The following is a 144,179-nucleotide window of genomic DNA, read 5'->3' on the forward strand; positions in this document are numbered from 1 at the left end:
CCTATAAATGACATTTGTTTTTGCTTCTCAGAACTGAAATGTCTCCCTCTTTCTTCTCTTCTACTCATTTCAAATTATCATTAGATATGTCAAAAACCCTTGTAGTTCTTTTGCTATTCTCAAACAAGGTGACCCCTGAATAGCATCCCAGATTTAAGGCATATTTTGAGTGTGGGGCAGCATTTACTCAAAAACATAGTTCAGAAGCCCCCAGACTTTTTAATAAACCACTAGAGGATAAATCTTTTCAAAGTAAAAATATTTAAACAATATATAGATGTTTCAGGTATGATGCTAGAGAATCCTTGAAGTATTTTAAGACTATCTTTTAAACTGCATTTCTCCTTTCATATCATTAAATTACTAGTATGCATCTTTTTTGAATTATCTTGGGACCCCATTTAGCAAAATTACCAAAGAAAACTGGGTAGAATCAAGGGAAGATGATTCCTTTAAACGTCTTCTCCTTCTAATGTCCCTATTTTCATGCAAACCAGTTTGTGACCCACAGTGTTTTATTTAGTTGATATGACACCAGTGTCATTTTTTAAACATCCATTTAACAAAATTTTTTTTAGTACAAATTGTGAAATAAAACAAATAATAATAATGGTCAGAAAATAAATACAATAAAAATCTTTTTATTGAACTTCATAATAAAATCATACCAATGAAATAAAAATAAAAATTACAGTACAAAAAAGGAGAAAAGCAATAGAGTAATACTTTTTGATTACATTAATAATCATGCCAAGAAAAAAATAGAATAAATATTGCAATACATAAAGGGGGGAAAGCAACAACTTAATTCTTTTTAATTACATTAATTTAATGCCCTAGAATATTTTCCCTTTAACAAAGAAACACTTCTTAAACTGCAGGGAGTTACCGGTCACCAGGTCCTGGAGATTCTTGCCAGCTTGATCATCTAATGGTGGTGACTCCGGGGGAGCTGCCCCCCTCTCCTTCCAGTTTATGGGGAGAGGCTGTGGCTGTCCACAAGGCTTGTAGCCCAGGAGGGGGAGAAAGCATCTTGATTCTTAGGTTCTTCCTCACTACCCCAACATCCGGGAGCTTCACCTGCCCCTACTCTGCAATCCATCCTTGCTATTTTCACCAGACTTTCTAGTAAGACATTTCCTTGTCTATGGATTCTCTGCTTTCCTTGCAGTTGCCCTCCTTAATGGCCTTGGGTGGCCAGTCCCCACTGTCCTGGAGCATGGTACCCCGATGGTATACTCAAGGCAGATGGAGATGGTGAGTTTTGCCTCCTTTTCACCAGCAACCCAGCTCCCTGTGCTCACTCCCCATGCATATAATTCACCATCCAGCTGAGTTTCTAAGCTGAATCATTGGTCTTTGAGGCTTTCTTTACTTTGCAGGGCTCCAGTAATTAGGTGATACTCACTTTGCAAACACGAAATTATGTTTGGCTCTTGGCTTATAACTTTCTTCGTTATTTTGCAAAAACAACATCCTGTGGTCCCATCTAGCGTGTGAGGTTCTCTTCGAGGGCAGTCGGTGCCTTCTCTCCTTTTTCTGTCTCCTTGTAATTTTTAATATCTGCCTCTGCACATAGTGTGTGCCCACTCTGAAGGCTTCTTTCCTAGTCATTATTGTTGAATTTTCTTATATGGTGGTCAATAAGGGAGGATGAAAAACTTGCCCAGAAGAAGGGGTCACTCTTTGTGCAGATCCGTGCCGCACTGTCCCATAACACGCCAGGTCCCATGTTATCACACTGGCATATTTTCCTGTCATTGGGAGCCTGGATCTGCATGCATGTAGTCACACACGCTGCCAGAAAACTTTCCCAAGCAATTCTGGGGGTTATAACAATGTTCTACTTTGTTAGTAGATCTGTGATAGACTATTGCCAAGGTTGGGCAATTCAGTGACAGTTTAAAATGCCCTTATCATCAAGGACATGCAAAGACATGGATGTTTCTAATTTCTCAGAAAAACCCAATTCCCAGAGAAATCTGCTTCTTTGCTTAAAAAATATATCTAAAAGCTCCCCTGGGCTACTCCTACTCATTCACAAAGAATACTCCCATTATCTACTTCTCCCTATCTGTGGAAAGCATGGTCTAATTTAAAATATATGTGTATATATGGTTTTGTGTGTATGTATGTATAAATACTCATGTGTGTATACATATATACACTATATGTATACATATACATGTCTATGTATATGTGTATATATATATGTGTGTGTGTATATATAGCTATAGATAGATAGATGATAGATTGATAGATGATAAATAGATAGATAGATGATAGATAGATGATAGATAGATAGATAGATGATAGATAGATGATAGATAGACAGATGGATAGATGATAGATAGATAGATGATAGATAGATAGATGATAGATAGATTGATAGATGATTGATAGATAGATAGATAGATAGATAGATGATAGATAGATAGATAGATGATAGATAGATAGATAGATGATAGATAGACAGATAGATAGATGATAGATAGATAGATGATAGATAGATAGATAGATGATAGATAGATAGATGATAGATAGATAGATACATAGATGATAGATAGATAGATAGATAGATAGATGATAGATAGATAGATAGATGATAGATAGACAGATGGATAGATGATAGATAGATAGATGATAGATAGATAGATGATAGATAGATTGATAGATGATTGATAGATAGATAGATAGATAGATAGATGATAGATAGATCCTTGTTTTTTATTCCCAGGCATCTCTAGAGAAAATATTACGACCCTGCTCTCCAATCTCTGACTTCTTGGGTCTGGGGACATTTCCCCTTTCATTCTCAAGCATGTTTCTAATGGTGAGAGCAGTTTAGCACAGCAAAGTGGTTGGAGGTGTGGGAAGGGGGTCTATCTTGAAATAATTAACCTAGCCTTTGAAAAAAGGAATGTTTCATATTTATTTTACATGAATCTCTCCTCAACAATTCCCACCCGAAGAACATTCCCTTCTAAGAACAAATAATTAGGCAAAACCAACACATTGGCCATGTCAGGCAACATATGCCTCATCTTGTCCCAGGGACACTGGGTTCCGATGGCAGAGCTGTTGCCCGTTCCCAGTTGTCTCCACAACATGTGGCTTCCGCTTCAGTCCCAGGCATCCCTCTTCAGACAGATGAGTCCCCCCTTTTTTCTCTTCCTTTCACTTACAATCGAGCCTCCAGGTCACTTTCAGACCATCTCTCCCCTTTTCTAGCCCCCTGTTTGTTGGCTTCCCCAATTAAGTTCGGGGACCGTCCTGCTCACTTATACTTAGGTGTCCAAGGTTTAAGACATGAACAATGAAAATGTTCTCCCTGTGTCTCTCCCTTTGTTTCTCTGTCTCCATCTCTCTCACTCTGTGGAAAAGAGGAACTTATGTTTTTCATCATAAAATGATGTTTTATTCTCTGGAGTTACAAATGCTTATTGCATTGATTTGAAGGTTTTTTTTTTTTTAATTTTAATGTCATTTTCCTTTGTACTATAGAGTTGATCATGTGATTTTTCTAGACACTGTTAAAGAGTGTTTTTAAAAGACTTAAAAAGTCACACTTGAAATTGCATGCAGGTAACACACAAGAGTTCCATTTTTGCATTTATTTCTATACAAGTTGCTAGGTAATTTTATACTGAGAAGTTGAAGCCCTTGTGTTTCTCTCCAATTAGAGTTTTGAAGACAAAAGGTTACCGGTTTTCAAAGAATCTAAATTATCACCTCCTTTATTATTTAAATACTATTTATTTTGCTTACCTGAAAACTGAGAAATATATGGTTATTAATACATATTCTTTACTACACTTAATGTTCCTTCTAGGAAATACACATAAATCAAAATCATGTTACACACTAAATTACTATATCTCTTCAAACAATCATAACAGAAGATCTATTTACTCAGTTTATGAAGGCTTTCTTTTCTAAGGACCTCATTTATTATAATAGAGCTATTTAGACATTCAGAGAATTCAAAATGAGTTTCTAAGGTGAGTGTGACCTTATAGTTGAGATGGGGAGGAGGACTGGAAGAAGGACAGAAAAGGTAAGGAGATCAAGGCAGACTTTTTGTGACTCAGTTAGAACACTGCTTTCACTGAGTAAAAGGACAAGTTGATATAGTTAATCACTTATTTTCTTAATGAAGTTGATAGTCTTAGATAACGAGAGAACAATTAAGCTATTTTCTTCTATTTTTTTTAGACCTGATTACTGAGATATGATTTTGAAACGATTTTCCAAACTCCTGTTTACAATTGTACACTGCATATATACTGTATAATCTAAAGTAAACAGTCAAAAGACCTTCATTTTGAAACATTGACAATGCCAGAGAGATTAGCTCTAACCTCAGTTCTACTGTCAGAATATTTCTGTTCTCAATAGCATTAAAGAGCTTAACCTGTTTAATGAACTCTAAAAATAACATTTTTTTTTTCTAACAAGGAATATATGCAGCATTTATAAGGAAATGAACCAGAAAAGGGCATTTCCATAGCATCTGACCTAAATAGCCCACATAAAAAGGGATTCAATGAGGGAACCTGGGATTAAATCACTGGGTACTGTTAACTCTTTGCTTACCAGTGATTGCAGATGGAAAATTTGCACAATTCTGAGAAATTAGAAACATCCATGTTTTTGCATGTCCTTGGTGATAAGGGTATTTTAAACTGTCACCGAATTGTTCAGCCTTGGCAGGAGTCTATCACAAATATACTAACAAAGTAGAACATTGTTATGATACCCAGAATTGCTTGGGAAAGTTTTCTGGCAGCGTTTATGTTATTCCATGGCTTCTAATTTTGGTCCCATTAGAGTTATTATATTTTGTCTTCTATTCTCATTATCACTTAGCTAATTTCACATTATGAAGTGGATCTTTAGGCTACTTCAGGCTAGCTATTGGGGGATTAGTCTTTGGAGGGTCAGCGAAAGGGAACTGATCTCAATAGTTCCTTCCTTACTCTCCTGCCCACCTCCCCTCTCCACGCCCCAGGTCTTAAATTCTGGAAAAATAGGTGCTGGGAAGGCCTTCCAAAGTGAATTGGAATTCAGGTTCTCAGAATTGAAAAGGACCCCAGAAGCCTTTTAATTCAACATGACTATGAATCTCTTGGACAATATGGCCAGAGTAAAGCTTCCAGTTCCCTGTTCTTTTCTAACCCAGGGTAACTTTCTATAACTCTTAATTTGTTAGGAAGTTTTCCTTTTATGTTGTAATTTGACTTTCTCTCTCTCACAGAGATAGTATGGAGACTTTGAAAGAACTCCCAAAGATACCAGAGTTTCCCCTGTGCTAGAAGAATCTGCATGAGTTTATAGGAATTCATATATTGTATTTTCCTGGTAACCTTGAAGGGACCTTCCTTCCAGGTCTTCCAAGACCATGTGGCAGAAAGGAGGAGGAGAAAGTGATTAGGGTTCTTTGTTAACTCTGCTGAAAGGGCAATTAGGGTTGCCATTTATGATTAACAGTAGGAAATTCAGATTAGAAATTGAAATTTTGATATGGAGCCTGCTTGAAGGTGAAAGAGGGAAACAAGATGAAGACAGATACTCTTGTAGTCAGAGAACATCTGAATCAAAGAGGAATGTAGCCAAGATGTGAGGAGATAGCCTGGAGACTATGGAGTTGAGAACTGACCTGAGAATGAAGCAAAAAAAAAAAAAAAAAAAAGCATATACTTTCATTCTTGGTTTTATGTTCCCTGCATTTGATAATATACAGGGTTTAAATCTTAATCCCTTTTATTCTATTCCTCTTTGACCAACTGGGAAAAAAGCAGAGAAGGAAAGAAAAATTCAGCCTTGACTATAATCCATTTGGTAGCCTGAATTTTATTGAATTTTTTAAAGGTCTGTTTGCCTTTTTCTTTATTAATGGAGATTACTAAATTAAATGATAGCTATAATAATAAATTGCATTTATATAATACTTTAAGACTTACCAAGTGATTTATGTTATGACATTTGATCCTCACAATGATCCTTGCTGGTAGGTTCTATTATTATCTCTATGATAAAGATGAAGAAACAGAGGTTGAGAAAGGTTTGTCCAAGGTCATATAACAAGGAAGTATCTCAGGTGGGAAAATAGTTCTTTCTAAATGAGGCCCGATAACATATTATTTTTTTTTCCTTTTTTTTATTATAGCTTTTTATTTACAAGATGTATGCATGGGTAATTTTTCAGCATTGACAGTTACAAATCCTTTTGTTCCAACTTTTCCCCTCCTTCCCCCCACCCCTTTCCCGAGATGGCAGGTTGACCAATACATGTAAAATACGTTAAAGTATAAGTTAAATACAATATATGTATACATGTATTATTTTTAAGGCTGTCCTTCTACACTGTTAACATTTTGTATTTGAAATCCTCTATGAAATTTAGGTTTTTTTTTCCAGAAAAACTGGTTTCTAGCCATAAATCTCTATACCATGTGCATCTCTGAGGTGGGATTGGGACCCAATTCCAAGGCAGACATTTTATCTGTTATCCTTCCAAGTTACCTCCGGGCCAGTTACATTATATTTGTTCTTGTTCTTGATTTTCATAGAGGGTCAATGACATCACAAGTTTGAGGGGGTTTCAGTGACGCAGTCCCACCAAGTTGTCAGCTTCCCTCTGTTCCAGAATCATCCAGTCCAGTGGGAAGACAACCTGACAACTGGCCATGGCCCCGGGAGGCAGGGGATGACCTTGACGTCTCTAGTGTTCTCCACAGCACCTGCTTCATGGAACTAATTATCTTCGCCTCCGCTGGGGGAATCTTTACTAATGGGGGAGAGAGGCTTGTGGCTCACCCTCTGCCTGGTTTAACCATTACCTGCTGAGATAATTCTCCTGGCCTGGAGCCTCTGGTCCCTTATAGTTTCTTGGAGTTACAGGTGAGAGGGGAGTGACAGGTAGACACCAGAGGTAGATGAGCAGCCCAAAAAGGGCCCAGCAAGCCTTCACACTGCAGTTGCCAGTCCTCTCTGAACATCCCATGCACCTCTAGCCACTAAAATGCATTTCTCTATTCAAATTTGCCTGTGAGATTGAGCAGGGACACAAACCATCTCATGGGGGGGAAATTGGCCCCTGAATAAATGAGGGGAAAAGTTTTTCTTTTTCTTTTTCTTTTTTCTTTTTGGCAATTTCTTGATGCTTTCCAGAGCCTACCTTTGAGCTTGAGAAAGTTTCTGAGATGGTGAGCCCATAATGTTGTGGAATTGTCAGTGTGGTTGGCTTTGTGTTTATGTTTGGGTTTTTCAGGTAATCTAGAATTGTGTGACTCTCCCTCCCTCTCCTTCATAATCAAGTCTAAATCCGTCATTCCATTCTTGATCCATTTTCCCTAGATGTTGTTTGTTGGTATGGTTCTTGTTCTCTGCATTACCCCCAAAAATGCTGCTAGGAATATTTTACTATATGTGAGGGTTTCCTTTTGGATATTACAAATTGCTTTCAAGAATAATTGGACGAAGTCTCCGGTCCATCCAGCCACTATTCACTAGCATATCTAGATTTTTATATTTTTAACATTGACTGTTCCCAGAGTACACTTCATGTTTGGAAACCAGGGGATGTCTCTGTGAGAACTTTGTTGCTGTATCTCTTTAGTAAATAGGTTTTATAAAGTCTAATTAAATCTAGGCAATAATCTAACCCATTTGGACTCATGAACAACAATAATAAAAAACCCTAAACTTTCAGAGTTCTTTAGTATCCTGAGACATTATTGGTCTGTCTCTCTCTATAAGTGTCTCTGTCTCTGTCTCTCTCCTCTCTCTGTCTCTCCCTTTCTCTCCCTATTTCTCCCTCTCTCTCCTGCACCCTCTCCTCTCTGTCTCTGTCTCTCTTTGTCTCTCCCTCTCTTTCCTTCTCTCTCCCTCACCTTCTCCTCTCTGTGTCTCTGTCTCTCTCTTTCTCCCTCTCTTCAACCCCTTTTTTTCTTTCTGTCTCCTGACAATTAGAGCTCCTTAAAACTGAACGAGCTTGCCCAGGAAGTCAATGAGCTCCCCCCTCACAGGAGTCTTCAAGCAGTCTATATCATCACCTGTTCCAGAGGTTCTAGGTGAGATTCTTGCTCAGGTACAGATGGGTCGAGTCCATCTTTGAGATTCTGTAGCTGCACTTTGTCACCACCTTACATTGTCCTGATCTGTCCCTTATATTTCTGTCTCTTACTTTTTCTTCCCTTTCTTTTTTCTCTCAGATCTTTTTCCTTTCTCTCTACAAGAGGAAGTTGTGCATCCTTTTTTTTTTTTTTTTTTTTTTAACACGGCCTGGTAGTGAGTTAGGCAGCCAAGAAAGCTCAGTAACCGATTCCAAGCACCAGGATATCACAAGATACACTGTGTTGATATATATGACACTTGTGAAATTTGAAATTCCGTTTGTAAAATTGATTTCAGGAAAGAAAAGAGGTTCTGTGATTTTTTTTTTGGCCTTGATTAAAATTCATTAAAATGTATTTCATTTCATGGTTCCATGAAGCTATAAATACAGAACACAGTTTTTTAATTTGTTCAATTATAACAGTGACTCATGATATACAGTATACTGGAAAACAGACAAGAATTGCAAAATCATGATCCAAAGTACCAGGACTGGTTTCAGGCTTTATTGTTACGAGACCAGGGCTCTGGGGATCCAAATAGCTGAGTACCCACATTTTTTGAATGCTGCACAGCCCCTGACACCCAGTGCACATAGCATTGTTTTCTCTTAGCAACTGCTGTGTGTTTAGCAAGCAATCCTTGCCAGCGCAAACTCTCAATGGTACACTTTCACATGTGAGAAGGCATTTCTAAACAATAACTGCTAGAATTCAACAGGAGCAAAGAGCCTAGATTTATTTGAACAGATTGTCGGCAATGTGTCTCCCCTAATCATTTCAATCTGGTGACCCGAATTAAAGCGGCATCTCGGTACTCCTTCTCTTCCCACCCAATTCTATTGACAAACAGTGACAAAAATGTAAACAGTGGTGAAAACCTGTTTTTAAGCTGTCGCCTTATCCTTTGTGTAAGCTGCGATAATGTCTTCCTCTGGATATTTCTAAATTAGGTTGTTTGCTCTTGGAAGGAAATTTCTCAAAGAGAAAGGCCAGTCTTTGGAATTTGTTTAATTTCGTCATCAGCGACAAACATTTATTGAGCGCATCCTTGGGGTAGATGCTGTGGGAGATGTGGGGTAGTCAGCATTAATTAGGCCAGGCCCTTGGGGTCACCCCCGACCATGGATTATGTTCACTTCGGACATGGTTAATGATTCCAGATCGCCAGTCTGGCCCACTTTTATTCCAAGTGCATTTTGGGGCATCTTTCAGTGACTCCTTACCATTTTCTTATGATAATAAATTACTCAGAGAAGGCTGCTTCCAAAGTCAAGGAGGAGGTTTAACTTATGTCCTAGGTAAGGTCAGATTTAAGTTTTTGATCGCCTCTAGACTTCTCAATGACTAGGAGGGTCACTGCATCTTCCCTCTTATGGTCCAGGTTATAACTTAGGTATCATCCTAGATTCGCCCTTTCCTCTAGCTTTACGTGTCTAATCTGTTGCCAGGTCTTGTCATCTGCCCCTCTGTAACATTTCTGGTCCATGTCCACTCACAGTCTCCTCCTCTCACACCTACACAAATGCAGCTTTCTGACCACTGTCCCCATCTCAGTTATCTCCTCATTCCAGTTCTTCCTCTTCTCAGCTGCCAAAATAAACTTTCTTAAGTGACCATCTCAACCCCATCCCCACTCCGCCTCAGGGAACTCTGGTGGTCCCCGGTTACCTGCAAAGTCAATCATTAAATCTTCCATTCCTCTTTAAAAGACCTTTATAACCCGGCAATTTCTCACTTTCCCAGCCTTCTTACATGTATTCTCCTTCACGTAACCTACCATCCAAGGACACTGACCTTACACGCCTCGAATACAACATTCTGTCTCCAAGGCTTTTTCACTGTCTGTCTCCTTTGTCTGGAGGGGTCCTTTTCTTTTTCCCTGCCTCCTGCCTTTCTTCAAAACTCAGATAAAATCTTATGTTCTCCAAGAACCTTTTCTGAGGGGGGAGAAATGCCTCTCAGCGGAGGAGCTACCAAAGACATTTTCATTGAAGAGGTGGTACATGAGCTGGATCTCAAAGAGAGATAAATAGTCATTAGGCAGAAATATGTGAAGAAGATTGTTGGAGCAAATGATCTAAGAAATACTCAGAAAAAATATAAAATTCACATTATGTGACTCTACACATTGTGTAGATTATCGTGTATTACAATATACAATACATTTGATAATTGCTATATATATATAATTATATATAATTGTTATATATATATATAATTGATATATATATTGTATATATTATATATGTATAATATGTTCAAATATTATACATATAGACATGTACAATTATAAAATGAGATAAAAGCAAAGAAAAGCCATTAGTGAAACCAATGAGAGTGTGAGTAATGTGAAAATAGGTTGGATGCAAAGGCAGAGGAAATTAAGTGCTGGGCCAAGGAGTTTTATTTAATTCTAAATATAAGAGGAAAGTATTAAAGATTTTTCAGGCAGGAAATGATGCTGTCAGATCTATATATTGGGGATTATTTCATGGGATGAGCATGAAGATAGGCTAAACCTATTAGGAAACTACAGTAAATAAGTCAGGTAAGAAATGAAAAGGGCCTAAATTATGACAATATCAATATAAAAAGAGAAAAAAGCAGAAATGCAAAAAAAAAAAAAAAAACAATTACATAGGCAAAAGAAACAGGAACTGGCAGATGATTAGATTAGATCACAAGGGAAAGGAGAGAACAAAGATGACTCCCAAGTTTTCAAAGCTGTGTGCCTGGGAGCTTGATTTGCTACCAACACAAATAGGTAGGTAGGTGGAAGGAAGGAAAGGATTTTGGGGAAAGATTATGAGTTCACTTTTGAACATATTAAGTTTGAAGTATAAGCAGGGATATTCAGCAAGCAGCTGAAATTGTAGAAATAAACTTAAAAGGAGAGATGAAACTGGAAAATCATCATAAAGAGACATATAGAGAGATGATCATTGAAATCATATAAGTAAATGACATCAGGAAATCATAGAGATCCCTGTTTTGGAGGTAGAAAGACAATGAATCCATCAAAGAGAATTTTAAATAAAAGTGGTCAGAAAGACTAGAAGAGAATCAGGAGAGAGTATGTCAGTGATATCTAGATAGGAGAAAATATCCAAGAACTTCATGATTAAGAATTTAATAATTCTTAATAAGAATTCAATAATTAAGAACATTCATTAGTAGAGAGATAAGGACTTGAGAAAAGGGCATTGGATTTGGCCTTAAAATTTTATTGGTAATGGTTAAGAGAGTAGTTTTGGTCAATTAGTATTAAACATCCCAAAGATTTTAGTCAATATAAATTCCTCTAATGAAAAGCATAAAAGAGCTTCCAGTGAACCTCAGTTAGCAAAGGACAGGTGTGACAGCCAAAGTCAACACCAGTTTAGATAATAAATACAGAGAACAGAGAGATGTTGGAAAACTGTGAGAAAGTGGGGGCAGCAAGGATGGACAATAGGTAGAGATGACACATTCTAAGTAGTTTGCATTGTCAAAGGAAGGGTTTTATTTTTGTTAGAGCTTGATTGCAGGCAGTGAGAAAGGAATTAGTTAGAGAAGAAGGGAATGAAGGTGGAAGAAGGTCCCAGAGAATTATTCGTGGGAATGGGATCAAAAGCAAGGAAGAAGGTCACTAAGGTAAGGATGTGGAGAAGTTTTGAGATACTGAGGAGATGAGAGAGCTTAACAAAATGGCCTCACTTAAGTGAGAAATGATTTCATCTATTGACTGAAGGATCTAAACAAGGATGGAAGTAGGAGTTTAAAGAGAAGGTTCATTTTACTTTACTTTTTTATTTTTACATTTTATTTTTATATGCTAATGTATACGATGTAATAACTTCATATTGTTCCTTTGGTCTTAGTGGTAGTAAAGATATTTTTGCTGAAAAGTAATTTTATTTTTAAAGAATTCCCTAAGTTTATTAATAACAGTACTAAAATGCCCTATAATGAAGGCTCCAAACAAGTCTTCATTTACTTTTTGTGATTATCTTAGTTCTTGGCTTTAATGACCTGTTCTTCTGGGCTGGTGACTTTAATTAATTTAAAACAAGATTTAAGAGCTAGCAGATGCTAGTTTCAACAAGTAAATGCATCATAATGTGCGATGGGTTTGATTTTGCAACTCATACACTCTCAGGAAGCCAGCCGTATTGCAAGCTTGGGCCTGATGAAAACAAATGTCATGGAGGTTAAGAAAAACTGGTTTTTCTGGAGAAAGGATTACAGACCATGACTAAGAAGGGAAAATGTCTATCAACAAACACATATATAAAAGTGTTTTATATATATATATATATATATATATATATATAATATACATATTATATATATATATATACACATATATAAATATATATATATATGGATTTGTATATATAATCTAGTGAGTTTGAAAATTCCACTATGATTTTTTTTTCTGGATTTTTCAAGAAGATTCAGTCAAAAGAGACTGACTGCTTTAGCAGACCTGTCTGTCTCCTCTGTCTGGATGGTCCTTTTCCTTTTCCCTGCCTCCTGCCTTTCATCAAAACGCAGATAAAATCTTATGATCTTCAAGAAGGCTTTCCTGAGGAGGAAGAAATGCTTTCAGCTGAGGAGGCACCAAAGACATTTATGAGCTGGGTCTGTCCCCGGCCAGGGCCATTTAGGTTCAAGTCTAAGCTGACACCTGCTGATGGGAGATTCTAAGCCTGTCACCTGCCCTCTCAATGCTCTGGATAACTAAGATCAGAAGTTTCAGAAAGTGCTGACTGCTTGGGTAGAGAGAGTTTCTCCACCAAGTGCTTCCTACACCAATAAAATTCCTGCTCTAGGCCCAAATCACTATGTCTATTAAAGGTAATTATATAATTAAAATCTGTCCAGCCTTTACTCTGAAAATTAGAGGTATCTACTCATGTACATCAGTGAAAGGAAGATTTCAGATGCCAGGTAGTCAGTGGGTGATGTCAGCAAAGTGAAAAAAGCAATAATCTCCCCATCCCCAAAAGTGAATTTCTGAAGGCCATCCCTCTTGCCCTTTATCCTCTGCAGTGTGAGCAGCTCTTAGTTCTTCTTCCTCTCAGTCTCCCCCTTCATCCCTTCTGCCCACATACCTTTACACCTACAGAAGCCACTGAAGCAATATTTATGCCTTTGGCTGACTGTGTTTTTCCTGTCTTCCAAGGAGGAATCTTCAAAGTAGCTACAAGAAGCCCGAGGCTCGAGATGAGGTGAGAGAGGGAGTGGGAGGAAGAAGGGATGGGAGAGATTGCCCGGTGTCTTTGGAGAGCTTTAATTGCATTCCATTTTTTTTCTGAAGGAGACAAAGAACTGAAACTTTTTTGGAATGCTTTGATTTGTTTTTATTTCTTCTGGTTGATGGGTTTGGATGGAGAGGAAGGGAGGCCATTCCTGCTTCCTTCTTTCCCCTACCTTTATTTCTAAAGTCCCATTTGGAGTGTGTTGAGGTGGTGATAGCCCTCCCTCCAGTATTGCATAGGGAGCCCTTCTTGCTCCAACCAATGCTACTTTTCAGGTTTTTCTCCTTCAAGAGAGAGCATTTTTTTATTTTTTTCAATTAGAGAAATTTAGAAAAATTGGAGACCTTGATCTCTCTCTGCTCTACTCTGGTTTACTGTACACACACACACACACACACACACACTGCTGTCTCTGTTTTAGCAGCATTTACAGTAAAATAAGGACAACACATTCTATTTCATAAATAAAAGGAAACTAATTTAAAGAATAATAATTGGCAATTATATGGCATTTGATGTTTACCAAACACTTTACAACATTATCTCTTAGGGTTTCAAAATAACCCTTTGAAGTGGGTGCTCATCATTATTCTCATTCTGAACCTGAGATAATTGAAACTCAGAGAAGTAAAGTCATCTGGCTTTCCACATGAGCCTCCCACATGAAACATCTGCTTTTTAAAAATCAGTGATCCCGAGGTTTCCTTGAGGAACTGGGCACAAGACACCATTAAGACCTCTTTCCAGACCGATTATAATTAATCCACCGATTATAATTAATCCCATTCTCACCCTCTAAGGTCCAGCCAAACACAATGGGGACAACTGTACTAGAATTCACGGCTTCCTCTCTTGCACCTCAGAGAATCTCTCTTGACAGATGCAGTGGGACTTGTTGAAGCCCACACAGCTGGTGTCTTAGGTCGTGTCTGGTTTTCCTAACTCCAGGAGCTGCACTCTAGCCTCTGCAACTTACTCTATTTATCCCTTCTTAAATCTCAAGCTTGAGAATCCCAGTGCTATTCATGTGCTGCTGCTGAAGCTGAGCAATGCTGACCGGGTCCATCCCAAACATCAATCATCCTAATGAGGCTCACTGTAGTAAGGCAATACTTTAAGACTCCCATTGATTTCCAAACTTCTCAGCCTCTTCAAACCCCCTGTGTCCCTCTCCTCCTCCTCTCGGCTAAGGATTTCCAGTCCAATTTTCTTGGAATGATGGAGGCCATTCACCAAGAGGTCCTTCTTCTTCCATAACCCATTATCTCTTCCTTCATCTTCTCAGATAAAAATACAGACCTTTTCTTGCCCAAGGTTATTTTGCTGTACTCTTGATTCTAACATCTAACAACAGCAGATTGACTCAATGTTCATCTCTCTCTAATCTTCATTTTCTCCTTTCCTGCCCTTATACATAGTCAACCAGTTCCATTCACTTCCATAGTCAATCCCATTAGCTTCCCATTACCTCCTGCTTACCTGACTCCAACCTACCTTTCTAATTTCAAGGGACATTACTCATCTTCCTTCCCTCATTCTTCTTCCAGTCAAACAAGGCGTTCCTCTTGTATGGCTCTTCCGTAGACAAGATTCATCTCTTGTGCCTTTAGACGGCTCACACCCGAACTGAACTCTTTTCTTACTTTATTTAGGCTTTTCCTTTAAGAGAACGCTCAGCACAATTTTCTGTTTGAAGCCTTTCCTGATCCTGGCTAGCCTCTCCTTATTCCCAATGACTAATGTCATCCCTTTCGTACTGCATTGTATCGAAATACATTGTATATATTTGTGAGATATATTGGTGTTTTATATAATTTAATGTGTATTTGCATTTTATTTGTATTGTAATTTATATGTATTTATACAAATTAATAGTATTTATATGCATTTGTAATACATTTGTATAATATATTCTAGTATGGTAGGTCCCCATCGTGTTTGGCTGGACTTTAGAGTGTGGGAATGGGTTTACTTATAATCGGTATGGAAGGAGGTCTTGGGCACAGTTCCTCAAGGAAGCACAGACATCAGAAAGACCTCTTTCCAGATGGATTAAAAGGTTATTATGGTTAGTCTAGGAGAGAGGGAGATGGTCTGATGGGATGCGCTGGGGTATGAGGAAAAAGGAGATGAATGTGAGAGATGCTGAGACCACATAAACGACAAGAATTGGTAAAAGACTGGCCGGGTGGTGAAGAGACTTTAAAGGAAGTGGCCAGGGACGAGAGAAGGCCATCCCTCCCTAACTAGCTTATACTGGACTTCCTTGTATTTACTTTTGTTTATTTTGTATGAAAACTACATGATATAGTGGGAAATGACAAGCTTTGGAGTCTGTACCTGGGTTTCTATTTGCGTGAGCTTGGACCTCGTTTTTCTCAACTATAAAATGAATGATTTAGACTGGATAACTTCTTTCAATGTGTACTGTTATTTCTTCCAACAGAAGAATATAAGCCCCCTCCCAAACTGTTTCATTCTTTGCATTTGCATACTCTATACACAGTTCCCAGGGCACAGAATAGATGAATATAAAGGCTCTGATTGGTTGGTTGAAGAAAAAGTCCTAGATTTCAGGATTTGATAACTCTTACCACTCTTCTCTGGGAGATGAAAGCATATTCTTGAAAAAGTAACTACATTCAAGAGAGTAAATGGAAATGGTAAATAAGTGAGAGACAATAATTCAACGTTTAAATGAAACTGAAAGGGACCAAGGAGGCCATCTGGTCCGGTGTTTCCTACCCATCCCTCCTCCCCTTTTGCAGATGATACTTGAGATCGGAAGTGATTCACCAAGATCACAAATGTCATCATTTTGAAAAATGCATTTTCTCACTCTTTCTGAAACTTGGGGAAGTTTGCCTGTCTCTCATCTTCTAGTTTTCTGTTTGTTTGTTTTTAATGATCATTGGAAGAAACTTAGCAATCACATCAATCATCTGGACTTGGTGAACTGACCTCTTGAGGGAAGCCAGGTGGCTTCTGGTCCTCCATTTATCTTAGTTTTCAATCTGCTTATTATTTTCACTTCCATAGTTCTCAGTCTGGAGATCATTATCCCTGGCAAAGAAAACAGAGATTTTAAATCTTTACTGTACACAATAGCACATGATGCATGTGCACTACTGCTTACTGATTTCCCAAAGGCCCCTCCTTTGGTCACCTAGTAACTTTACATTGGTTAACAATAATACAAAGCTCAGCAAAGAATTAATTGCTATGCAATTTAGAGAAGACTCTAAATGAACTTCGAATGTCTAGGTTTGAAAAATAATTACCACTAAAACGTTTGAATCCATTTGTTTATTTACTAATTCATTGCTTTTTTACTTGCTAATAGGAAGAAAATGGATCCAACTGAAACAGCCACAGGTAAATTAAGTCAACTGCTAAAGCAGATTGGATGGCAAAACAAATCGGTAACCGAGACACTTTTATGCAGTGACCTTCAAGATCAGGATGGCATAGGGACCTGGGTCTCTGCAATGATCATGCTGTGTCAAGAACTTAGTGTGGTCCTCCGCCAACATTTAGAACACGTTACAGGGACACTTCAAGCCACTTGCCAGCAACTGCATGTTCTTGAGAAACAGAAACCTTGCATCTGGAGACAAGGCAAGTAATTATGTGTTTTGCTGCAATTATAATTTAATTATTTAATACTTCATGTCATACTGCACATCACGTGGTGATCCTAATGATTTTCATTCAATAAATTTTTCTCATGTAAGACCAAAGAGAAAAATTGGTGTGCCCTTAAAAAAGAGAGGGAAAGTCAACTTCAATTTTGTACCTCTATATTCACTTCTACAACCTATTTTATACCATTAAACGACCAAATCTTTACACTCAAATTTTCATTTCATTTTATATAAGATTTTTTAAAATATCAAGCCAAATTTAACTCATAAAGTTTCATAGGAAAACTTATATTGTTCCTTACATTGGACTTTGGTGGAGTATTTTTGGAAATATAAATAGGCTATATTAAGTAAGCTACAATTCACTGTTATCCATTTTCATCTTTTGATAAGGTGAGTAAGGAAATCAGAGGAGCATTGTATATATAGCAAATCTTGATATCAATATTTTCCTGGACAGGTAGACTTGTATCTCTTGGAATAACCATAACCAAAGACTATTGGTTGATTGATGTCAGCTTGAAAGGAAATCTCCAGTGGTATGATATATATAAGTTGCTATTAGTAAACCTGTATTTTTTTTTCCAACAGCTTTATCATTGATTTAAAGAAAGACCAAAAATCATATGTATTAAATTTCTTGATGACACAAAGCCGGAAAGGAAACTAATGTGTTAACAAAATAAGATTCAAAAATACCTCAGAAGAAAAATATGATTCTTTCCTCCTCCCCTAGTCTCTCCCCCAAAATCTATATAACAGCCCTAACTATGTACAATTTTGCAGTTGGATTAAAAATTAATTGTATAAGTGTAAAACTGGGAGACATGGCTTAATAGCATCTCATAAAAAAAAAAAAAATCTAGGCTTGTTGATGGTCTTTAACCTCAGTATGAATTGACAGCATGACAGAGATGTTAAAGAGCTAATTTAAGCAAGGAACTGGGTTAAGTAAAGACTGCTCTTGTGATCTCACTGCATAGAGAAGTCCTAGGTAAAGAAACTCACTCTATCAGGGGAATTGAGAACCTTCCCTCAAATTATAGATTTAAAGTCAGGGAAGTGTTAGAACCAGCTTGAGCCCCTTTTTATATTTTTCATTGTGAGCATTTACACCTGGAAAATCAGAAAATGCTACAAATCAGGACTTGATTCATGTTTTGTTGTTGTTGAATTCTAAACTTAAGAAAGTAATGGAAAAATATTAATAATGAAGATTAAATTTTAAAATGTATTTCACTTTTTTTTGAGAATCAGCTATAAAACATTTATCAATACACCCCTGCCTAGAGATCTGTCTAGAATACCTAGGAGTTAAGTGATTTGCTTAGAGTCATTTGATGACTCTATGCATTTGATGTGTGAACATTCTGTTTCTACTTAAATATAATTACTACTAAACTGTAACCTTCATTAAACAAACATGCGTATTGTATGTGTGCCTTTTTCTTTTTTTCCTTTTAAGTAGTATTTTAATTTTTCTAATTACATGTGAAAATAATTTTTAACATTCATTTGAAAAATAAATTATGAGTTCTAAATTTTCCCTTCTCTTTTTTCTCTCACTCTAAGATGGTGAGTAATTTGATATAGGTTACAGATCAACAAACATTTGTTGAACACCTTTTTTCAAGGTATTAAAAAAAATTATTGAGCACCTTTGTTTAGGGTATATGTTAGACATTGCTGGAAATATAAAAATGTCTTTAATATGCCTAAAATGACCTTTATGTCCAAAATCATATCTTATAACACATTTAGATCACGCTTGGTAGTTTTCCAAATCTCTGCCATTCCCCAAGGCCTCTGCAGATAACAATGCAATGGGATAAAAAAGCAATTATTAAGCTCTCACTATGTGTCAAGGACTTTGCAAGGAGTTTACATCATAATTGTTAATAGAAATATAAAACTTGACTGTACTCTCTGTTGTTTACATCATGCAATTCTGTTCAATTCTGGGTGCTACATTTAACAGGGGGGATTAACAAACTAGAGTATTGGGAGGAAAATGGGCAAGATTTCTGGAAATCATAATAATAATTACCATTTATATAAACTTTAAGACGTAAAAAAAATTTTATATACATTACTTCATTTGAGTCATAATTATATTGTGAAGTAACTACCACAGACATCATCAATCCCATTTTATAGTTAGGAAAGATGAGGTTCAGGAAAGTTAAGTGCCTTGTCCTTAGAAAGGTTGTATTACAGGTAGATTTCAAAGCCAAGTTTCTCCTGGATCAAAAGACTATATAGTTTTTTCCCTTTAAAGAATGGTTGAGAGAACCTAGGACATTCATCTCGGAGAACAGGAGGCTTACAGGAAACCTGATAACTATCTTCAAATATTTGGTGAGTTACCATGTAGAATAGGGAGGAGATGTTTTGTGTTATTGCAAGAGACAGAACAGAGACCGACAGGTGAAAGCTTAGAAGGAGATGGATTTTGACTCATAGGGAAGGTCTTTATTCTAAGTAGAGCTTTTTGCTAATGAACATTCCCAGCACAGCAACAGTAGCAGTTTCTTACATGAGATCTTAAAGGACCCTTCTTAAGTTACGTTTCCCTGAGAATGTTCATGCAGAGAATACATCACCCTCTTAAAGGATATTATAGATAGGATTCCTATTGTGTAAAGTTCTTTCCTTCTCTAAGATATGATGATTCTATTGAATGAATATTACAGTGGAGAAATGATATGATTATTATTTGTATTCATTGTATTTTTAAAATCTAGAAATTAATGCTCTCATTGATTGCCTCAAGAAAATAAGTGGATATTTGAGTCATACTGTAATACACCTTCGGAAAGAGGAAAAAGACATAATTAATTTATATGCCATGAAACATGAATATATACCCTTTGACACACAAAATACCATCCAAAATATCTTCGGCAGAACAATTCTTTCTGAAAAAGGGAAAACAGATTATATAGAAACAGCCCCTGGTTCCAGCCAACAATTTCCTCAAATTTCTCCCCTGAAGGAAAGTGAAAGTCATAGTATGAGCCAAATCCAGATACAAAAAACCAAGGAACTAATGACTTCTGCATTTATGGAGAAAGAAAATGTCTCATCACTGGATGAAAATGTCATGAGGCAAGAAATGGAATCTACTGAAACGTCCTCAGAAAATATGGCAGATAAGGATTGTAAACAAATTGAGGATGTTGTTGTGGAGAAAAATGATGCAAAGAGGGAAGAGATTAATGTGGTGAGATCCAATAAAGAACTTCCAGAAAGAGAATTTCAAAGTAATATGAAGAGTATGAATGAAGAGAAGACTGTGTCTCTGATGAATGATATTGATAAGAGATATGGGGGAAATGTTCCTAAAAATGATTCAGAGAATCTAAACCAAACAAATCATGTTCTGGAAAAGGAGTAAGTAAATCTCTTTTTTTTGGTGATGTATGATTATGGCTGAAAGTAGAATTTGTACACAAGACCAACTTTACTCTTCTATCGATTCCAAAAAAAATTCAAACTGTAACTTATCTCCCTAAACTTTCCTATAGAAGTATGAAAGGAGATTTAGATTTGTTGGGATTACGGGAGTTTATAAGAGAGTAACAGAATGTATCCTTTATGCAAATAAATATGTATTCAACAGACATTTGTTAAATACCTAGTATGATTAACACTTTGTACTAGACTTGGAAAAATAACAAAGATAAAGGGATAGGATCTTTTTGCTCTACAGTAATTAGAATAATGACCTAGGTCTTTGCTTCAGGTCACTGAAATTTAGAGGATACTAAATTTAATACACATACATCTTTAGCAGCATAGAAAGTATAGTTTAGCTCATAATTAGTATAAAGGAGGCAGCCACTAGATAGAAAGCATTGAGCCCCAACACCTATCTAAATTATTCTATTCATATGAAATCCTTATGATGATGAGTTTGCTTTAGTTCTATCCTCTGGCTGGGAATGCTCTAGGGCAGATGTTCTTAATTAATTTTTTGATGTCATGGATCCCTTTGACACTCTAGTGCCATAGGCTTATGGACGCCTTCTTAGATAAAAAGTTTTTAAATTATGAAGTAGAACTCATAGAATTTATAAAACAAAACAAAAAACCAATTATACTGAAATATAACAATCAAAACAACAAAAAAAAAAAAAAACATAGACCCTGCTAGGGTAAATAACCCATGTTGGGAGTAGAGGGCAAACTTCACTTTTTGTTCTTTTAGTGAAAAATAAACAATAGTAGCTTTTGTTCCTAGATAACCTTTCCAGGGGTTGAACAATTTGGGCATATTTCTGGCCTCTTTTATGGGGACCTGTCCACCCTAACTTTTGTCTTCCCCTAGTTCTCAGGCCTCCGGAATAAAAGACCTTATTATCCCCAAAATTGTATTGGAAATGGGGATTCATATCAATAATGAATTAGTCCTGGATTTACTGCTTCCAGAGCCATTCGTTTAATTTTGAAATATTTATGTGTATTCCCCTTTTTATCCTGATAATTTAGCCATGGGATGCCTAGCCTTATTATTGGACTTTTAATTATTCATTCAATGCCTGTTTATTAATACCTTACTAAGCGCAAAGGACTATGTTGGGGACCAAAAGCATAAAGATCTGGTATCTGCTTTCATGGAGTTTCTTGTGTTCTAGACAACATGGTGAGCACAAATGCTGTAGACTTATGTAGTTCAATAAAAAATAAAATATGATAAGAAGAAAAGAGGAAGAGAAAGATATTTCTTGGCTGTGTTGTTTGTCCTTTGTTTTTGTCACTGGGGAAGGTGACTCCAAGACTTGCAAACGAGTTGGATTTAAGTGAGAGAGGGCAGGGCCAGGTCACCTGTCTCACTTTCCCCTCCAGAGTCATCCAGGTCCGGTGGCCAGATAAAGATCAGGAGGACTGGAGATGGCCCCAAAGCAGAGGGAGACTTTGGCCTTTTAAGCTGAGGTCTTTAGCTAGTCTCTGACTGGGGCAACACCCAATCAGTGATTAAGGTTAGGGAAGGATTGAGGCAAAGAATGGCCTCTTTTTTTTTTTGGCAAAAAAAAAAAAAAAAATCCAATCTGGGTGGGGAAGATCCTCAGGGTATCTTGCCAAAATAGAAACAACTGCTATTTACATTTGCTCTGAATCAATCTGTGGCAAAAGCATGACCAATTAGAGTTTGGCCTGGGGGCTAGTGTTAGTCAGTGATAGCAATCCAGACTGATCTGAGTTTTAAGGTATGGTCCTTAAGAAAGAAATCTGGTCAACTCCAGGATATCTTAAAAGGTTTCAGAGATTTAAAAAAAAAAAAATTATATATATATATATATATTTATATATTAATTTAGACAGGGCCCCTGCAGGTAAGGGTATGATATCATATGTAGAAAGGGGGAGAGAGACAGAGACAGAGAAACAGAAACGAGAGGCAAAGAGACAGAGGGAGGAAGAAAGAGAGAGGGAAAGAAGAAAGGAGGGCGAGGGAAAGGAAGAGGAAGAAACAGGAACAGAGACAAGGAGCGATAGAGGGAGAGAGAGAGGAAGGAAGGGAGAAAGAAAAAAAAGAAAAAGAAAGAAAACCTCTGTGTTACATTACTGAGTAGTTCTGGTTGGGTCCTCAGTGAGGAAGCTCTACTTATAGAGGTTATTGTTTGTCATTTGTTCTCGAAGAAAATCATGATATCAGGGTGCTCATGCAAATAAATCAGATTTAAGTGAGGACGGGCTGTGCAAAGTCACCAGTGTCATGTTCTCCCTTAGAGCCATCTGGGTCCAATGGCTAGATATAGATCGGATTGACTGGAGATGACCCTCTTCTGACTGGGAGGAGCCAGGGAAAGTATGAAAAATATTGATGGAGGAGGTGACATTTGAAATGAGTCTGAGGAGATGGGTATGGTTTCAAAAGGAAAGAACTGTGATTGGGGTAGTATTCTAGGTAAGAAAAATTCTATTTGAATACATGTGTAGGTAAAGGAAAATTTGGAATAATGATATTTATGCTCTGTATTAGAGAAAAGGAGGATGCTTAGATGCTGGCTGGTAGTAGCCAAATCTTGTTTTCTCGGTACAATTCTAGAAAAGCTATGACCTGTTAATTTGAGAGAAAAAAATATAAAATTAGAATTATTAGGATAAAAGAATAATGTATTTTGTATTTTTCCTACACCTTTTTTAGTTTAGTATGCCCAAAGAAAGCTGTTTGCCTTGTTTTTGTTAAATCTTTGAATTCTAGAGAATGTTGAGCAATTTCTTTTTTATTTTTTTTTTGAGCAATTTCTTTAAATGAGAAATTCCAGAAATGATATTCTTTCATCCATCTCTAGAGGGTACAGTAGAGAGTAAAGAACTGCCTTCTAAGGGTATCCAGAGAGAAAACTGACATGGGTATGGATATGAAGAAATCAGAATGAAAACTATCAATCAAAATCTTACTTCTTGATGAAGTAAGCTAGAGTAGATACTCCCTTAGCAGTTTCTAAATCTTATCCTACAGTATTTTCCTTCCCTCTCCTCCTCCACATAAAAGCCAAAATTTAAAACACTGGAAAGAATTTTGGCTCCCGGGTCAGGAGACCTGTGTTCAAATATTGCCTTTGAAGCTCACTACCATTTTGACCTTGTTGGGTCACAAGCCTTGTTGGGCCTCAGTTTCCCACTCTTATAAAACGAAAGGGTTAGACCAGATGGCTCCTGAGATTCCCTGTAGCTCTGGGCATCCACAATTTTATGAAGTAGCTTGGATCTGCCTTTCTTCTTCTCTTTGTGTCTGTCCCTTTTCTCTTTACTCATAGCTCAGGGATCAACTTTTCTCACTTGATGGGATCAGGTCAGGTAAGCTTTGCCTGGATTTCTTAATTCAATATTCTAAGACCGATTACTCTTATACTTTATGACTTTGTCATAAATATTTATATTTATAAAATTTATTTATAAGAAAATTTATAAAAAATTTATTAAGCACCTACTATGTGGCAGGCACCTTGTTAAATGCTGAGGATACAATAAAAAGGTAAAAGAGAGTCCCTTCCTTCCTCAAGAAAGTCACACTCTAATGTAGGAGACAATGAGGAAACAAGTACCCACAGCATGAACTGGAAATAATCCACAGAAGGAAGGCCTTAGAATTAAGGGGCACTGGGAAAGGCTTCTTGTGGAAGGTGGGATTTTAGCTGGACTTGAAGGAAGTCACAGAAGTGAAGATGCAGAAATGAGGAGGGATCTAGGGCATGAGGGACACCAATCAGGAAAATGGAGTATGGATTTTGATGAACCCCAAAAAGGTCAGTGATGGAAGAGCAAATGAGAAAGGAAGGGTATAAAAAGACAGAAAAGGTGGTAATATTTGGGGAGGGGGAGTGATGAAGGGTTGAAACAGAGGACTTCATATTTGATCATGGAGGTGATAGGGAGCTAGAAGAGTTTATTAGTTAGGGGAGAGGGTCAGACCTGGGCTTTGGGAAGATCACTTTGACAGCTGAGTGGAGGAAGGTCTGTGGAGGATTGGTCTCCAGTAAAATGGGGGCAGATTTATGACTTGGGATAAAATATGGACAAGGCCTGACATGATAACTCTTAATTTAAGGTACCATTCATTATGTTTAATTACCCTCCCGTAGGGAAAGACCAAAGTCAAAAGTCAATTGGCTGAAAGTATTTCTTAACATCTGGAATTTCCCTGGTGCATTGTTACAGGTTTCCACCCCTCCAAACCTTGGCTGGATATTTCCTGAGTTATTAAGCTGTGGCCAAAAGCGTCCATCACCTGGTGGCCAGCCTTCGGTCCACAAGTCTTTGCAAACATGGCCTCAGGTCATGGTGGAGAGCAGTAATGAGGGCAGAAGTCTTTGGTTTAATAAGAAAGGCGCGAATTTGATTTTGTTGGATGGATCACAGGAACAGAGCAAGGCTTTCAAATCTTCAAAGGTGGATAGGTATCCGGGTGTGTGTTACTGAGATGTAAAAATTAGGTCTAAGAGCTTTCTCAGGACTGCTGAGAACTAAGAGGGAGGGAAGTGCACAAAGTAGGTCTGTTAGACTCTTACTCTGGTTTAATTGAGGCAGGCACGAGATTGTGATTTTTTTGGGAGATGGTGTGATAGATAGGGCACTTAATTTGGTGTCAAGTAGAACTGAATTTGAATCCTGCATGAGATCCCATGTGTGAGACCCTAAGCCAGTCACTTAACTTCTCCGCCTAGATTTCCTCATTTTTTTTTTAAAAGGATAATACTAGTTTCTACCCCTTAAGATTGCTGTGAAGATCAAATCAGCTAAATGAAAAACGCTTTCTAGACCTTAAAGTGTTATGTATAAATGGCTAGGAGGCTCGGTGGAAAGAGCACTTGCCTGAAACCAGGAAAACCTGATTTCAAATTTGGCCTCAGAAATGTACTGGCTGTACAATCTTGGGGAATCTTGCCTTGGTTTCTTCATCTATAAAATGGGCTAATAGCACTTACCCCCCCCTCCCCGCCCCTGCCCCCAGGGATGTTAAGAGAATCAAATGAAATTATATTTATAAGGCACTTGGTACAGTGCCTGGTTCATAGTTAGTTTTATGGAAATGCTAGCTAGTATTAGTATTATTAAATATTAACTATCATTGTTATTCCAAGTTTTCTACTGTGTCTCCTGCTATCATTAGATATTCTGGTCACCACCTTGGAAAAGGGGAATTAGAGAATGAAGTTTAGGGAGTTGTGACCTCATCTATTGCTATTCCAGTTCTGAAAGAAAGTGGCAGGGGTGGGGGGGGGGGTGGCGGGGGAGAATCAGAATTAGGGAGAGACCTTTTAGGTGGGAAGGTAGGAAAAGATAAGGGTAAAGGCTGAATAAAAGGGCAAGGAATATAAGAGACATTTATAAATAAGGAGGAACCACACTTAAAAGAAAAACTGGATACTCTCATGATTGACTCTGGGACTATCAGTCCCCCAGGACTCAGCCCACTACTGTTACATCCCAGGTTTTATGGCCAGAATCATGTCAGTTCTTATGTTCCAACTGTAACTCTGGCTCCAGCAATCAATGGCTTCTATCCCAGCCAGACTCAGGTTTAGTTTCAATCACTCACCTCAAGGTCCTGCTTAAATAACAGTTTAATTGGAGTAGTAATTTAGTTGGCTTAGTAAATAGGAAGGTTAAAAAAATTAGCTACTTGTATCATCAAAATGGGCATTTCATCCTTAGTTCTCAGAAGAAAACTCCTGCTCTTGCTGGTTTTACAGCTTCTCCAGTTTACAGTGAAGCTCATGGTTGCACAAGTTGCCATCAAGCTCAGATAATTGCCCTCGGGATTCCTGTCAGATGCTGCTGCTAAGGGCAGAGTGTACTCATCAGTACAGGTTCTTTTCCTCTGGACCACATATTCCGCTCATAAGCTGCTCTAGGCTACCTGTCTCTTCAAGGCTGGTTCATACTGTCCCTCACAAGTGAGACCCTCTGGAAGCCTTTGAGTGGGGAGCTCCCTAGGAGTCCTAAAGGCTAAAGAAGTGGGAGTCACTTTTCTCTGTACTGCCATGTCTCTGATCGCTTTAACTTTCAAGTTCCACGCTCCCTGTGCTATATCTGACACATGTCTCTATTCCAACTGCTCCGACCTACACTGCCAACAAATTATCTGGAAATGGTGCCTGTCTCGGTATCTCTGCCGAAACAGGATAAAATAATTAATTTGGAGTTGAAAGAGACCTTGAAGATCATGAATTCATTTGAGCCGTTTTACAAGTAAAGAAACTGTGGTCTAGAGAAGTAAAGTAAATAGTAAATAGGTGAGATGAGATTTAAATCCAGGTCCTCCAACTCAGTGGATGGTATAGTCTTAGAAACACATAAATACAAAGTAATTAATTTAAAAGTATTTTGAGGTGGGGCAACTAATAATTGAGAAATTCTGACATAACTGACATAATATTTTACATTGAACATATAAAATATTCCTTTTCATAAGGGATAGTTTTTTTAGTAGCAAGTTTGTTTTTAATCCTCCATCATTGATCTACCAATTAGGTGAAGCCTTCTAGGCAATTCCTGATATTTTCAAAAAGCTATTTAACAGAAAATTACTGATTTGCATAAAGATCCAATTTCTTACCATTTGATGTTGTTTGGGCATTTGAATTGTGTCCGACTCTTTGTGACCTCGTTTGGGGTTTTCTTGGCAGAGATCCTGGAGGAGTTCATCATTTTCTTCTGCAGTTTATTTTTCAGATGAGGAAACTAAGGCACAAAGGATTAAGTGATTCAAGCAGGGTCACATAGCTAGTAAGTGTTTGGGGTTGGATTTGACACCATGAAGATGAGTCTTTCTGTTTCCAACCCAGCACTTTATTTATTACTCCACCTAGCTGTCCTTTACCCATAGATGAGCCCTGCCTAATAAAATATATTTTGTTGCTGAATTATCATTCCAGTTAGTCATACTGGAAAGAGATTTGGAGTCAAGTCAGTAAGTCATCAAGTGAGTCATTAAAACATATGCTCTGCCAGGTGTATTCCTTCTAATGATCTTAGATATCATCCTGTCTGGAATATGGACCACATCACCTCCACAGATCCCTATAATGGGACTAACTTCAGTTGTACACCTCAGCCTTTAGCTACCTAGCCTCAGATAACTTTGTACATATAAATCTCCCACTGGATGATCTGGAGGGAAGAGAAAAGGGAAATTAATTTCAAGTTTGCCAATCGTCCCATCCTGTCACCTCACAGTGCAGTTGTGGTCCAGTCTCTTCCATGAAGATGTGGAATGGGTACCACATCTCTGACTTTCCTCTAAGCAGTTCATCCAAAAGACAAGTAACTTGGAGGGTTTTTAGGGGATGCTGCATATAAATGAATAGACCAGGAGTCTCACAAGACTTTACTTGTTCTAAAGTATGAAGCCTGGTGGTATGATTAGCAGGAAACTTAAGGAGGTGAGGACCTTGCGTAACACAAAATGCCCTTTTATTCTTGCCAGTGCTTTCATACACTTGCATAACCAAGACCTGATGCCAGAGATGGAGAGATAGAAAAATAACAAGGGAAATGATAGGTGATGCTGCTTGAAGTACCACAGACAATGGCTCCAATAATTGGCTCTTGGTATGCTGGCTATGAGGGCTTCTCTCATCTCCGTCTGGGGCCTCTGTGAGAAGTTAAAGTTAATTTTTCATCCAGACATTTGAAGTGAAGTGCAGGTAACAGAAAGATGGATTAGATCAGCACTTCGTTAGCTCTTACTATTCATGACTCTTCTTCGCTTGAGAAATTTTTGCATGACCTCAGGTATATAAGTTTACAAAGTAGGAAAAGAGCCAAAATTTACTGAAAATAAATCATAATTTTTCACATTCAGTTATAAGACTCCATATGGGACTATAATTCAGTTTAAGAAGCTAGGGGTTAAATGAACCCCAAAGTTACCTATTCAACAGGTATTTATCAAAAGACCTACTATGTACAAGACACTGATTATCTGTTATGAATGCTGCAACACTGAAGACTGGCTAAATGAAATCTAAGGGGCATTTAACGGCTGCTGCGAGAAGAGCCATAGGCCATAGATGTAACTCAAACTTAATTCACAATGGTGAAGACTAAGGAAGTTGCAAGAAGCTTTTGGATAAAAAGCAGCCATACATGAAGCTCCATCCTCTGCTACTCTATTTAAAGCAAAGGTTTTTAATGTAGGGTATATGAACCCTAAGGGATCTGTGGGTAGATTTTAAATGGGTCCATGAACTTGAATGGGAAAAAAAAATGAACTCTTATTTTCCTTAACCCCTAACTGAAAATTACCTCTTCTTAAAAATGTTTTACAAAAAAGTTTTATGGATCCACAGGTTTCACCAGATTGCTAAATGGTCTATGACACCAAAAAGTATTTTGAGGAATTTCTGGTTTAAGGTCACACTTAGATCCTATCTTAGGAAACTATGGGGGTAGTGACAACACTGAGGATGTGTGGATCAAGTTTTTCCTTAAATAATCTAATTCTAAACACGTTAGCCACAAGGGTTCTTTCTGAGATGACCCCTGTAAAGAATGGAGATAACAGTGGTTGGGAGCATTTAGGAAGCTTTAACAGAAGAAAAGTTTGGTTTTAAGCCAAGGAAAAAGGGGAAATTCAGTTAAGATCAAATGATTTACTCTTTTATACAACATAGCAGATGGTAGTGGGATACTGAGAGATGGGAAGGGGGAAGTACAGATAATTTATAAGTTATAAAAGCAGTTGAGTTTTCTGATTGGGCAAGGAAGGATGAAACCTTAATATTCTGGGTTAAAGGTGCTCTTCTCTCTCCTTCCAGACACACAGAATTGGGTTGAAATGGGACTGAGGGAAAGGTATTTAAGGGGTTACCACCTATTCCTTGGCCAACCAGCCATCTTATCATTCAGAGACACAAGGAGAGGCTGATGGAGTCATCCAAGGTGACTGTATTTCTGTGGGTGGCAGGGGCAAATTTAGAATTTAAAAAAGAGAGTAGGGTATGGAAGGAAAGAAAGTAAAATAGATTTTTATTCAGGCAAAAGGGAAACTTAAAATGATTTCATAAAGATAAATTGCTCTGCCAGGAAACCACCAAGAAGCCCAACTTGGCAGAAAAAATGATCACTTCATCTCTTAAAGCTTCAAGTTGCATGACTTCTAGCTAGCATGCAGCCTTCTGCCTAATCTAGAGCCTAATAGGAGCACAATTCAGACTCTAGTCTCCTTCTCTCAATAACATCAAAAATTGGGAGTTATAGAAGTCTTCAAATAGAACACATCTCTTGTCTTTTGTAGAGAGGTAAATAAATTGAAGAAGGACCATTTCCTCTAGTTCCGTATTTTGGACTCATCTTTTGCCCTCAATCATTAAGACATCTGCCTGTCTTTTATTGTTTCTTCTAGTGATTGGAGCAATTTTGGTTCCTGCAATTACCCATCTGTCTTCAGGAAAACTCAAGAAATGGATACCAGGAATTCTTGAACTTAAACTGAGTAGGAAAAAAAAAAACACACTCATTCAGAAATATAGCAGCTCATACAACTCATCTCACATGGAGAAAGCTTTTCATATCAGGCCAGAAACCTGATCCATCTTGGTCTAGTTTTGCTAGTGTCCACATTATATATTTGGGTCATGAGATTTTTTTAAAAAGAGTAAGGAAATGGAAAAAGAAGAAGCTTAATTAGGCCTAGACTTGTGACCGTTGACATTTATCCTCATTTTCAAATTAACATTGGAAAGATTTCTTTCAAAGAGAAAGGGAATAATTTTAAATTAATATTAAATAAATAAATAAATTAAATTAAATTAAGTGAAATAATGGTTATTAGCACATAAAGTTGAAGTTCTAGTATATTTTTTTAAAAAATCATGTTATTTATAATTAATTTTCATTACTTTAAGTAGAGCATATTGATTTTAATCAGTATAACTCATAGAAGCTCAGAATTTAAGAGTTGGAAGGGATCACAATAATTGCTGAATCCAAGAGGCCAATGGCCAAATTCACCTTGTTGCCTTATTTTTTAAAGGCCAACATGCTCTGATTGATCTTTACATTTTTTTTAATTGAAGCCTTTTCTTTTCAAAACATATGCAACGATAATTTTTCAACAGTGACCTTGTGTTCCAAAACCTTGTGTTCCAATTTTCATCCCCTTCCCCTCACCCCCTCCTTTAGATGGCAAGTAACTCAATATGTGGTAAACATGGTAAAAATATATATTAAATCCAATATATTCAAACATATTTATACAATTCTCTTGCTGCACAAGAAAAATCTTGATTTTTACATTTTGAAAATATATAACAAAACTTTATTTAAAATATACATATAAAAATAAATTCTTAGCTCAGGGCTGTACAGAAATAGGCAGATGGCCAAATCTGGCCCTCTGCCATGGTTTGCTGATCCCTGATTTAACCTGTCAAATCTTTGTGTATCCTGTTACCTGCTACTTGTAGCTAGTAGCTGTCCTTCCCCACTTCTTGTCATTGGCAGATGTAAGAAGCACAACAACGTCTTTCCCCAAGTCATCGACAAAAATATTAAAGAATACTAATAAACACATATCTGAAGTTCTCCCCTGCAGATATCCTGCCACAGTGACATTGAATCATTTATAACTACTCTTTGATTTTGATCAATCAGTTCTAAACCCATCTGACTATATATATATATATATATATGTGTGTGTGTGTGTGTGTGTGTGTGTGTGTGTGTATAAACCATTCAATCAGTTCTAAGCCCATTTGGTTTTAAATATATATCTATCTATATCTATATCTATATATATCTCACCATTCAATCAGTTCTAAGCCCATTTGACTATATATATAGATATACACACACACACATATATATATATTCATCTTCTCCACAAGAACAGTATAATATAATTGATTACTGCTAAAATCTAGATAAATTCTATCACCTCCTAACTCAGCGATCCCATCAGAAATGGAAATGACCTTGACCCAACAAGAGATTCCTGATGAAGGCGTTCTGATGATTTATAGTGGCTGCTTCCCTTTGAGTGTTTGACAAGGACCAGCACCTTGGTGTGAGGGCTCACTGAGCCCTCCTCGGGCCTGCTCCTCTTTGGAGTCTACCTGACACACCCCTTCACCTGTGGCCCCAAGAAGCCGTAGCATGCCCCACAGCCACATCCCACTAACCCATCTTGGCTAAACCAGGGAGAGGGTATGAGACAGGACTCCACATTATCAGTCTGTTGGGGATGGGGACACGTGAAGCAGGTGAGGACCTTCCCAGACAGAATGGGAGAAGAGAACAGTTTGTCCCAGTGGCCGTGAAAGCAGCTGAAGCATGTGCTGTGAAGATGTCAAGGTCATTTATCACATCACGGAGCATCATCCGTCATCCTGATTTTTGTTTTCATCTGGACTTTGATGTCCCTTGAAGAGACTGAGGCTGATGACTTCATGCAACTCTTCCCTCATTTACAGTCAATTTACACACGAGTCAAGGCATCTCATTGGTCTTCTGTGAAAACAAGGGCCAGCAACATTTGGCAACCACCTTCTTCAATGATTTTTCCTTAAAGTTTCCCAAAAGTCAAAGTCGAGCTCAGTGGCTCAAGCTTTAACAGAGACTCTGTTCTCTCCTCTTTTTTGAAGATTGGGGCATTTGTCTTTCAGGCCTGTGTTACTTCTGCTTTTCATGATCTTTTAAACATCATAGATAATCGATTAGGAAACTCGTCTGAATGGTTACCTAAGTCCTACCCTTATAGTTCCTCTTGGCCAGGCAAGTTAAATTCATTAAGGGAAGCTAGTTATGCTCTCACGGTTTCTTTACTGATCTTAAGCATAAATCCCTTATTAGTTATTTTCCTTTTGTCATTTGAAGTGTAAAGTTCATCCCCTTTGGCAGAGAGAACAGAAAAAAAATCAGAGGCAAAGAAGTTCTCTCTTCTCTATATTGTCAGTTATCATGGTAACAAGTAAGGTTCTATCTCTTTGATCTTCTTTTTCCTCTCAATATAGCTTAAAAAACAAAACAAAACAAAATAAACCAGACCACTTTTGTGGTCTTTAGCTTTCTCTTATCAGTTTCAGTTAATTTTGAAGTAGGGTATTTTTTATATTTTTACAGCATTGTGATACTCATATGTACTTTTTCGTTGCCTGACCTTTCCATGTTCTATACATGGAAAAATTCCTGTTCGTTATTTTCCCATGTATCCACATCAGTCTTTTTTAGACAAATCCCATTGTTCCTCTTCAATGGGTTTTTTCCCTTTGTGCCTTCAGAATTTCATTTGAGTATCTTTCATCGTTCCTGATATCCCCTGAAATTTCATTATCCATGGAATCCTACTTCTTTCCTTTGATCCTTTGAAAGTCATCTTTCCTAAAATCTAGGATGCATGATAGGTTCTGACCATAATTCTTTTCCTGTATCAGAAATCTTTAAGATGCTGTAATGATTTCCCTCCAAGATTCCCATCATTTGTTTCTCAGCAACTACTTCTTCCCTGTTACTGGATAGAATTGTGTCCTTTGGCCTGTAAGTCATGAATAAAGCTGGAATAACTCCACGAAATGAAAAATTCCTTGAATTTACTGTGGAGTAGAGACCCTAGCTAATTCTAGCGGCATTTAGTGGAAGGAGAGTTTGTTTTTTTCTCCTCTAAGCTGTGAAAGAAACTTAAATGTTTTTGTGTTGATTATCTACTGGAACAAAAAAGATCTGATTGTAAAATAGTTAAAAAATTTTTTTTCCATAGAAGATCATATGAGTCAAAAATCATTTAGTATCTTTGTAGATGACAGGAAAACATATAAGAATTCTTAGCTTGTTTTTCAAGGCTCATCTCAGGCACAGGCAGGGAAATGCTTTTTCTAGAACCTTTAATTTTTTGTGTTCTCTCCTCAAATTGTCTTTTACTTTATGTATGTAGAGTTTTACATCTAATACCTTTGATAAAGTTTTGTGGAGATTATTTGCTTAGGATTTTAATTATATCACTTTGATGTGATGAGTTATACCTCATTTTTCCTTAAAATCCCCCTAAAAAACCCTAAAAAGCATGATTAGGATTCTTTTTAGTATGATAAATGTATCTATCTAAAACCAAATTCAATATTATCTACCATGGACAAATATTAAAGCCTTTTAAAAATAAATACAGGGGTAAAGAAAGAATGTCCTCTCTCCCAACTATTATTTGAAAATAGCGTCTTCTGTCACTGTGGTTAATCCAAGGAAAACAATGAAAAAACATTGAGAATCCTTGTTTGTATGGTGCTGTTTTATAGTCTAGCCTCAAGATAATATTTACCTATAAATATAGGTACATATTAATTAGATGAAGCAGGGAGGAGAAGCATTCATAGCTAGAGGGTTCAGAAAAAGCTTAATATTGAAACTGGAACTTGAAGGAACTAAGGATTCTAAGAGATGGAGAAGAGGAAGTATATTCCAGGAATAGGGGAACAGAGATAGACATGGGAGATAGAATATTCTGTAGGAAGAAAAATAAGATAGTGTGGCTAGATCCTAGCATGTGAGAAAAAAAGAAATAAACTAAGAAAGTTGGTTGGGACTCAGGTTATGAAGAGTCTTAAAACATTTAGCCAGGAAAGTTTATATTTGATTCTAGAGGCAATGGGGACCACTAGTAAACAATGGATTTTACTGAATAGGGAAGTGACCCAGTAAGACCTGTAATATAGGGTGATTACTTTAGTATCTGAATGAAGATTCTACTGTATTGGGGAGACACTAAAAAGGGAGACCAGTTCTGAGGCTATTGTAATCATCTAAGAGAGAGATGATGAATACAGATGTCTGGACGAGCTGCGAGGATGAGAGATGGGGCTTCTATGAGAGCTTTTGTGGAGAGGAAGGAAGCTCTGTTACGTCGTTCTGAGACAAGACTGACTGACTGGGCGCAGATGTTGTGGTTATTAGGGTCAGCTACTCATTTTGTGGTTTGGGGGTGCTGGCAAGCTTCCTGAAGTACATATTCAAACTAAGAGCAAGAGCAGGAGGTTGTGTAACGAGGCTAGCCAGTGAGCACATGGAGTAATTCCACATTTACTTCCTTCACACGTTTGTGTCACTTCCTTCACTCACAGATGTGTTTTGCACTGAAAGGTGTCAGTTCCACGGCAAAGAGAGATGTCTACCAGTGTACCTTAGCCAGTAGATTTAAGGATTCTGGCGGTCAGTCCAGTTTTGGAGTCCAGAATGATGTCACCTCTGTAAATAAACCCGCCTCTGAGGTAGCTTCAGAAGAAGCTGTGCCAGGATTTTATGAGCAATCAGAAGGGAGGTAGTTTTTTGTTTGTTTGTTTGTTTGTTTTTATTTACCTGAGAGGACACTTGAAATGAAGATTTGAGAATTTTAAGAGATGGCATTGATTTTTTTGAGCTGGAAAAGATTTTGACCTCTGGAAGGGAGAAATTTGAGTACTATTAAGTCAAGATGAGAATTTATAGTTTTGAGAGTAGAAGAAATATGAAGTTTATGTGAAAGCAAGAAATTTAGGATCTGTACAGTGGAAGAAAATATAGGAGTATGGGAAGTAGGAAGAATTTTAACTCATATGGGAAAGTAGTCCTTGCTTCTTTTCTTCCTTCTTCCTTTTTCTTCCTTCCTTCATTTCTTTCTTCTTTCTTCCCTCCATTCTTTCTTCCCTCTCTCTTCCTTCCTTCCTTCCTTCCTTCCTTCCTGCCTTCCTTCCTTCCTTCCTTCCTTCCTTCCTTCCTTCCTTCCTCTTTCTTTCTTGAGGAATTTTGGTAGAGTTATTGGGGAAGACTGAGGAATTAACAATATTCCCTCCTTTCTCAATTTAGGCAAATAACATTTTACTATATTAGAAGGCTGTTGTTCATATGTGTTAAGATCATATATTTTAAGATCAGCACGAGACAGGAATTCAGGTTAGGGGAAAATCGTCAGTCTTTATTCTCAGTGAAGAAGGATCGGAGGTGGAAGAGAATGGGCGATAGCAATGTGTGCAGCTGAGTCAAGAAGCTAGCTCGACCAGCAGCCACACAACCAGCAGCTCGGAGTCTCGAACTCAGCCCAATCTCTCCCAGCTTGTCTTCTTCCCTCTCTCTCTGCCTCCACCCACCAAAATCGTCATTTCCTATACAACACATCAGGACTTGCAAGGAGAGTGGGCAGGGACCATTCTTAATCCAATCATGTATATTAATAGAGTATAGCCCAATTACTATCTAGCCTCATGTACTTGGGACCTCAGTGCATCAGCTCAAACCTCAGCCCATTACACATATGCATCCAATTTGTTGGACATAATGTGAGCAAAAATCATATAGAATAAGAAGACATAGATGGGCAGTGATCAGTACTGAAGGACAGACTATATAGATCTACTGAAGCCTACAAATGTCAAAACAGCAATGTTATGCCATGAAGGGCCATTTATTAATTGCTTATCAAGTGCCAAGCATTGCGTTAAGTGCTTTGGATAGGCAATACTTCCAGTGAGGAAATTATCTCTATCAATGTAGATGAGCACCTTCTCTGCTTACAACCTTCCATATTTGCTTTGAGAACACTGAGATTAAATGGCCAGCCTAGAGTCACACAGACACTACGTGTCAGAGATAGGACTTCCTGTCTCTGAGGCAGGCTCTCCATCCACCGAATACACATACCAAAGTGAAGCAGTCTCTGACATCAGGGGACTTGCATTCTGAAAAAGGGAGGCAACACATAGAGAGGAGTGAGTGTTGGCTGGGAGGATGGGAAGACTGGAAATATAGGCATCATGGTTTCAAGATATTCTGGGAAGTTCCTGGTGGCCCGGTTCCAGGCTCCTCTTTTAGCTAAAATATAGTGATACCTTATACATTACAATAACGTTGTTTGGAAGACTTCATACAAATTCCCCCAACTGTGAAGAAAATGCTAAAAGATGCCATATTTAGAAAGGAGGAAGGGATGGAGCAACCAGACAGCACCACAAAGGGGAGAAAAGAAATGACTTCCTTGGGGCCAAAAATTGGGGATTCAAACATGGTCTGTTCTTAGAAGTGAATCAATCAATAAAAGGAATTATTACCCAGTAATTAATATTAAATTGGTATTTAAAAAAGTATTACCCATCATACTGATGAGGGTTAACAAGCATTTGCCAATCAAATCAACAAGCATTTGTGAATCACTTATTGTGTTCTAGGTTCTGGGGATTAAAAGAAAAGAGAAAACGCACAAAGTCCTAAATGAACTCTTACTCTAATGGGAGAGACAAATATGAAAGAATTATGTACTTGATATATAAACTAGCACTGAACATAATGCCAGACAGAAGGCATTAAAATTAAGGGAGGGAGTAGTTGATTAAATAAGAAGGAAAACAATAACTGATAAAATTGAAACTTGGACAGATATTCTGGATCAATAACTTTTATTATGAAAAAATATTTTAAAACATTTTTATTATATTTTAATATAATAATGTAATATAAGGTGGTCCATCCTAGCTGAGGAGTGAGATACCCTGAGAGATGCCAGGAGGCAGCATGTACCAGCATCCCCAGCCCTACCACTCGTTCCCTTCAATGTTCCCCAGGCCATTGGACCTGCTTCTGGCTCACCCAAAGCCATCAGTAAGAGGCCAAATCATTTGAGAGAAGGGATCCTTCTTCGCCACTTCAGGCAACAACCGATGGCTAGTTTCCTCCTATAGATATAAGCACGGGAGCCCTAAGAGTGACAGCACGCCCAAGACCAGAGCCATCATCTAGACTCAGCTCCTGTGGAAAAGGGCTCTGAGTCCCTGGCAAATGCCAGCCAACTGCCACCTGTCTGGCAGACAAACCAGCATGGCTAAAGCAGCAAGGTACCCGAGGGAGACTGGAGGCAGCCATCTTCCCCAGTCCCGTGACCACCATCTTTCTTTGGACTCTGATGGAGACCAGGACCCTGACTACAGCCTCCCTAGGAACAGTGACATTAAATCATTGCATTTTGTACCCCCAAAACCATGAAACTTTCCCATCCAACTTGTAGGTGAAACCTTTCATAGGTGGTGTTTTCTCCATTGGAATGTGACTCTTTGAGAGGAGAAATTGTCTTTTCTGTTGCATAGTAAGTGAGCTTTCATCACTCACAGTGTAGTGGACATGATAGTATCCTTGGAGTCAGGTTCCCCCACTGACATCTACACACCGTGTGAATTCGGCCCCCCAAGGATTTCCCTAAAATCACAAACTAAAAAACAGCAGTCAGGGTACGCTGAGAGAGTTTTCTCACTGACTATCTCCCTTGCACCAATAACAAATATCTGAATAAACAAAACATGTTAGAGGTAATATTCATTACCAAACTGGTATTTTTAATATAACTACAGTATTTTAGTATCTCTGTTCAAAATGGGTAATCTTTTATCAGTTTAAATAAAATCTCCATAAACCAGTTTAAGCCAGGTGAATATAATAGTTTTCTCCCAGAAAAGCATACATTTACGATATTCTTTTAAATGATGCCTTAGTGATTTGAAAGAATCACCAGATACTCCAATTATTTTTAATACATTGAGTATTTTTTAAACTAATTCTATTTGGTATTCTGAGTTTGATAAACACCAAAAAATATGAGCATTTCCATGAAGAAAAACAGAAAATTGCTTGTGAAACCATACAATTTTATTACGTACAGCTTAGTTTTTTGAAAGTAAATAAAGTCACCATATTAGTTTTTAATTTATCTTGCTTGTCTACATTTCCTTTAGAACTTTTTTCTGTTCTCTTTTATACACTAAAAGCATGCATCAATGAAGGACTTTCCTTCCCCCCTCTCTTCTTTCTTTCCACCTTCCTTTCCTCCATGTTTCTTTTCTCCCTCCCTTTCTTTCTTCTTTCTTCCCTTCCTTCTTTCTTTCCTTCCTTCTTTCTTTTCCCTTCTTCCTTGGTTACTTTCTTTTTTTCTTCCTTTTCCTTCCTTCCTTTCTCATCTCACCTTTCTTTTTTCTTTCTTTCTTTCTCTTTTCTTTCTTCCCTTTCTTTTTCTTTCTTTTCTTTCTTTCTCTCTTCCTTCCTTCTTTTCTCCTTTCTCCCTTCTTTACTTTTCTTTTTCTTCCTTTCTTTCTCATCTCATCCTCCTTTTTTCTTTCTTTCTTTTTCTTTTCTTTCTTCCCTTTCTTTCTCTTCCTTCCTTCCCTTTCTTTCTCTCTCTCTCTTCCTTCCTTCTGTCCTTCCTTCCTTCCTTCCTTCCTTCTTCTCTGTCTCTCTCTTTCTTTCATTTATCTCTCTTATCTCCCCCTTCCTAATTATAAACTTAGGAATTATAAACAAAAACAAAACCTGTAATAAATAGTCAAGCAATTAAATCTATCTAAAAAGACATACCTCATTCTGCGCTTCAAGACTATCAGAATATTGTCAGAATATTGTAGCATTATAGGATAATAGATGTAGAAGGTCAATGGATCTTATTGGCCATCGAATCCAACTCTTATTTAACAGACAGGGAAATCAGATCCATCAAAATAAAGTGAACTGCCCATAATCATAAAAGTAATAAGTGTGACAGATGAGATTTGAAGCCAGAAGTATTTTTTTTAAATCATATGATTGTTTTATTTCAACTGAAACAAAGTACTTGAGCTATAGTAGCATATCTCAAAGTAGCTCAGAGAGGCCAAAACAGCACCACACCCTCTAACACCCACTGAAGGTGTTCCTCCTTTAGTGGTTTCCTGGTCACCTAGTCATCCAGTCAAACCCATTCAGATTTGTAAATTTAGGTCATGGCTCATCATGCTACCCCAGGCTAAGAAGCCATCACTCTTCATAATCTAAAATGTTTAGCAAACAAAGACTCTTTAGGGTGCAAGGGCTTCTCACTTTAAAAAACCTATTTTCTTACATAATTTCTAGGAAATTCCCATGCTCATAGATCAGAAGGTCTATTATAGACCAGTTCAGTTACTGGGAATGATATTTTAGAGAGTGGAGTTGGAACAATTGGGCTTTATGCCATGATCAACGCCTCCCTTTTCTGCTAAATTTGTCAACCTTGGGAGGCTTCCTGGAAGAAGCTAATCTTCATATGGTTTCCCAGAGCACATTTCAGAAATATGAAAATCATTCCCAAAGTGCCACAAAGCTAGCTCATGACAGACTTTCTAATTAAACTGTTTTTCAGTCTTGTGGGACATCCCCAGGACCATCAGAATGACAAAGCATGGAAATCCAGCAATTGTGATTGTGAGCCACACATTTCTGTTAAATTATGAGCTATCTTTGTGCCTATACACCACTCACAAAAAATGTACTCAATGTATTTGTGTCATTTTGTAGGTGCTAGTACAGTACTTGGATTATCCATCCACTTTCCATTGTTCTTATCATATGACCACCTTCTTTTTTGATTTATTGAATGACCTTGAATCTCTCTGGGTACCAGTTTTATCATCACGAAAATAAGTCCCAATTCTAAAATTGAATTGTTATTCTTTTATCTTGATAATGAGAATCAAAATTTATGGTTATTTGGAGGAATTGGAGATATTTAGCTTTAAGAAGAAAATAATTATAGAAAAAATGATAGCTATCTTCAAATATTAAAAGGATTCAATTCAGAAAGCATTGAATCATCATCATTTCAAAGCTTCCTCTGGGTTTTAGAGATTTAAAAAAATGAAATGAGATTCAGAATGCAGTGTGACATAGTGTGACCTGTCCTGCCTCACTTTCTTGATCTGTAAGATGAGGTCTCTACAATTTATTTCATCTCTAATTTAATGATCCTGTCTTCAAGTACATAATGGTTGGGGAAGGGAAGAATAAAAATATAGGAGTAAATATAATACAATTATAAAGTAAGATATGTATTGGAGAGATGCAAAGAGTGGTATGAAAGATTTGGAAAACAGGGGGTGAGGAGGATTATTTATAATTAGAGGATGAGGGAGACTTCATGGAAAATGAAGGCCTTAAATGAAACGAAAGACTGTGGTGATGACAAAAGTAAACATCTTTTTAGGAATTTGGATCCTTCTCCTTTTTTTTTTTTTTTTTTTAAAGCCAGGCAATTGGGGTTATGTGACTGTCCAAATAGCTATTAAGTGAGTGTTGTGACTGAGGCTAGATTTGAAATCAGGTCCTCTTAACTTCATGGCCGGTGCTCTATCTACTGTGCCATCTAGCTGCCCCTAGACCCTTCTTTAAAATGGAGTAATGGTGGAAATAAATACAAGATTGCAACAATTCAGTTTGTCTGTAATATAAAATACATGACGATGTATGATGACTGAGTCATATTTTAGAGGGTCTTAAATGCCAGGTTGAGGAATTTGTGTTTTATTCAGTAAGCAAAGGAAATCCAAGGAAAGTTTTGTGTAGAAAGCTCATGCCATCAGACTCACGTTAGAATGATTATTTGGGTAGTTGGTTGAAAGCTACATTGGCAAAGAAAAGTGGGTAGAGGTAGGAAGACTAGATAAAAAAAAAAAATCAGTATGAGCAAGAAGTAGAGATAGACTCTCCAGGACTTGATAGTTGATTGGATATGAGAAAGAGAGGATGAAGTCCAAGTTGTCCTTGAGGTGACAAGCCTGTAAGGCAAGAACCATGGTGGTTTTATCCATAAAACTAAGAGTGAGGGACAAGTTTGGTGGGAATGTTGTAATAGGGATTAATTTTCTGCTTAGCCAAAGGGATGAAAATCAAAGATTAGGCTTTTTCAAACAATTAGAGCTTTCCAAAAGCTCCATGAGACAATGAGTTCTCCATTGTTGAAAATGTCTAAACAGACACTGAATAACCAAAACCATTGTAGGCACTAGACTGGATGATCTCTAAGCCCTTCTAAATCTGAGATTCTGTAGCAGTCTTCAAGTTTCAGTTGTACTTTGTTAAAAGTTGTATCATTGTTTATCAAAGAAATTATATAAATATATATGTAAGTCATGTTATGTGAAGGAAAACATTTTTCCCTGTAGATATCTTGTTACTCCAGCTGATGAGACCAGCCCCAAAGTAGCTTGTTCTGTTACTGCACCATCATCTATTCTACAAAACCTGACCTGCCAGATAACAAATAGTCTTAGTTCTCTGGTGGTTGATGATTCTGAAGAACTGGTCAGCAATGTCATCACTGTTGAGTATTCAGATCAGGAGAAGAGAATACCATTTCCAATCAGCATCGCAATCCCATTTAGTGCACGCTACCGGGGGAATTATAGAGACATCATGGTGAAAGTGTCTGATCGAGACCTTCAATCAAGTTACATCACCCCCAGTTCATTAGAAGGAAGCCGAGGAAGTCATAAGGTTGGTAAATGCTCAGCTAAGGATTCTTCTATTTTTGTCAAGTTTTTTAATATTATTCAGACTGCCAGAAAGTGCTCTTCTTGAAATATGAACACGATGCTCCAGATTATCTGTGTCGGGGAGGAGATCCATCCATACCTTGTGATTTCCCTTACTGTCCAAGGATACACATTTCTAAGATCCTTCCCCAGAGCTGAGGGTGCAGTTTGGGGTCATTGAAAAGAACACAGCTGACTATTTAACATAGAGAGAAAAACAAAGATAAAATTACCCAGGCTTAATTAGTACTGTATTCTCACCAACTAAACCTAAGAGCCACAGTACCTTTTATAGTGGTAATAAGAATTAGATTTTAATGGAATGGAACTCCTGGGCCATTTATCTAACCATCTCATTTCTTAGGTGTGTCCTAGGTATAAGTGGAAATCACAAAGTGTGCCTGGAGCAATATAGATCTCCCATCTAATACAAATGGCCAGTAAGTTAATTTGGAGTCTATTGACCTTTATGCTTCTTTAAACTTCAACATCCTGGGAGACTTCTACAGACAGGATTTTCATTTATTTGTGCAGCTAATTATCTTTCTAAGAGGTTTTCTTTCCACCATTTTTGTGTTCCCTGAAAAGCAAGGAAGAGCACAGATATATGTGGCGCTCCAGATGTGTTACAGAATTGCTGAGATGTAGGGCTTTCTTTCCCATGCTCCAATGCTTCCTCTTTGTTTTCTGTGCTATAATTCATTCAGGGAACCTGGGCTGAAGTAAAGGTTTATAAGCTTGGCATCTTTTCTGTGGTATCATGCCTGAAGAAAGAATCTTTCATGGTTCCAAAGAAAGGACTTTCCCTAAAGCTGAGCATGGACCCCAGAATCTCCTTCAATTACCCTTTAGGAGTTTTCAGCTCTTCAGTCCTTGTACAATTAAAGGTAAGGATACATCACAGCGGTTGTGAACCAATCCAATGCACTAAACTCAGCATTATTAAGTGCCTGCTCTTTGTTCAGCTCTCGGTGATATTAAGACATGATGAAATAATTGTTTATTTTAAGATTTTACTTGGGGAGTGACAGGAGATGTGTGCACAGACACAGAAGTACAGAGCATATGTAAATGAAATACAAAGTAATTTTGGGAGCAGGGAGAGCAATAATAATTAATAAGATATGGCTTCTGTAGGAGGGAGTCCTTAAAGGGAATTAGGGTTCTGAAAAGCAGAGGAGGGAAAGCATCATAGAGCATGGAAGACGGTCTTTGCATAAAGATGAGAGATAGAATGTCATCTATGGGTAACAGCAAAAATAAAAGTTTAACTGAAACATTGGGCATGTGAGGGGATTAAACATAAAATCATACCAAAAAGATAGTCTGGAGTCATACTGGGAAAATCTATACAATCATAAATTTGGAGCTTTAAGGAATCTTTGAGTTACCCAGTTTAACTTCCTTATTTTAAAGAAAAAGAAACTCAGGTGTGCTGAGGTTAAATGTTTTGCATGAGGTCACACAGGTGGAAATCACAGCTCTGGGATCTGAACCTAGCTCCTTTGGCTCACAACTTCTGCTTTCTTTCTGTTCCATGTGACTATCTGTAAATGGCAAACAGAGGAGTTTGTATTTTATCTTGTAGAAATAGGTAGACATTGAAGCTTCTTGAGCAGGAAAGGTGACACTCAGGTTTTAGGGATTCTCCTTTTGGAAGCCATGTCATAGAGAGATCAGAGAAGGAAAGTATTGAAGGCAGAAATATCAGTTAGAAGCCTGTTACCCAGAGTTCAGGCCTGAAATGATAGAGGCTTGAACCAGAGGAGTTGCCAAAGGACTTGTTTAGTTAGAAGAAAAGACATTTAATTAAATGACATGATAAGAAATATAGCAACCATGAAAATGAAGATTTGCTCTTCCAGGAGGATGCCTGTCAATAGGAAGAATGGATAGAAGGAACATGCAGGAAGGAACAGACCCATACCCCCAAGAACATGACAGACAATTTGAGTAGCAGTTCACACATCTGGAATTGCAGAACTGCTTCTAGTTAGATCACTGTTATACCAGCCAGTACCATTCTGTGGGGTTTCCACTCTTGGCTCAACAATAATGGGTCACTCTAGTCTGTCTCTGCTGGGATTTCCTGGTTGGTGCTGAGATATACAAGCACTCTCCTCTAGACACTGCTCTGCTGGACCTTCACTGCCTTTAGATCCTGATAACCTGAAATCTTTGGATTTATATTTTCTTCAAGGAAAAAATGTGAGCTTCCACCAAGCTCTTTCAATTAAAAGTATACAAATCTTTCTGTTTTAGCTCTTTTGCAAGAAAGAGAAACCTTTTTTTATTCTTTATGCTTGGAAAGCAAAGTGGGGGCAATTATTTAGTAAAATGGGAGTATCTGAAAACTTGGGATGATGTACATATCATAACAATATAGCAATATTCATAACTAAAGTGTTAGATGAATATGAAATGCCTTCCTAACCCTCAACCTTCTGTATTTAGGTGGTACTAAATCATGCAATATTTGTCTTTAAAAATAGATATTATTTACAGAAAATGTAGCATTTCACTGTTAGCATGCCCCTGCAGATTTCTGTGCATGGTTTTTACTTTTTGATAATGGGATTGGAGGAGGTGGCTCCCCAGTGCCTGAGGATGCTCTTGGAAGAAGTTGCCATTATCTTTTAGTTGAGATTGGGGCTGGAATTAGGGAGCTCACACAGTAAGGCTTCTTGGAAAAGGTACATAGAAAATATTAACTTTTAACTTGCTAACAGAAAATACACAAACACAAGTGTTTACTTAAGAAGGAAATCTCCCAAAGTAGAGATTCCATTGGCAGTTTCCATATATAATGATTGTAACCAAGAATCAATCAAATACAGTTGTGTTTGGGGAGGGATTTTGAAGGTGATGAAGAAACTATCCTCCCCCTCTTAATTGCTCCTGCCTTTGGAATATAGCATAGCTGTCCCTATGCAGTCATGCACAGAGAAATATGGAAATCTGTTCTCTAACTCAGTTTTCTGTAGATTAATGGATGGAAAGACAACGAAAATTTGACAGCACCCACGAATACCTCCTCACTGGACCACAAAAGTAATTTTTAAGTTTTTCTATCAGAGAAACTCGATTTTAAATTTGCCTTGTGTTATAAAAAATAGAATAGCAATGTAGGAGTGTCATGGCCAGAGAATGGTAACTGGGAAACTACAGAGATCGTAAGAGGAACGATAAGGTGGTCAGTCCTGACATTTTTTCAAGAGAAAATAGTAGCATTGATTTAGTTACAGTTCTCAGAGGAAGAAGTGGAAAGAGGGAGAGTACCTATATGAAACATGTGGCTTCATGGTGGAAATGACTGGACTGAAGATAATTTAGAGGAAGGAAATGTTATGGGAGCTGTTAGTGCCATAAAAGCTTTTATTTATTAGACAAAACAAGATACATACAAGTATATTCAGTAATACACTAAAATAAATAGCTCAGGAAAAAAATGTATTTTGCTTCTAACAAAAATTAATCAATGAGAATTAATGACTTTTTCCCCCTAATTTGTTTAGGTCCAACCAATTGATCCTTCGCTAGTGTCAACATTAAAAATGAAACAAGATCTTTATAATTCAATCGTTTCAACTAGTCCTTTAATTCATCTCCAACACCCAGCAACACATCCTTTCCATAAATCTGTCACCGTCGTATTACCCTGTTCTCCAAATACAGAAAGAAAAACTCACGGTGCCGAGACAGACCACAAAAGGACAGCCAGTGCTACTTCTAGAAAATTTCCAACTTCCTACCCCGTTCGGTGAGTAAGAACTTGACTGGTTAATTTGACATTTCAAAAAATTTTGAGAGAGACAGCCTGGTATAGTGAAGAAGATCAACACTGAATCTGAGAATTCCAAGCTCAAATGTTGCTTCTGACACACGCTAATTGTAAGTTCCTGGGAATGCCACATGGCTATGAAGTTGGTCCCATCAATTTTCTAAGCTAGAAATTAGAAGTCTCTAGTATAGAGACTCTCCAAATCAGAAGTTCCCCACACTTATAATGCAATAATAGGTCTGCATTAAAAAAAAAAAAAAAAAAAAGATGATGAATTCACAACAAAGGAACTTAAATAATTGACATAAGTACTTTTTTTTCCCCTGAGGCAATTGGGATTAAGTAACTCGTCCAGGGTCACAGACCTAGAAAGTATTAAGTGTCTGAGGTCAGATTTGAATTCAGGTCCTCCTGACTTCAGGGCTGGTGCTGTATCCACTGTGCCTAGCTGCCCTGACATAAGTACTCCTTCAGGAAATTTTCCATTGGATTATTCTGATAAACTTCTATTAATAAAATGCAAAATAAAATACTATGTATTTCTAAGTATATTGATATGGGCACATGGAATCAGAATTTCCTCCTATGTTCTGATCACTGGATTAGATACTATGGGAAATGTAAGAAAATTCAGAAAGATAGCCCTTGTGTTTAAAATGATTGCAGCCTAGTTTATCACAAAGAACTAAATTGGATTTAATGACAATATATAATGAACAAGATTGATCTGATATTTAAACTTTTTGCTATAAAATTTAGAATTCAAACTATCTATCTACATTTAAACTCTCCTATTCTGCTCCATTTCTTTTTATTTTCTTTTTAATCCCAAACCAACTTCATATTAGCATAGGTAAAGAAACTGAAAATAAGGAAGATACAGCTGCCACCCAGATATGAAGGAAATACAGTATAATCTGTAAAATGAAAGGGTGGGATTAGTCTGCTTGTAAAGTCCCTTGTAGCTCAAAATTTATTAACTAATCATCAACATTAAACTAATGTGTTCAAAACACATTATTTGGGGTAGGAATAGACTTGCTAGGGCCCCAATTTTCTGACTCCAATTCCTACATTGCATCACTTAATTTCTATTATATTATATATTTTCTGTATCAGATATAAGAAAAATTGAGTTAAATACCAGAATAGTTAGTATTTCACTTTTAGCTAACCAGTATAAAATAGTGTGCTTGAATATTTAATATTATGCAATGATGTGACTTAGAAGAAAAAGGACAGTTTGTAAAAATAAATTCATTCAAGGCTATGGAGGAGGATGTATTTTTTCCTTCAAAGTACACAGACTCCCTGAAATCTATCCAAGGACCCCAGGTATGTATGGATGCCAAGTTAACAATCTCTGTTCTAACATGATTCTTGTTATTTTTTGTTCTTTACTTTCAAAAAGGACCCATGACACTACAGGATGATGTCTTGTCTCACCCACTATACGTTTAAGGGAAGGTACTAACTTATATTGCTTATATGTAGAATTTCCTTAACTAGAAATTACCCAAACCAGTGAATTCCAAGTCTAGCCCCCACCTCTTATTTCTATGAAATTGCTACTGAGGGAAATGAAAACTGGGCTAAAGGAACTAGGGATTTTATTTTTGGTTATTCTTAACTATTCATGGAAGATTATTTAAGTTCCTGTGACACCTTTAAAGAAAATAAGTGTGACAATCTATAGCCACATCACTAATTTCTCATGTGTTCCCTTTATGTAGGGCCAAGAGTGCTTCTATAAGAAAACCCGGGTCCAATGTCAGTGAGTCCTTGAAACTGCTGGGTTTCAGAAGCAGAGAGGGAAGCTGGTTTGTCCTTGATGATGTTGTGGTGAGAAATGTGCAGAGTGGAATTGTATCATTCGAACTGCACGAACATTTAGACAGGTAAAACCTCGGTAAATGAGCGCAAGGTTTCAATGTCTTAGCTCTTGATGGCCCATAATTTATGTTTACAGATGCAGAAATTCTGAGATGAGTATCATAATTCAAGAAGTAGAACTACAGAGGAGTCATTTAGGCTGCACTGAAAATGTAAACCAGGGTTAGCAAATTTATGTGTAGGTAGCATAAGGTATTACTTCCCTTCACAGTAGTTTTACAAAAGATGTGCCCCCAAACTAATCTGATCATGTCTTGACAGTTCTAAAACTCTGGATAACTTCAGAATGATTCTATGATGATATCTTTGTTCCTCAAAGTTCCATAAAGATTATGAGAAGGCTGTTTATTTTATGTTCATCAAATGACTATGTTTATGGAGATTAGATTTGGTTTCTTCAGGAGTGATTTCATTTTCTTTTCTCATTTCAATACACAGCAGCTGATCTGATGATAAAAATGTTTTTTAGATGTCTTAAGGGTCGATGAAGATGTTAGAAGAGTATAAAGAGATGTAAGCCATATGATAAAGAATATATTTGAATGGAGATAGACCTATCTGCATAGATGAGTATGTGTAATTGTTAGATGCAATCGATGGGCAAATAGTGGAACTTTAAAAATATTTGTTGGTTGAAGCAGTGTGTTTCCAAAAAGTAGGTAGAAAGTTGTCCAAAATGTATGATTAACATAAGTGAACATTGTTGGTAGTTATAATTACATGTAGTAGATAGTTAAGGCAAAGAGACACTGGCTAGGATTGCACTGGTACAAAAAGTTCTCTAGAGAGGAAACTTTCTTTCACCAATGTAGGACAGCACCTTTTCTTCAACTTTTAACTTGAGAGAGCTTCCCAAAGAACATATAAGTTAGATAATTTGTCAAGGATACACAATGAGCATGTTTCAGAGGTGGGCCATTAGTTTTTCTGCATTAGGCCATGAAGCTTCTCATTATTACATAGCATTTGGCTCAAGTTCTTGCTGTTTTTTTTTTTTTTTTTTCTGAGACTATTGGGGTTAAGTGATTTGCTCAGGGTCACACAGCTAGGAAATGTTAAGTGTCTGAGACCACATTTGAACTCAGGTCCTCCTGACTTCAGGGCTAGTGCTCTATCCACTGCACCACCTAACTGTCCCTGATGTTTTTTTTTTTTTTTCCTATAACCAAAAGGAATTATGTGGACTGACGTAGAGTTTAGTAACTAGTAAAGATTCAAATGTTCATATATTTTATATATATAAACTTTAAATTCACTGTATATTATAGAGCAGAGAATATGCTACTTTGGATCTATGTATGTAAAATTTGCTTTTTCATTAGGCAACTTTAAAATATTAAAATTATATTTTTTCTTTGTGTGATTTTATTTTTGGGTATATATATATTTAAATACACACACACATATATATGTAGATGTACATATTATTTTCCCCAATTACATGTTAAAACAATTTTTAGACTTTTTAAAAAAAAGTTGTGAATTGGAAACATTATACCTCCTTTCCTCCTCCTTAGATGATAAGCAATCAGATATAGATGTTAGCTATTTCAATTAAATATGTGTTATCTCTTATTTGTGATGATTTCCATATTACCACTAGGCCAGTGTTTATGCACAAAGTAAAATGATTCCATCCATTGTCCATCCATGCCCTCTGTTCTCCTTCACTGCAAACTCCCCAATCAAGCTTCTTTATCTGGACTCCATAAAATTGTTTTAAATATTTTGATAATGATATTTCGATGTAATTTTTTAAAAATTCTGCATATTTAATTTTTTGCTTTTAAAATCATTATTCTGAGAAGGCATTCATAGCCTTAAGCTGAGTGTTTCAAAAGGGGTCCATGGTACACAAAAGTGGTTAAGAACTTCTGTCCCAGAAAGTGTGGTCTGCTACACTACTTCCATTTCTTCACCATCTCTTCACTCTTCAAGCTCGTGCTTCCAATCCATACTTTAGCATTTAAGCAATAATTTGACTCAACAAACGTTTGTCACGTACACACTATGTACAAAGTGCTGTGCTAGAAACTGGAGGAATAAAGACAAAAAAAATAAAATGTCCTTGGTCTAAAGGAAGCTCACATCCTGATGACTGCTACAATGTGTAAACAAATAAAGAAAAGTAATTTGAGGCAGAGAAGAGAACTAACAAGGGGGATAAGGAAGGCCTTCCATAGGAAGCAGCCCTAGAGATTAAGCTTTGAAAGAAATTACTCTAAGAGAAATAAGTAATAAAAGAAGACATTCCAGGCTAAAACACAAAGATGAGAGAGGGGATGCCAATTGTAGGAAGAGCAAATAGGACAGCTTAGAACAAGTGTAGGGAAGGGAGAAACTCTAAAGGTTTCTGAATTTTGTTATAAAGGGCTTTATAAGTCAGAATGAGGGTTTTGCATTATATCCTAAATGTAGTCAGGAGACAATGAAGATTTTTTGAGCACAGAAATGATTAAAACAGAATTTTCCTTTTAGAAGCATGAGGGGTGAATTGGAAAGGGGAGGGGGAATATAAACATTTAAAGCAGAGAGACTAATTGCAACAATTTAAATAAAAAATGATAAGGGCCTGAAATAGAGTGGTAGTTCAGAGATGAGAATTGATGCATGAGATACTGTGGAGATAAAATCAATGAGATCTGATAAATGATTAGCTGAGAGAGTAGAATAAGGGTTCCTCTGAGGTTGTGAAATCAGAGGATGCTAGTTTCATCAACTATAGCTATATTTGGAGGAAGGGAGGGCAAGATTGGGATGTGGTTGAAAAGTGTGATTGAAAACAGTTCTGTCTTGTACATTTTGAATTTGAGACAGATTTTACCAAAACTGGCCTCTCAAAAGTCAAAAGTGATCTCTTAATCATTCAATCCAATGGACAAGTTCTAAATATCTCATTCAGTACTATTAATCACTTGTTGCTCCTGAACATTTTTCTCCCTTGGTTTCCAAGATATTTTTTCTGTTTTTCTCCTTTTACTTGTCTTATATGTGACTAGATGATCTCCACATCTCTCATGCTCCATTTCTGAAGTGCTCTCTAGAACGCCCCCATTCTATATTTCCAAATGACTCCTAAATATCTTCACGTGAGTGTTTTATGATAACTCCAATTCAGCATATCTCAAGTTGAATTCATCATCTTCATTGTCTCTTCCAAATTTACCTCTACCTCACCTTCCCTAAAGCCTCATCAATTTCTTGGCTTTAGTATTGACGTGTTTCTACTTCCAATATCCCACACTCACACCTAGAATCACATGCAACCACTGACTCTCTTTTACTTATCTTTTTCCTCCTCTTCATTCTCTCACTTGGACTGTTTTATTAATATCCTCTCACGCTCACTTCCTCTTTGCTTTTCATTCTTATATTTTTCTTGCAGATGATATTCTTTTAAACAATGATTATTTTCTTTTTTCCAATGACATATAAAAACAATTTTTAATATTCATTTTTAAAAATTTTGACTTCCATATCCTCTCCCTTCTTTTTTCCTCTTGCCCCCTCATGGAAAAGGCAGTAGTCTGATACAGATTATGGTAATGCTCTGTTAACTGGTCTTTCTGCTTTTAATTTATCTCTTCTTCAGTGTATTTTTTACACTCTACCCAAATGATTCTACTAATGCTCTACTATAGATATACTATATCTATAGAGATAGATAGATAGATAATCTTCAGTAACTACCACTTTGAATATATTTCTATCTGTCATTCAAGGTACACCATAACCTGGTCTTATCCTACTTCTTTAGCCTTGTATCATATTACATTACTTTACATACATACATACATACATATATACATATATATATATATATATTTTTTTTTACAAGGACCCGAATGGTTGAATGCCGTCGTCAGAGCATATATAAAGAGCTTTTCCTGTTTTCTGCCCACATGAAAAGATGGCTATGACCTTGTGAGCACTGAGATCAGAAAAGCCATTTACAACACTCCACCTAAAAGCAGAAATAAGTAGACCCAGGCACTAGTAGGGTCATTTGCTTCTGGGTCACATGGTGGTGAGTTGCTGTTTCTCCTCCACTCTCAGGGGACCCAGGGAGGTGATGCTGTAGTGTGCAAGTCACCAGTTTCACTTTTTCCCCAGAGCATCTGGGTCCAGGCCAGATTTGGATCAGAGAGGGGGAGATGGCCCTCACCTGGATAGTAGTGCAGGTGGCTCCTCACTCTAGCACATCCAGCAGGAAATAGAAACTACTTTGATAAGGTAGGGCTTTCTGTAAACCTTCTTCATGCTGGCTCAGCAACCAGTCAGAAAAGCTTCTCTGCTTTGCATGCTGAGGGGACTAGAAAGAGAAGAGCTGGGTATTCTCTGAATTCCCATTCCTTAGAATTAGAGATGAATTCCCATTTTGTTTCTAGTCATCTTGCCAGCTTCCTCTACATACACTGGCAGCAGGCAGAGCACATTGTACTTTTTCTAAGGATCGAGCTCCATTGACCATAATTCATTGCCAAATTGGGCTTCTAATTCTCTCTTCTTTTTCTGGTCCCTTTGTCTCTGTGCTTTTGCTTGTATTTTCCTCCAAAATGAAGCCAATTCTCCACCATACTTTTTTTATCTCTGCCTTACTTATCAATATTGAGATTATTAATCTCAAAATTTTCTCTTTGTTCACCTTCAAACCAGGTCAAAGTGACTTTTCCTTTCTCAAGTTTTTATTTTTAATTTTCCTTTGCCTTTACCTTTTATCTTTGCTTCACTTGCTTATTTTATAGCCTATTGTACATTTGTTTCCTCCTCCCCAATCAACTGGAAGATCCTTGAGAGCAGGAACTATAACAATAACTACCACCACCATAATAATAATCATAACTATTGATTTCATTCCTATCTTTGTATCCTCAGTCTCTGGCATAATACCTTGAGTTTAATGGTTGTTTAGTAAATATTTTTTAATAAACTTGGGATGGAAAATGCCATCTGCATCTAGAAAGAAAACTATGAAGACCGAATACAGATCAAAACATCATATTTTCACTTTTTTTTTTTTGTTTACTTGTTTTTTTCTTTCTCCTGGTTTTTCCCGTTTGGTCTGATTTTACTTGTACAATATGACAAATGTGGAAATATGTTTAAAAGAATTGCACATATTTAATCTATATCAGATTGCTTGCTGTTTTGGGATAGGAGGAGATAAGGCAGGAAGAGAGAAAAATTTAAAACATGAATTCTCCCAAAAATGAGTGTTGAAAACTATCTTTACATGTATGTGGAAAATTTAAATACTATGGAAAATTTCAAAAATAAATATTTTTGGCTTGATCTGAAGCAACTATTTTCACATATACAGCTCTCCTCTATTTTGAAAAGGCAACAAGAAAGGGCTGCTGCTAACATCCATCTCCTACTAGTTCCTTTCTCTTTCATTTTACTCTAAAGATTCTCAGGCACATTTTCTCCACCAGCTGCTTTCATTTCCTATCCCCTATTTATTTATACTTTATTTTTTAATAATAGCTTTTAATTTTGGAAAATACATGCAAAGATAATTTTCAAGAGTCACTCTTTAACCGTCTGTTCCAAGTTTTTCTTTCTCCCTTCCTCCTCTCCCCTCTCCTAGACAACAAGTAATCCAATATATGTTAAACATGTGCAATTCTTATACTCATATTTCCACAATGATCATGCTGCACAAGAAAAATCAGATCAAAAGGAAAAAAGTGAGAAAGAAAACAAAAGGCAAGCAAATAACAAAAAAGGTGAAAATACTTTGTTGTGACCCAGATTCAATCCCCATAGTCCTCTCTCTGGATGCAGATGGCTCTCTCCATCACAAAACCATTGGAATGGACTGGATCATCACACTGTTGGAAAGAGCAACGTCCATCAGAATTAATCATCTCCTAAGCTTGTTGTTGCTCTGTATAATGATCTCCTGGTTTTGCTCACTTCACTCAACATCAGTTCATGTAAGTCTCTCCAGCCCTTTCTAAAATCATCCTCCTGATTGTTTCTTACAGAACAATAATATTCTATAACATTCATATACCATAACTTATTCAGCTACTCTCCAACTTATGGGCATCCATCCCCCTCAGTTTCCAGTTCCTGAAAGGGCTGCCACAAACATTTTTTAGCTTGTTCCTTAATGGACGGCTAGCTCTGCAATAATCTTCTATTCTCATTTACTAACACATCTTTCTCAGATTGTCAGTGACCTGCAACCTATCAAAGGAGGTGATCTTTTCTTAGTTCTGTTCTTCCTTGATTCCTATTCAATAACTGATGGTATTGGTAAACTTTCCTTCTTGAAAGTCTATCCTAACTTGCTTGTGGCACTATTTGTGATTCTCTACCTCTTTTTCCATCTTTATCTCGATTTTTACCAAGTCCTCTTGCATCTTCTACCTTTTAAATTCAGGCATCTTCCAAAGCTTTGTCCTTAGCTGACTTTTCTCTCTTTACATTTCACCTTTCAAAGATCTCATCTGCTTTTATAATTTAAGCTACTTCTTCTATGTGGAAGAGGCCCCCATTTAAAAAAAATATCTAGGCTTCTTCTCTTCTGAGCTTCAATTCCACTTTTTCAGCTGCCTACTGAACATTTTCACTTCGATATCCTGCAATCACCTCATTATCAACATGTCTAAAAATGAACTCATCATCTTCCCCCCCATACTGGCACCCTTTCCTGACTTCCCTATTTCTGAAAATGATACCATCGTTCTGTCACCAAGGAGACTAGAAGAGTCTTTGTTGTCACAGTCTATATACAGACTAGCAAAAGGAATATTTCAGTCATCCACATGATTCATTTTGTAGGGGCAGTTCTGATATTTTACTGTCTCAAATGGAAATGTAACCCTTTTGTATGGTTCAAAACCTGGGAGTCTTTTTTTTTTTTAATAAAACTTCTACCACATTCACCCACACCATATTAAATTATACATTCTTCTGTAATATCTCAAGTTTATCTATTTTCATTAGTTAGTTTATTGCTAAATTAATTTTCTGATTGTACTTACACATATCATAACCCTCTCCCAAAACTTTCAATGGTTCCCCATTGCCTATTCATATAACTTTACATCTTTTATATCCATAAAAAAACTTAACATTGGATTATATTAGGCTTTCAATGAAATAAATTTAATAAATATAAATGCATGAATATGTTCTATGCTTCCCCAAACACAATCTCCTATTTCCTATTTTTCAGTTGTCCTATTTGTCATTGCCCTTTTCTTATATAATGGACCCTCTCACCTGAGTTCTAACCCCCCACTTCATGAAGCCTTTTCTGACCAGCCTAAGACTCACTCTTTTATCTTTTTTCTGAATTTTCATGCTTTATACTGTCTGAAACAATGAAATTTTCCTCTTTTTTTTTTTTGATGGGTAGATTAGAACTGTGATTTCATTGATGTAGAAGTTCTCAGTGAGGAACTTTCTCTATAATTTAAAGTCTTAGAGAGTTGCTGGAGTCACTAAGATGCTAAGTATCTTTTCCAGGATCAGATAGCATATGTTTTGAGATGAGACTTGAACTCAGTGCTTCCTAACTGTGCTCAGCTTTTTTCTCCCAGCCCTATTTTGGACTTCCTTTGTACTTCCAAACCATTCCCACTCTACTGGGGCTCATCCAAGACTTCCCTTCTGTACCTGGAGCCGCCTTACCCGGGAACATCCTACAACTTTCCTGGTCTACACATCATGGTCTTTCTCTCTACAAATTCCTTCCTCTTCCTTTTCTCATTAACGATTTCCACCTGGAGTTCCCATTTTGTGGAAAGGCTAAGGGTGGTCTGCCTCTATTCTCTTGGTCTTGTTCCTGAATTCTTCAGGACCTGGTAACTATGTTCCCAAGCCAGATTTCTTCTTCCTCTCCAGTCCCTTTCCTGTTGTCTTCCCTCTTAAAATGTAAGCTCCCTGAGAGTAGAGTCATTTTTTGTTTTGTTTTGTTTTTGCTTGTATTTATATTTACAATGCTTAGCAAATTGCATGACATACAGTAGGCCCACTTCCTTCTCTCACTGCACCACACAACCTCCAGTCCTTTGTCTTTTATATGCAAATATAATGTCTCCCTACTGAAACCATAAATTTCTTGAAATCTTTCAGTAATAATGCTATATTTAGCATTTTAATAAAATTTAATATAAAATATTTTATAAATTTTTATAAAATATAAAAATATATTTATTAAGCACCAACTAATTACTGGCAATAAAAAGATGGAGAGAAACCAGGCACAATCTAGTGAGGGAGAGAACATGCAGACATTCATCTACAGTCATATGCTTTTGTTCCCAAGCCTAAACTGGAGCTAATCAATAGAGTGAAGGCATCAGGATAATGGGTGCTGCCTTAGTATCTTGTAGAGAGTCTTAAGTATAGGAAACTTTCTACAGGATGTGCTGACTGAATGACGTCACAGTCACTGCACTTTGTGCTATATGAGCAACAGCTGTACCTACATTTGTGCTCATGTCAGAAAAGTGAAGAAGTTGGTCCTTCCACTGTTGTCCCAGAGTCTGGTAAACAGCAAGATGGCTGCATTGACCACCCCTTGGATGTTTTTGGCAGTGTGTGTGTGTGCAGGATGGAACAGTCCTATAGTTCTGACATCTTAGCATTAGTGGAAGGTAATTTAAGGGTAAAATACTCACTTTTGAGCCATCTTTTCTTGTTCTAATACAAATGGTTTACCTGTAAAGACCACGTTAGCATCCTGAATACCTTAGAATCAGCCAAGTCAGGATAAGCAAAAGTCCTTGGTCTTTAGTCTTGGTCTTTAGAGGTAGAAGTGAATTGGATGGACGCAGGATCTCCACGATCTCTCCTCTTTGTCTCCTGCCCAAAAGTAACTCTGGCTTGTCTTACTCCACCCCCTAATCCCTCCCACAATTCTCTGTATTCACCAAAAGATAAACCAACACAGAATACTGGGAAGGACCATTTTCCAGGGATATGCTAATGAAGTATTGTCCAATCGGTAACTAGCCATAAGTACTCAGCTATCCGACCTCAGTGCATCAATTCAAGAGTTTCAGCCCTCTACATCTCCCACTTTCTTTTGTTTTAGAACACAGGTGGTCACACCATCCCTGACTTCTCAGGAAGGTGAGAACCCCAAAAAGGAGGTGATCATGCCCTCCCTGACATCTCAGGAAGGGAGATGAAAAGCACCAAAGGGAAGTGAGGTTGTTAGTGGGTTTCTGGGCTGAAGAATCTTATTAGAAACAGGTATGCACAAACCCATCAGCATGGGAGGTATTACACAAGCACATAGCAATAAGGCACAGGCTATTAGTGATGACTCTCCCCACAGTCAGTGAAGGCTCGATGTGGTGTAACAAACATGAATTGTACACGCAAGTAGCGGAATAACAAACAGTATGAATCAACATGGTGTTGTAAAAGATTTCCAGAAGTCCTAGAAGGAGGGTATGTAAACAACAGTCACACATATGCCTTCTTCAGCAGCCAAGAGATAGTCCAAAACTAATCTATTGTCCATTGCTTCACATGCCAGGGAATCCAATGATTCCTGTAGATTTTGGAGTCCTGCAACAGTTTTATCATTTCTCAAAAAATCCAATGATTCCCGAGGGTTTTGAAGTCCTACAACAATCTTATCGTTTCTCAGAGAATCCAATGATTCCTGAAGGTTTTGAAGTCCTATAACAATCTTATCATGTCTCAGAGAATCCAGTGATTCCTGAGGGTTTTGAAGTCCTATAACAATCTTATCATGTCTCAGAGAATCCAATGATTCCTGAGGGTTTTGAAGTCCTACAAGGATCTTACCATGTCTCTGAGAATCCAATGATTCCTGAGGGTTTTGAAGTCCTATAACAATCTTATCATGTCTCAGAGAATCCAGTGATTCCTGAGGGTTTTGAAGTCCTATAACAATCTTATCATGTCTCAGAGAATCCAGTGATTCCTGAGGGTTTTGAAGTCCTATAACAATCTTATCATGTCTCAGAGAATCCAATGATTCTTGGGGGTTCTCAAATCCTACAACAGTCTTATCATGTCTCAGAGAATCCAATGATTTCTTGAGAAGTCCAACAATTTTTGATGTCCATGAGTCAAACACCATAACTGCCATGCTCTTTCAGTGGTGGGCACAGTCAGCAATGGAACCACCTGATGTTTCTTGGGTCTTCTCCTTTGTTTCAAGGGTCTGCTCCATCTCTCTTCAATGGAAAAGGTGAATATGGCTTGTTGGCACCCAATTCCTTCTTCACCTGTAGAGATACAAGTAAACCCTCTCCCCCAAGCAGTTAGCCTATCTGGTCCCTTCCATTCACCACTTTCTGGGTCTCTCCATTATCTACAGATAGTGGAGCCGCTTGCCCTGGACACTTCCCTTCCGGTGGGTTATAAAACCTGTCTGCCGGAGCCAGTGCATCTTTGTCAAAAATCAAGAAGTTAATAGTATAAAGAGCTAAAATTTAGAAGTTCTCTAGGGTTACCTGTGGCTCCCCCTTTCTTTTGTTTTTGGAGGAGCATCTTAATGTCTCTATTTCTTTTCTCTACTATTCCCCGTCTTTGAAGATTAAAAGGTATGCCAGTGGTGTGTAAAATCTTATACTGTGCACAAAAGTGTGTAAAATGTTTAGAAGTATATGCAGGTCCATTGTCTGTTTTTATTACTTGTGGCACACCCATAATTGCAAATACTTGGATAAGGAATTCAGTGACCACTCGGGCTGTCTCTTTTGTTGCTGGTATTGCAAAAATGAATCCTGAAAAGGTATCTACCACAACATGGATAAAAGACAGATGACCAAAAGATTTAAAATGGGTCACATCCATTTGCCAGATTTCATTGGGTCTCAAACCACAAGGGTTCTTCCCTAGAAGGAGTGTAGGAGCGTGGAAAGGAAGGCAAGCCGTACAGCCTTTTACTATGCTCCTAGCTTCCTCTCTTGTTATTCCAAATTGTAAATGTAAAGCTCGAACAGCCTGATCATATTTAGAATGAGATTTCTGGGCTTCTTGGAATAAAGAAGTATTGACCACCATAGTTAGAAGGCTATCTGCCTTTGAATTACCATCAAAAAGAGGACCTGGAAGTCCACTATGAGAGTGGACATGCAAGATATAAATCTTACCTGGATGGTTTCTCACTTGCTCTTGAAGTTCCTTAAAGAGCTGATATATATTGGAAGCTACAAATTTTATTTGGGCTGTGGCAATTCTTTGTACCACACCTACTGAATAGGCCGAATCAGATATTATGTTTATATCTCCTGGATAATAAGTAAGAGCTAGAATGATTGCATACAATTCATTCTGCTGAGTGGACTGAAAAGGAGTTCTGATGACTCCCTTTATAGTTAAGTCACAAGAGTATACAGCGCAAATATTATGTTTGGATGCATCTTTAGAAGCCTTTTCTTCAAGAATCCATCACCAATTATGTAATAATCTGGTTATCTTTAATGGAGACCCGTGTGTAAAATTTGGAGCTGTGGCCAATAAAACTTGCCACTCTGGGGTGGTCTCACAGCATACATTAATTTGTGCATTAGTATAAAAGGTATATATCTTGTCAGCTCTTATCCCAGATAATTGTACTGTTCGCTTAATGGCCTTTAATAAAATTCTAGCCACAAGCACTGGGTAAGGAGTAAGGCTTTATTCTGGTTGTACCAGGAGGTTCACCCACTCTATCACACTGTCTCCTTGATGGACTGCTGTGGGTGCCTCTTGTGTAGCAAAAACTGATATTTCCAAGGGTTTTTGAATGACTCTTTCAACCACATTGGATAAAGCCAGTTCAACTTCTCTCAACACTTCTTGAGCTTCTTTTGTAAGCTGATATGATGAGTTTAAAGCACTGTCTCCCCTTAAAATGTCATATAATGGTTATAATTACTAGGTAGTCAAGCCTAACACTGGATGCATCCATTGGATATCTCCTATCAATTTCTGAAAGTCATTTAAGGTGTTTAACTTTTCTGTTCTTAAGGAAAGTTTTTGTACTGTGAGCAGCTTAGGGTATACTTCATATCCTAAATACTGAAAAGGATCATGTCTTTGAATTTTTTCTGGAGCTATGTGCAATTTGTAGTTTCTTAGTCTTTCTATGGTCCTTTGTAGACATGTCAAAGTGACCCTGACTTGTCTTACTCCACCCCTTATTCCCTCCTACAATTCTCTGTATACACCAGCACAGAATAGTGAGGTGGGCCATTTTCCAAGCATATGCCTATAGAGTATTGTCCATTAGGTAATTAGCCTTAAGTGCTCAGTTGTCCAACCTCAGTGCATCAACTCAAGAGTTTCAACCTTTACATTTATCCCTTTGAATATAATTTCTATAAGTTTTGGTGGTACTGGTGGTTACAGTAAATTACTGTTGATTAATAACTCACATTTATATAGCACTTTAGGTTTATAATTGTGATAATTGATAGAGATGTGCTTTGAAGAATATAACACAAGTGTGAAGTGTTTAGTATTTTTAACAAATGTAGACAATTTAGTAAGCATCAGTATTCTTCTTTCTCAGAAGTATACACTTCAAATAAGAAAAGCAGCATTTGAAAGTCTGAAAACAAAGTTTCAGGTCCAAAATTTACCATTTATTACCTGTATGAGCATGGAAATCATTTGACTTCTTAATCTCAGCTTCTTCATCTTTAAATGAGATCAATAGTAATATTTTTTTCTACTTCTCAGAGTTATTATGAGAATCAAATGAATTAATATGTGTGAAAGAACTTTAGAAACTATATAATTTTATGTAGCTGTAAAAAAAAGGAATGAACGAGATAGAGTGAAATCTTTCAAGACAGTTGTGAAAATCAAGTAAGGCTTCATCTACCCCAGAGATGGAGTAGGCCTGAAGGTCCTTGGGCATTGACTCAAGGGCACACCAAAGTCCCTTCCTGCTATCCTCCCATGACATCATTTTCTTCCTACCTCCATCAAATATGAGCAGTCATGTACTTACTGGCCAAGTTCAGTTTCCTGGGAAGCTCTCCCATTTAGAATGTAAATCCCTCAGCCAATGAGGATGATGGTCAGTGGTGGCAGGGGTATTTTCATTTGGGACTATTTAATGTGTAAAGCCTGGCCCAAAGGTACTTCCTCCTTTGGACTGCTTGTCCCTCCCCCCAAGGGGAGGGACGTCCCTTCTCATGAGAAAGTATAATAAACTTTTGTTTGCTTCTAGAGATATCTCCAGCTTTTTTTTTAAAAAATGGTGATCACTCACCATTTGAGCCACACAGGGAGAAAAAATATCCCTTAGTCCACAGGAATTGTCTTTGAAAGACATTTTAAGGGTAAATATCACAGTTACTTATGTTCTACTTAGATAATTACCAGGGATAAGTATTTCAAAGTGTATTTTTAGTATACTCTTTTTCACAGAGAAAAAGATAAGAGAGAAAAATTATTTTTGAGTCATGTTGATAATCCCTTTCTCATATTTGCTTAAGTTATAATCTTTACAATGCTTGCTTCTCGAAACAATTGCACATTGAAAAATGGTGCTTCCTTTGTCCAGATTTAAATATGCTACACTGAAAATGTGTGCTGAGTTGAAAAGGAAACAATGGAGGAATATATATTTGCCTGAGGATCATCTGATTTCTGCTTATCTATCTCATTATAGAAGAAAGTTAAATGCTTAGCATCTCATCATCAGGACATTTCCATTCAACCTCTTTTCCTACCTGGAACAAAGTCTATTTCCTCTAATAATGCACTGAATTGTCTTGCCACCCATATGCTTCACTTTAAATGAAGAGCAACTGATACTAGATTTTATTTTTATGTCTACAACAATTACATTCTTTCCCATGATTTCTTCTTATTTTCCCTATGCAGATTTCTTGTGCTTCGTCTTTCATCCACCATGGACAATTCCCATCTCGTCCTTTTCACAGAGTGTCTAGAGGAAGCTACCTTCAGTACCTTGGCTTCTATAGTGTTATATCGGAATAAAGAAAACCCTCATAAAGCAATTATTTCACTAGTACCTTCTAAGGATTTGAGCCAGGAGCTTCAGAGCCTGCATAAGAGAGGATTTAGTGGGCCTCCAGAACCATCCCCGTTTTTCCAAATGAGAGAAGGAGAACAGATTATTTTAAGGTTTAATGGCAATATTTTTGCTTCAAGTAAGTATAAACTTTTTTATCTTTTTATCTGTCTATGTTCCATCCTATAGTTAGAGACTGAATTGTTGTTATTCTGGAAAAAAAAAAAAAAACCTGAGAAGTATGGTGTGCTAGAGAGTGCTAGAAACTTGGAATCATGGGTTCAAGTTCAAAATTCCAATTCTGTCATTTACCAGATGACTTTGGATATCACTGTAACTCTCTGGATTTCCATTTAATTACCTGTAAAAATTATGAGGTTAAAGTCAATCACATCAAAAGTTGCTTTTAGCTCTATATTCCACACTTCCCTTCATTTTCTCCATGTTATAAAAGGAAGGAAAAGATATATGTCCTCTCCCATCCTTTCAGAAATGAAAGTACAACTTCTCTGTGCTTAATTTTCATATTCCCAATTACTTTTAAAATAAAGAATCACGAGCACCCAAAATCATTTCCCATGATGTAATGCTAGTTTGGCTATATCATTTGTGAAATGTACAGAGTATGAATAGTGGAGAATACACGAGTATTCTCCTGAGAGGAGAATAAATGCAATTATTACATGCATTTATATGTAAGATTTATAAAACACAGATATAAAACAAAATTAATAAAACTCAGAATAAACCTCTAAAGTAGACAGTTCAAATGTGATGATAGCTCTATTTTACAAATTTGAGATGAAGAGAATTCTAGTCACTTTTTCACAGTTCAAAAGTATCAAAGCTAGGTCTTTTGATTCTGAATATATAGCTTTTTCATTAGTTTAAGCTGTTTCTCTAATATGGCTTCTCCAGAACCTCAAGAGCATTAAAAAAAATATTTGCCTCCCTTCACATTTAAAGAATATGTTCCTTGATACCCAAGGAAGAAAGGAACTTTGTAATGTAAAATGATCATAAATTGTCCAAGCAATTTAGTATTGACTTTAGGAACAGGAAAAGGGTTGAAAACCAAGTATATGTATGTGTGTGGGGAGAGGCAGAGATACTGGGGCAGAGACACATTTAGGGAGATGAAGATGAGAGAAAATAAAAGACTGAAAAAGGCATACGAGAGATCAAAGAACTGAGATGAAATAAAAGATAATAAAGCAAAGACAAGAGTAAGTTATAAAAGATATGAATAGGGAGAAGAAAGGAAGAAAAGAACAGACTATTTGCTTTACCCTTGTTGAGATTGAATCCTTTGCCTTCAGATTCTTGTAAATCCACCCACTCAGTAAATGGAACAGAATTTTTTTGGCAACAGTAGGGAGAGGTTCAGGGGGGCCATGTTGCTTTCTAGGATTCCTTTGGCTCCATATGATATTCTTTTTTCAAAGGGATATAGAAGCTTACATGACAAAACCTGCCATTCTCTCAGTCTGTGATCCTTATTCCCGGATACCCTTCCCTTTATCCTTTCTTCAACTCCATTTATAATCCTTGCTACTTCTATGTCTATTAAAACTTAGGAATGCCCTTTTTCTGGTACCTACAATGTATCCCAGAAACACCTTCACATCATCAGCCATTTATCTTAAACTAGGGACCTTCAGTGAAATGAACATAGTCTACTCTCAGACTTCTTAAACTTTTTCTATTTGTGATCCCCTTTCATCCAAGAAATTTTTACATGATCTTGGGTATCTAAGTACACAAATCAAACATTTATTGATACTAAATCATAAAGAAATTTATTTTAAATTCCTTAGTATACATATAATTTTATCATTTATTAAAGATGAAAGTCAATTTGCATTCAAATGAGATGGATGTACTTATTTTTAAATAGAGAATTAAATGTTGGTAGAATATTTGATACCTTTTGCTAATTTTTTTTGCAACTAACACCTTATTACATGATTCCATATGGAGTCACAACTCAGTTTTAAGAGGCTTTAGTCTAAACTAACCAAGCAGAGCTGTTCAAGGAACAAAGGATATTCTAGAAAAAAGAGGGGAGGGGAGGAAAAGGAAAAGGGAAAGGAAGGGCAGAAGTTCCTTCCTGTTTAACTTCCAAAGCAGAAGCCACAGTATCCACCCTGGGACATTCCCATGGAGGACACAGATAGATACAAAACGGAACTATCCAACCCAAACAAGTCTTATGTGGATGACTGAAAGATTTCCTCTGCTAAGCTTTGTATACTAGCTCTAGTAAATAGAATTATTGTTGATACTATCAATGAGTGCTTTAGTCTCAAATAGTCTCGGGACCTGTGCGTGGGGAACAGCAAGTAAAAAAAAGGTGAATAAAGGAGAAATAAGCAACAATCTCTTGGAAGCGTGACTAACTGGGGTTGGCTGACTTCCGCCAATAATCATTTTTCTCTCTCAGCAGTTCTCCCTTCAGACTTCTAAAAGGAACTAGACTAATTGAATATTCCTGTACCTCCCAGAAGTCATACAAGTCAACCAGTCCCTTACACTGTGCCAAGGTGGACCTGCAGAGAAAAGACAAAGCACTCTCCTGCTCAAAGTTCATATTCTAATGGGAGAGACAACAGTAGAAATAGTCATGTTATGTGATATATATACATGAGTAGAAATGAAGGTAACTTCATAGGGGAAGATGCTAGCAGCTTTTGAGTACCATGGAAGGCTTTCCACAGAATGACATAGAATCTAAGAGGCAGAAACGAAGAAGGAGGATAATCTAGATGATAACCAGAAAGGAATGGGGGTAGGGATTGAAGGTTCTTTGTGATCTTTCCAACCAGAATCTAAAGAGAAAATTTCCTGAAGAGAGGAATGTTCTTTAATTCAACACTCCCTTTACATCTCCAAAGCACAAAACTACCACCCTTATAGGATTATAGCTCTATAGCAAAGTATCACTAGATATCACATAAACAAATTCCCATATTTTACAGATTGAGAATCTGAGAAATTCAGTAACTTTTTCCCAGGGTTCCATGAGTATTTAGTACTAGAACCAGGATTCAGATAGACATCTCCTATATGACAACTCAACATTCTTTTTACCATAATGCCTCTGCCTTCATATGAAAAAAATGGCCTTTAGAATTTATCAAGTACATGGAATTCTAAAATAAATATAAAATTTAAATGAATCCAGGTTATGACTCTTTGAGAACATCTATATTTATTATTATAAGCAAGGAAGCTAAAACACTCAAAGTACAGATAAATATTTTTCTCTTTAGTTTGTGGTGTCATTCTACTTTCCTAGATAAGAGAGATGGATAGGCCAGCTGCTTTTTCCCTGCTGTATCTAGATCCTTTGGAATGTGCATGGGAAAGGACATCCCTCTCACTCTGGAGAACAGAACCTCGCCACTCTTGCAGTGGAGTTCAAGGAAAACTCCTCCCCATTTGGCACAGCTTGTGCTTAGAAGAGTCACTCATTGGAACTGGACAGTTCATGGGAAAATTGTCCTAGTGTTGTTCAACTTAGTTTCCTCTTCCAGCTCTTGCAGAGTCTGTTCTTGTCAGTAAAATAAAATCACCTGAGCATCAGAGAGAATTCTGCTCCTACTTTTTATACATAAAAAAATAAATCCAGAGAAGCTAGAGTTTGCCTAAATTCACTCAGCTAGCTGGAGATAGAGACAGGATTAGAGGCCAGGTCTTTGATTGAGTCCAATGCTCTTTGTACAGCAATATACTTGCCTTGCTTTTGTATGGTGACGATCAATTTCTGTGCAAATTCATATTTTATGTGAAAGTGGGTCATTGAATATCAGTGAGGGATTAGAAACTGAATCAAATGCAAAATATATTTCACTTCAAGAGCTTAATGATTATACGACTTCCAAAGTTTTAACTCAAATCATCTATTATATTGTGGTAGTAATCAACAAATTTTACTGAAATTTAGGTAATGGAAAAGATTATAGAAGAGACTTCATGCTGATTTTTCACTTACAAAGAAAGCCCAGCCTGGAACTCCAGCTCAAGGAGGTGGATGAATTTGGCAACTACAGTTCCCCTTATTACAAGGGTACAGTTGCAGTTTACAAAGTGCCCAAAGAAAAAATAGCCAAGAATTTGAAGCAATCACATGTACTTAATGACTTTGGACATCAACTGCCTACTTGCAAATTACCGTTGAATTTACCAAAGGTGAGTGATGGAAGACATTTTTTGGTCACTTTGCTAATTGGTTTTATGAGTTCAAAATATTTGCCCAGTTAATCTATTTTAATTTGATGTTTCAAAAGAATTTTAATTAGTTTTGTGAATTCAAAATATATACTGTCAGTCTACTTTAATTTGATATTTCAAGTTTTATGAAAGCTCTGTCCTTGGGATCCTTTTAGTCTCCTATAATTGAATATCTATATTTATCTTTTTTTTTGGTTCCATAATGAGTGTAAGGAAGAATTAATTGATGTATGGGTTATATGCTAACATGGTGAGGAAAATGTGTTGGAAAGGTTAGGAGTGTTATTTATAAATAAGAATTTTCATTTTTCTATTTTTTTATTATTACTATTTTCTATTAAACAAGTAAGTTTTCTATTGCATTCATATATACTATATATTCCTATATATACACCTCTGTGTGTATACATATATGTATAAATTTATGTGTGCACACATGTCTGTATCTATGTATCTGTCTTCTCCAATAAGTCCCATGGTGAATATATCTTGAGCCTTTAATAGGATCTAAGATTGTCTTAGGGCTTATAGTTGGCTCTTAATAACGTTGAATGAATTATTTAGAACCGAGTATTAACTTATATTCTGGCATCTAGCATCTTCTTGGGAAATGAATCATTTATGATGTAGGCAGCTTAATTTTCATAATAACTTTTTCATGTTTCAAAGGTCTGCACTTTGCCAAGGTATTTAATCATTTGCCAATATCACTTGTAGTTTTTACACGTTCGAGGGCTATGAATACTTGCCTTTAAACATCTTACAGGGATTTTTCCAGCAACTTATTATATTGCGATTAACTTTCATGATCAATTCTGCTTTTTTTTATCACTAGTCAGTCTCAACGTAGAAAGAAACTCAAGTTGGCATGATTACAGATAAAGAAACTGAGGTTTAGAGAAATTAAATTACTTGCATATGGTCACATGGCTAAAGATCATCAAAATTAGGATCTGAACACAGATCTTTGTGATTCAGTGCTCCACATGGTTACCACAAGGCATACAGGTGGGGTTTTCACTACTATTCTTTATTAAAATCAATGACATTAGAAGAGAAAGGCCGATTTGGGAAGGTAACGACTAGTGATAAAGATAATATCTGAGAATTGGACTTTGAATTCTGGACCATGAATTCTGGACCATGAATTCTGGACCAATCTAGCGAAGTAAAAAAGTGCCTTCTCAAAATACTGTTTTTACATGCACAAGGTAAAATGCATAAGATTACAAAGGTAATATGGAATTACAAATACAGATGCAATTTTCCCCTCCAGTTTAATGGTGTCCCTTAAACATATTCATGCATCTTGGGGGTCCACAGACCCAGGGTAATGGCTCCTACTCTGGAGAGAAATTATAATATAGGAAGAAGAATAGTAGAGACACCAGAACTTTGCAAGAGAATTAATGCAAGAAAGGACCAAGTATTTGTCTATATACAAATACACAAAGTATTGATAAAAAAAAGAAAAATGAACAAGAGATCTTAATGCAAAGAAGCAAATCTGATCTTGTAGGTACCACTGAGACAAGACATGAGATGCATTAATTAATGAATATGATTATGGAATGCTAAATACCAATTTTTTCTGGGTTGAGTTTTTTTGTGTGTGTGTTCTTTTATTTATTATAGCTTTTTATTGAGAGATCATATGCATAGATATTTTTCAACATCGATCCTTGCAAAACTTTCTGTTCCAACTTTTCCCCTTCTTCCCTCCACCCCGTCCCCTAGATGGCAGGTAGTCCAATACATGTTAAATATGTTAAAGTATATGTTAAACACAATATATGTGTGTATACACACACACGTGTATATATATACATATATGTATCTATCTATCTATCTATCTATAGACACAGTTATCTTGCTGCTCAAGAAAAACAGATTTAGAAAGTAGGTAAAAATAACCTGAGAAGGAAAACGAAAATGCAAGCAAACATAAATGCTATGTTGTGGTCCACATTCAGTTCCCATGGTTCTCTCACTGGGTGTAGCTGACTTTCTTCATTACTGAACAGTTGGAACTGTTTTGAATCCTCTCATTGTTGAAGAGAACCACGTCTGTCAGAATTAATCATCATATAGTATTGTTGTTGAAGTATATAATGATCTCCTGGCCCTGCTTGTTTCACTCAGCATCAGTTCGTGTAAGTCTCTCTGAGCTTTTCTGAAATCATCCTGTTGGTCATTTCTTACAGAACAATAATAGTCTATAACACTCATATACCACAATTTATTCAGCTATTCTCCAATTGATGGGGATCCGCTTAGTTTCCAGTTTTTGGCTACTACAAAGAGGATTGTCACAAACATTTGTGCACATACAGGTCCCTTTCCCTTCTTTAGTATCTCTTTGGGATATAAGCCCAGTAGTAGCACTGCTGGATCAAAGGGTATGCACAGTTTTATAGCCCTTTGGGCATAGTTCCAAATTGCTCTCCAGAATTGTTGGATCTGTTCACAATTCTACCAACAATGCATCAGTGTTCCAGTTTTCCCACATCCCCTCCAACATTCATCATTATCTTTTCCTGTCATCTTAGCCAATCTGAGAGGTGTGTAGTGGTATCTCAGAGTTGTCTTAATTTGCATTTCTCTGATCAATAATTATTTAGAGCATCTTTTCATATGGCTAGAAATAGTTTCTTTTTCTTCATCTGAAAATTGTTCATATCCTTTGACCATTTATCAATTGGAGAATGGCTTGATTTCTTATAGAGTAAATTCTCTACATATTTTGGAAATGAGGACTTTATCAGAACCTTTGACTGTAAAAATGTTTTCCCAGTTTATTGCTTCCCTTCTAATCTTGTTTGCATTAGTTTTGTTTGTACAAAAACTTTTTAACTTGATATAATCAAAATTTTCTATTTTGTGATCAATGATGTCTAGTTCTTCTTTGGTCATAAATTCCTTCCTCCTCCACAGATCTGAGAGGTAAACTATCCTATGTTCTTTTAATTTATTTATAATCTCATTCTGCTAAATATCATTTGAAAAAAAAAGTAGATAAGTTAATATTGCTAACTAGGAAGATACATTAACATGGGGGGAAAACTCACCAGGAATTAGAGCAGGGAAATATATTGGCAAGCATCTGGGTGAAACCAGGGGAATTGTATTCTTTGGAGCTGGTTGCTAAGGGGAAAATGAACCCTTAAACCTTAGGAACCTTGAAGTGAAATGGACATTCCATCTTAGAATTTGCAAAAGAGAAATGGTAAACTGGCCTAAATCTTATGTGACTTAAAGGGTTTTGAAAGTGAAGATTTCAAGATTCAAAAAAAGGATGGATAGGATTCTATAACCTAAAATTTGATCGGCTACTTAGACCAGAAGTCATGGGAAGAAATAAAAATGTACTTCTGAAGATGTAAGAGAAAAGCTTTTAATGAGAAGGATAAGGTATGAACTATATAATGAGATGAATGTTCTGGGAGTTCATTACCATCTTCATCATCATCATCATCACTAATATTTGTATAGTATCTACTATATGTCAGGCACTATGGTGAGTACTTTACAAATATAATCTCATTTGATCCTCACAAAACCCCTAGAATGTATGTATTATTAATATAGTTGAGGAAACTGAGGCAAACAGGTTGAGTGACTTGCCCAGGGTGGTGCAGCTAGAATTTGAATTTGTTCCCCATAGTGTTTTTTGAATAGAATTTGACTTCTTGCCTCCAGGTTCAGTGTTCTATTTTGGCACTTACTACCTTGGTGTGTGTATGTGCGTGTGTACACAGGGTGTGTGTGTGTGTATATATATATATATATATATATATATACACGTGTAGGTATACACACATACACATATACACAGAGAAGATAGAATCAACATATAGAGGATGAATAGATCTCTTTAGAATAGTGTTAAATAATTGTGCTTAAATTCAAGATAAATTGAGGCAGGTGAAAGGATTTAAAAAAAAAGCCTTTTTATCTTTTATTTAATTTCTAAATCCATATTAGGGAAAAGAAGATGATTTTTTTTTAAAAAGGTACAAAACCACTGCAAATGATAGATGGGACAAAAATAACTCATAGAAAGAAGAGTCTTCTGTAAAAGTTTTATTTTGTTTCTGATTTTTCTGCCAAGGTGAAGAGTTTTGGGGCTAGAAAGATAAAACACAAATGGCTGATAGGAATTTGATAATCCAAATAAATAGATAGGGAACACCTAATCACACTTGATGAGTTCAAGTTATCAGGGTCACATGACCTACATCTCAGAATGGGAACACTGAGTTCCTACCAATAAATTTCAAAAGACTATGGAGAACACTAGAGGTCATTCAAGATTGATATTTTTATTATTGCATAAATAGTGTAGTAACTAGTAAATTGTAATATTTATTAATATTTAATTAATTAATATTGACTAATTAATAGTAATATTGTTATTATGTAAATTGTATAAATGTCTCCTTACAGTATTAAAAATTGAAGAGAATAACATCTGCAAAGTAAGGGTCAGTGAGTTCAGCTGCAGTTTTGGGAGAATTTTTAGAATATTGATCATAAAGATAGTGAACATTTAGTGTTCGCAATAATCCAAGATGACGGCCAGAAGATGTCCTGCCAGATTAATTCTGTTGCCTTTTTGATAAAAGTTATTAAGCTACCAGATCAAAGGGATGCTTTGCTGTAGTTTATCAAGATTGCAGGAAAGCATTTGATCAGATTTCTCAGGCTATTATTACAGAAAAAAATGGAGGTGTATATCTTATGATAGAACAATTCAATTTATTTGGAATGGGTTTAATTGATAGATGCAAAGGAAATTAGTTATTAGATCTATATCAGTTTGGAAGGAGGTCTTTAGCAGACTGCCATGGGATCTATGCTCTTCTCTCAAGTTGCTAACAATAGTGATAAGACTTTGGGGAAAAGGTGATTCTTAATGCTTCTCACTCATCTCAGGGTACTCAAGTTTCCACAACTTCCCTCTTATTAAAATCTGTAATATGTATCAATTTTGTAAATTAAGCTCACAATTACATGTAAATGAATGATGATTAAATGATTTCTTCTAGATCTATGTGACTGGGGACAAAGAAATATCTTGTTAATTAGATCTTGAAAAAGAGTGGTGATGTGAGGAAAAAGCTTAAACAATAACTTTATTGCTCAGGAAAGCTCAGAGAAATTTTAAGACAAATTTATTTGGTGGCATGGTGTGAGAAGGGAAAAATTCAGCAAAACTAGAACATTAGGAGGTGATTAGACTTAGACTGCCATTTTGTTAAAAGGGAAGAAGACAATATAAGGCCAGTGAGGAACTCACTAAGGTATTTGGGGAGGAGGTAAACCATCTGGCCATTTTCTTTTTAAACTTGCTTTTTTGCTAACTAGATGCTAAACTTGGTCACATCTATACTGCTAAAGGAGAATAAGTGTCCCCTACACCTCATAATTTTGTGCCCTTGGGGAAAGCCCCAGATGTCCTGCCCTAGTTATACCTCCGTATGTGGGAGGTTATTCAGAGACATTTTATGTGCTTCTAAGATTTACAGGTATCGTATCTACTTCTCGTGGCTGCCTATATTCAGCTGCAAACCTCTGCCCTGCAATCTCAACTGGCTTTATGTCAAGAGTGATCTATCTGCTTCCATTTTAAAATAGTTCATAGCTTGGAGATTTATGTAAGCAATCAGTTGACCCTAGTTCTGCTTTCAAGTAATGCTAGCTAAACAATGAACTTCCCTATTTTTCAACTGAACTCCTAACATGTGATTTCTAAGTAAATGATGAAGCTGCCCAAATGCAAATCAAATAACTTTGCTGGTACAATCTGTCTAATGGAGCAGAAAGAAAGGCAGAAACATGGCTTGCATGCATTTCCTTAGAATGCCTACTTATCATTGAGCTTGATTTTTATTTTTTCCCCCAAAATAAATTGCATGTTGGAGTTTCCTTACAGTATAATCCTGGATAATTTTTAAGGGCTTACATAATTGTGTGAATCTTTTTTTTTTCTTTTTTAAAGCCTGACTAAATAGTTGAGGATATTTAGAATTGCTTAATGTTCCCCTCTTAGCATCCTCAAAGTTAATTTATATATTACCTACTTAATGTTTTTTCTTTTTTTTTTTTTTTTTTTTTACATTGTAAGATTTACAGGATATAAACCCCAAGTATTCCAAGTGGAATTCCAAGTACAAAAAAAAATCACTAAAACATAAACAGTCATCAAGAAAACAGGGGGGAAATAGTTTGCAGGTTCTCCCTGAGAGGCAAAATGAAAGAGTTAGAAGGTTTGGTTTCATTTTGTGCCCAAAGGCAACAAAACCATTTCATGGGAGCCCCAGTCATTTTGCCTTACAATCCTCACAGTAAACATAAAAAGAACTTTGAAGATAATTGTAGCTTATTGTTGTAGAATATAACTACAGGGAATTTTTGAGAGAAACTTGATAAAGTGTTCTACCCCAAGTCATTGATGCTAATTGACTTCAATATGAAGGGAAAACAAGAGAATGGAAAAACATGTTTTGGAAAAAGTGATTCAGTATTAAGAAACAAAAGACTTGTACAACTACTCAGAGATCTTATGCCAAAGATCTTGAATAATCTTTTAAAGAAAAAAAATCAAAGGAATGTGGACCTCATAAGCAGTAAACATGATTACAAAAACTAAAACTGATTATATCTTGAGAGTCAGGAAGTGACTATATACTAATGTGAGACTTATTTCTAAATCAACTCTATGAAGTCAACACAATGGCAAGTATTTGTCAGAGCAAATGTTAAAATTCATTCCAAAATAGAAAAAAAAAAAAAAGAAAGAAAATGAGAAAAAAGTAATGAGTAAATTTTCTACGTGATGTATTCAAAGAAGCTTTTAATGCTTAAAAAAAAAAAGGCAAAGTTGAAAAGAGACTATCAACATTTCCTATTTAGAAACATTTAAAAATGGCAAGCAATCATCACAACAAGGAGGCTAAAAGAATCCAGAAACTGTCTTAATCAACAAATAGTTGATCTCTACTACAGGAAAGATATCTTAAAATCAATAGTGACCCTAGTTATAAAGGAAACTGTTAAAAAACAGTGTGGTACAGGACAAATGCAAAAGATTAAGAGCAACATCACATCATAAAAAATAAGAGTAGTTGAGAGGGGAGAGCATGAATCTTGATAGAATATGGGGCTTAGTCAGAACATCCCAAGATTATTTACACTTGAAAAGTGGAAGACCAGACAAAAATGGAATGTCTTTTAGCATATCATTAACAAACTATTTTCATTACTAATGAGTATGTAACTACCATATTTGGATTCTAGTACTCAAGTTTCAGATATTCTATATGTATAATTGGAAATAATATAAAAAATGAAGACTAGAGAAAGGATAAAATAGACAAAGTACAAACTATGCTAGGGATCAGACAATTTTGAAAGCATTGGGATATTGATTTTTAAGATGTCTAAAAGAGGGAAAGGTATTGAAAAATCAGAAAAAAAAATCGAGGAAGGGGTTTAAATTTCCCTCTCTTTACTTCAGTTAATGTAATGACAGAAACTCTGGAAATGGATCATACAGTATTAAGGATAAGGGAGGGGAATGTGATCCTTCCCCCAGGCTCCTATCTCAGAATAATCAGTTAATCACTCAATCAACCAATGTGCCCTAGAAAGTAATCACAATATATATCACAATATAATCACAAAATTGATGTTATGTTATTCTAACACAAACCTGCCAGGGTATGTGAATCAACCTTTAATAAATTTGAGAGGATTACAGAGCTTTGGCAATTGGATAAGGGCAAAATTATAGTACTCAGGAAAAATCTTGTGGTTGGTTGAATTGGTTATTCTCTTGGATTTATGTATAAAAAGAGTAAATCAGCTCAAGGGTAAAGTTTTCAAGTTCGGGAGAAAATTATTTTTCCCCACCAATAGTGATTCCCTTTGGCCTCCACTGACCATGAGATTGAGGAGACTGGAACATTGACATCATCGTGCTGCTCCCTCTGGATGTGACATCCTTGTTGTTTTGCAGGTTTTGCAGTGATTTCCAGTATTTGCTGCTCTGCAGGCTCTGTGGTGCAGCTGGGGGGGGGGTCTATTTTCTGCTGGCTATTGGTCACTGGCTCCATTGTCTGACCAGTATCTCCTTGGAGTATCTTCAGGCCTCATGCAAGCCTCAGGTGGCTAGGGGATAATGGCTAGAACACCATTTTTAAAGAATTAATCACCCACATATCTAACTCGCAAAACTTGAAAAAAAATTTCCTCAGACTAAGGCCTTTTTTGGAGGTCATGGTGCAGTGGATAGAATGCCAGGCTTGAAGTCAGGAAGTTCTGAATTCAAATCTTACCCCAGACACTTAGTAGCTATGGACCCTGGGTACTGTTTGCCTCAGTTTTTTATCTTTAAAATGAGCTGGAGGAGGTAATGGTAAAACTTCAGTATCCTTGCCAAGAAAATCCCAAATGGCGACATGACCGTGCAACAGCAGCAACAATAAATGTCTTTTCTAAACCTTTATGTTGGGTCAGAGATTGCAGTCCAAAGAGCTAGCTGATTTAGGCTAGAAATTTCAAGATCCTCTCCAAATCAGCTGGCAAATATATTTGAGCAAAGGTAAGGTCAATGTGTTCCACTCACCTGGCCCATATTTTTATGTTTGTTATTTATATTTGTCAGAAACAAAGATCATAGTTTTCTGCGCAATATTCAGCCAGAGAAGATCCTCATTGTTCCTTTGTACTAATAATCCATAGGTCTCATTTCTATAAAATCATCACAATAATGATTTATAAATATATTAATTTTTTATTCATTAATTTTCAGTCACTTCTGACTCTTGGTGACCATATCTGAAGTTCTCTTGATTGAGTTACTAGAGTGGTTTTCCTTCTCCAGTTCATTTTACAGATGAGAAAACTGAGGCAAATAGGATTGAGTAACTTGCCTAGGGTCACACAGATAGTAAGTATTGGAGGCCAGATTTGATCTCAGGTACATGAGTGTTTCTGACTTCAGATAGAACTTTATCCATGGCTCCATCTATCTACCCCTAAATAAATCAATAACTTCCTTTATAAAAAATATGAAAAAGAACAGGATTACAGAAATTATTTTCTACAATGGACCAATCATGCTTATATAACTGATTAAAATAAGCAGAGAATATTGAGTTTATATTTTCTCATCTGCTGATTATTTTAAAAAGCATATTACAGGCTAGAATGGTATACTGCTCTAAAATCTTATTTCCGAAGGCAAATTCCATGGAGACATTAGGCTCAGATAAAATTCCTACTCGCACCCAGCAGAATGTCTCCATTACATAGTTTGTTGAAAGACCTTAAAGGCCATCTGTTCCAATCCTCTCACTTAACAGATGGAAAAGATGAAGCCCAGAGAGGGTCACTTGTCCAAGATTGCAGGGTTAGTGAGCTTCAGTGTAAGGCAAGAGTTTGGACTTGAGTCCCGTGATTCCGAGCTCAGCCTGCTTTCCGGTACACCATGATACTTCTTTGTTAGATACCCAGTGGTAATTTTGTTCAGTAATTCTCTGATTATCAATATCTTTAGGTACCAGGAATGGTTTATTGCTATCAATGGGCAATATCTTGTAAGCACTCCCAATTAAAGCCATTTCATGTGCCTATGGATGATGCTGGTCTTATAGAAGTGAGCTTAAAATACTCCAGAGCCTCCTTAATGAAATTCATGGCCACGCAAAATAAATTAGTCTAAATTATTATTGAAGAAAACAAATGGATGAAGAATGGCTATTTTCCAAACTATGACATGAAGTTCAATAGGCAGCCCATTTACCCAGTGCACTAACAGAGATGAGTTGGACAAGTCTTGAAGATGAACATTGAGCTGATCTCAGCTGTGACTATGAAGCAGAGCTGGATTTCATATGTGCCTTTTAAGGTGTAAATGATTACAGTGAAAATGAGCCAGATTGCTTCTGGCTACACATGTGCATTGTCTTCCCTAGTTAATGGCTATAAACTCCTTAAAAGCATAAACTATTTATATTCCCAATCCACAGCACAGTGCTTGACACATAGGAAAATATTTACTAATCAATTAAGTTGGCTAACCAAGGTCACATAGTAAATCAGTGATAATAGCAAGGTCTAAAGAGTAAATCTGAGTCTGGTTCTCTTTCTTCCACACCACTAGTGTTAAAAAAAAAAAAAAAAGTTTACCACAATCAACATTTTTAAATACTTTTGAAAAGGGATAATTATATACATTATGGAGCTTTGAAGCTGCTGATATTTGTCCCAGAATTAGTATGCTATTAATCTTAAATAAGCTTGCTATTATGGAAGAGTATTGTTTTTAATTTGTATTTAAATATTTCTTAATTATATGTTATTTCAATTATTTATTATAAAACATTAATTTTTAATTTAGTGTGTTCCACTTTAAAAAAATTTTGAGTTCCAAATTCCCTCCCTCCTACCTCACTCCCTCCTTGAAAATGCAAGCAATTTGATATTATACATGTGAAGTCATGCAAAACATATTTCCACATTAATCATGTTACAACAGAAAAGACAAAAACAATAAAAATACAGAGTTAAAAAATATATTGCAATCTGAATTCAGAGTTCATTAATTCTCTCTCCATAGGTAGATAGCATTTTTCATCATGGGTCCTTTGAAATTGCCCAGGGTCATTGTCTTGATCAGAATAGTTAAATCTTTTCACAGTTAATCATCCTTATATTACCAAATGACCAAAAGTGCTCCTTCCTGCTCTTGAGCTATGACCCAGAAGTGGGTTTGGGCAATAGACTTGCCAAACAGCATCTCCACTGCCCAAGGCTAGCACGAGGTTTCCCTGTAATCTCTGAACCTTTTTTCATCTCTAGCTTGAGAGCTCCCAACTCTGTGGTTGCTTCTGTTGTTTCCACCTCATCCCACTACTTGTGTTTCACTCACATGAGCTCCAGATCATCCGCTTCCTCTGTGTCACAGAGCTCTCCTTCTCTTTCCAATTTCTTACATTGTCTTAGGTTGGAAGAGTATCTTGTTCTGCTTTTGTTGGCTCTGCCAGTTCAGAATTCGATGTGAGGCACTTTTTAGTTGTTTTGAGGGGAATCTTAGGAGAACTCAGTGCTTTCTCTGCTCTATCCTGGCTCCATTCCCAAAATGCCAAGGATATTTTTCTTGAATTCCCTATTACAGATCCATCATTTACTAAATAGTTGTATGACTTTGGGCTAGACACAATCTCTTTTTTTTCCTTATCTGCAAAACGGGGTTAATAAACATTTACAGTGCCCACTTTACGGGCTTGACAAGTAACTCGGATGAGATAATGTATGTGAAAGTATTTTGTAACTGCAAAGCACTAACCGTTATATAAGCTATTATTTTAGACGTAAGAGATTCATCTTAAAAGATATCAATCGTACTTGGAAAGCATTTGTTCAGTCACTGTGAGCGCCGCACAATGATTTTTATGGATTATAAAAATGATATTAATGTATATTCTTTGAACTGAATTTACTGAAAGATTTGGATCAGCATCCAGTGACATTAATTTTATCCCAAGTATTGGGAAGAAAGAATTGCTGAGTGTATCCAGACTCCATTGCCCAACTGATTTTGCACACCATGCACAGTACCTTTATTTCCAAATAGGGGTTAGGTTTGTTTGAACAGATTTTGCCCACCAATTAATGATTTATTTCTCCTATATCTCTGCCTCCTTTTCATCCAATAGCATGAAAAACTAATCAACCATCCACAGAGCACTAAACGAATGTCTACAGATCCTTCAGGTAGGTAATTATTTTTCCAGGTTGTATCTCATCCTCCCAACATTTTCATATGAAAAAAATTAATAGAAAAGTAGTTTTGCAATTACAAATGTAAAGGAGTCAATTATAAAAATTGCTTTCCCCTCAAGGGTGCCGTAAGAGTAATGTTGATTCATCAGCATAATAAATGCTTTGTCCTTTAGGAAACACATGTGCAGATGGAATATGGAATAACATTTTAAAAATATTCCCTTAGTGATAGTTCTATGTAGATGAAATTAAAGTGGTATTAAAAACTATCAGAAATGTTGAGGGTTGCATACACTGGCTAACTAAATTGTAGGAATAATAATGATTGCTGATTCTAGTAAACAAATTGCAGTTTATTCTTGAGTGCTGACTGGTAGCTTTTAAATATTAGAGCACAATAACTATCCAAGATATATGAGGCCAATAACTTTAAAATGCATATGTTTCAGTGGGAAATAACACTATGCATTTATTTACTATTCAGTCATAGCTATGCCTGAAGCAATATAATCATTGTGGACCTAAGAGTAGAACGAGGAATATTTTTCTACTCCATCTCTGAAAAGCTGGTTTGTCAGTAAAAAGAAATAACTCATTCTTCAGTAATTCCCATATCCCATCCTCAAATGACCTCAGACAAAATCGATATTTTTATTTTCATGGGATTGTTATATTATAGCACACTCCTGGTCCCAAGAACAATAAACCTTGTATGGCAGGTTATGTAAGTACTACTCCTGCCTCTCCCAGTAATAATGGGTAATATTTATTCATGTGGCTTCATTGACCAGGGTGAGTCCTTGTATAGAAATTTAGCAGCTTGGTGATTGATTCATTCTTAAAAACTTTCCCCAGGGCACTGAGAGATTAAGTAACTTGGCCATTGTCAAAAAGTTAGTGCACATCAAAGGCAAGATGAATCCAGGTCTTGCTATGCTAGCCCATGGCTAGCTCTCCACCACTGTACAATGTTGCCTCTTTATTGCCATTTATATATTTCTAATTTTCTTAGAAGATGACCTTCTCAGCAGTTGTTTTAAAAAAGGGAGGTACCTGGAACAGTGGTACAGAGGCCATAGAGTCTATCCATAGTATTGAAGGCTTTGTCAATGTGGAAAATTATTGGTCTGAAGCCTCCCTCATTAAAACAAATTGTGAGATACATATAATCATGTGACTTGTCACACAGTATCACACAGCAAGTTGAAGAGGGAGTTTGGAACCCAGATTTTTACAGGTTTCCAATCCCAGTAATATGTCTTCTTGACCCCATGTCCAGAAGTGGATACATTTCAACAATTTGCCCCTCCAAACATCATATATAATTAGATATAAATGATTTCAAGTCAAGTCATAAACAGATAGATAAGCATTTTTCTATATAAAAACTCAGGTTTTAATGTATCCTCAATGTATAAATTGTTTCTCATACATATGACTATATATATATATATATATATATTGCCATATGTATATATATATATGTATATGGTACTAAGAGGTAGCAGAATTTCTCTGTGGGTTAATCCTGAATCAATATCAAAAGATAAAATCTGATCATTCAGCTCAGTCCCTGGCCCTCAGTTTTGCTGTTAAACCTGCAATCTCTGTCACCTTTAACATCAGGTTGGGAGAAAATTTGCTCCCTGGGAGCTATGGTATGGCTAGTGCATAAGTAAAATCCATCTTGGGCAGAGGATTTTTTTTTAAAGAATCAAAGCTCCCTTAATATTTGCTACCAGTAACAGATGAAACGTGGCAGTTCCAGTGAATCAGGCATTCTGGAGCAGCTGCTGAAATATTACAGGCCGCTGTCTTCTGGGTTGCATTAAATCCTCGCCAGGCTCTGAAGCCCAAGCCTGCATTTTCATTGAAGAGACATGGAAAATCAGATATACATGTCACTTAGGAACAAGTTATCAGTCTGAGCTCTGATAACTATAATGAGTGTTAAATGTCGGTCTCTCAGAAGCCCTTTGGGAGAACTTGCTGTACTGGTTGGCTGAGGAACTGTCTGAAGAAAACGCAGCATCCCTTGCTGCATCCCTCCCTCTGCGGCGGAGCACCATCCAGCTTGTCAAACTGAAGAATCCTGATAATGTAACTGAACAGATCTATGAGTTTCTTTCCTTCTGGAAGAAAACTCTCCCAACATCCGTGGATAAACAACGACTTCTATCTCGTCATCTTCGAAAGACTGGCAGGAGCGATCTTTCAGAGGAGCTTAAATATAAGTGGGAGAATAAGATATTCTCAGAGTTTCAGTTGGGGTCAGATACAGAGCAGTAAAAGCTTGCTTTTCTATTTCTTTTCCCTTAGGGAAAATGTTCATGTAAATCTTGGAGAGACTTTCTGTCAAAATTATATTACCAGCTTCCATGGGATACAGTCCGGAGTTAATTTATTTGATAGATGGGCTATTAAAATCAATTATGACAAACAGACAGAAGGGCTAATTAACAATAAAAGGAAATCCATAGATTTGAGCATGTCTTCATGGTTCAGCAGTTCATTTTCTGTCAACTTAATTCCCTCTGGTATGCCCAACTTCACACTTTAGCCAGTGCTCCCCATTTATATTTTGATGATCTTTGTTGTTTCCCTAGTACTGAAACGTAAATGTCACATTGACATATGACTCACTGTTTAGTCCCATCATGTGAATGAAATTGGTCAGCCCTGAGATCCAAATCCACTCCAACTTCCATAAGACACATAGACGCAGCTAAGAATTATATATATTATACCCTCTAGATTCTATGTTCTTGATACCAATATTTAAAGAACAAGAAGTGACCCCAAACCCAATTTTTGATAGTTATAAACACAGGAAAAAACCAATTTTTGATATTTGTAAATACGTGTATAAATCTAGACATTTAGAATTGATATTCAATTAGAGTTAGGCTGATCTCAAGCTCACTTTTTCATTATCTATGTAAAATAGGCTTGCAACAAAATGAATGACACCTGAAGGATTCTAAGAGCCTTTAAAGCCATTTAAGCAAATCAGCCTCTAAAGTATTTTGACACTAAATGATTTATTATTCCTTATGTAGTATTCATGAGATAAGCATGGAATAGTGGATAGAACTGCTCTCAGAACCAGGAAGACCTGGTACATACTGGTTGTGTGACCCCAGGCAAGTCACACTAAACTTTTTAGAGATTTAGGAAGTTCTCAAGATTATAAATTGTAGAGATGTCGATTTACATGGGTAGAGACAATTTTCTTATTTGGGAGTTCCTTGTATCAGTATCATAGGATACTATATTATTCCTAAATATATGTCATTAAGGACAATAAATCTCATCTCTTCATTAAAGGAGGTTCATTACTTTCTACATAGAAAAGCTACTTTGAAATATTTTGTTCGAGGGATGGGAATAAGCATTTACATAATTACAAAGTACCAAACACTATGTTTTTTATGAATATTTTGTTGGATTTTTTAATGAATATTTTCTCATTTGATCCATTTAACAACACTGGGAAGAAGGTGCTATTGCTATTTTCATTTTATCCCTGAAGAAACTGAGACAAATAGAAGTGACATAACTTGTCAGACCCACAAAGTTACTATCTTCTTTGAATTCAAGTTTTCCTGATTAGGCTCAGTGTTCTATACAATGCACCATCTAACTTTCAAGTACTAAATACTTCGAAAAGTACATTTTTGAGGACAGCTAGGTGGTTGAGTGGATAGCCCCAGCCCCCAAATCAGGAAGACCTGAGTTCAAATCTGACCTCAGACACTTAACACTTTCTAGCTATGTGACCCTAGGCAAGTCATTTAACCCCAACTGCCTCAGGGGGAAAAAAAGTACATATTTGCAGTTTCTTTAAAATAATCGCTAATTTAGACAATCCCTGAGTCCCATCAGTCTACATTAGTGACATTTTTTGAAGGCAAAGCGATCTTATCTTTTATAAACTTTGTAATTAACTCTATACCCATGGATATTCTACATAAATGTTTGTTGAGTAAATAAATGATAAGAAATAAATGTTTAATTTCTAAACACATGTGTTCCTTTTGTTGTATATGTGACTATATTCAAGGACCATTTTGTGAACTGAGCTTTTTCTTTTTAGATTTAAAGAACTAATGTGTTCTAATGATTTTTTATGTTTTTCTGGAAAAAAAAGAGGAAATACTCATTTTTAGGTGTGTTGCTAGTCAAAATTGTTGCTTCTCAACAATTTTCTATGATAGCAAGTTGCTCAGAGACCAGATACCAGTTTTGGATTGGTGAAGGAATTTTATGATACTAATGAAATCATAATTCAAAAAAAAAAAAAAAGACAAATGAGTTAAATTCAGCTCCAAAAAGAAGATCAATAGTTCTAGGAAACCATAAATATCCTAAGAGTGATGTATCCTATGGAAACAAATGATACCAGATAAAATGTTTTTCAATAGTACTTATGTTAATGAAAGGAACAAATTGAAGAGACACATTGTTACATACAAAATGTAGTCACAGAAATGATGTAGAAGAACACGGAGTTCTGTTTTGTATGACTACACAGATAAAATTTATCTCAAAGACAGATGAAGATGAGAGGGTAGAATAATGAGATCCAGCTAAGGAAGAGAAGAACCCGGGCCATTTAACATTTGTAGTTAATTTGTAAGTATGATATCTTCCAGTGGAAAGTAAATTTGTGGCTAATCTCTTTGAGAAGCACCTTTTGGTAGTCCAGAGAAGGAAGATAAGGATTTGTAAGTGTTACTGTGTAAGGGTAAGTTGGTGAAAGGGCATCTAGCCATTCTCAGAGGTAAGTAGTGGTATTGGGATCCCATTGTAGGTTATTGATATGGCTTCAAGTCTAGTTGACATCAACAACAACAACAAAATTTGTTGTTTTCCTGGATATTATGGAGAGTCTCTCAAGTCTTGTTTAGTCTTGACAACTACCTATTTCTGGTGATCCATGTGGAAACATATAATGTTGTTTGTCCTTCCTTCTGGAAGAGGTATCAGGGAGGTGATTCTGGTGGTTTGTAAGTCAACAAACATTTGGGAAGCATTTATGATGATTCCGGCACTGTACTAAGTGGTGAGAATGCAAATACAAGCAGAGAGAACAATAGTCCCTAATCTGGAGGATTAGATTCGAGAAGGAAACATCAAAAAGGAAGTAGAAAAGGAGGGGGGAGGAGAATAAAGATATCTGGTATAGGGATATGATAGAGAACCCAGGGAAGAACAAAGGGATTCTGGGAGTAGCCAGCCAATCACAGGGAGGAGTCAAAGGGGCAGGAGATACTTTTAATGTATGAGTTCTAGGGGTAGAGAGAACTAAATTAAGAAAGCTTTAAATTGGAAAGGGAAGGGGAAGAAAAAGATTGCTCACATAAATCTTCCAAGCCAGGTATTATGGAGAAGAGTAGATAGGATGAGTTGAGAGGACTGGTAATTTAAGGGAGACCATAATTCAAGAAGAGAATGAACACGAAAACCAATGAGGTAGAAGTCTATCTATAAAGAGACAAATACAAGTAAATGGTGTGAACTGCAGATCAAAGATATCATTGGGACTTAAGGGATCAGGGCTGAGTGATTAATGACCAGAATAATGACCTGAAATGGCGCATCTTCTTCTAATAAAACACAATAATTAAGAAATGGTGAAATACAGTTTTAGAACAGGATTTCACAAAAGAGGCAATAGAGGAACTCAAGGGAAAAACGTGATAGAAAGCATATAAATAAAATGAATGGAAAGAAAAACAGAAATGATTCTATAGTCAAGAGTTTACTATAGACCATTAGAACAAAAGGAAGGATTAAATGAGTAACAGATTACAATTCTGGAATGTATAGATTAAAGTTTAGTAATAAGCAGCTATCTAGCCATCATAAACATCTTCATGGCTTATTCAAGAATGGTATATTCTAGGATGACCTTATTCCCAAGAGATCAGATTAGTATCTTGGGGAAATCATCTGTATGGAATTTATGTGTGTATATGTAAGTATGAATATGTATGTGAAAATGTATGTAGATGTGTGTATATGTACATACATATATGTATCGTACTTAGATTCAGCAAAGAATTTGATAAAATATTCTATGAAGATAAGAGAGAGAGAGATACATTTCAGGAGATTTACAAATATAAATGAACAGATGTAAACCTAGAAGGAGGTCTCCAGTGGAGCTACCTGGGAATATGTTTGGGACTCTACACAGTTCAACATTTTTAGCGATAGCTTGAATAAAGCCTTGAAAGGTTAAAAGATATTCTTGTTAAATTTAAGATGTCACAAAGCTAGGAGAGATGGCTAAAACATTGAAGGAAAGTTCACAGCCAATAAAATTGTCAGGTACAAAACAATAAGATTTAATGGACATAAATATCGAGTTTTAACTTGAGTTTAAAAAAAAAAAATTCCACAAATCTAAAATGGAGAGGTATGGCCAGATAACAGATTGTAAAACAGATTATAAAAAAGACCTGGGGTTTTTAATGGTCTTCAAGTTCCATATAAAACACCAATCAAACAAAGGGGAGGGCAAAAAACAAAACAAAACAAAAAACAAAACCAATACAATAATAGGCTGTAATAAGAGAGGCAGAGTGTCTAACGATAATGAGAGTTAACATTATTATTGTATCATAAGATTTACGCAGTGTTTTAAATACTTTATTCAACTTTATAATAATAATTATTATTCAACTTTACCGAAACCTTATTCATTGAATACTACAGGCATTATCTCTATTTTAAAGATGGAAAAACTGAGTCAGAGAAATGTTAAGTGACTTTTCCATGCTATACAACTAGTAAGAGTCAGTAAAAAACTAACTCAGATCCTTCATGTTTTCAAGTCCAACATTCTTTCCACCATATGAGTTTTCTTCTAATATGGAAAGTAATAGTCCTGTTATATTATGCTCTTGCCAGGCAACAACTAGAGTCCTATGTTAAACTCAGAAAAGATATAGAGAAAGGCATGAGTAGGGTATTTCATCGGGGTATGGACTTTGGTAATCACTATTATTCTAAAAAAAAAAAACCCACTTATGGAATATTCAGTCCTAGGGGATGTTATTTTATTTATGCTTCTAAATGAATTAAAATCAAACTTCACTGAAAAAAGACAAATTTAAATTTAAGAAAAGTTTGTGAGATACAAAATACTCCTGACACTACAGTGGTAACTACAGAACACTGTCATGAATTTTTATTTAACTTAAATATGAAATTTAACTTTCATATGACAATATGGCAATCCAAGTTAACAAAAAAAGAATTAAGGATTACTTTTTTTTCTATTCCAGATGAAATATTGTTTTGATTTAAATCAATCAGCCACATAATTATAATTAAATGAGAAAGCCAAGTCTTGTGCAAGGTACAAAATAATGAGTGAGTCAAGGAATTGTTGAGACATTTTACTTTGCTTTTCATACAAGTTCCTTTTGGGGGAAAAAAAAAAAAACTTTTTCACATGAACAACTTGTAGGAGGTAAGATTAGAAAGTAATGAACATATTTCATAAAAGTTTTGGAAAATGAATATCTGATCCAATTCCCTTAATAAATTGAGCAACTCTTTTGTGATGCTCATAGTGCTACCTTCAAGAATAAATAGATAGATAAATTAGATCTATCAATCATAATTTCAATGCAACTGAACTTCAGTCTCCATTTCATTCAAGGGCACTTTAAATTAGTTGTTAAATATGATTCCCACAGCATCCTTGAAATGTTTAAGCCCAGCAATTTTCCCATTGTGATCATAACCTTACAAATCTCTTTTTTTTTTAACTGCATGGTCAAGGGTGATCACTATTGAATCTAGGGGAGGTAAAATGAAATTATATTTTCCTGTTTCTTTTTTTGCATCATAGTAATAATTATATTCAAATATATAATAAGTGGGTATGTTTTCTTTATTAACTGGGGGCATTGATATATTATTTCTACATATTTTCACACTGTCATTCCAAGTATCCACTTCCTGTCATAGCCAAATTATACAAACTACTTCTTCTGTGCCATTGAAGCAAGTTGAGATTTGTAGCTTGAAGGGTCTTTCTTTTACTACCATCTGGGGAATGGGAGGTATCACTTGAAGTGGGGAGAGGAATATGAATGAATTTGGTTCAAATCTCTGACGTTTTTAGTGTCAGCAAGAAGTTGTGGTAATCTCTTATGTACTTATAGAATGATAAAGTCCTCTTGTGGGCTAGCAGCCACCACTTTATAACTGCACATTTATACTGTTCTTGTATCAAAGTCTTCCAATGGCATCTTACCTCAGGTGAACTTTTCTACCTTACTTCCTGCAGGTTCTATGAAGCTCTCTTTTGGGAAGATATAAAAAGTTTGAATAAAGCAAACAAAAAAAAATCAAAGCTTTGCTTTGTCTACCTGAAGTGTAAATATCCACCTGGTTCAAGTTCAATCAGAGAGTATTTTATTGTTTCCTTACATTTTACTTGAACTCCTCCATTAATTCAGACAAAGCAGACATGCCCTCAAAACACACAGTTATAAGTGATCTACAGGGGATTTTAGGAATGACAATAGCCTTATTTAGCTGGTGAAAAACCACTGAGCACAGTCTTGGACACACACAAAATATTCAGCTGGTCATTGTCAAAGTATCACACCTCAATGGACATTATGGTCTCCATGCTCATCATTGTTGTAGACAATTATTGAAACTTTTCCCTTCCCATTTAATAAAGACATAATCTTAGGTTGCACAAGAAAGGCCATAATGATATCATTTTGATGTGGAGAAGTGGAATTTTAAGGAGATTGCTGCATATCCTTTGCCATTATGGGAGCATGTTGACATGATTGAGAAATAAATCTTTCTCAAAACTTCTCACAAAACCTTTTTTTTTAATTGTGATCCTTGAATAGGTTTCTGACAAATGAGCTTCTGCCTTTTTGTTAAGCATAAAAAAGCACCAGTTAATTATATATATATATATATATATAAATAATACTATATATATAAAATGATATATAATATAATATATTAAATATATATATAAATATATTATACCAATTAATTATATATTATAATATATATAATAAATATATAATGAAGGGAATAAGTTTCCCTTTATTAAAACTTGACTATTAATTATAGTCAATATATATATAGTCAATATATATAACATATTATAATTATATATATATAAAACTTGATCTTTTAATTATAGATCAAGGCAAGAAATCTTGACAATGATGGTTTTTAAAGCACTTGTTAGCTCTATGAAAGATTTGGAATCTTTTTTCAATACATTCCCTATCTCTATGAGCTTTTTTCTGCTGCATCATAGAATAAAAAAAAATACAGAAAAAAATTTACTAAAGCAAAATGTTGCATCTTTTGATGGGCTATATAATGACTACCTGTACTTTTCATGCCAATCAGATTGGAGACATTTTTTAGTCCCTTCTTGTTCTTCTCTTGAATCATGTTCAATCTAGGCTGATGAGAGCCTTTAAGAAAATACTGGTGATTTAATCTTGGAATAAAGCAGATCAGATCATCAGATACAATAAAAATCAAACTAAATTGAACTACTTAGAAGACAAAGGCTGTTTTTCCTGCTTCTTCCTCAGTTTGCCTTATTTGGTGAAACTGGCAGCAACATTTATCTTCATATAAATTTTCATAAATTCTTAACTGAATAAGAGATATTACATTCATTATAATTCAGTTTGTCCTTTTCTTTAAACTGAACTGATCAAATTTTAAGATTAAAAAGATGTATCAGATGATTCAATTAAAACCTAAAACTGTGGTCCTGTTATTCTATCCTAGTAAGGTACAATATTCAATAAGGATTATAAATAGAGTAAAATATTTCAGATTTGGCTATTTTCTTAACAGAATCAGTGTTGATGTAGTAGTGTTATAATGTATATACATTTTGTAAGTGAATTCTTGTTTTCTGTACATTTCTGTTAAGACACTAAGTTGTTATTACTTGATTTGGCATTTATTGCATAATACTGTCTAATAAGCCACACTTTAAAATGAAAATTGCATGCTATGTAATTAAATTACATGCAAAGCCATTTTATCCCCCTATGAGGATACACCCAGAAGACCATGTTCTTATGCTATAAACCTCAAAAGCTAGAGTGTGTTTAGAAAAATATCACTAGGAGAGTGTAAAGATGGGAGACTGAGCTATATGAAAATCATTTAGAGGAACTGGGGATGTTTAATCTAAAAACCAGAAACGTTGGCAGGGGATTTTTTGTGGGGGGAGGAGGCAAGACAGAACTTTCCAAATATCTGATGAGCTATCATGTGGAAAGAGGAGTTGACTTTGCCTTTAAAGGGCAGACATAAAAAGCATTTTTTTTTTTTTTTTTAAGAGAGGCTGATTTAGGTTTGCTGTCAAGAGGAGAAAAAAAAAACTTTTGAACAATAAGATTTGTCCAAAAAATTGAAAGGGATGATTTTGAAGTTTAGGGTTGTATCTCACAGAGGAGTTTTAATAAAGGGTGGATGTCCCCTTGTCAGTAATGTCATAAGAAGAAATTCTTGATCCCATGGTGTTTATTTGTAGTCTTCAATTTTATGATTTTTCTCCCTTAATAATATGATTTCCCAAGATTGGTCTCTACTCCAACTGGAAAGCAGATATATGGCAGCCCCAACTTTTCTTGCTCTTATAATGACATGGCCTTTTAGATTTGTCCTAGCTTATATGTAGTCTTTTAGACCACATTTAACCTGATATCCAACCATCAAACAAGAGCAATACTTATATGTCCCTTACAGCCATCTGATCACTTTATTGCTCTTTGATAATTTGTCTAGAATTCAATTAAGCAAAAGTCTTTAAAAGGCAGAGACTCAAATATAACATATGGCAGGAAAAGGAACAGATTATAGCCTAAATTATCAACCTTATTACCAAGATTTTATCTAAATTTAGGATATTTACAGATCACTAGGAACATTTACACCCTGATCACCTTAATTATCGTGTAGTGAACATAGCAGTCACTTAATAAATGTTTGTTAAATTAACGACTAAAGAATGTAACTTGGAAAAAATCTTTTAGAAGTTCTTGCACATGCTCATCTACCACCACAAGATGGCCTCTTTGCCTCAAAAAAACTAGACTTCAGCTCCACTGAAGGACGCTGAGGTGGAATTATTTTTTGGTGCTGGATATGGGAAAACTAATGCTTGTCATAGAGGCTGTGTCTTATGCAGTTTTATCATATTCAGTTATTAGATTTGAGAAGGGAGGATAATAGCTGATACGACCTGTGGCAAAGCTGAATTAGGGAGAAGCTGAATTAGTGATTCTTATTTTCATGGAGTTCTAATATGCTCATTTTTTTCAGATAGCTTAACTCCTGAATAAAGAGATGAAAGCTGCCCGTGATGACTGTTGCATTATGCAGAAACATTGAACTTTCAGTGGCCTTTTAAAAATTGTCCCAGCTGCTTTTAATGATGGCAGTTTTAATAAACTAGGATGCAACCAGTAGTGGATTGTCAGAAGTTGATCATGGAGTGTTTTTCGAATAAACTATTTAGAAATAGAAATGCTGAGTATAAATGATGAATGAAACTTTGTGCTTTTGTCACATATATTTGTGAAATATGATCCTGGGAACCCTGAAGAATGGTTCTGAAGTAGAGCTGTAACACTCTGGAAAATGGAAGCAATCATTCATATCAATAATTATTCTCTAAAAGATGACACAGAAAGAGAGAGAGACATGTGTATGTGTGCATATCATATGTGTGTGTATGAAAGAGAAAAAACAGTGAGAGACAGAAAAAGAGAGAGAAAAGAGACAGACAAAGAGAGATAGAGACAAAGACAGACATACAGAGATTCAGAGAGACAGAGAGGCAGAGAAAGACAGAGACAGAGACAGAATGAGAGAGACAGAGACAGAATGAGAAAGCCAGAGACAAGGGAAAACTGCCAATCAATTAAATATATAGAGATATAGAAAGACAGAGACAGTGGAACAGTTGTAATAGAGAAGAACAGACAAACAGAGACATAAGAAACAGAATGAGAGAGGTGCGCAGATAAATGAATTGCTTTAAATTAAATATGGTGGTCATAATTTTAAAAAAATTCTGAGTCTAAAAATTTAAAACAAGATATCCATTTGTCTATATGGTTTTAGTCAGGAAAAAAAGTCTCTTATCACTGATACACTAAAAATCTTCATATAGAGAGTGATTCTAACATTCCTTCCCTTATTATTATTATTATATTTGCCTCACAATTAAACTTTTTTCAGTAACAATGTAATTTAATTCGATAAATATTCATTAAGTGCAAGTTAGGCACTAAAATAAAAAAAGGTGAAAACAGCTTCTGACTATAAGGAATTTCACTCTTTGGGGAGTTTATCACATAGAGACAAGAAAATAAAGGCAAAGAAGAACATTCAACATAATTACCAGAGTAATCCAGACCAGGATCCAGATAATAGAGGGATTCCTTCCAATCTACCTCTGTGATTTTATGATCCTATCTATGCACTAATTTGCATCCTCTCAACAAGTAATGTGCCATAATTTGAAAACTCAAGAAATTCCCCATCGACAAAATTTGTCATTCCCGAGAAAGAGCAATCTACCCATATATTTTTTTTTCATAAATCCTAAGGGAAAATTTGTTTCACTGGCATATCAGATTAGCAATAAGAAAGTGTCACCAAAACAAAATCCTTTTCTCAACATTCCCAAACTTTTCAGGAGTCAGATAGTGCCAGATTCAATTCAACAAAAGTTTGGTGCTCAACGATGAATATAGTCCAAAAATAGAGGGAGGACAAGAAAGGTCTATTGTAGAGGGTTCAGACACGAAATATATTTCAAAGACAATCTAGGTGACTCTTCTTTTTGTGATTTCTTCCTGGAATAGATCTGAAGCTCTCTTGAAAATCCAGGTATTCTGAGATGAAAACAATAGTTGCTATATTCAGTTGGCTTGCCCTGTGGATTATCCCTCCATTGTGATCAGTAACCCCTTGGCTCCTCAGCAAACTACCATCAGGTTCACGTTTGATGGGGGCAGCATGGGTTACAGCCATATGTAGGGATAGAATCAGATAATAATTCAAAATAACTTAGGCAGGTTGATGAAATGATATAGAGACAAAAACTTTTGGCATCCAGCCTTTTGGAAAGCAGGCTCTTGAAACAATTCTACACCTCAAGTCTCCCCAAACATTTGTGACAGCAGAGAAGTGACCCCTGAACCCCCAGAAACCATGAACTCAGTTAAGAGCTCAAGACAAAGATTACAAGCAACATGATTTTATTGGATGATTTGACACTTTTTGATCGCTGGTGGCCTGTGCAACCATCAGATTTTCTTTTTGCCCTAATGCCAAAAAGCCATGAAGTTATCAATAGGAGTAAGAAGAAATAAAGAGGGAGAAGGATGGGAAAGAGGTTAATGAAGAAAAACATGGAAGGGAAATAAATGGTGGAAGTATTAACAACACTAGGATATTTAGGATAGGTATGGTGAGCAGTAGATATTCTGAGAATGAAAAAGAGAGAGTTAGCTTGGAAGGGACAAATAGAAAAAAAATGTAATATCTTGGGTAACAAGCAACTCAAAGTCCCCTTGAAGCTACAGAAAATCTTTGTGTGTTGGGGAATGAAATATAGGGCACATAGAAATTAGTGTGGGAGGAAACAGCAACCAGTGCTGCATTTTAATAGTCACTGAGGTCATTAAGGGGAGTCCGGCACATAATTAGGCAGAACAAGAAAAGCATATAATGTTCTCTAATATAGAACACCATAGCTTGTTGTAACTCAGTGATCGAATAGGTTCTAGAGGATAGATTTCAGACTTCCTAAAGTACAGGGTTAGAAATATAGGACAAGTTTGCTAACGATAAAAGAGAAATGGATGAGTAAAGGGAAATGTTTAGGAGCCAATCTAGCTTTTGTTGTTGTTATTATTGTTATCATTCTATATGATTTCTGGGCTCATGAGATAATAGCTTCTGAACCATTTGTATTCCCTTAGAACAGGACTGGACAATGCACCTGTTTACATTGGAGTGCCTGAAATGCTCTGCAGGATGTATTCTTAGGAAAAAACTAATTTGCAGGAGCCCCTCACTCTACTTTCTTGCTCATTGAAGGGTCTATATGTATAGTGGAGATGGATGGGAGGGTGGGACAGAGAGGAGTGAGGGAATGAGCCAGTGGAGTGAACTGGTAGGTTAGTGAATGCTATTTTAAACACACTGAACTTTCTGGCACCTCCAGAGAGAGAAGTGGTGAATTTTCACTGGAGGGGAAAGCAAATTTTCTCTCACTTCCTCTATTATTCTTCTCTAACATGACTGATGTGAATATATAACTTCATAGATAATGGACATTATATTGCTTATTTCTCAATGGGCAGAAGGAAAGAATTCAGAACTGAATTTTTTTTTTAAAGCATGGGAAGGGCAGCTAGATAGCAAAATGGGCAAGTCACTCAACCCCAATTGCCTCAGTAAAAAAAAAAAAAAAAAAAGCATGGGACTAGAAGACAGCACACACAGGAAGGAAAAAAAAAAGGAAATCATGACAATAAAAGAAATCTTGTGCTTTTTTCAGACTTTTTTCATTGCGGAGCACTAAATGTTTGTGGAATTGAATCAGGAACTATCTGGATCCTGAAAAGTATTGGAATGTTGAGAAAAGTATTCTATTTTGATGACACTTTCTTATTGTTAATCTGATGTGCCAGTGAAGCAAGTTTTCTGTCAGGATTTATGAAAAAAATATGGGCAATCTAGGGGATGGGGCAGGGGAAAGGAGAGGAATTTGGAACACAAGGACTTGCAAGAGTCAATGTTGAAAAAAATTATCCATGCATATGTTTTGGAAATGAAAAACTTTAATAAAAATTTTTTAAAAAAGAAAAAAAATATGGAGAGATTCGTCTCCAATGATCTTATATCACTGGTTCTTAGGAATGACAAATTTTGTTGATGGGGAATTTTGGGGGTTTTCAAAGAGTGGTACATTACTTATTGAGAAGGTGCAAATTAGTACATAGATGAAGTCATAAAATCACAGAGGTAGACTTGGAAGAAATGTTAGAGGCCTTTTATTTAAGATTAAATGACTTATCTATAGTTATACAGCAGGAAATGACAGAATTTGAACTGATCCTCTATTCTCAAACTTTCCATGGTACTGGGCTGTCTCTGATGGAGAAAAGTCTTTCTCCCCAAGTAGATCTCTCACTCTTTTATTAATTCTTTTCAGTGAAAAATCATTTTAGAATAAGATATTTCCTTAAGGACAGAAAAATTACTTTTTGATTAGACAGTTTGGGACTCTATGCTGTAAGAAACCAGTGAGTTTCCAAGACTTGTTTTATGATCTTCCTGTCATATTGTAAAATTAGAAATGAAGTGAATGTTGATCTATCATTCAGCCACCGTGCAGAATTTTTAATCTTGTTATCAAATTACAGATTAATATATTAAAATGGCCAATATATATAATTCTGCTAAGAATCAAAAAACTGTAGTTAAATATCATATCAACTTAAGTTGTTCTTCTTCTTTCATTGATGAAGTATTTAGACCTTGGAGAGGATCTTACCTTGAAGAACACTAGGATACTCCTCCTCAAACTCTAGAACAAAAAGTTCACACTGGATAGGGAAGGGTAAGGTGGAGAAAGAGGTTCCACAATCTGTGTTAGGGATGCAGAAATCACAGGTCAGCCATCCTTTGAATGCTGCTAAGTCAAAAGACACTGGTAATAGTGAAGGTGATTTTCTGGAGGGTGAGCACTATGGAGGATACCAATTCAGCCCTTTTTTGTTGTTGTTTCACTAAAGCACTTTGCAAAATGGCATCCACGCCACACTGCCCTGGAGTCGTGTGTCTGCATAGCAAGTGACCTCCAGACTAGCTAAGACCAGGGCCTTTTTCATGAAAACAAGTTTCAGGGCATTCTGCCGGGTCAGTTCCTAGTCATCCTTATGTCCCATGCCATCTGCCAGAGCCAGAGATGGAGCACGGTATGATTGCTGAGGTACCATAAATGGTGATTCTGAGCTACCAAGAAAAAGAGAAATCCTTTCAATGGACTCTATTTAGGAATGAAACATAATATCTAATATATTTTAGAGAAATTTTAAGGAAAGTTTTAAAATTCTGATCCTCAATGTGTAAAATTATCTTCCCTCCAGAACCATGTATCCCTTGGTCATACATAAAATTTTATTTTGCCAAGAATGCAATGAAGTTCCCTAACTAAAACTGCAAGATAGGACTCTGAAGGATGTAAACATTCCCAATAACGGCTACCTGGTTGGTTAGTCAAGTTCTGTGCTAGCCCAGGAACCCAGAGGCAGCTGGGAAATGCAATGGATAGAGCCCTGGATCTGGAGTAAGAAAGACTAAGTCCCAATCCAGTTTTAGACACTAGTTGTGTGACCCTGAACAAGTCATATAACTTATGTTCGCATCAGGTTCTTCGATGGTAAAATGGGGCTAATAAAAGTGTTGACCTCTCAGAGTTGTGAAGACTAAATAAGCACTTAATACGATGACTGGCACATCGAAGGTGCTTAATAAATGCTCGCCCAAATTTGCCTGCCTTCTTTTTGCCCTTTTGTACCTTCGTTGCCTCTCTGTTGATTATTGCCTCCATGACCTTGGACAAGTTTATCTTTATCTACAAGAGGGAGTTGGACTAGATGAGCTTGGAAGCCCCTTGATAGTTCTAGATGCATGATTCTATAATGTGTTCCTATTGAAACGTTGACTTGTTACTCTCTCCTGTCAAGAAGAAAGGTTTAGGATAAACACATTTATTAGGTTTCTTTACCCTTTGAACAAATTTCTGCATTTTTAAATAGAAGCTGACAAGCAATGCATTACACCGAAGAATTTCTATTACGTTAATCTTTTACTCAACTTAGAAGAATGAATCCCTAATAGTGGAGCTTCAGGCATCACCGAGGCTCTATTTTGTAGGCTGTGAGTCTGTCACCTTATATCATGTAAGCAATCACTTAGCAATTACTGGTATCTCAGCTGTCAATGTTCCGTCTCTTCCTGCCATTAGGACAAGTTGTTGCAGCTGATTGAAAACTTTCTTTGTTTTATACCTCACATCCAGAATCTTACACTTTCATTAAGAATCTCCTTAGTGAATAGATAGCAAGGAGTCTGGGAATTTGGATGTGAAAAAGTTGCACCTTTATTTTCACTCATCTCTACTGGAGCGATTCCTTCAGTTATTTTTATTTATTTATTTTTATTAAAGTTTTTACTTACAAAATATATGCAGGGGTAATTTTTCAATATTGATCCTGACAAAACTTTCTGTTCCAATTTTTTTTTCCTCTTTCCCCCCACCCCTGCTCCAGATGGCAGGTAGTCCAATTCGTGTTAAATATGTTAAAATATATATGTGTTAAATCCAATATATGTATACATATTTTTAAAGTGATATTTTTTAAAAATTTTAATAGCTTTTTATTTACAAGTTACATGCATGGGTAATTTTACAGCATTGACAGTTGCCAACCTTTTGTTCCAATTTTTCCCCTCCTTCCCCCAACCCCCTCCCCTAGATGGCAGAATAACCAATACATGTTAAATATATTAAAGTATAAATTAAATACAAAATAAGTATTATGTATACATATTTATTCAGTTATTTTCCTGTACAAGAAAAATGAGATCAAGAAGGAAAAAAAAACCTGAGAAGAAAAACCAAATACAAGCAGACCATCAGAAAGAATGAAAATGCTATGTTGTGGTCCACACTCAGTTCCCACAGGCTTCTCTTTGGATATAGATGGCTTTCTTCATCACCTTCAGTTATTTTTTTTTTAAATTATGCTGAGAATTCTATAGATTTTACAAAGTGCCAAAGGACACTTATAAATGTTTAGTACTATATTGAAAAAATAAGAAATACATGGAAAGTATCTTTAACAAATCCTTGTTGTCTTTGTAGAAGGGAAAGAAAGATCAACTGTGAAACACTATTTATGACATCAAAGTAGGTTCCAAAGAATTGGATGTGATTGAGTGACTGAACAGAGACAACTTCCTTTCTGGGATTGGTCTTGAGACACTCTCTAATATCATGTCCTGGTCTAACAAGCTATGATTCTTGTTCATCCCCTTATTTGCAAGGGAGTTGATGTGATGTATAATTTTTTTCCCTCCCATTTAAAAGGAGAAGTGAAAGGATCATGGAAGGCTTGAACCTTGTCCGTCTTGTTGTTTGCCATAGGAGTTTTCTGCTTTCTTTAAACTTTATTTAGTTTCTTTCTATAACTTTAGAATTACTCTTTGTGTCTAGACAAAAATAAACTAATTATTATTGAATTTTTATTATTTATTACAAAGGAATGGATGTCAAAGTGGGTAAGGATGAAAAGGAATCAGTTAAACCATTTGCTCTAGAATGAACCTTAAGCTGATATTGCTCTCTCTCTCTGGGGTCACAAAGAAGAGCTTCTTGAAATATCTAAGAATTATATAGTGTAGACATCCTAGAAGCATGAAAACTAGAGAAAAATGCTTAGGTTGCCATTCAATGTGTACTTCTGTAAAGACAGAATTGCTGTCATGAGGGGTTTTAATGTAAGACTCTTGAGCATTAGATCTTGTACCACGGTTTCCCTTGAAAGCTTTTTTTGCTTTGTTTTTTATTTAGTATTTATGACCAAAAAATGTTCTCACTATTTTCAAGCTGAAATCCCTTTTTTTTTTTTCTTCTTCTCATTTCTTTGAATTAGAATTTTTCATCTGTCCAAAGAATCCTCTCCCTCATCCTTTTCTCACTGTTCTTTTCAAGCACTGAGGATGCAATTTCCCTTGGATTCAATCACTTTTCATTCAATTAATATCTCAGGTTTTTGTTTGGAAAATGAACTACACAGAAAGTTTGATTAGATCTTGGACTGTTGTGAATCACATGTAGAATAGAGCATATAATCTAATCAGCTGTGAAGTATTCACTAAACTCGATTGTAGGCTCCTTGAAGGAAGCAACTATATTCTTCTCGAGGTGATATGCAGACATTTATACTGACGTTACACTGAAAAATGTATGTTTATAGAATGAATGCTGAGGAGAACTTTTCTAAACACTACAAACTGTCTTTGAAGAGGAATTTCCTTTAGGGTTAGACATCTTTCTCCCTGTCCTATTTCTATTGCTGACAAAGCAATCAATCATCATCAGATTTGTGAGGAACAAATTTCATTAGGTCCAGTACCGTTGGCTGGCTGGATGATGACTGAGAGTTTTCATAGGAAATATCTTTTCTCACCTTTCAGTTGCTCTAATACAAGGATAGGGTCCTGAGTAGGAATCCTAGGGAGAAGCATATTTCCTTTTGTTCTTGAGATGTACAAATGCCAGTTAATAAAAAGAAAAACACAAATGACTTTTTAGTGTTTCCTTCAATCATATACATGAGAAATAATGCTAAGAGGTGGGGATTGGTTAAGAGAAAGGAGCTTCCATTTGTGTCCCAGTCACTTACTAAGGGGGTAGTGACCCCAAAGACCCTAATCCCTATGACCTCCAGTCAAGTATGTGCATTTTAAATGGGAAGAAAGGAACATTAAATAACAGGACATTATTATCATTTATTTGATTACCTCATTAGCAAAGTAAGGTCTTCTTCTTTCCCTCCAAGTGCCATTTTTCAAATTTTATAAAATTATATTATCTGAAGAAATTAAGACAGATAACATGATTGGGATAGGACATTAAAAAAAAAAAAAGTCACGTAGCATGAGACCCTTCCTCAACTTCAAGGAATATCCCCATCAAAAGTTTTGACATGGGGAAGGAACAGACCATTATGAGGCTCTTGGTATATGAGACAGGAGGGAAACTGAAAGAGAAATGTAAGAGGAGCAAAGGCAGACCTCATCTGCTTTAAAATTATCTCTAGAACCAATACTATCTGGTTAATTTTAATCAGCAAAAACTGAGATTGGATCAGTGCCTAACAGTTTGCTCCATCTTTTTCTATTCATAATAATGAATATAACATGCTAAGTCAGGTAGATAGCCGTTTAAAACTACACTATACAAATAAAATGATTCTAGTTTGTAGCATTTGGTTTATGTGGGTTTTCCAAAATTGGATGTCAACATCTATCTAAGAAGTCAGAGGAACAAGAAAAACTAAATGCCAGTTAGAAAATCAATATCAATTCTGGAACCAACCAGCCAAATGACAAGCCAAGGATAGATACGAAATATATATCTTTCATTATTGTAAATTGTATTAAACTGTGTGTATTTTTACTGTGGTCAAATATATTTACCAAGCAATTTCCATTTATATCTTAAATGTGGATTTAAATGGAAATCTTTAGAAGTGAATTATTCAAGTGGATTTGCCTAGCACTTAACTAAAAAATGTAGTGCTTATTTGAACAGATTTTCTGGAGAAAAGAAGTTATACAAGCAAAATCAAATACCTATATTTTATGAAAATAATAAAAAAAAAAACATCTAGACTATGGACAGTTTGATTTCTCAAAGGAATCATCTACCCTCTTGTAATAAATTTTGAAAGAGTTCCAGGGTAAGTTATTGCATGTGAGACATTTCTACATTCTCACAGGACACTATCAACGTCTCTATTTTATCTATTTATCAGTAGTTGAAATTAATCAATTCTCCAATACATGAACTTTTTTTTGAATAACATAAATAATTTACTTTCATAAGGAACAACTTAAGGACTATTGAATAGTTACCTTTTTTTCCCCTAAAACTAAGGAACTTCAGAAGCTCTAAATTTTTACCTGGACCTAAGGAGTGTTCCTTTCTATAATATTTCTGAAAAATATTCATCTAGCCTTCACTTGAAAACCTCTAAGAATGGAGAACTTGCTGTCTCCAGAGGCAAACAATTACTTTGGACAGCTCTAAGTACTGGAAGGTTTCCCCTTGTAACTAATGGAGTTCAGTCTCTCAAACATTCATCTAGTCTTGCCTTTAGGGAAGAAGCAAAATACTGGATTTCTAAGGATTTAGAACACAGAACAATTGTAGAGATCATTCTAATGCCCTCCTACTGTTTTACAGGTGAGGAAACAAACTCTCAGAAAGGCGAATTCAATTGCATGAGATTAAACAGATAGTAAATAGCAGAATTGGATTTCAAAATCAGGTTATTTTATACTAATTCCAATGCCTTTTCCAGTTGACAACGTGATCTCTGACTGGTCTTTGGGGTTAAAGAAAATAGGTCTAAGCCACCTGATAGCTTTCCAAATATTTGAAGGTAGTTTGTTGTTTGTTGTTTTTTTATACCTATTCTTAGTCTGAGAGTATTCTGTCCTCCAGGCCCAATACTCTCAGCACCTTTAATTCAAGGGTTCTTAACCACTTTTATTCTATGTCTCAGACCATTTTGGAAGTCTGGTAAAACCTACAGATTCTTTCTCAGAATAATATTTTAAATGTGTAAAATAAAATACATAGAATAACTACAAAAGAAATAATCTATTTTGAAATTCTGAGTCATCAAAATATAAAAAAGAAATTTACTATATAATAGTATATATGTTATATCCCAGTCATCAAAATATAAAAAAGAAATTTATCATATTCTAGTATATATGCTATATCCGTTATCAAAATATAAAAAAGCAATTTATTACATACTATATATATGCTATATCCTAGTTATCAAAATATAAAAAAGAAATTTATTATATAGTAATATATATGCTTCTTTATTAATGCATTAAATGACAAGAAAATACATTTAATTATGGGCAAGTTAAAATTGAATTTTATATTTTTAAAGGCTTTTGTTGCTTTGCTTGAATGAGAATATAAACATGTAGGATGTTCTTTGACAAAGCAGCATATATGTTACATGAGAAGTGTAATTAATTTGATGTTTTTATGTTTGAATGATTACTAATCTTACAAGAGATTTGTGACATTTAAAAAGTTTAAAACATAGTTTCTGGATTATTAGCAATTTTATTAATAATGTTAACAAAAAGAGGTCAGTAGCCCTTTCTAATTCCAAAGACCCTCATAATAATGGGCTAAAGGCTGATCTGCCTTTGGAAAAGTGGGTGTCCCACAGGATAGAATCAACTCTTGATTCATGATCATGAACAATCACTTAACATCCGTGAGCATCTGATTTCTCTGTTGTACAACTGAAATTAGTAACTACAGGAGCTACCTCAGAGGTGGTAGCCAAAAACCGACACTAGGACTTTGGGGTCTCTGTATTTTTCTCCATATACACACATACATACATACACACAGACACACACATATATATATATACATATACACATATATACATATACATGTGTGCACATGTAGGCATGTACTTATACACAAACACACAGAGAAAAGGTTTGTAAACCAGAGGCTACACACATATCAGTTGTTGAATTCAGGAGCTGTTTAAGACATTTTTTCTTAGAAATCAACATCTGAGAATGATTATCATGAAAGTGGGCTTATTGCAATGAGAGGCTGAGGGAGTGACATTAGGTCACACACCACCCCCAGCTTTGGACAATCTAATCAAAGAAATTATCACACCCAAACCTGAAAAGAGCACATTAGACTTTCCCACTTTAGATTAAATTTTATATAAAGTTAGGTGGGTTCTGACCAAGACTGAGGAGAATTAATTCAATCTCATTATGCTCTTCAGGAGACTGAATTTTGAAACGAGGACTGTGAAAAAAGGGGTAAATCTGGATCTCCCTAAATCATTGGTTATTAATAACTATTTCTCTCCCAAAGACATGTTAAACTCACTTTTGAAGGTGCAGGAAGGTTTCTTTTCAGGAGCACCAGAATTCTCCAAGGTTTTTTGAAGTAAACTCCAAATGTAGCAAGTTGCTTTTGTCTTAAATCACGGAATTCATCTTTGTCTAAGTCAGCATCTTTAAAACAAAGAAAAGGACTATGAATGGAATATATGGTTTAACTGATCCTTATAGTGTTATGTTTTTAGAGCCTCCTCCCCATTTTGATCACATTTTTTTTTTGTTCTCCACTTTATTTCCTTCATAAAATGTAGCTTTCAGAAGTAAACACAGGACCCCAGATGTGGTCTAAACCAGTGTACAGTAAAAAGGAACCATCAACTCCTTTGTCAAATATTGGTCTTATAAATGCAATCTAAGATAATTATTATTTAAAGGGAGACTACCATCATAGACCATTTATTCATATAGAGCACGTGTATTCTATTAAAGCTTGCAGAGCTTTTGCTCATGAAATGGTATTTACTCCCCATTCTGTAATTATATGAAGGATTTTAAAATTCAAGTGTAGGATTTTACATTTCCCTCTCTTAATTAAGTAATAAATCTCTTAATCTTAACCTATTCCTACCAATTTCAGTTTGATCATAAATTTGATGACCACACCATTTAAGCCTTGATCTGTCATAGCGAAAAAAAAAATCATCAAATATATCACAGACATATGGCATTTCACTAGAGTATGGGCCAGCAAACTATGGCCTGAGGGTCAAACCCAGTGGAAAACAAAACAAAACAAAACAAAACAAAAAAATAGTTTGTGGCTCATACAAAAAGAAGCAGCTGGTCAAATCTGGTTGACATGTTATGGTTTATCTAGTCCTGACAAGTTGACATTATTAATGACCACTATTGAATGAGATTCCTGAAGTAATTCTTACTCTCTTCTATTGCACCATAAGAGAACCTGTAACTTTTGATCTTGTCTATAAGATCAGTACAAAAGACTTTGTGGAAAACTGCAGTGAAATATGTATATATTATGTGCATTGCTTTTCCTGATGAAATCTAGAAAGCTGATCAAAAGAGGAAATGAGATTAGCCTTGAATTGTTGTAAATGAGATTTAAGAATTACCACTTCCCTTTTCAATTGCTCACAAGTTATTCTTTTAATAATACATTCTAGAATTTTGCAAGGAGTCAGGATGAAATTGATTTTTCAAACTCTACTTTGTTCCATCATTAAAAAGACCATTTATTACCAGTGAGGAACACGCTATATTAATATCAGTGTAAGGGAATTTGATCTGGGAGCCCTAATCGATTTGATTAATTCTTCAATCAATTTGATGAATTGATAGGATGCAGACCTTTGTCTGAAGGGCATCCCCTAAATAAGGGAGGTGTGCACATTAGCACCTTGATGAGAAGACATAGGAAACTCCTCTGACTGGGGCCCATCTTCATTATGATTAATGACAGAGTCAGGGGACAGATGCTTTCATTTGTGGTGATTTTTCCATGTTGTTTATAAAATCTAGTTGGTCTATAGTCACTCCTTGGTCTCTTTCCCTTCTTATCAGATCAGATCTTTATTCTGAGAGGTGAAGGAGGAATTGGTCACTCCCAAAAAATCAGAGATAGTACTTGTGACAGGAGCACATTTCAGGGGCACTCCTACATGCAATATGTTGCTTGAGAGAAGAGTTTATAAAACTGAGTCTATTGAGACGTAGAAGTAACAGATTTCATTTAGACAAACATCTCATTTTAAGAAGAAATTTGAGTTATAGAAAAGTTGTGTACAAGAACAATGTCTTTAAATCATAACATCTCGTGGCAAGGAAGTGGTATAGGGAAAATGTTTGAATTTCCAAGGTATTATGATCTTCAAATTTAGCTGTCTAGCCAGAGAAAGGAGATTTCCTGTGAAGCATCAACTTTGGGAGTTGCACTTGTATAACCCCCAGGTTAAAAAAAATCTCTGAATTTCAGTGTTCAGACACTGGCAGCCTTGAGGCAGAGGATTATCAAAACAGTGGTATATGGTATTGCCAATAGAACATCACCCCAAAGGTGAAGGAGTAAAATAACATGATGAGAATAGAGGGGACAGGATTCAGGGTAAGAGTTCTGGACCTTGCCAACCAAAGCACCGATAAAAAGTTGTTGTTGTTGTTGTTGTTGTTGTTGTTGTTGTTGTTGTTGTTGTTGTTTTAGAAAATTCTTGTCCATGGGCCCCCAGACTCTTGGGCTCATAAAGATTCTTCATTAAGGATCTACTAGGTGCTAGACATTTTACTAAGTGATACTTAATTGATGAAAAGAACTTCCTTCTCTTTCTTTGGCTTGTTGCTCACTGCCAAGTTTATTCTGAAGGAGTCTCCAAAATAAAGCTCAGGTACAACTCATGTTTAGGATTCTTAAATATGAAGGACACTGACCATTTACTCAATATAAAAGAAGTGTCTTAGATATGGAATAGTCTTTATATCACTTCCACAAAGGAAAATGTAAGACTTAAAAGATTCAAAAACAGATTCAGAAATGTCGAGAGAACTTAATGGGCTCTCAGATTCCATCTGGAAACAAATATTTTTGTGGGGCTCCTGGACAAGCATTTCCATGGATCTGGAAATTCCAAGAAATAAGTAACAGGGGTCACTCAGTCTTGAACTCCTACTCTTCTATGCAATGATTTCAGTCCTTTGGTTTCAGGGAAATCTTCAGCTGGAAAACTTCTTCGTGGAGGGTGGTCTTTGAAGGTTTGTAGGAATGACTGCACTCAGGAAAAATATTTTGAACTAGAGGTTGATTCATGAGGCAACTCTCAAAGCTGGTGCTATCCAGGAAACTGCCTTTTTCTTGGGAGATTTCATATCTACTGATTAGACTTGAAAATTTATCAGCTACTGTGATTTAGGAATTTCTGCATGTACTGACCTTCCCTATCAGCAACCCCAGTTAAATCCTTTGTCTTCTCAATACTCATGCCTAGATCCATGGGAGGTGCTTCTCAGAGGATGTATTATATAACAGGAACGTAAATTCCACGAAATTAATTAAATGAACTTCTTATAATGAATTTGAAAACATACCTTATTATTAATCCTGATCTATGGCTTTATACACTCATTTTATTTTTCCCATTTGAAATTTGTTACAAAAATTTCAAGATCATGCAGATAAAATCTCAACTAAAGTTCATTATGTGGAAGTTCTTTTTCTGACACTGAGGGGGGAAAGAATGAAGGCAGATCCATTAAAGTTCCTTCCTAAATCATGTCTGGTTACTCTTGATTAAGTTTCTGAGGATATATTAGATCGTTGATTGAGGTCAAGATACAATTAGAATATCTTATTGTTTTGCCAGTAAGAAAATTGGATAAATCAATAAGAACTCTCAGTTTGTTCTTTTATATTTTCAGGAGTACTCCCTTCACTTCTTACAGGTTACAATCCCTCTACTTCTTCAGCTGCTACGACCAAAAAGATTATTATTATTTTGGCCAAATTTCTAGTGATGCCCATTTCTGAATGTGTCTTGGCTGATTCTTGGGTAAATAGAGATAAAGTTCATTATTAGGTTCATTGTCAAAGTTTTTAAGTTTAATTGCCAGCATTCTGCTGGCATGCCCTCCAAATATTCACTATTTACATTGATAATAATAGCAGTACATGTTGTTTTGATTTTTAAACACACACACAATACAAACACACACAAATACACACACATACACCACTGTCATTATTCAATACCACTCGAAATAAAAACCTCCCTTAATCACAAAGTACAGGTAGACAAACAAAATGATGCACTGATAATGTCGGATAACATATGCCCTATTCTGCAGCTGAAGTCCACCACTTCCCTGCTGTCAGAAAAGAAGAATATTGCATTACTACTTCTGAGTTTCCCTCCCCACCACAGCATTTACCCCACCTTGGGTTAGCAGGACCCAACTTTAACATAAAGTTCAAGCTCAAGAAATCAGCTTAAATATGAGTAAACAACAACAAAAGGATCTGATCATAAATGGCTACTGTGGTGACAGGGAGGCTGAACACACAAACTAAGAAGAGGATGTGAGACATTTATGAGTAAAGCCTCAAAAAATGCAGATTGCACACAAGCCTAACAAGAAGTCCTAGAAGAGCTAACTAAAGAGATTTAAAAAAAGAACAAGAATGATTTTCAGCATCATGTAAGAGTAGCAGAGGGAAAATGATAAAGAAATGTGAGCAATGCAAGAAAAAGATGAAGAAAGTGATAGGGGAACCCTGAAACTGTCCTTCTTGACCTTTGGGGTAAGCCCTGAAACCCTCCTGACAGGGAAGTTCCTGAAGGATTTCAGGTAGTTGAGTGGTTTCATTAAGATTGGCCCAGGGCATCTCCTACTTAGCTCAAAAGGGGTCTCATTTAGCTGGAGATCTAGATCTTTATGGACTTCTATTGAACTGAAAATTGGCTCAGGACCACTCCCAGTAAGTGGTCTCATTCAACTGGAAATCTAGGCCTGGGGGCAATGATAGCACTGAAGGAATCTCACTGTAGAGGAATCTCACAGGCCTAAGGGCCTCTCCCTTTGGCACAGCTGCCTACCAGGACCCTGCCCACCTGCTGAGAAGCCATTCTCTTCTCAGCCTTAACCCCTCTTTAACTCTCTGTCAGGATTTCTCTAGACCTTTACTTCTCTGTCAGGACCTTGCCATTGAGGAAGTCAGCCTTCTAGCAAAAGCTGACTTCTCAGTGCCAATAAACTCCTTTTTGTCGGTCTTACTTTTCGCATTCATAAATTCCTTGGACCTGCACCCACCTGAAGGTATTCCCACAGCTCTCTGCCCTGTGCTAAACATCAACAAGAGAATTAAAGAATTTAATAAAAAGACTTACAAAAATACTAAAAACAAAACAAAACAAAACAAAAAACTTTAATAATTAGAATTGGGCAAAGGGGAAAAAAAGGTAAAAAACCTAACTAAAGAAATTAAGAGAAACCATGTGGCCCAGAGAGCCTGCCACTGGTTAAGTATGCCAAATGGAACAAAGACTGAGAGTTCCCAAAATAATCATAATTGGACTTCTGTCAAAAAACTGAAAACAAAATAGATCTCCAATGATTAAGGAATAGGGAAGTGACTTGCAGTATAGTAATGCAAATGGAATGCAATTGTGCATGAATAATATATATATATATACACATATATGTTTATGTATCATTGGTATAGCTAAATGGAAGTGGGTTTTTTTTTTAAATTTGAGAAAGTATCAGTCAGTCTCATTTTTTTACTATTTAAAAAAAATCTCTTTTCAAAAAAAAAAAACAGATGCTTTTCATTCTGGCTCTTTAAGCGATCTAATGAACATTTTAGGTATTGAAGACTGAAATGAATTGATGCAGAGGAAACTAAGAACACCAGGAGCATAATGTTTATAATATAAACAATTACAAATTTAAAATCAAAGTATAACAATAAAAGGAAACTGGACCACTTATAAAATTACTATGACTAAACTTTGTCAACTCAGAGATGAGTTGAGAAAATGCTTCTCTCTTCAGTATAGTTATGATTATTAATGGGGATAATCATGCAGTATTAGATATAACTAATGTATTGAGTTATTTTCCATACTGCTTTTTTCCCTTTTTATTTGCAAATCTTCATTACATGAGATGGCTTGATGAGTAGAAGATGCAAGAAAGACATAGACTAAAAGTAATATAAAAACAAGAGATATCAATACAAAGAAATTTCATTTTTTTGTCTACCCTAGCCTGCTAAACAAATATGAGGAGTTTGATTACCACAACCTAATTCATATTAGGAGCTAATGAAAAGAAATTGCTTCACTAAATATCCCAGCCCAAACCAAGTTTTAAAACTAAGACATTTGTGGTCTAGTTGCCAACAGAATCATAATAGGGTAACAGGATGTAAATGTGAAAAGTATAGGAAATATATTTACAAAGCATAATATGTTTGTATATTATTTATGTGTTTGTATCTTATCTTCCTATTAGCCTATACTGTCATGGAGGTAGGAACCAAAATATCTAAAATTTTTATCATTCCCAGGACCTAGTACACTACTCTGTACGTAATAGAAATTTAACGAGTGTTCTTACTCTTAAGGTATAATAACAATTTAAGATGTTGCTCTTTCCATGTATATTTAGATTTTCACAAGTAGTCTTAGAAAACATGTTTCTCTCTCTTTTTTCCTAAATGTGGATCATTTCGCGACTTCACATGTCACCCTTGGGCAGGGCTCATGTTAATTTGTTTTGTTCCATTTTCAGTATACATGCTGCCGAAGCAACACAGAAGTCTTTAAGGATAAAAGGAATGGATTTCTATTGATAGAAATAGGGTTGATAAGTGAAGATTCTGGGGCATGACACCTTTCTAGGATATGTAAAATTATATTAGGTTGATGATCTTGTAAGATTGACTCTGTTGGCAATGCTTTATATTTATTTAGCCAGATCTTTTATGAAGTATCTATTAAATTCAACCTTTGTGTACTTTAGATGAAATGCTTTATATAAGTAAAGGCATTTCTACTACTATTGTCAATTTTTAAAATGTTCATTAGATCACTTAAAGAGCCAGAATGAAAAGCTTCTGTTTTTTTTTTGAAAAGAGATTTTTTTAAATAGTAAAAAAAATGAGACTGATACTTTCTCAAATAAAAAAGCCCACTTCTATTTAGCTATAGCAATGATCTCAGTCTCAATTTCTGGGAAAGCTTTTGATCACCTTGGATGTATCATATATCACGATGCTGAGTTCATTTGTCATATAAAGTAAAACCATTTGTCTTTTTCTTTTGACTTGATCCAAGAAGGCAATAGTTGTGCTCCAGGATAGACAATTGGAAGAAACAATCTATTATTCTCAGTGTAACCACCATTCCCCTCCCTACTCCCTGTATCCCAATTTATTACTAATTTGAGGAGAAAAAAGTGAAGTTCCTGAGCATGCCTTTCCTGAGTTTATATAATTGTGAAAAGACTAGTTACAGTAACTATAAAAGGACTATCAACTGTTGTTCCCTGTAGGAATTGTGAACATGTCACCATTAAACAAGTTTCCAAAGCTTTTCCTTCCCATGATCTCATCCTTATGCTAGATTCCTTGTCATATTAATATATGTATTTTTATATAACAATAATAGTCCTGTATCTCCTTCCACTCCCCAGACTTTCTTGTAATAAAGAGAAAGTCAAACAATAACCAATAAAGTCACAGTGTCTTTAATTTTCCTCACCCAAAGTAATCTGACCTTTGGATTCAATATTGTTCTTGAGAGTTATTCTGAATTCAGCTGCATCGTATGGTTATTTTAATTTGTTATTAAATTATTTTATCTATTATTATAGAGCACATTGAGAAGCTATATGTTGTGATGTATATGAATAGAGCTAGGAAGAACTGGTTCAAGTGGCCATGTTATCTTGGGCAAATTCCTTGATCTAAATTTTCCATCATTCTAACTTAAAAGTAAGGAACAAAAGATTCTAGAGACACAACTTCTTTGGCTATTCTTGCTAGAGACACATTGGGAACAAAGCATAAAGGAGCGCAGGTGCAGATGTCAAAACAGTTAATGATGTCTTGTAAGGTTAGGGAAACTCCTTCCAAATCTTTTTGGAGCCAGCTGCTCCAACACCATCTGATCGGATTGTTAGGAAAGATCAACTTTAGAATTTCTCATGCCGGTTTTTTGTATGTCACCTCCTATTCCCCATTGGCATGTGATTTAGTATATTTCCTTCAGAATTTGACTATTTGGATCTGAATCCAGTGTCTTTTCTGTGTTTCTCAGAGAATGGGGATGAATGGAAAAGGGCCTTGATTCTATTTTTATACGTGAGGAACAAGAAGTGTCAAAGATCTGTCAAAAGCCATTATCATATGAGGAGGTGTTTTTATTTACATTTTTTATTAGTCATAATTTCATCAGTTTCTAAGGGAAGCGAACTCTCTATAGCAAAACAGATCAGCACTTTCTGGCAGTCTAACGTGAGGTACTTGCCTGGGGCATTGAAAAACTACACGATTTATAGGGTGGATGATATAGGCAGTGCATAGTAGAGGCTGGACACTGTGCTATTTCTTGCCTATAAGAGGCAAAAATTCTGATCCAAGACAGTTCAATCACATCCTGACTAAAGCTCCTTCCATTTGTCCAACCAACTTGCATTTGTAGGTACACATGCTGTTTTCTCCCAGAAGAATATGTGCTCCTTAAGGGCAAGGATGTTTGGCTTTGATTTTTACATCCTTGGTACTTAACATTATTCTCTGCACACAGAATGGGATTAATAAGTATTGTAGAATTGGAAAGCAAAACTCAGAGAAGGAACACTTGCTATCATAATTTCATTCCTAATGGTGAGAACTAGGGAGAGTGGAATGAGCTCCCTCAGAAGGTAATATGTTCCTTCTATCTGGAGGCTTTAGTTGGAGGCAACACATTTAGGTGTGTTACAGAAAAAAATATTTTTTTTGTCCAGGTTGATCCAGATGGCCTCTTATGCCTCAGACATTTTGTGACATCCTTAATGAAGCTTTAAGACCCCATGTAACCATCAATCCCCCACAAATGAGATTCTTCATCTTGTTTAACTCTGTAAATGCTATAGATGACTTGCTATCAAATGCCCCATCATTGACAGAGTTTAGATAACAGAACCCTAGGACTGATCATTATAATTGTTTTTCTCTGACTTAGCAATGTTTCCCCAAAGTCTATGTCTTTGATAACAATCTACATACCCTCATCTCCTTCTTGGGAATATCGTTCCAGGATTCAAATTAGGAAAATACTCTAAATACATAAAATATAAAAATCAGACCCTTCTTATTCTCTTGAACCAATAAAGACCAGGTGCTTTGCAGCTATTCTAGCTTGCTTACAGTAAGACATATCCTAATCATCCCAACCCCTTCTCTTCCACCCAGTGCCTCTTATATAATAACTCTTTTTTTATCATGTTATAGATATAAAAAGATAATTGGACTTAACTAGATGGCTTCTGAAGTTTCCCTCCAACTGAGGTTCTGTGATTTATTTATTTTTTTCAATTAAAATGTATTTGTTTATTTTAACTTAAGTGCAAACTAGAAAAAAGAAAAAAGAAAAAGAAAAAATTGTCATGTGCACAGCAGAACATAGGAGAGGATTCAAAATATGAAATGACAAATTTCCATTTCAACAAAGTATACATATTAAATACTAAGCATTGTATTCAGTTATCCATCTTTTTTTTTTTTGCTTCCTTGTAGGATTTATTTCAATTTCTGATATGCAATTTTTGCTTTACTTTTTTCCCCTCTCCTTCCCTTCCCCCTCCTGCTTAAGCAGTGTATTTATTACACATATATACATATGTATTCATATGTACATATATCTATATATATATCTATCTATATATATACATACATCTATCTAAGGCTATACCGAGTTTGTTATCCTATGTTTCTCTGAAGATGGATAACAGCATTTTCTGTGATCTATTTAAATAATAGTTCAGCTTCTTCACTATCCTTAGCTCTCAGACTAAAGGGCAGGAGCAGTGCTGTTTCTCCCTTTGATATCATTTGTTCATGCATACATACAGATATCAAAAAATCTTGAGTTCCTACTATATTCAAAACATGAGTACTAAAAGGAAAACAAAGAAAACTAATGATTAAGCTCAGCCCTCCAGAAGTTTATAGTATAGTAGAAAGGGGTCAGAGGGAAAACACGACCATGTACAATTATGAAAAATTACACAACAAAATATACTATACTATATAACACACTATTGTAATTTCTACAGTTAATATACTATATAATATATGTCTGTAATTTATATAGCTAATATGCTATCCAGGACAATAATACATATAATCAGAGGGCAAAAACAGAACAGTTAGTAAAGATCACGTGAGATCTAGGGAGGGAAGACCATTTTTCATCTCTTAAGATTTTGTGGTCACATTTCAATGAGGTCTGAGATATAAAAGCAGGATATACATAAAGCAGGGTAAGCAGGTCAGTGTGACAGGAGTGCTCAGCACAGGGAATTGAGTTGTGTGAGATAGGGAGACATCAGTTTGTGGAGGAGTTTAAATGTCAGGCTAAGGACTAGTGTTCAGAGCTAAAATTGCTTGAAAATCCATATGTTTTTTTTTTTTTTTTTGTATCATTGTCAATTTTTGGAAGGTGTTAGCTCACTCAGGCACGTTTCCTTTAGGTATCCGGGTGGAGCCTCAATAGATCTGTAAAGGGCACCTCCATTTTAAAATGATCTGAACACATGAGGAAGCCCTTGAATCAGAAAAGAAAATACCTAATGACCAAGTTAGCTGAGAGGCTGTCGCTGAGCTCTGTCGGAAGACCCAAATTGAAGGATTGTGTTTACACATTTGTAGCCTAGGAGCTGCTCTGTAATTTCTCTCTTGGTTCAAATGATAAAGCTGTTTTGTTCCCTAGCCTGACAATCGAACGCAAGAGAAACGTTTGAGAAGATATCTTTCTTCCATGCAAACTCTGTAAAAATATTTTCTTTGCAGTTGAAAATTTAGCAATTCGGTACCACGTCTGGGGCAGAGAATTGTAATTTGATCTGTAGTAAAAGAGGCAGATCCAAACCTGTCATGCAGGCTTGAAGATGCTCATTGAAAATCGTTTACATATTAGTTGGCTCACAGATGGGCCGGCTCATTTGCCAGCTTGTTTGGCAAACACTTTCAGGTGGCAAGGGGATTTCTCCCTTGGAGGGACTGGAAGAATGCAGAATCAGGGAAGAGAAACAGCTTGACAATGTCTCTTCTGTTAGCTAATTCAATTCAATTTAACAAACATTTATTAAATGTCTATGATACGCAACACACTGTGGCAGGCTCTGAGGATACAAAAATGAAAAACTCCAGAGCATCTGGTATTATCGAACTTCTCTTCTATTGAGGGGGTTTAAAAAGTGTACACACACACACACACATACACACACACACACACACACACACATGTCAAGTAACTGGAGAAGGGAGAGGGTATCACATCCTGGGAGGCAGGGCAGGATTGGGAAAGCTGTGTGGAGGATGTGCCAGCTTGGTTAAGATTTGAAGGAAGACAAGAAGGATTCTGAAACGTGGAGGTAAAGAAGAAGAGCTTTATAGACCCACAGAAAAGTTGGTCAAAAGAAATGGAGAGAGTAAATGTATGATTAAGGAGAGGTTAGGTTAGCTTAGCTGAAGTGTTGGGAAATAATGTGAAATAAGGCTTCCAACCAGATAGGGGAGATCGTATTTTATCTCAGAGATAAGAGGAAGTCAGGGGAGTGGTAAGATCTCACTTTATACCCAAGGAAGATAAATTAGAGAGAAGAGATCCTGGGTAAAATCTGCTTGTACTACATATCTTATAAGGTTTTTGCCGAAATTAAATGGCATGGAGTCTATTTTTCATTGTTTGAATAAAGCAGTGGTGTTTTCCTGTGACATTTGGTAGTCAAGAAGACAATCTCTATCCTTGACATTGACTAGCAGAGGATAATGGCAAAAAGAATAGCTTTTCTAGTAAGGGACACATCAAATTCTTGGTATAATCAAAATTGGATATCACCCATGATATGTTAATTGCTTAAAATTGTAGACAATTTTAAATGGCTTTTTGCCATGCTGGTACCTCAAAATCTTAAACCTGAATGTGAGGTATTTGTGTTCAGGGGAAAAATAAGGGTATGAGTTGAAAGAAAAGAGCAAGAGAGAATTATAAGCAAAATCTTATTAGGCTTAAAATCCACCCCCACCCCCCAAATCTAGTGTTATTTATAACACTTTTGCTTTATCTCTGTAATTAAAGAAACCTTTCATACACACATATTTACTTATTTACTCATTCGTCTATCAAATTATTTGATTATTTGTGAAAGTGTTAAGATGGGATATTTCCCTCTAAGAAATTCTTTGATTATGACCTCAATTTTTTACTCTCTTATCTCATTATTTTCTTTATTGCTTATTGGATCATAATTTTATGAGTTGAAAGGACCTTAGAAGTAATCTAGTTTAGTCTAATCTATGTAAGAAACTATATACAAAAATGAAATACCTTATCCATATTCAGTATTAAAACTAAGGCATGAATCCATGTCTTCCAGTACTAAATCTAGTGTTTTTTGACATTCACATTATATTTTCTCTGTTTGAAATTTTTCTTCAAGTCCCAATTGTGAGATCATATTTTAGTACACAGTAGTGTACAAAGAATATATTTCCTATTTCTATTCTTCATCGTTCAATGTTTATTTTTCATTCAATGAGTATTTTTAAAATACTCTAATATAAGATCAACATGTATAAGCCTAACAATTAGAATTCAGGATTTGTCAGATGTCTATCATAAAAAATTTTTAGATTGACATTATATTCAGGTGTTTAATTTGTTTTTGTTTGTCTTTTAGATTTGTCTAGGTCTAAAAGGATACGATGGAGTCTCCACAAATTGTTTTATTACCATTTTCTCTCTTGAGTCTCTACCAAAGAGACTCAGTCTCTTTGACTGTTTACAAAGTCTGTATGCTGTATTCTATCTGCTATATATGTATTTAATGATCTTGATAGTTTCATTCTCAGTAGTGATGTATAATGTAATTTCTATACTTTTCTAGGTTGTAAACTGGGGAAAAGTGTTGGATTTAAAGTGAAGAACTGAGTTCCAATTCCATCTCAGACTCTTATTAGCTACTTACTTATATAGCTTATTATGTGACAAATAACTTTTTCTCAACTGTAAAATAGGAATAATAATAGTACTTACCTCATAGGGTAATTGTGAATATTAAAGGGACATTCTAATCCTAGTTATTATCTTTCTTTAATTCTACCTATTTTTGCTTTTGCCTTATTTAAGATGATGATTGCTACTACTTTGAATTTACCTAAACCATAATAAAATCTGCTCTAACCTCTCACTTTAACTCTGTATGAATCTTTATGCTTAAAGTGTGTTTCTTGTAAACAATATAATATTGGCCCTTATTTTAAAATCCTCCATCATTTTATAAGTGTTTATTTCCTTCAAATTAATGGTTATAATTGTTACATTTATTTTCCTCTCCACCATGTCCTATTATATTTTCTTGATTTGATCTCCAGTTTTCTCTTCCCCTTTACAAGTAAAAAAAATGGAGAAACAATGGAAATAAAATCAACACTAGTTTTAAGCTCTTTGATCCTAATGCTTTCCTTCTCCCCTTTCACATATTCCCAAGCCCACTTCTTAGATCATGTAATATTCCTTCTTTTATTATTGACTTCATAATCAAATATCTGTAACTGAAGTTTGTTTTGCTAATTTTGTTTGTGGCTATTTTTATTTCATTTCTATTTTCATTCTTAACACTCTCCCCTACCCCTTTCCTCCTCTGAATTCTTCCTATCAAGTTTTTAATTTTCCTTATTGTATATCTATATTATACTGTCCCTTTATTCCCAATCATCTTGGGCTAAGACAAAGGTTCAAGAGATACTCATCCTATTCTGGTGCTTGTATAATTTTCTCCTGTAGTACCTTAATTACATGAAAGAATAAATTATCACCTCCTTCTTACACAGTTTACATCTTATTTTCTCCTTTTTCTCTCTTAAACTAACAAAAAATATCTCCAGACGCTGAGTTTTTCTTTGTCCCTTCTTTAATACTTGAGTATAGTAGGATTCTAAAGGAATAGTAATCTCTTCCCTTTTAGCAGAGTAATCTCCCCTTCCCTTTTAGCAGAAAAACACTTGATTACTATTTAGTCCTTCTAAGTGGTTCACATCTATTAACTTTTCAAAGATTTTCACCAACTATAATTTGCTGTTGTTTTTAACAAGTTATGCTTAGAAATTACTGTTAAAGGTTCATCTTCCCCCATCAGTTTATGCTTAGGTTTGCAGCAACTGTTACTATAAGCTCTAGGTTCTTTTGATTTCCTTTTCATCTTCCTTTCTTGTATGTGTGTGTGTGTGTGTGTGTGTATCCATACATACCTATATATGCATACACACTCACAGTTTTGTGCACACATAAAAGAAAGGGTAGGTGGGACAGTGAACCAGTGAAACCAGATCCCTTTCTTTCAAGATATTGAATTTTTTTTTGACCTGGAAATTCTGGAACTTGGCGATCCTATTTCTGAGTATGTTGTATTTGGAGTTTTATTCAAATTTAATTGACTCTCGGGTTCTTCTAGTCCTAGACAGCTTTCTGTTATGTCTTTTTCAAGTACCGTATGAAGTGTTTTTTTTGTTTTACCTTCACTTTTAAGGGAGCTCAATGATGTTTAACTTTCTCTCATTCTGTTTTCCATATCATTTTGTAGATACCTCACAACTTCCACTTATTTTTTCCCTTTTGAATTTATTCTACTACTTTTTTTTTTCAGGCTACTTACCAGTGGTGGCCTTTCCAACTTCTTATCCAAGCTCTTTGTTCTCCTGCCAAGTTTTTTTTTTTTTTTTCAACAGCTCTAATTTTATCTCTTTATCTCTTACTTCTATTCTTCTTTCATTTCCTTTAGCAAACTTTCTCTTTATCAGGCTATTCTATTAATTTCTTGAGCTGTTACTTGCTGAAATTTTTTTCTTTGGGTCTTTCTTAATTCATAATATTTCCTCAAATACATTAGGGATTATCTTCTATTTGTCTTTAATCTTTCCACAAAGAATAACTGGCAAAATTCCTGGTGCTTTTCCCCAAAATTTCCCTAAGATCTTAATTCCCCAAATTATTCTTACTTTGTTTCCTAACCGAGGGACATTGGTTTTACTGGAGTGCTACAAGCACCCACAGGGAACTCACAGTCCCTTGCCTACAACAGGGCAACCTAATGAGCCTGGCTGATGATACAGCTTCTTCCTAGCAGTACCTGTGTGGAATATGGGGCACTGCTAATGTTCTTGGATGGGGATGTTGGTCTGCTGTTGCTATTGCTGTGCCCTATCCCTCCCACGGCACTATGTTGGGCGCCAAACTGGGATTTTGGTAGTTTTGACCTTCTGCTTCTGCTGCTATTAGTCCTGGGCTAAGATGCTGAGCCAGGGTTGTTCCCTTAGCAGGATGAGGCTATTCACCCAACTCTTGCCTCTCCAACACAATCCTGGGGGAAATACAGCAGCAGAATTATATTGTTTGGATTGCTCCCTCTTCCTAAGTCCAGACCCTGCCATCCTCCTCAGCCATAGTTTTTTGGAATATTGCTGCCCTTAACAATCATAACCAAAGAATGTCAGAGCTAAGAGATTCCTTAGAAGCCATCTAGTATACAGAAGAGGAAACTGATAAACACAAAAAAAATCACTTGTTCAAGGTCATACAGGAAGTTAGAGCCAGGACTAAAAATGTTGCTTCTGGATACTGTACTTCCGTGTGGTTTCCTCCCTTACCCATATTGCCAGGATGTCCCATCTGTTATAGGCCCTCATCAGAGTCCACAAATATTGTTCATATCCTGCCATTTTACACGTGAGAAAACCATAGTTTTAGAATTTTGTTATGAAGATTAAGTACTGAATTGTCTTCATTGATTCTGAACTTCTTTTTTTTTTTCTTGTAATTAAGAATTGGCTTATGGGACTGTTTAGGGAAAATGGAAGAATTGCAGCTAATTTGTGATGCTTGGACAATCTTGCTTAGGTTGCTAGGTTTTAGCTTGTTAATGACAACTGAGTTGTCATTATTATATTATTTATTATATTATATATTATTCAGGGAAAGACAAAAGAAAAAAAGTTTAAATATGTCTATGGGCTCATCAGCAGATGTCATGAAAAAATCTCTCTCTAACATTTCTCCTCTTTTTTGTTTTCAAAAAGGAAAGTAGCATTTGGGATTTAAAAGAAAAGCCTAATGCATTTGTAATGACATTCCTTCATTGACTTCCACTGGGAAGACACTGTACAAATATTATTTATTCATATCACTTGGGTTCATTTGGGGAAAATGGGAGGCAATTATAATTTCTCAGAGATTTTTGCCAGGTTTTTATAACTTAAATTTAAATATAAACATGATTAATTATTTACCACTGGGATTTCAATGGTAATATCTTCTTATACTACAATCACCCTTTGCACTGTAAGTTATAGGTTTGAAAGATGGACATGTCTCAAAAAATTATGTGACCTGTGCCTTCATCAGCATGGATTTATTTTCTTCAATTAAAATCTTTGGTTTTTGTTTTGCTGAATAGTTCCTGTTGTTCTATAGGCTAAATAAATTGAATTAAATGCATAGAACTTCTGTCTGATTTTAAAATTTCATCTGAAATTCTCTGAAATTTCATCAGTCTCTGGACATTAAAGAAGCACGCAAATGCAGAGTTGGAATATTTTAGTTGGGTGAGTTTTCTAAAAGAGATTTAGGAAATCTCTTATTCATTTTCAGCCCTTTGTGACCCCATTTAGGGCTTTCTTGGAAAATGTTTTGCCATTTCCTTCCCCAACTCATTTTACAGAAAAGGAACCTGAGATAAACAGGGTTAAGTGACTTACCCAGGATCACACAGGTACTAAGTATCTGAGATTTGAATCCAGGAAGATGAGTGTTCCTGACTCCTCCCACTGTACCAACTAGCTGCCCAAAGTTGGAAAAAAAAGGAAAAGAAATGGTGATGTCATATTGCAGCAGTTTTCTTCTGCTGTTCTACATGAAGCTTGAGACACCAAAGATTTCTCTTGCTCTGCAATCTTTTGGTAACAGAGGTAGCATCCACCATATAAACACATCCTTGAATTGAAAATCAATAAAGTGCACATCCTTCTAGTTTCTTACCTCTCCCAGACTAAATCAGTGAGGGCATTTCCTGACCTAACAGGGATTTGAAAGGTGGAGGTGCAGGTGAGGAGATTCAACACCTTTTATGTGCATTTGGTTGTCAAATCTTATCTCCTGGTTTTCCAGAGTTGGAAGAGATGTGCATTAAGACAGTGGTCCTGGGCTGGGGAAAGGGGCTTGTGAGTTAGGAACTGGAGTAAGGGACATGACTTGGAGCAGAGATTATATCTGTTCTATTTTTAATGTCTGTATTGTTTGATGCTTTCTTGACATCACAACTGTGGTTTTTCTAAGCAAGTGGCTTCTGTGTTACTCATTATGTTGACTTATTAAATACTTACAGGGATCAACCACTTGATGCTGATGCTCTTGACAGTGACATTTTGTATGTTGCCTTTTTTTAATGTGGCCCTTCTTCCTGCCAGAGACCATTGAAATTATGCTTCTGATGACCATTCCCCTCAGTTCTCCCGAATATAACTTGTATTGTTTTTTAGTTGCTCGGTTATATCTGACTCTCCAGGTCCCTGTAGATAGTAGAGCAATTGGCCCTTTCCTTTTCCAGTGGATTGAAACAGCAGCTAAGTGGCTTGCCCAAGTTCACATAGCTGTATTTGAATTTAGATCTTCCTGATTCCAGACCCAGCATTCTATCCACTGAGTTCCTTAGCTTCCCTGGGTATAATTTTACTAGCCCATAATTCTCATAATATCTTCATGTTGAATTTCACACAGGTATGAAGTCCAGTCACATCTAATGAATTTGCTAGTCATCTGGAACAGACTCTATTTCACATGGATAAAATATCAATAAGATACTTTCTTTGCATACAAATTAGAAAACCCAATATATTCATTACTTCTTTATGGCCCTCTATTTATCCACTAACTGCATCATCCATATATATTATCAACATAATATAAAAGTATAATATAAAATATTTTTGAAGTATAGTATAAAAATATAGCAAAATCAGTTACAGATTACTACCAAAATTGCTAGATTTAATTTAGCTTAATATTGAGTTTTGTGCTGCCACATTGGGCAACTCATTGCACCAGTAATAATAACAATACATTTATATAGTGCTTACTATGTGCCAGGAAGTATGCTAACTACTTTAGAATTATTATCCCTTTCGACCAATACTAGGACTTAGGTGCTATTATTACTCCTACTTGATAGACTCAAGCAAGTATTAAAAAAGTGAAGTGATTTGTCCAGGATTATGTCGCTAATAAATGTCTGAAGTCTGATTTTGTTATGGGCCAGAACTCTGAACGTGAAGCAAAGGATTCTTACAAGGTGCTAACTCGGTGGAATTGATAAGACAATGGTTGTTTAGCATGGTGCTTAAAAATTCTCTAGTTCAGGACATGTACTTAGTACTTAATATAATTCCACAAGATTCACACCTATGATAAGAGAGCACATAAGCTCAGACAAACTCAGTCAGAGACAGAGGCCAGAGAAGACAGAGGACTGGAGGCAGACAGATTCATTCCATCTTCCACCTTTGTGTGGCTGGAGGCTGAAGCACAAACCTTTGGATGCAGAGAGATTTAGAGGGCAGAGAAGCCAGGCGCGAGCTCAAGCTCTCTGAACCAAGGACAGAGGAAGACCTCCAGAAAACTACCTGAGCCCCAAGTGAAGGAGACAGGACTTTGAAGAACACAATAAAGGATTTGACTTCAACCCCTGGCTGCACTTGTGGTGATTACTGAACTGAAACGAAGGCGGCTCCCAGAGATCCCAAGAAAACCGAACCAGAGAACGTTATGTGATTTGAACTCATTTTTTCCTTACTTCAGGCTTAGTGCTCTATCCACTATACTACCCAGATATCCCTAATTACTTCTTATCAAGATAAATTCCTGTTTATCATTGTCATTATCATTATATGTTTATCACACATTGTCAATATGTGCAACTGTTTTTCAAACTCATCTGAAATATCCAGTCAAGCATATTATCGCCTTTTATAGTCAAAGTAATTATTCAAAAACAAATGAACCATAATGTTCCTGAGCAGGGGGAGGGAAGGATGAAAGGAGGAAGGAAAGAAGAGATAAATGATACACAACGCTTAAATGTCAGCTCTTTGTAATTTGTCAGAGCCCAGGATGTACTAATGAAAAGTCAGGCAGTACCTGTATTTAAAATTCATTTACATGATTTATGAAGGCAGAATTTACCTAGTCAATTATTAACTCAGAGTTAAAAGCTTAGGGATCCTGTTCCTCTTTTTGCTCTTAGTTATTTTAATGGATTCATCAGTGAGAACTCTTTTGTCATTGCTGATCAATGCTGATCTATCCTATCTTCTATGTAATTCTTTTTCCATGTAGTTCTATAAATCCACCATTGTATATTCAGTCGATATTTTAGAAGCCTCTCTTTCGTACTTTTGATATATTGAAACGACACTTGAGTTGTCAATCCATATTACTTTCGGCTAGAACTCAATATTACAATCTCTCCTTTATTTCTCTTTCTTTATCTCTGTCTCTGGATTTCTCTTTGTCTCAGTCTCTCTAACCCCTTCTCCCCTAATTCCCTAAAACAAAAGCAGACAATACATTTTTGAACTGCCTTAAATGCCATTTTAATTATTCACAAAGTGGAGGAAGAGATGAATGGAACCGATATTTTGGACTTGGTTCTAACAAGCTCTAACAAGTATTAGTTGTTGAAGTAAAAAAAGGTGGGATTCGTGGAAGGAAATGATCACCTCTACCTAATTTGAATTCAGCCATGTGGAAAAATTGGGGAGCGAGTTTCTAGTCCTGATAATTTAAAGGTTAGTTCATTGTGATGATGAAAAATTTTCTAACTGGCTACAGAGCCCCAAGATCTAAAAACTAAGAAGCTGTTAAACCGTGATATACATGACCTGCCAATTTCCAGTCTCCTTTCTTGGCCCTGGCAAGTAGGGATGGCTACTCTAGGCTAAACGAGTAGAACAGAAGCAGCTGGCTGAATTCTCCCATCACATCACCATGGTTCTTGATTGTGTGACATTTCTCTATTGCTCTTATTCTTTCCTTGATCTTATCCTAGCAATTCCAAGATTGGAGTGTCCAGGTAACCTGGTATGTTCTGGAGAACTAGAGGAGCCTTTAAAGGTCCTGTTGAATCTGATAGCAGAAAAACCTGCTGGTAGCTAGTAGCTGTAAACTCCTGGAATCCAGGAGTTGGCCAAGAAGCTGGAATGGGACATACTGTAAAATCTGGAGAGAATTGAGAAGCATCAGGGAAGTAGTCTAGCCTAACAGAAGAGAGCCTCAAAAGAGGTAGCCTGGCTCAGTAGTTAATGTTCTTGTGAAACAGAATTGCCATGATCTACACAGAGCCAGGGTAGGTGGGCCAGACTAGTCTGTACCACTGATTCCATGCCTCACAACAAATTTCATGAGGACTCCACAAAGAGAGAAAAAAGACTTTCCAGAATCTAGAACTTGCCAAGTGTGTCTCACTAGGATTGTACTTCATGCTTGAATTCAATTAAATCCAAGTTAAATGGGTACAGGGTGATAGTGGTAGGGTATCCCTAATAGGCAGGGAAATTTTGTTTCAACTGTTCTTGTTATACTTTTTTTTGTAAATAATTTTCTTAAAAGATAACTAATGATTGATAATCGATAAATGATTTAATATAATACAACATAACATATCATAATATGATATAATGATGGCTGTTACAGAACTAGTACTAGAAATCCCAGACCTTTCAAGGTTACCTCTGCCCCCTAAATAAAGGATACTAATAAGTCACTCTCTGTGGGCCCTAAATTGAGAGTTTGAGCGCCTGATTGGGGTAATAGCCTCAGAGGTGGTGCTAAACTGGCTTTCATTAGCCAACCTCCCTATTACAATTACTATGCTATGCTTCTGAATAATACTCTCAGATCTCTTCTATTGGAATTATTTTCTAGTCATTACTTGTCTATTCCTTATTTGTGAAGTGTATCTCTTTGAATATAGAAACTTATACTTTTAAAACAATTTTATTAAATTTATTCTTACTTGGCCCAAACTATTCTCTATGAATAAAATTTGCAGAACAGTAGTTAATCTACATTGTTTGGAGTTTTCTCGTACAGTTTACTACAATGAAGTTATATGTAAGCATAGTGAATTTTTTTTTGTATAAAGGCTTAAATAAAGGCATGGATGATATGTTCATATGATTTGCAGGTGATATAAAGCTTGGAGGAATAGTTAACATACTAGATGAGAGAGTAAGGATCCAAAAGAATCTTGACAGACGAGGTCGTCAGGAAAAATATAACAAGATGTAATTCATTGGGGATAAAAGTAAAGTTTTCTACTGGGGGTAAAAAAAAAAATTAGCTTCACATATAAAATGGAAGAATGATTAGATTGCATTTTACCTGAAATAATCTGGGGATTTTATTGGCTCAGAAGTTCAGTATGAATCAGTAGTGTGATATAATGCAGGACTTCTTAAACTTTTTCCACTCACAATTCCTTTTTGCCTGAAAAATTTTTATGTGACCCCAGGCATATAAGTATATAAAATAGGTAAACAAATCAAACATTTACTGATAAGAAATCATAATTTCATCATCTTCCCATTCAGTTGTGAGACCTCATATGAGGTCATGGCCCACAGTTTAAGAAGCTGGGATACAGGGAAAAAAAAAAAAAGAAGCTGGGATACAATAGACAAAAGGGGATCTTGTACTGCTTAAAACATTGCTTCAGGTACTCATTGTGTTCATCTCTTCCAAACTAGTCTGGGATGTTAAATGAAAAACTCAAGACTTCCTAATTCTAAGTCTGGTATACTGTTCACTATACTACTATTTCCAATATGCTGAAAGATAACTGAAGAAATCACAGACTCATGCTAATTAGGTTAAGCATAAATTCACAGTATTCAACTTCAAGTGAACCATATTCCCATCATAACTACTCTCACCTGGCTTTGCTTTCCCCTCTCTCCACTTCATATTCATTCTGACTTTCTCCTTAAAGGAAATTCTTATACTCGGGCATCTATATAAATGTTCACGATGTACCATTTTTTATATAGGTTATAAGATCTCAAGAATGGGGACCTATTTAGTTTCTTCAGATCACATTATATATATTTGAAATTATTAATAAAACCAATCCCAATTATTTCTGAAAACTTATTACAAGTGGGAAATAAATAATTAACTATTATCTAGATTTAGGTTTAAGTTTTGATGAGAAGAAAGTAATTGTCAATAGAAAGATATAAGAAAAAATAGCTATTTAAAGCTCTATGCTTGTTGGGAAATTGGTACCAATACAAAATGGAAATAATTGTTTTTATTCTCTGCTATGTTTCTTGTCATTGTCAATAAGTACTAGCCTGGGATTGACAGGAAAAGAAAATAGCAGCTAAACTCTAGCTCCCAAATTATCAAATTAGTTTGGTATAAAGTATTTATATAAAATATAAAAAATCGTTGACAATTTTTTGGCTCTTTTTCTTTCTCAGTTTTTGAAACCATTATTAAAATGTAAAATTATTTAAATGAAATTAAAGACACTTTAAGTTGTTTGTTTAGTTGTCTCACAGTAGTATGTCAAAGAATATTACTATTCCTAATATCGTAGTAAGGAAAGAAACTGAATTTTTACAGAAAAAATACATCAGAAATTGCAGTTGAAATAGCATAGAGATTTTTTAACCAAATTTTGTAATTTATATAAATAATTTATGACAGGACCAGATCTGATTTAATATGCACAATAACCTTTATGAGAATGTCAGTATTATTGTGAATATTTCAAACAAAATTCATAATACCTTGCCTTAAAGCTTTCAAGTGCTTTATTAAAATGTGTTGAGCTAAATTCCTCGTTTAAAACACAGAATATGAAGGTATAAATATTTATAAAGTAAATCATAAATACTCTAATATGCAAAAATCTCACTCAGTAAAAGTTTGCTTTGCTAAGAATAGCCTATAGTTGTGGACTAAGTTGATGAAATACTGTTTTTACTTTGGATCATTGTAAACAAGAATGGTTCCATTAGTAAAGTACGATTGATTTCCTCTTTATTTTATGACATTAAGAAATGCATTATGTCCATTAAATGAAACTATGAGCATCAACTTTATATTTTAATCTGAACTAAGTATCACAAAGTGTATGTTATTTGTATGTCTTTCTTCATCAATGAACTTTATCACATAAGCTTTAAGGATTGAATCAGAATTAAATATAATAGGAGAAGAAGAAGCAAAAATTAGTAAAGAAGGCCAATGAAACTATGAACAGATTGTCAAAAAGATTAAACATCTTTAATTTGAGAAGTGAAGGAGGAAAGTTAAAAATTTTAGGTGCTAGAAAATTGTAATTTGATAATTATTGGGCTTTAACATGTCTAACATGTAATTATCTTGATTCCTTCAGTCATTATGATATTTTATACAGTTAATAATTGACATTTTAATAGCATCTTTAAATTTTTAAACAGCTTTATAAACATTATCTTATCTTAGCTCCACTATAAATCTGTTCAGTAGGTGGTATAAGAATTACCCCCATTTTACAGATGAGGCAGCTGAGGCTGGGATGTTAAATGATTTGAACCAAAAACTTCCTGATTTCAAGTCTGGTATACTGTTTGATCCACTAATATACCTCTTTGCATTATGTGAAATTACATATAATTTATGTGTCATCATGCATTGATATTGTAGTTCACATGTTTTAGCTTAGGGGGGACTTTTTTGTATGTCCTTGAAAGATACCTTCATGTTGAGCAGAGGTACCAGAAATGTGGCCTCTGGGCCACGTGTGACCTCAGATACTCTCTAGTATCCCAAATCAGGGGAAAATGTAATTGGGAAATAGTTAACAAATCAAACACTGATTCAGCACTTAGGCACTGGGGATGCAAAGACAAAATGGAAACAATCCTCAGTGAGCTTACATTTTATCAGGAGAAATAAGATGTATCTAAAGAGGTATAGAAAAATAAATGTCAAATAAGTTTAAAAAAAATTAATGGAGGGAAGCATTACTATCTGGGTGAGTGAATCCAATCCAATCCGATAAACATTTATTAAACCCCTATATTCCAGGCACTGTACTGAGTGCTGGGGACACAATTAATAAAAAGAAAGATAAACCTTTCCCTAATGAAGTTCAATCTAACAAGGGGAAAAAACACAGAAAGAGGAAGAAAACATTTTAATTGCTTTTAAAATATGAAATTAAATAAAAAATAATTAACTAAAAATTAATTTAAGCCTCCAAAGAGGACATAATTCACAATCATCTTTCTGGAAAAAAAAATCCCCAAGAATGAAATAATCTTTTAAAAAACCCAAACCCTTAACAAACCAGACACAAAACAAAGCTAAGTTGTATGATTTCATATTGTGGAGGGGACACCAGCTGGCCCAAGGACAAATCAGGCCCAAATAGCTCTAAGGGCTGAGTACAGAGCTCTGATTGACAAAGGTAGCATGGGCAGGGGAGAACCAGTAAGAAGTAGGGTCCTGACCCAAGACTGTAGGACTTCCAGCTCTTCTCTCGGGGCCAGGCTGCTCATTAATACAGAGGGTCTGGTACAAGTAAGAGTATATCTTAGGTACTGCTTACAATATGCCTTGAAAGCCTTGGTTATCCATCCCCAAAGCTGCATTCCCCTCCTGTTAGCCGGAGTATTCATATGGACTCTCCAGCTGGTAGGAGGAAGAGCCAAATGATACCCACAGGGACATCTTGTTTGGTGGAATTGAAACTAGGTAGAGCAGCAAATGCGGAGAGAGTGAGCAAAAATGCAGTTTCTTCCCTGTATTAAAAAAAAAAAAAAAAAAAAAAAAAAAAAAAAAAAGGTTTGGAAGGAGTTTGGTCCTCCATTCTCCAGCCAAATCAAAAGGAGAGAGGAAGTTAAGGGAGATGGAATTAGTCAAGCCTTGAATTAAGCCCCTAGTGGGGAGATTAGGGATGATGTGCTTAACCTGGGAGGGCCATCTTGTTCCATGGAGATGAAACCCATGTTCCATGGGCTGAGCAACAGATGTAGAATAAAGAACAAACTGGAGAGTGGATAAGAAAAAGCTTCTTATCAAAGGTGCTTCTTGGTGTGAGTTTTGAAGGAAAATTGAGTTTTAAAGAGATGGAACTGAAGAGGGGTGTATTCCAGACATGGGGGGAGAAAGCCAAATGCAAAGACCCAGAGATGAGGGGACATGGAGTGAAAGATGAGCTCTGTTTTTGAGCACATTGATCGGCAGTTGTCAAGAAGATTTGTTTGTACGGCAAGTGGTCACAGTTGGGACGAAGCAGTTTGTTGGTGCTTTTGCTTAACCAGAATTATTATACAAAGACACCAGAAAGCTGTTGTTTTTCATTTTCGTTTTTCCCCAAGAGCTCAGACTATGTCACTAGTATCTTGTTTAGGAATGGTTTAGGCAAAAATAGAATTAGACATTTTCATCTGCTGATTAACCAATGGTTAAACAATTAATGGTTAATACATCTGGGGATTCTTTGGGGTCTGAAGTGTTTGGTTTCAAGTAGAACTCTTGGAATTAAAAGCTGACTGGTATGTGTCTATGGAACATGACTTCATATATGAAGGGCTATGGTTATAAAAACTTATGAAAAAGTTTTATGATCTATGAATGAGTCAAAAAACACATCTATTCAATTTTTATCATTTTTCTATAATAGATGGGAAGATATTTTCCCTTTCATCTTTCTCTTAACAACAGTCAAGAGAGACTAAATAATATCTCCCTTAATATATATATATATATATATATATATATATATATATAAGAGAAAGAAAGAATTTGGGAATTTCTTTGGTACTAATGTTTGTTCATTTAAAATTTTCTCTTTTGTTTTCTTCCTTTTAATAAATTTTCAATAGAATTGTGAGCTGTTGTGCTTGGAAGTTAGGGATCCCTTTTAGAACACTGTGGGAATATTTTTGCATATGTCTGTTTTTCTGGATGGGTTTATGAGTCAAGAGAGAGGAAATGCTCCAAGGTGTGCATTAGGACCCTCTACATTATTAATGTTTAACTTAAGTACAAAAGTATTTGTTCTCAAAAATATGTTTATCTTTCTGTATTTTTATGAGCCAGTTGCTTTTCTAATCTTTTTTATGAGTTTGGATTACATTTCTCTCAGCACTGCTTGCAACAACATCTTGGGAGGAAAGGGAGGAAGAAAGAAAGGAAGATTCTGTAGTGACAGCTTTTAGCAACAACTACACATCAATATGCTTTCCCCATCTGAAATCGAGTCAGCTACATATGGTGGTTGCCATAGAACCCTTAAGTCTTCATCAGTCCTTGTCTGCAAGCTGACTATGATTGATGCTGTCTCATCAGCTGGAAATTGAACACTCTCCCCTTCCTGATTAGTCCCTAGATCTGGCTTGATCCAAATCTGCTGGAGGTCTTGTCTCTGCTAAAAGCAGGATAGATGAGAGATTTCTGACTTGCCTTAATGATAATTACATCCTTCAGACAGAGGAGAAAGCAATAAAAGTTGCTGATATCCTGGACACGACTATGGAAGAACCAGAGAAATAGGGGGCAAAAGTAGAAGTAACTTTAACCCATGGGAAAAAAAGTAATCATACAATCTTAGAATCAACGATGAGGATTCTGTATGCATGATCCATGCATACTCTAAGGTTTAGGAAAGTAGATTTCATATAGTTCAAAAAATAGATACACTTCTATGGCTGAAAATTCTTCTGGAGAAGTCGAGTCAAAGGAAAAGAAAACTTTCTTGAAAAGTGAATACTGGGGAAACAAGTGCAAATTATTCCAATGAAATAGAAAATGAAGAATAGAATGTAAATACTAGTGTGGTTGCACAATGAAGTTTAAGTTTATAAATAGTCTAAAAATGGCAATTGTTAACACTTATACCCCTTTTCTGCCACTAATACTATCAAAAGTGTTTCTCCCCAAAATTAAACCTTAATTTTTAACAGCAATTCATTTCTCATGATGATACATGGTTACAAATCATAAAATATTAAAATCCTCAAAAAATCTAAATCACAGATCATCTGAAGGACAATGAGTATATGGATGATAGACATTAGTAATCTGTAGCAAATGAATGGAAATTTGCATAAAATATATTACCAATGTGTATGGTCAAGAATATGGACTAAGTCATGATCTCAGACAAAGCAAAAGAAAAAATAGATCTAATTAAAATAATTAATTTAAAGGTACCGCAGATAAAAAAGTGATAATTAAAAAAAAATTTCCATAGCAAGTTTCCTTGATAAAGATCCCATTTTTTTTCAAATATAAAGGAGATCTGAATCAAATTTATAAAAATAAGAACCATTCCTCCAATTGATAGTCAAAGAATCTAAATAGGCAGTTTTCAGAAGAAGAAACCAAAACTATCTATAGGTATATGAAAAAATGTTTGAAAATCACTCAGTGAAAGCCCTCTTCAATAACTCTGTAGTAAATAATAATGATAGCTGACATTTGTGGAGCACTTATTATTGTAGAGAATTCTATAAATGTGACCTCAGTGGGTCTTCACAAATGGTGAGATGCTACAAGCCTTCTTCTCCCGATTTTAGGCCTGGCTTGCTACTGAGGTATAAAGAAATCAGAGGTTTCTCTATATTTTACCTTTTAAGGAATCTTGTATAATTTTGAAAAATAGAAAAGATCCCCCAAGTAGCTGTTTTTCTCTAACAAATAAAATGTTTTCAAAATAATCAACAAACAAAAACACAATGGACACTTGTATGTATTCTTTTCATCTTTCAGTCAGCTGTGTGGAGATACATATTTGATATAAAGGGTCAATAGCTAATGATTTTCTCTTGATTGCCCTTTGAGGTCATTAATAAGGTCTAAGATTTTTGTATGCCTCTGGTATCTTCTACTCCTTCAAATACTTTCTAAGTTGTTTACTTTAACATCCCCACAATTGTGCTGCCGGTGTAGATCTAGATTTATTTTAATTCACTGGGTCTATACAGTTGCTATTCCCATTATTTTTCTCTTTATACATTTCTATTCTTTCTGGAAGTATGAGTGTGTGTATGTATTGCATGTGTACATATGTATATATGCATATACACAATATACACATTACATCTCTATAACTATATTAGAGTTGACATGTAACAACTGCATTTTCCTTGCTATCATAAATTATCTTTGCATATCTTTTGTCTTTACTAAGTTTATTGATTTATTTTTTTTTGTCTTTAGATGCCCTCAGGATTTTACTAAGTTGATTCTCTTACCAAAATTTCTTCTTCCTACTCTCCTCTCCTCTGCTTTCCTTCCTTCCTTTCTTCCTTCCCTCTCTCTCTCATTCTCTCTTTTACCTTCCACCATTCTCTATGTTTTGTGAGGTTATACTGTTCTATAACCTTCTACCTAACCTTCAAATTTTGCAAATGAGTTAAGATCCTAAAACCAATGTTGTCCATGTCTACCATGTCTTTCCACTTAGCAAATCTCTCAAGTCTTTGCTGACTAAAGGGTTTTTGAGCTCTTTTTGTCTTTCATTTTGTTTTTATGTGGATGCTTTTTCTGTCCAGATGCCATTTGTAGCTATAATAGCTTGTTTAATTGGCCATTTTAAAGTTGTTTTAATTTTTTTCTTCTTTTACTAACTTTGATCTTTCCCTTAACAAACTGGTTGTCTAGCTAGCTACTTATACAAACTGTTGATTCTTGAATGATTCCCGTGAAAGTAATGGACCTTTACCTATTCTTTAAAAAGATAATTTAATTTTCATTCTTTCTCAGAGAGAATATTTATGCTATATAGGCATGTGGCTTCCATGAAATATATATATTTTTGAAGTCTCTCATTTCTAATTTCTGATTCCGTCTCTGAATTTTATACACTCCCTTTGCATTGAAGTTGGTGAATATCACAGAATGTGTTGACTTAATGTGAAGTTTCTTACTGAATTCTTCATAAAATTGTTGTTAAGCTAGATGGCACAGTGGATAGAGTACCAACCCTGAAGACAAGAGGACCCGAGTTCAAATTTGGTCTCAGACACTTAACACTTCCTAGCTGTGTGACCCTGGGAAAGTCACTTAACCCCAATTGCCTCAGCAAAAACAAATAAATAAATAAAAATTAAAATAAAAAAATTGTTCTATTATGTTATTTTTTAAAATTTCATTTTTAATTTATGGAATAAAACAAATATTTCTATAATAGTACAATAAAATAGATAATTACATATAAAACTACAAATCTACTATGTATAACTTGCCATTCCTTCCAAATATACAAAATTATCATATAAATTTATTTTTTCTTTCTTTTACCCTAGAGATGACTATTATTAGATCCAAACAGATGAATATATATATATATATATATATATATATATATATATACCTATATATATAGTATGTGTGTATAGATATATACACACATAATATATGTAAAATTTTTCTATATGTACTTCTATTTATCAGTTATTTCTCTGGATGTAGATAGTATATTTCTCCATATGTCCTTTATACTCCCAGACAGTTCTTAAAACAATATGGTTATCACTGTGTACAATGTTCTCTTGGTTCTGTTTATTTTATTCTTCATTATTTCATACAAATCCTTCCATGTTTTTCTAAAGTCATTGAGCCCATCATTTCTCATCACACAGCAGTATTCCATCACAAATATATAGCACAAATGGGCATCCCTGAAATTTCAAGTTCTTTGCCTCCCCAAAGAGAATATAAATACTTGAGGTTCTTTTCTTTATTCTCTAATTATTTTCTGAAATAGACAAAGCAATTGAATTGCTGGATCAAAGTATGTAAGTAGTCTAATAACTCTTTGGGCATATTCCATATTGCTTTCCAAATGGTTGGATCATTTCCACAATCCCACCAACAATGAATTAGTGTCCCAATTTTTCTACATCTTTAATATTTGTCACTTTCCCCTTCCATCATTTTAGCCAATATGGTAGGTATAAAATGACATATGGAAGTTGTTTTAATTTGCAGTTCTCTAATCAATAATGATTTAGAACATTTTTTCATGTGACCATAAATTGTTTTGATTTCTTCATTAGAAAACTGCCTATTCATATCCTTTGACCATCTACCAATTGGTTAATGATTGATTTTTATAGTCGATAAATTTCTTCATAATATTTTATGAGATCATTATCCAATAAACCATCAATACAAAATTTCCCCCCCGTTTTCTGCTTTTCTTCTGATCTTAGCTATATTTCTTTTATTTGCACAGAAACCTTTTAATTTCAGGTAAACAAAATTTTTCATTTTACACTTAATTTTACCCTTCATCTCTTGTTCATTCACAAATTGTTCGCCTAGCCATAAGTCTCAGAAGTAGTATGTTATTTTTTTAAAAAACCATTTCTCTTCATAGCTCAGTTACTTATCTATTCTGATCTTATCTTGGTAAGTGGTGTAAATTTTACTCCCTGTTTTCCTTCTCAGTCTCATTTTTTACCCTATCTCTTTTACCTTATCTTCTCTTACCTTTTTATTCATTTTAACCATTTACTCTCTAAAAGGCCTTATCTATTCACCCCACCCTCTTAATCTTACTCTATATACCCTTCTAAAAACCTATCTCCTATTTTTCTTTATTAGATGTTGCTGTATGGCCTGTAATTATTTGCATAGTGTTATTTTTGCAAGTACTGCAATATGCGATGACATGTTCCATGAAATTATATTTCTCGATAACTAAGATGTATGATAAACTAACACTGCCAACTCTTTGGTTTGCCCCTCAGATAAAGGCCAACGAGAGAGAAATCTTTTCATCTAACATCCAAGCAATTGGATCAAAAAAATTTAAAACCCTCAAGATCTTAAAAAAATTGCATTTTGCTTTGGGTTCCAGAAGCATACAGGTTGTTAGAACAATTATTAATCTGACTCATATTTTTGAATGAATTTTACTACTAAGAATAAGGATTATATAAATGAATTGTTGGCATAATAAAAGAATCCAAATAAAGAACAAAGAAACTTGACCATTAGAACTGAACTAAATTTATTTCTTAAGATTAACTTCTCTTTGAAAGGAATCACATTTTCAGGTATAATTAACAAAATTCCTTGATACAACTTTCTGTGCCTTATCCAAAGAATAATAGCCAGCATTATATAATATTTAAGGCTTTCAAAGTGTTTTGAATCTCATTTTATGCTCACAATAAGCTGGAAGGGGTGAGGAAATTTAGGAAGACCTAGGGCAAGAAGGCAAGGTCACCTATGCAGTCAACTCAGGTCTTCCCAACTCCATCTCATTAGGACTGAGTGCATTGAAAATTGGACTCACTTGTCCCCACCTCTATTTATCTCTGAGAAGTAACAAAAGATCAGAGAAGTAAAGTGGCAGCCTGAAGGCACAGGGATAATTAGCATCAAGGTTGGAATCCTAGTCCAATGTGGGATCCTCTTCTTTCCCACCAATCCTCCCCCCATGCTAAGGAACTCTAAGATTGTTAGGAGTTGAGAGAGAAAATAGTAGTCAGGTGTTGCTTTTTGCAAGAGAAAATTCATGCACAATTCTACCTGTTAAAGAGAAAGGAGAAGCAGATCATAATTTCATGGATGGTTTTAGAGGCAGACAAAAGTAGACAGATTTTTGGCATATGATGAGCAATGGTGGATATGGAGACTGGTCTTAGTGTGATAAATGACAAAACATGGTAGGAACTGCAAAAAGGTGTTTTGTGTGAGAAAAGCAAATTTGTTCTGAAAGGAGTGGAGATATGCCTTGTTCTCACTGAAAATAGGATGTTAACGGATATGATTTCAGCAATGTTTGCTTCAATAATGACACACAGCTAATATCAATGCTGGAGTAAAGTGTGATTATAGCTATGGGGTTAGTTTCCCTCAAGTATTAGAATGCTATGGTTTATCTAAATCATGTCACCTAGTTTGATGGAAACCGCCTGAAAGGGGTTGAAGGGGCTCAATAAAATTAAAATTATCCTTTCTATGAAAGTATAGCTAAAATGCAGGTATGATTAATTCAGGTCAAGAGATATCTATACCCATAGGAATTTTGGACTTGAGTTATTCCCTAAAAACAGCTAATATGATTATAAGACTTTACAATAGCAGCCAGTCCTTTAACAAGCAGTAAGGGACACTCTCCTTCCTCCTAAAATCTCCAACTATACTCTCTATTCCTGTTATTTGCAGTTAGAATTATTATTATTATTTTTTTCCTTTTGCAGATTCATCTATCTGACTCCTGTTTGGATAGATGCTGCCTTTGCTTCTAATACAGTCAATAAATATTTATCATGTATCTATTCTATGTTATACACTAATCTAGAAAGACATCCCTGACCTCAAGAAGCATACAATCTAAAGCGAGATAATACCTAAAATTAGGCTGGAAAAAGGGGGCAAGGAAAGACATCAGAAGGTTTAGGGTAGGGAGTTCATGGAGTTGAAAGCAAAGCAGAGGAGATAATGGGAAATAAAGTTAGCTGGAAAAATCTGAGACAGAGATTCATAGGGGAGCTGAGTCTTTTGATCAAAATGAAGCACTCCAGTTTTTATAGGCATCTGTCAATGGTTGTTTTCCTAACCATCTCCAATTATTTCATGTTTCTTAAAACTGGTTCAGCGATAAAGTGATAAAACAATTTTATTTCTCCCTGCTTGAAATCACCTCACTTTTGTCCCTTACCTAAGAATTACTGGAATATCTTGAGGACGTTTATATTTTTTCTAGAATTGGATTTTAGAAAACACTGTATCCCAGTGTTAGGAGTTTGGTAAAAAGCATGTATTCTTACACAAAACAGATAAGAATACACACCCATGTGCAATCAAACTACTTAACTTTCTTAACTTGCTAATTTAGAGATCACACTGGGCCAAGGCTCCAGAGAGATGTTTATCCAAACCCAGAATACTGTAGAAGGCTGACTTAGGAGAAAAATGGAAACAGAAATAGCTTCCCAATACTCAGCTTTCTAATGTACCTCTGTGTGAAAATAAATCAGAAAAGGATGCCAAGAAAATGAGGCCTGTAGATGGGACTGTAGATTTCTACCATTCTGGGAAGCACTTTGGAAGTATTTCAAAAACGGTCAAGGACACAGTTCAACAAAATGGATGAAAATGACCTCATTTGTAAATGAATCTCTTGGCTTGCTTCAGAACTTCCAAAGCAGTTCTTCCTTCCAGAGCCTTGAGAGGCTACAGTCCTAGAAGTGGCGGCAGGATCAGATCTGGTTCTCAGGAAGGGTAGGATTCGATTGGTGTGTCCCGGTGTGCTTCTGTGGAAAAGCAGGTCTTTGCCGGGCACCCCAGAGCAAGACCAGGGGGATGTCCGAGAGAGGATACAAAAAGTGGATAATACAAAGATCCTCTTCCCAAGATTCCGTGCTGCTACATCTAAGGGGTACAGCAATGCCTATAATGCAAAATAGACGGTGATAAGCACAAAGAAAAGGATGGATAAGATCACTTAGAGCTGTCATTTAGAGCAGGAGGCAGGATGGGAAGGGAAATCTGGAACCCAGGCTTAATTTGAAGAACTTTAGTTGAGGGGAAGGTATGAGCAGGGGTTCAGAGGTTGGAAACCTCAAAGCATGTTGGGCCACAGCCCAGCAGGACCGGATTTGGCTGCAAATGCCAGTAGGGGAGGTGAGGAAGGTGGCTTTGGGCTAGTCACGGGCAGGGGAGCCCTGGCAAGAGAACCGGCAGCTCACGGAAAGCTGAGTTCTGGGTTTCTGTCCCTCCCGTGTCGTGTCACTGGATCTACTTGCTGAGCAAGCTCTTAGCTGGGATCTGCCAAGAACCAAGTACTTCTATCCTCCCCTGGAAGCATCACGTCCCCAAGGGCGAGCTAGCTGCCTCTGGCCAGTAGTCCGTGAAGAGGCTGCCACCTGGTGGACAGACTGAAGTAGTGCTCCCCATTCGGAGGTCAATTTTAGACATACAGAAGAGGACAGCTATACATCTATGTGTATGTGTGTGTATATGTATGTATATGTGCATGCAACTGTATATGTGTGTTACCAAGTAGCTATGCATATGTGTGTGCATGCAACTGTGTATATGTGTACACACAATTATGGATATATGGGTGCATGCAACTATATATAATACATGTGCATGGAACTATGTATATGTGTGTGCATACAACTATATATATACATATGCATGCAAACATAGGTGCATGCAACATTGTGTATGTGTGTGCACACAACTGTATATATGTGTGCACGCAACTATGGATATAGGTGTGCATGCAACTGTGTATATGTGTGCACACAATTATGGATATATGGGTGCATGCAACTATATATAATACGTGTGCATGGAACTATGAATGTGTGTGTGCTTACAACTATATATATATACATGTGCATGCAAACATGGGTGCATGCAACATTGTGTATGTGTGTGCACACAACTGTATACATGTGTGCACACAATGGATAGATGTGTACATGCAACTGTGTATATATGTGCACACAACTATGTATATATGGGTGCACGCAACTATATATATGCGTGGATGCAACTATGTATATACATGTGCATGCAACTATGTATATGTATGTGCATACAACTATATATATATATATATATATATATATATATATATATATATACATGTGCATACAAATGTGTTTGTGTGTAATGCAACTATGTATATATGTGAACACAAATGTTTATGTGTGTGCACACAACTGTGTATATGTGTGTACATGCAACTATGTATATATGTGTGCACAACTATGTATATATGTGTGCATGCAACTATATGTGTGTGCATACAACTATATATATATGTGTGCATGCAAATGTGTATGTGTGTACATGCAACTATGTATATATGTGCGCACAACTATGTATATATGTGTGCATGCAACTATATGTGTGTGCATACAACTATATATATATATATGTGTGCATGCAAATGTGTATGTGTGTACATGCAACTATGTATATATGTGCACACAAATGTTTATGTGTGTGTACACAACTGTGTATATGTATGCACGAAACTATATATGTGTACATGCAACTATGTATATACATGTGCACACAAACATGTGTATATGTGTGCATACAACTGTTTATATAAATATACACAAAATATATGATCATAAATTGTATATATACATACATAATATATATATATATATACATGCATTTATATACACACAAAATATAAATGTTTATACACATATAAAACATGCATATACAATGCATTTACATACATGTGATGCATATAACTATGCATGTAAACATACAAATATTTATATAAATATGTACTTATATATGTTTATAATGTGTATATGCAGTTATATATACATATATATAAAATATGTATGTAAATATGTATTTACACATACATATATATATGTGTGTATATGTGTATTTATACATAGAGACATATAAAATATAGATGTGTTAATATGTATTCATATATACACATATTTAATATGTGCATGTAAATATGTATATAAAATATACACACATATAAAGCATACATGTATGTAAATATGTATTCATATATAAAATGTGTGCATGCAATCTGTATTTATATATAAATATGTGTGTAAATTTGCATTTATATACTCATATCTATGTGCATATGTAAATATGTGTGTATACATACAATATACTAAATATGTGTGCATGCAAATATAGATATCATGACCTCTCCCTCCCCTTCTCTCTCTCTCTCTCTCTCTCTCTCTCTCTCTCTCTCTCTCTCTCTCTCTCTCTCTCTCTCTCTCTCTTTCAGATAAAATAAATGTATAAATGTTATAAGTTCAAACCTGTTCCCTGACTCTATTGGGAATACCCTGGATATCCTCTTTGTGAAGAAGTCCTTTGCCTTTGGTCTATGACAGTCAGTAGGCTGAAGGAGCCCAACCAGCCCATTCCAAAATGAAGAAAAAGAGAGAAATGAAGGAGGGATGGTTAAATAAATTTACTAAATCATTCTCATCCAGTAACCAAGATTATTTGTGGGGAAGAAAAGAGAAAATAGAAGTAGGGAAGAAGAGAGAGAAGATAAAAATGAGATTGAAACTAAGAAGGTCCAAGAGGAATACTGCCTACTTTGTATCTGCATTTCTAAAAAGTTCCCAGTGTGTTGGGCCAATTACTTTTAATAAAATACATTTCAAGCAAATGCACCTTGTGAATTTCAAGCTAAATCAGATTTAATCCAGCTGTTCGTGTACACATCATACAAAGGTTTGAGGAGGTTCAGGAAAAGCCTGCTTTATCTTTGAATATAAAGCCGTGTCCTAGATCTCATGACCCCGTCTATAAAATGCCAATACTATGATGTTCAATAAATATTTCTTGATAAGTTATAAAACAATATCTCTATTATTTGAAAATTACATAGACTTAAAAATAAAATAATTATAATAGATGATAATTTCTGCCTCATTCAGATTCTAATTTACAGGTCAGTTTCTTTAAAGTAATTGAATTAAAATTGCTTTGTTGCTAAAAGTGCTTTCTCCCAGCTCACTTATTCTTTTGGCTCTTTTCATTGCAGCTTTTAAAATCAATTTAATAAATAATGACTAACATTTCTATAGTGGTTGGTGGTTTTGAAAATGCTTTGTATACATTATCTCATTTGAGCCTCACTATAATCCTATTAGGGAGATACTTGAAATTCTATCATATTAGTCACAAGTATTATTTGTTTGCATCTTACAGATTATGATATTATAAAGTTTAAAAAGAAAGTTGATTTGTCCAAGAACCTCATAGTAAATAGTGGAACTGAGATTTGAAACTAATTCTTTTTTAGTACAGATTTAGCACACTTTTCATTATATCAGAGCTATGAATATGAAACTTCATTGTTTTCAAAAGGTGAGAAATGACTTTGTTCTTTTGTGTTACAAGTCTTCGAAAACCCAATTTTATTTTAAGATTTAAGATTGATTTCTTTATGACATGGACACTACATATAGCATTGTGTTACACAGAATACTCCTTTGTGATGAAGAAAAGCCCGTTAAACAAAATACATCAGACTGCATCTGATATATGACACTTTCAGAATTCATAGGAACCCCTCCCTCCTATTTTTTAACCAAGTAAAGGAGGTGTGTTCCATCATCTGTCCTCTGGAAACAATACTGTTACTCTGAGTTCAACTCCCTGTTAGGGTTTTCTACTGTAGGGACTGTGCATATTAATCCCTTTGGAGTTTGTTTTTTTCCCCTGTGATGTCACTTTTTTTTTTTTTTTATCATTTTTATAGCTAATTGGTTTATTTATATTGAAGAGAAAGATAATTTAGATTTTCAAGTTTAAAAAAAATAGATGGACACATTAATTTTGAAGTTTAACTAATTTCCCCCACTCCAAACAATTTTCTGCTTTTAATATTACAGGATTCATTATTAAAATATGAATATCAACACTTAAAGAACTCTCTTCCTGTAGAGTACTCTGGATGACTTGTGACAGGTAGAGGTGACCCTTCCCTCCTATTCCAGAGCTCTGTAATTGGTAAGACTGAGTTATCAGTCTTCTGCCCAAGGCAGCCTAAAAAGCCGCTTTCTAGGTTTGGGAGGGGTTTTGAGGTGGGTAGTAAGAATGGCACATACTACACCATAATGCATCTCTATAGCCTGACAGTTCAGTGCTGTTGATCACAGATGAGAAAGCTGATATATTTTATCTAACATGCAACCTAATCTACAACTCAAACTGTGGTACCATGTATAGCAGACATTTTTGGCTAGTGATCAATCACCTATGGCATCCATCGGGCAGATTTCCACGTGTGAGGCTTCTATTTTTTCTAGTTTCCTCATTATGAGAGCTGCCATATCCAACCTGGCTGCTCACACAATGCACTAGTACTTTCACCCTGTCCTAAGGGAGCTATATCAAGAACCATAAAAATCGACTCCAAAATTGTACAAACTCCTGATTTAACTTCGCCAGCATTGTGTTTTGTAGCCAAATGATGTGTCTGGTATTTGCAAAGGAATCATCTAATCGGATGATCAATCCAACGATTATCCAATTGATATTTGTAGAATTTACAGAATTTATACAATCTTGATTTCTTTAGATATTTGTTAGATAGAACAGAGCAATTCTAACAAAATGAGAAAAAGTAACAACATTAATACTTTGAAATCTCTCTAATGTAAACAGAATTTCCAAATTGGATCTGATCGAAAGAAAATGTTTTTTCTACACTTGTAAAAGAAAAATAAAAACTAATATTATTCCCTCAAAGAATTCTATTTTTAAGTCTCTCTTTTAGATGTCCAAATGAGAAAGAGATTTTATCAGCATTTAGCTGTGTGGAGAGACAAATGAGATTTTAAAAATATCTGATTTAGCAGGGAGGGCCAGTTTCATCATTGCAAACAGCAAAAACCTGCATTAAAAAAGCCTTCAAAACTGTAATCCCTAAATATGTTTTTTCTTTACTGAAAGCTATTTTCAAATTATTCTGTTATAAGATCAGTTTAGAGCTTTCAAAAGACATTTCATTTTGATAGACTGGAGGCCTTATTTTTGCTGCCCTCCATAGATTTATCTTTTATACCTGATCTTGTGTAATTTGTTTCAATGGCTCACACCTGCATATAATTACAGTGCAACTGTAGTCTGTGGTAACAGAAAAAAAAAAAAATGAGTCAAATTGCTTAAAAAAAAAAAAAAAGTTCAATATTACAACAAAATTGAAAAGAAGACTTCAATCTTGGACCTGAGAGGACTCTAAATTACATTCATTTAGACATGACATCAGTGAAAGTCCTAATAACATTATTCTCCCTGACAATTGTATAAAGTTTTCTCTAGGAAATGCTGATGAACCTCACATGGCTCTGAGTCCTCCAATTGGCTGCTTCTGTTCAATGGTTTAAGAGTAAAGAACTTAAATGTTTGATCTTTCTTAGGGTCTTTGCAAGGAAAAAGGACAAGAACTTGGAGGACAAGAACTGATACATACTTAGTCAAATAGATAGCAAACTCAACTGCAGTCTCAAGCACCAGCTGCCCATGCTTCCTGTCGCTCTCAAGAGCTTTGCAATCATAGTGCTGTGTCCTTGGCTGCAGAATGCAGGTTTTCTTTCTCATAACTAACTACTAGATTGCTTTTATAATAGACCTTTGTGCCCATAGATGTCTTTTTCCAGCAGGGGAGAGTCTTAATGTAAAATAAAGAATAAAACTAAGGAAAAGAGAATAACATTAAACTTATATCTCTAACCATTTAAAGAGAAATCCAGACAGGGAAGAAACAATATCACTTCCTTCTACTCTTATGATTTGCTAAAGCACAGGTTAGAAACTGCACTCACCTGAAACATCAGGTCTGATACTTCATTTGGCTAGAGGAAGATACACAAAATAAAGTAAAATCTCCCACCACTCAAAATACACAAAATAAAGTAAAATCTCCCGCCACTCAAAATAATGAGCAAACTTGCTGAACCATAATTACTTATTTAAAAAAAATTTGAAAAATCCTGTTGCTACTTTGCCATGAACTTCCAAAGATGCAGCAGAACAATCCATCTGAATTTTAAATCTAAGGTTAAAAAGATCTAGGATGTATTAACATGATCATGCTTTTTCATTTTTATTATTAAAGAGAATATATGCATCTTGAAGGGGAAGGACCATCATCATTTTTATCTTTGAGCTTAGCACAATATCTTCCCTTTTCAAATTAATTTTATATACTCTGTAAAGATCTTATAATGCCTTCCCTTTTCAGCTTAATCTTATACACTCTGTTTATATATTATACGTACCAATTTGTGTGTTCTCTCCCAGATTACAATGTAAGTTCATTGAGAGTAGGAATAGTATTTTACCTTTATTTATATGTCTAGTGTTTTAGCATTGTGCCTGGCTTAATATATGCTTTTAAAAAGCATATATATAAATGATAAAATAGATGTTTGTAAGTTATTTGGAAGGGAGCAAGTACATAAAATGATTTCTTTTTAGTCATTTTAGCCATCTTTTGGAAATCTTTGTATTTTTTCCCTATCATTAACAAAAGAAAAAAAATCTTTCTTGTCCCTGATCTCTTCATAGAATTAAGTTCTGATTGGAGAATCTGAGACCATTTCAATACCAGACACAATGAATAGATCTGGGGTGTATGGCAATTAATTTGAGCAGTTGGAAAAAGTATAGGCGGGAAGTTGGCTGACCCAGATAAGTGTAGGACAAAACTCATAGTGATCCAGATAGAAAACACAAACTACAAAAATAAAAAGATGGCAGGTGCTTACCTTTTGGGTTGGGAAATGGTATTTCCAATGTTATAATGAACTGGCATTCTTAAAATAAAACTTAGTGCACTATACCACCCAGATTCCTAGATAGCTCTGATACAGCAAGAATAAGCTTTGAAAACACAATTTTAAACTGGTATTGAGAATGCTGTTTTCAAAATATTTATTATTATCTTCACTGATTCTCAGACTTTAAAATGATTTTTTTTGCTGGTTCTTCCTCTATGAGTAACCATCATTCAATCTTTGGCAAAGTTTATTATTATTATTATCTACACATTAAAGAATAAAATGCAGATGTGAAACATATTAGAACACATGCCAGAGAGATGCTGTCAAGACTGTAGATTTTAGAGCTGGGAAGGATTTTGGAGATAATTTAGTCTGATCTTCTCATAAAGCAAATGAGAATCAAAGAGGTTAAATCATTTACTACAATCTCATAGCTAATAATTGGCAATAATCTCAAGGATAACATTATGATGACTGCATGTTTAGCTGCTGTTGAAAATAAATGCAAAGCACAATGCAACACTTATAAAAAACCTATTGACATGTGAATTATATTATAAGCTATATGACACAAAGAACATATCATATAAACCTATCTCCTGAGTTCCTAACACATAAATCTGCAAACAGAAGGTTCGCAGAAACGCTGAACTGAACTACAATTAATCTTTCATTTTGGTAAAGAGTGGAGGAATAATTATGTCATAATCAATTGTTGTAATCAATGCCTATGTCCTTGGTTCTACCTATAATCTATTTTTCAGTATCAATACCTTGTTCATTTGCAAGGCTGTTGAATTCTTCATAGAATTCCACTGCCTCTTCACCCTAACAATTGTTAGAGCAATTATTTTCATCATGACCATTCTTCAAAAGTTTATAATGATTGTATAACTTATATCGGATTGCTTGCTTTCTTGGGGATGGGGGAAGGAAGGGAGAGAGGGAGAAAAATTAGGAATTCAAAATCTTATGAAAATGACTGTTGAAAGCCATGTTTATGTAGATTTGAAAAAATTAAATACTATTGAATGAAAAAATTTACAATGATCATTGAATTATGAGATGACCAAATATATTGAGAAAAGCTATTTCTTGTTTTTGTTGAACATATGGTAAAAGCCACTTCTTCAACCTCTTAATTTAACTCTTTTAAGAACACTTATGAAGTTTCTTTCCATTTAGCTTTAATTTTCTAATTTCTGCTTTTATTTATAATGAGGTTCTGGAACACAATTCCGTTCTTTGTATTAAACATCACTGATATAAGCCTGATATCTAAAATATATAGGGAATTGGCAAAAATCGATAAGCTGAAGGGCCATTCCCTAGTGGATGAGAGACTTAAGGTTATGAATAATTAAAAAAAAAGATTTCAAGTTAGAAGTAATCTTTTGAAAATATGATCAAAGTATATCATCAACTATAAGAAAAGTTCCAAGTAAAACAATGGAATTTTCACTTTATTCCATAAAAATTGACAAAATGAAGTTAATTTTTAGAGCAGTTGTGAGGTGCCATCAATCACACTAATGGTGGAGCAGTGGAATGCTCACACATCAGTTTGGAATTATGAATGAAAAGAGATGAAACCATTTCTATATTTGGCTACCTCATTGCTCAAAGAAGATCAGACAAAAAGGAAGGTCTTTTCTGTACCAAAATTTTGATAACTGTATTTTGTGTAGCATAAAATGGGTGCTATCAGTTGACAGATGAATAATATGTGACTCCTGAATTTAATAGAATATTTTTCATTAAGATGTTGAATCCTAAATAATTGAAAAAAAAGTCTAATGGTCTCAGAGAATAGAAAATGAACATAACTCTTCTTTATAATGGCATAGCTAGGATAAAATATTGAATACATTTTCAGGTATTTTTCCTGAACTAATTTTCTTTGTGAGAAAGGCTACTTTATATTTTCCTAATTTATCAAAGATATGGCAGAATTTCTATAAATTTTTATGACATAAAACCAAAAAAAGAAGGACAATTTAATATTAGATATATATGATATCATCTGGGTAGCGAGTTCCCTGTAAGAGTCTTCTGTTATCAATGCATACTGGCACTTTTTTCCCCTTGCAACTTATAATTGGTCTTCCAGTTGCTTGGAGCAAAGCTTCTTAAATTGAGTGTCGCAAACCCATGTGGGGTTGTGTAACAATGTGAGGGGTAAAGATACGATTTACTATCAGCAAAGGTTTGATTTGTACACCTATTTTATATTCCCATACAACTGAGTTGCATAAAAATTTCTCTAATGAAAAGGGTTGTGAGTGGAAAAGTACTAAAGCACTGAGAGGTTAAGGTGGAAGGAGAATAAGCCCTAGTCACTGTGCTAAGCACTTTTCTCATTTTGTGACTTGCCCAAGGTCATATAGTCATATGGGTGAGAGTGGGGACTTGAACTTGAATTTAGGCGTTTCTGAGCCTGCCCTCTGCCCAGTACAGAAGAGGTATTGGGATGTCATTGGTCAACCTGACAAAGGTCTTTGATATTATCAGTCACAAGAGCTTGAGCGAGAGAGGTCATGGCAAAATTTGGTTGTCTGCAGTTCATCATTATTACATGTCCAGTTTTGTGACAGAGGGGGAGAGAGAGAGAGAGAAAGAGAGGTGGAGAGAGTGAATGATGGGGAGACAGAGACAAAGAGAGACAGAAAAACAAAGACAGAGAGACAGACAGGGGTAGGAGAGAGAGAGGGAGGGAGGGAAAAACAGAGAGGAGAGGGAGGCAGGCAAGAGACAGAGAATTACTCTCCCTCCCTTACTTTTAATGTTCTTTCTAGTTTTAGGTCTACGATAATCCTCACACTTGGCTAAAATTGTATTGATCTTGATCTAGATGTTTTGACTCCAATCCCAGAACTCATTCTACTCTATCAGGCTAATGAGAAAAAAATACAAAATGCTATTGGTATAATAACAGCATGAATAATGAAGAATCTTAGTTTATTTAATGTCACTCTTTTTACTTGTTTTCTAAATGGTCAGTTTTGAAACTGTAATCCAATTTTAATTTTTCTTTCAATATATTTTTACACAAGATCTGAGATTTATGATTTTGTTTAAAAATTAATTTATGTACAATTCATGATGAAAAACCCACCAGGTTTGGGCAAGGTATCTTTCTCTCATGGTTTTCTTGTAAAGAAAAATAGTGAACCTATTTTTATTTCCACCAACACTAGGCATTATTGATTGAGTAGTAAGTTATTACTTTCGTAATAAAAAGAGACAGTATGGAGGCTTCCTGGAAAAAGAATCAACTTGTGTGAGAGTAATACTTAAATCTCTCTGCCATACCATCTGGAACAAAATGGAGGCAAAACAAGATTTAGTCTTTAAGATTTCCATACTCTTTAATCTTAACAGACTACTCTGCTGTTATCACATTAACATTTCAGTCTGTTATCCAGAACAAAACTCTATGAAATATAATGTGCTAAATGACCTTATGTGAGGATTTGATCATAATTGAGTTTTTCAGGTACATGTCCCAGGCCAAAAAAGGGTAATGGTATCAACCTGTGAAATTATGTTATCTCCTCACTGGGAAAACACTTGTAAAGTTGCCTACTCTGATTTGAATAATTCTGACTTCCACTGAGAAGCAACAACTGTGGTTTGAACCAGACTCCAGAATTAGGTATATTATTGAAGACAACCAGAGCTCTGATATAATTTTTTTAAAAAGTGGGATGGGGAAAGGAATTTTGTCAGTTCTCAGAATCAATAAAGAAATTCTCCTTGCCCTAAAAGAAGGTGGAAATGATTATGTTAGAACCTGAATAAATCCATTCTAATGATAGAAAGTAATTCTTCTAAGTGTAGATCACAACTCTTTTTGTTGCTGTT

At 35.7% G+C, this 144,179-nt stretch overlaps 1 protein-coding gene and 1 pseudogene across 1 annotated transcript; one reads left to right on the forward strand and one right to left on the reverse strand.

Annotated features, from left to right (window-relative positions):
• Nucleotides 1–16,713: 16,713 nt before the first annotated feature.
• DTHD1 (death domain containing 1) lies at nt 16,714–81,455 on the forward strand. Its single transcript, XM_012552294.2, has 10 exons — nt 16,714–16,981; nt 19,752–20,400; nt 41,415–41,745; nt 42,491–42,670; nt 45,299–45,543; nt 47,298–47,462; nt 61,282–61,571; nt 65,379–65,623; nt 77,389–77,446; nt 79,425–81,455. Exons 1-10 carry the CDS (start codon nt 16,714–16,716, stop codon nt 79,742–79,744), a joined length of 2,751 nt encoding a protein of 916 aa, XP_012407748.2. The 3' UTR covers nt 79,745–81,455.
• Nucleotides 81,456–106,432: 24,977 nt separating this feature from the next.
• LOC111721382 lies at nt 106,433–106,532 on the reverse strand (annotated as a pseudogene).
• Between the last annotated feature and the right edge of the window lie 37,647 nt (nt 106,533–144,179).

Source organism: Sarcophilus harrisii, chromosome 6 (assembly GCF_902635505.1).
Source record: "Sarcophilus harrisii chromosome 6, mSarHar1.11, whole genome shotgun sequence".
Classification (NCBI taxonomy): domain Eukaryota; kingdom Metazoa; phylum Chordata; class Mammalia; order Dasyuromorphia; family Dasyuridae; genus Sarcophilus; species Sarcophilus harrisii.

Bases quoted from the DNA above. Each gene is read 5' to 3' on its own strand.
- DTHD1 (XM_012552294.2), top strand. From the start codon at position 16,714: ATGGATCCAACTGAAACAGCCACAGGTAAATTAAGTCAACTGCTAAAG. The intron at 20,401-41,414 runs GTAAGTAAATCT...TTTTCCCTGTAG, and splicing joins AATCATGTTCTGGAAAAGGA to ATATCTTGTTACTCCAGCTG. The intron at 41,746-42,490 runs GTTGGTAAATGC...TAATTCATTCAG, and splicing joins GAAGCCGAGGAAGTCATAAG to GGAACCTGGGCTGAAGTAAA.